This window comes from Carettochelys insculpta, chromosome 21 (genome assembly GCF_033958435.1).
Source record: "Carettochelys insculpta isolate YL-2023 chromosome 21, ASM3395843v1, whole genome shotgun sequence".
NCBI classification, from domain to species: Eukaryota; Metazoa; Chordata; order Testudines; family Carettochelyidae; genus Carettochelys; species Carettochelys insculpta.
The window spans coordinates 19,780,373-19,924,551 of record NC_134157.1 but is presented as its reverse complement, the minus strand read 5'-3'; the positions used below and the strand labels follow the sequence as shown (position 1 = coordinate 19,924,551).

Here is a 144,179-nt window from a genome sequence, read left to right as displayed (position 1 = left end):
TGCTACATTGTTCTTTTTTTTTTTTTTTTTGAAGTTCACAGCTGTGACGTGCTGCTTCTAAACGCTGGATAATTTACTTTTCTAATCAAATCGATTACCATTGAAATGAGTTCTCTTTGTCTGTCTCTCTTCCAGTAATGTTATTTTAAGCATGGGCTGAGTCTTGGCACAAATGTCTAATCAAACGATGAGATGCAGAGGGCATTGTGGTACTTTATGGTGAATCAAATAGAAGTTAAATTATAGAAGCTTTTAGGCGCAGTAATTTATGTATTGTAACTTCTGTATCGGTCCACAGGATCACATCCACTCCCAGATTTATCTGTCTTCTTAATTTGTGGCTTGACATCCCCCTGCTCCCCATTGCATTGAATTAGAGTGATCTAATATCTTTCCAAAAGGGAAGCAAACTTCATTTGGGCTTTGGAATGCTAAATATGTTAGCAAAAGTCTAGTGTAGGTAGCTATCAAACAGAAGTTAGACATCATCAGGTCAGAAGAACCCCTTTCCTTAGCCACAGTTAAAGTTGTATCCTTGACAAATAATGCTCTTCCCTTCTGCACAGTTGCTACTTTTCTAATGCGGGATCGAATTGCTTCTGTATGTTGACTCATTTGAACACAGAGATCAGGCCATGATTCAGGGAGACACCAGCAGCACAGACTGTGTGAGGCTGAAAGAAACAGGGAGTAGGAAGAATCGTCCAGACTGGGATTTGGGAGAGCTGGGCTCTGCTTCAGACTTCCTGTGTGACCTTGAGCAAGTCACTTAATGAACCCTGGGCTACAGTTCCCCACCTATAAACTAGGAAGGTTACCTCCTTCTCACGTAAGGGCATCAGTCTTCACAAAGTCAACTCCCACACGGTGGTCCTAGACAATGCAGCATGGCAAGGTGGAGAGCAGCCATCTGTGGAGAAGCAACAAGTTCTGAGCGAGCTAGACGTACACAAATCCATGGGTCTGGATTTAATGCACCCAAGGGTACTGAGGGAATTGGCAGATGTCATTGCCGAACCTTTGGCCATTATCTTTGAAGACTCTTGGAGATTAGGAGAGAGGTCGGATGACTGGAAAAAGGCAAACGTAGTGCCCTGCTTTAAAAGAGGAGAAAAAAACAATCCAGGGAACTATAGATCGGTCAGCCTTACCTCAATCCCAGGGAAAATAATGGAGGGGACCCTCAAGGAATCCATTTTGGAGCACTTGGAAGAGGGGAAAGTGATCAAAAGTAGCCAACATGGATTCACCAGAGGCAAGTCCTGCCTGACCAATCTGATTAGTTTTGATGATGAGGTAACAAGCTGTGTGGACATGGGGAAGTCTGTGGATGTGCTATACCCTGACTTCAGCAAGGCTTTTGGTACAGTGAGAAACTGTTTGCAGTGGTGTTGGATGGTAGAACAAGGAGTAATGGTCTGAAGTTGAAGAGGGAGGGGTGTAGGTTAGATATTAGGAAAAACTACTTCACCAGGAGGGTGGTGAAGCATTGGAATACGTTGCCTAAAAAGGTGGTGGATTCTCCATCCCTCGAGGTTTTTAAGTTCCAGCTGGGCAAGGTCCTGGCTGGGATGACTAAGTGGGGGTTGATCCTGCTTGAAGCAGGGGGCTGGACTAGATGACCTCCTGAGGTCCCTTCCAGCCCTGTGATTCCATGATTCTATGATTGTGAGGACAATATCCAGTAAGCATTGAGGGACTCTCAGCTACAATAAAAACAAAAAGCAGTCAAGTAGCACTTTAAAGACTAGCAAAATAATTTATCAGGTGAGCTTTCGTGGGACAGACCCACTTCTTCAGACCATAGCCAGACCAGAACAGACTCAATATTTAAGGCACAGAGAACCAAAAACAGTAAGAAAGGAGAACAAGTCAGAAAAAAAATCAGGGTGAGCAAATCAGAGAGTAGAGGGGTGGACAAGGAAGGTCAAGAATTAGATTAAGCCAAGTATGTAGACGAGCCCCTGTAGTGACTCAGAAAGTTCACATCCTGGTTCAAACCATGTGTTAATGTGCCAAATTTGAATATAAAAGCCAGCTCGGCTGCTTCCCTTCGAATAGCTGTGCGAAATTTTTTTTTCAGCAACACACATACCTGTAGGTCATTAATACAATGCCCCATTCCATTAAAATGTTGACTAATTGGTTTATGGATCTGGAGTGTTTTGATGTCTGTTTTGTGCCCATTGACCCTTTGTCTAAGGGAGTTAGAACTCTGTCCAATATACAAAGCATCTGGGCATTGTTGGCACATGATGGCATATATGATGTCAGTAGAGGAGCATGAAAAAGTACCCATGATTCTGTGAGTAACCTGTTTAGGTCCAGTAATGGTATCTCCAGAGAAGATATGTGGACAAAGCTGGCAGTGGGCTTTGTTGCAAGGAAAGGTTATGGTTTGTATATTGGACAGACTTCTAACTCCCTTAGATAAAGGGTTAATGGGCACAAAACAGACATCAAAACACTCCAGATCCACAAACCAGTCAGTCAACATTTTAATGGAGTGGGGCGTTCTATTAATGACCTACAGGTATGTGTGTTACTGAAAAAAAACTTGCGCACAGCTATTCAAAGGGAAGCAGCTGAGCTGGCTTTTATATTCAAATTCGGCACATTAACACGTGGTTTGAACCAGGATGTGAACTTTCTGAGTCACTACAGGGGCTCGTCTGCATACTTGGCTTAATCTAATTCTTGACCTTCCTCGTCCACCCCTCTACTCTCTGATTTGCTCACCTTGATTTTTTTTCTGATATGTTCTCCTTGCTTACTGTTTTTGGTTCTCTGTGCCTTAAATATTGAGTCTGTTCTGGTCTGGCTATGGTCGGAAGAAGTGGGTCTGTCCCACGAAAGCTCACCTAATAAACCATTTTGCTAGTCTTTAAAGTGCTACTTGACTGCTTTTTGTTTTGATAGTATATAGACTAGCACAGCTCTCTCTCTGTTTCTTTCAGATACAATAGTGTGGAAGCAAGAAACTAGAGGCCTAGTGAAAGTGTGGCCAAGCTTTCATAGCCTAGCCTGAAAGGGATGATGGGAGCTATGCTGAAGGTATGCGGAGACAAGAGATGAGCTGCCGAAGCTTCTAGCATACCGATAACATCAGGCAGCTTTGAGATAAGCCAGACCTAGGCAGTGCCAGCTCCCCATTAATTAGGAAAGTAAGCTTTGAAGTTTGTCTTTTAATTAGTCACGTGACTATGGCTTTCTTTACTTGTAAAAGTATTTATATCAACCCAAACTGATGTTCAGGGAGACCCTATCACTGGCTAGGGGAAACTCTCTCAGTCGGTGCTCTCCCCTGCAGCTGCTTGTATATGCTAATAAAGGGTCTCTGACAGCTTTTTACCCAAATGCAGAGTGAGGCTTTGTTTCTTCCACAATAGTGAAGATGACTATTAAGTAGTTAGAAGGCAAGAGGCAAGAAGAAGGGTGAAAGAGGAAGGGGAATTTGGCTGTCAGTGACTGGGTTGAGAAACCAGCTGAAAGGTAGATGACATTTCATGGCTGACTCTGGTTCGTGGAGTTGAATGGAGAGCTGCTGGGCTGTGGTCACAGTGCAGTGTCAGGACACTCCTTAGCTGGCACATGGATATCATTTAGCTCAGCCTGGAGCCATATTGCAGACCAGGCTAAAAATTGCAGCAGCTGCACCGTCAGGAAGCGAACAGACAGTGGTTGCACATAACAACATTTATTCCACACAAGGATGGAAAAATTAGAGGGAACACGATCCGAGAGGAGAAAAGAACACACACAACCAAAAATTACATGGCTCGGCCAGCTAAAATCCCATACTTGAGGTGTCTTTCCACACAAGACGCTTAGAGACAGACGGCAAGTTAATTACCTTAATTACGGTTACAGAGCGGCTTCATGAATTTGTTAGTTGTTGTCCCACCACTGCCGGCTTCACCAGCACTTACATCTACCTGAGGATGTGGCCATTACTGGGGCTTCTCCTGAGGAACTCTCCTCGCTATTGGTTTTAATTTCCTGCTGAGGATCAATATCCCTGACTGGAAAATGGTGGGAGCAAACCACAGACAGAGTTTTTAAACAAGCTCCCAGAAACAGCCTCTCTTACCAGCACTGAGTGGCAGTAAGCGTAGCCAAAAGGGAGCCTATTAATGCAGGGTTTTTTTCTCACGGTTCTGAAGACTTAAAGCAAATAGAATTTGCACCTCACTGAATTGCTCCTGTGCCCGGTTTTGCTTTGTTTAATTAAGCTTGTGTGGCCTGAACACCTGGCTGGCACCCACAAACTGCCCCTTCCCGTGAGGCCATAGACCTGTGTAGAGCCTCATGGTGTTTGTCTCTTACTCCTCCCACTCAAACCTCTCCTCTAAATCAAGTTGCTGAAATTGCTCGTTTGCTTCTGTCGGAATGTGTTTGAATTCCTGACGAAGAGCTTCGTGGGTTCAGCATTTCCATTTAATTCCCTTTCCCAGCAATGTCATGCACAGTGGGGGTGCTACAAACTGTCTGTAGAATTCTGGGCAGGACACTAGTTAATAACTGGCATTAATTATTTGTAAGGCAGTAGTGGCTAGAAACCCCAGGCAGGGGTCAAGGCTGTCCACAGGCATAACAAAAACATCCTCCCTCCCTAGAGCTGGCAGCGTTAGTGGGAAGGGGCTGGTGAGGCTGAATGTGCCTCCAGGGCCTAGGATGGGCCCATCTTTCCTGTCTGCCTTCTTTCCATTTCCAAAGGCCATTGACTGACACTGCAGGCCACGCTTGGCTTGGGAGGGAGCAAACGATTAAGGTGTTATCCCCCACTCTGCACCTGCATGTAAGTCAACCCCCAAATTACTCTTATAGGAGAGCTGCCCCTTTCCACCCCACTCCCACTCATGTCACCTCCCTAAGTGCCTGACTGAAAATTTCTGGCCCTTACCACTCACAGAATCACAGAATCATAGGACCAGAAGGGACCTCACGAGGTCATGTAGTCCAGCTCCCTGCTTCAAGCAGGATCAACCCCCACTAAGTCATCCCAGCCAGGACCTTGCCCAGATGGGACTTAAAAACCTTGAGGGACAGAGAATCCACCACTTCTTTAGGCAACACATTCCAATGCTTCACCACCTTCCTGGTGAAGCAGTTTTTCCTAACATCCAGCCTACACCTTTCCCTCTTCAACTTCAGACCATTGCTCCTTGTTCTGCCATCTGACACCACTGAGAACAGTTTCTCACCCTCCTCTTTAGAGCTCCCTTTCAGGAAGTTGAAGGCTGCTATTAAATCACCCCTAAGTCTTCTCTGTAAACTACACAAGCCCAAATCCCTCAGCTTGTCCTCATAGGTCTTGTGCTCCAGCCCCTTAATCATCTTTGCTGCCCTCTGCTGAACATGCTCCAGCACATCCAGATTCTTTTTATACTGGGAGGCCCAAAACTGGACACAATATTCAAGGTGTGGCTTCACCAGTGCCGAATAGAGGGGAATAACTACTTCTCTAGATCTGCTTGAAATGCTCCTCCCAATGCACCCTCGTATGCCGTTAGCCTTCTTGGCTACAAGGGCCCACTGTTTACTCATATCCAGCCTTTCATCCACCATAACCCCTAGGTCCCTTTCTATCGTACTGCTGCTGACCCAGTCAGTCCCCAGTCTGTAACAATGTTTGGGAATCTTCCGCCCCAGGAGCAGGACTCTACACTTCTTATTGAACCACATCAGATTTCTTTTGGCCCAGTCCTCCAATTTGTCCAGGTCACCCTGGATTCTCTCTCTACCCTCCAACGTATCTACATCTCACCCTAGTTTTGTGTCATCTGCAAATTTGCTGAGGGTGCAATCCAGTCCCTCAACCAGGTCATTAATAAGGATGTTGAATAACACCAGCCCCAGAACCAAGCCTTGCGGCACTCCGCTTGAAACCGACCGCCATCCAGGTATTGAGCCATTGACCACTACCCGTTGGGCCCGACTGTCAAGCCAGCTTTCTATCCATCTTATAGTCCAAGGATCCAATCCATATTTCCTTAATTTATGGACAAGAAAGTTGTGGGAGACCATATCAAAAGCCTTGCTGAAGTCAGGGTATATCACATCCACGGACTTCCCCATGTCCACAGAGCTTGTTACCTCGTCATAGAAGCTAATCAGATTGGTCAGGCAGGACTTGTCCCTGGTGAATCCATGTTGGCTACTTTTGATCACTTTCCCCTCTTCTAAGTGCTCCAAAACGGATTCCTTGAGGATTCCCTCCACTATTTTCCCCGAGACTGAGGTAAGGCTGACCAGTCTATAGCTCCCTGGATTGTCCTTCTTTCCTTTTTTAAAGAGGGGCACTACGTTTGCCTTCTTCTAGTCATCCGGTATCTCCCCGATCTCTAAGAGTCTTCAAGGATAATGGCCAAAGGTTCAGCAATGACCTCTGCCAATTCCCTTAGTTCCCTGGGGTGTATTAAATCCAGACCCATGGACTTGTGCACATCTAGTTTTTCCATATAACTCAGAACTTGTTCCTTCCCCACAGATGACTGCCCTCCACCTTCCCATACTGTATTGTCTAGGACCGTCATGTGGAAGTTGACTTTGTCCATGAAGTCTGAGGCAAAAAAAGCATTAAGTACTTCAGCTTTTCCTACATCTTCTGTCACTAGGTTACCTCCCACATCCAGTAATGGCCCCACACCTTCTCTGATAACCCGTTTATTGTTAACATGCCTATAGAAACCCTTCTTGTTACCATTCACATCCCTTGCCAGCTGCAGTTCCAATTGTGCTTTCGCTTTCCTGATTATGCCCAGCATTCTCCAGCTGTATGTTTATACTCCTCCTTAGTCAACTGTCCATGTTTCCATTTCTTGTATGCATCTTTTTTGAGTTTAAGCTGACTAAGAATTTCCTCGTTAAGCCAAGCTGGTTGCCTACCATGTTTGCATTTCTTACTATGCAGCGGGATGGTTTGTTCCTGTGCCTTCAGTAAGACTTCTTTAAAATACTGCCAGTTCTCTTGAACTCTCTTCCCCTTCATCTTCGTTTCCCAAGGAATCCTGCTCATCAGTTCTCTCAGGGAGTCAAAGTCTGCTCTCCTGAAATCGAGGGTCTGCATGTTACTGCTCACCCTTCTTCCTTTTGTCCGGATCCTGAAATCTACTATCTCATGGTCGCTGCAGCCCAGGTTTCCTCCCACTTGTATTTCTTCTACTAGTTCTTCCCTGTTTGTGAGCAGCAGGTCAAGTTGCACACGGCCCCTGGTCGGTTCCTTCAGCACTTGTACTCTGAAGACTAGTGTTAGCTTTAGCAACATGAGTGCCTCTTGGCCAGGGCCTGACCTAGGCCTCAAAGGCAGGCTGGAAAATTCACAGCTCCCTGGATAGGCTGATTTAAACTGTGTGGATGCGGCTGGATCAATGCTGCCATCCGGCATGCTAGTGCGGCCTGGGAAGCAACCGAAACCGCCTTCTGTCACCATAGGAACTGTCTACACTATGGTGCCTGTAACGTAGACATGACCCAGCCGCTCTGATGTTGTAAAGCACAGCACTGCAATGCTTACCTGTGGTATTTATAGGGCACCTCCTTGTCACAGCATCTGAATGCCTTGCAGCCCTTGATGTACACATCCTCATACAAGCTGGGTTGTGTTATTTCCTGATAAGGAACTGAGGCCCACAGAAGCAGAGTGATTTGCCTATGGTCGCACTAGAAGTCCGCAGGGACTCAAACAGGGGTCTCTTGAATTCCAAGCTTGCAACCTAGCACCTGGGCTGTCCTTCCTCTCCCCCACTAGCTGGTGTGTGACAAGCCAATGGCCACTGCATACCCCCATCACATAGCTAATTTCTACCGAATCACGACAGTAGCTCTCCTTAGATAGCTGATTCCCATTCACAAGAGGATCTGTGCTCCCACCTGCCCCAACATGCATCTATTCCCATGACTCAGGGTGACCACCCATGCCCAGTAGGGTGGGACAGTCCTAAAATGCAGAATTCAAGTCCTGCTCCTATGCTGACTGATGCGGCCCCGGATTCCCTATTGTGCTGCTCTGTGGCTGAAGCACAGGGGCAGCACAGGTGTCTTCCCAGTGGGGAGGGCTGATGCAGGCCTGTAACATAGGACATTTCTCCAGGCACAGCTGAGTGAGCAGAACCAGGGCTAATTGGTTAAAACAGGGCTACTTACAGCCCAAGGCTGGGGTCCTCCTCTAGAAGGCACTGCCAACCAGTCACAAGGGGCACCTCCGCTGCCACTCTGGCCAGCAAGAAGTCACATAGGCAATTCCCTTAGATACTGCAGCTCCCCTTGTGCCACATCGCATACCTCTCTTTCACAGATGAGAGGTGACGTAAACCAATCTCACCCAATCCCCACAGGTTCTTACAGTTCCAAAGGACCAGCCACACTCCCAGGTCAATAAATGCCTTAAGGTCTAACCCAAAAGAGCACGCTGTGCCAGCCCGCTAGAATCTAACATCTAAAGGCTTATTAGTAAAAAGAGAGAATAAGGTGAGAGTAAATATTGTTAAAAGCAAACAAATGACATAGATCTGTCACAAACTTCTTGATGTGGGCATGCAGTAGATGGGATAGGCTGCCACCGTAAAAGTCTGTGGAACAGATCCTTTGTTAGGATGGGTCAGGCATCCTTCCAGACTCAGTTCATAGCACAGATGTTCCTGAAGCGATGAGCTGGATTGAAGACTGAAGGCAAGACGGAGGACCCTCGGGGTCCCCTTTATGCCCTTGCCCATATATAGGGAAATCCACTGTTCCTCCCTGTGTGGGTGCACGTCTGAAAAGGAGAAGCACATGAGCAGGTCACCTGTCCATGTCTTTTTTGGGGGTATCCGCCACTGGCAGTGTCCCAGACTCCACGCCCACAGGCAAATTCCTCAGATGCGGATTGGAGTCGAGTGCTGCTTTACCTGGTGCCACACCTTGGACTGTGGTCTCCCAGAAGCTGACATTTCAAAAACAAGCCCAGAGCCAACGCGTATAACTCCGCCTATAAAAATGACACAAATATGTAAACAGATTCAGTGAATCATCAGCTTTCATTAGACACCTCCTTTGGCCCACCTGGTGCCAAGATTTTGTCCAAACCTAGGACAGTGGTTGCAATAATGTCCTCATGCTCGTTGTAAAATCCAGGAACGTCCTGGGGCCTTAGCCCCCTCAGTGTGAGACCCCCGTGCCCTGCTCTTCCTCTCTCCCCAAGGTCCTGCCTTGGCCAGGGCAGAGGCCAGAGCCACACTGTAGTAGTAGGAGTTACCCAGGGAGCCCTGAGCCCTCCACCTGCGGGGGTGATGCCTCCCAGGGGGCACAGACATGGGCAAGGGCGGATCTGGGGAAGCCCAGTTCTCTGCCTAGGGCAGGTGCATGGTCCGCGTTTGCCACAGTGGCCCAGGCTCCCTGGGCAGCTCTTTACCCAGCTCTAGTTTCCAGCCTGGCCAGAGTGTGGGGTTTTGGGGGCAAGAGGAGGAACTGAGGTTTGGGATTCAGGGGAAGAGAGGCAGGGCAGGGCACAGCAGGGGGCAGGACTCCTGCACCTGTCCCACTTTTGCCTGCTGAAGAGGGATCCCTCTTCAATTACAGCTCACACCTCAGACACTCCTGTCTGGTAAATCTCCCTCAGCCTAACATCGGGGGCAGGGAGCAGCAGGGCAGAGGGGGCAACTGCCCCAGGGCCTGTGGCTCTTGGATGCTGCTGTTGCTACTGCAGCCTGAGCCATCCCAAAAGAGGGGAATCTGGGGCAACCCCACCCAGTGCACCAGGCCTGGGGCCCGAGGCAACCCTTCCTCCCCACACCACAAGCCCCGCCCCACTCCTGCTCTGCCCTCAGCCTGCCCCCTTACCTCCTCTCCCCAGGCAAACGTTGAACCAGGCAATTGAGGCTGACAGGATGTCTGGATGGCTTGTGTGGAACGAGAGATTCTGTTAGGCTCTTACAGAGGCAGTGGGCTCTGGACCTGGAGATAGAAACGAGATCGCGCTCACTGCAACTTTACGGGGTGAGATTCAGCATCTCGGATCGTCACTAGGAAGAAAGGTCAATGAATGTTGTGTGTAACTGCTTGTCCGACAGCTGTTACAACCAGAGTCAGGTTTCAAAAGACATCGTGAAGAAGCATTCTACAATTTAGCAGATGATCATTTTTGCTTGCTCTTTGCAACTACACCTTCAGTGCTGGTATCTGTTTTCCTTCCCAAAACATCTGCAATGCGTGAGCATCCACTGGTTTGTTTTTGTAGTGTTGCTCAGATTCATAATTAGCAACAGATCCCAGGTATTATTACAGGGTTGCTGAGGATGAGTACTGCTGGCTTGTTTACATACATCCCAATCACTGAGATGTGCATGCCTGTTTGCTACCAAAAGTCACAGCATTATTATTACAAACTACACTACAATAGCACCAAAGCAGTTTTGTCTGCACAAGCAGCTATGACAGTTCTAATTTAGTGCTTTGACAGGTCCAAGTCACAGCCTTAGAACAATCGTGCCATAATTTTGTGTGTTAGAAAATGCTGCCGCTCCTACCCGTCGCCCTTTATTTGTATTTTCTGTCACGCGCGGTATATATCAGCCATCCCCTAGTGCTGGAGTGCCGCTCCACAGTCTATTATAAAATGGCCGGGTGCAATAGATGCATATAAATAAGGAATTCCATGAAGTGTTCCCCAGTATTTGATACAGTGAATGTTCTTCTGCTGTGATTTATGGTGTCGGCTCAATGTTCCTTTCTGATATAAATCTTACAGTTCATTCATATGTAAGGAACTCAGGAAGCAAGACATCTCCAGCTCTGAGGCTATGATTTGTAGTTGAGCATCTCCATGAGAATTATAGAATCATAGAACACTAGAACTGGAAGGGACCTCGAGAGGTCATCAGGTCCAGTCCCCTGCTCTCACAGCAGGACCAAGCCCTCTAGATCATCTTTGAAAGATGTCTGTCTAATTTGCTCTTAGATATCTCCAGGGACAGAGCGTCCACAGGCAATTTAGTCCAATTTAAGGGGTGCACTGAGTGTCAGAAGTACACCTGCTTATATTCCTGGATCATATCTGTCTATGTTTTGCTACCAGCTTCACCACCAGCTGAGTTATCAATACAGGACTGGGTCTCCTTTGACAGGAGTACTTAAAGGTTTGTTTTGTTTTGTTTTGTTTTTTTTAAGAGGGAGGAAATGGGAAAAAGGGCTCAGAAATACCTAACTCCTAATAATTCTAGGAACGTCGGCATGGCTGGTGTTCCTCGGAGAGATTCTACTGACTCACTGTTGATTTACAACATCTGAGCATCTGGCCCACAATGCTTAGCACTTACATAACACTTTTCCTTCACCGATCTCACTGCACTTTACAAAGGTGACAAGTATTATTGTCCTGAGGATGCACTTTAAAGAACTGCTGAGGGCAGGGTGGAGAGGAAGAGAGAACGGAGAGGCTCCTGGCAGAGAGAAGGACGAGGGCTCTGTGGTTAGGGCCCTAATCTAGAATTTGGAAAACCAGGGTTCAATGTCCTGCTTCTCCACAGATTTCCTGTGGCAACCTTGGACAAGTCACTTGGATTGTCTGCAGCCTGTTCCCAGTGGTGACCTGTGGCAATGGCCCTGTCTCACAGAGCCGCTGTGTGGATAAAGACTTAGACCATAGTGAGGGGCTCAGGTGCTGCAATAATGAAGGCTGTGTAAAGAGCTGAGGAAGTCTGGTCTTGAAATTAAGTTATTAGACTGGTAGATTTGGGTTAAATTTCCTTTTCTGCACTAAGCTTCCTGGAGAAGGCTCCTCAACTTCATTTCCCCACCTGTAACAAAGGCTAAAACAGCCTTTCCCTCCCTCTTTGCTTGTCGCATTAGACTTCAGGCTCTTTGCCACAGGGTCTGTACAGCACCTTGCACTGTGGCTGCCAACTCTTGGGTAAGTTATCTAGGTGCTACCATGATACCAAGAGCAATAAGAAGCCTGATCTCATTCAAGAGCCAGCCAATGTAGCGATGTTATGCCCATTGCCAGCGCTGTCTTTCCGACAGGATGTTTTCTGGGGTTGTCTTACTTATCTCGTGGTTTACCTTTGACTAATTGCTGCAATCAGACTTTTCAGTACTTGGATTATATTGTATTATAAATACCAATAACAATATTAATTTCCCCTCTCCCTCAGGTTTATTGGTGCTTTGGGACCTCAGCCGCCAAATCTGTCAACTTCTCTCGTTTTTTTTTCCACTCCGGCTGGGAGCTGTGAAGGTGCTGAGCTCATCACAAATGGGCTGGCACAATTCAAGCTCTCAGAAAACAGAGACTTTCAGGCAACAGCACAAGCCCCTACTGTCCAGCCAGGTTCCAACGCCAGGCCCCAGTCCTGCAGAGACTTTGACAGAAGCTTAGTTTTAAACATAGCTCCGTTCACAGAAGTTAAACACAGGGCTACATCTTGGCAGGGTCAGGGCCAATCTGCCTCATTAACTAGGAAAGTGCTGATGTTCACAAAGAGGTTTGAGGAGAGGGAGTTCTCTTTCCCCACCCCCATATATTCATTTATCCCCAAGTCTCCATCAGGTTTTCCATGGTTTAATGTATTTTTTATTTGGAATGTCTTACTCTATTGCAGGGAGAGGTGCCGGAACAATTTTCATAGGGGGGCTGCTGCTGATGGAAACCATGTCTTTGCTATTACTACTTCACACAGGTGGGTACAGCTGCACTCTCAGTGCCCTAAGGTCCAACACGCATGGGTGCAGCTGTTCTGTGTTCCTGGAGCCCACATACACTTATGAATCACTGAACAGTGGCAAGATATTAAGGAGGTCTCATGAAAACTAAACAGATAATCCTTTTGCTTTGCCACTATTTGCTCTATGCCAAAGGTCAAAAGATTAAGGCTATGTCTACGCTAGAAGCATCTGTCTACAGAAGTTATTGTCAGAAGAGATGTTCCGACAAAACTTCTGTCGACAGATTGTGTCTACGCATAAAGGCAGATCCATATTTTGCTCCACTCTGACAAAAGGGCCCCCCAGGGCATCTACACAGCTTTTCTGTTGACAATTACCTTTTGTGTGTTGACGCTGCCCAAGTTCTGTACACCAAACCACAGTTTTGTCTACAAAACTCTCTGTATAGATATAGCCTTATGAAAAGGCACCGTATTTTAAATGGCTGAGAGTAAACACTAGGTCGATTCATGTAAAATTAATCTATGGAACTCACACTTGTAAGATGTTCTGAAGGGAAATGGCTTATGAAGTTTTGAAAAGGCAGAGTTAGTCATATAATAAAATAGCATTTCACTTTAGGGCATCTCCTCAAGTGATGCAAATCAGCCTAGCTTTAGTTGCAGCTAAAGAAACTGTACCTGTTTACATCATCTGAGGTTCTGGCTCCTGGGATCAGAAAAATGAAGAGAGACAATGATTCACACAACACCAGGGCATAAACCAGGTAGAGCTGTTTGGGAAAGAGAAAATGGTTCTCTAAACACCAGGGCATATATCAGATGGAGTTGTTTGGAAACTTCTTTTGTTCCCTTGGAAAAAAACTGGTGAAAATTACAGCTGTTGGTTTTGAGTTTTAAAAAAGTGTTCATATTTTTGTTGAACAAAAATACAATCCCAAAATAATGTGCTTTCAGCAACTTAAAAATAGCAAAAGAAAAACTATTTGGAGCTCTGGCAAACAAATAAAAAAAGATGTTTGGTGCTAAAAATAGAAATATTTTTACTTTTCAGCAAAATTATTTTGGTTTTTATTTTTTCCAATGATCGTCACCCCCTCTCTCCACACCAGATGTGGCTGAAAACAGAGAACTCCGATGGCAATTTCTGTTTCAGACAAAACGCCTATTTTTCCTTCCAAAAAAGTTGCCAATAAAAAAAAGTCCAGACAAATCCCAAAGCCAAATCGAGAAGGCAAGGAAGAATTCTCCAGCACAACGACATGCATTATTGAGGGACAGAAGGTTGTGCTTTTCTGAAGTTGGTGTTCTAGAGGTGGTAAAGGACGAATTGCTGGTATGCGCCAGCAAGGGAACTGAATGTGCTATCTGAATCATTAGTAACAACGTGCTGGCTACAACTCCACGGTGTCCCATGCGAAACCCAGGAATGGGTCTCATGTTCAGGCCAGCTCAGGCTGTAAACCCTAGGGTCCAGCACATTAGCTACTAGCCATATGTGGCTATCTGGCTTGAACAATAAATGTATTTGAAGAACCACGTGGCTAGTTTGCTATGTTTCTGAGCTGGCTGGAGGCCACAGCTGTAAACTCTAACCTAAGAAAACTCAGCCATTTCATCAGAACAGAATGGAAACTCCTAACAGCATGAGCTTAGTCTCCTGGGCTGGCAAATCCAACTACATACACAGAGTAGTACCTAAAGGGGCTCCTACACTGGATCAAGCAAGCCAAATAAACTCGCCCTCAGTCTTGTTTAGTAGCTGAGGATTGCCTTAGGCCAAGTCTGCACTGGGAAACTAAGTAAATTCAGATGCGTAGTACTAGCTACAGCAATTGCATAGCTAGGATTGATGTATCTGCACTAGACTTCCCTGACTGTCCTCACTGAGGGAGGCCATTGAGCTCCCTAACTCCTCGAGACATCAAGGAGTACAGGGCTTGACTGCCAGCCCCAGACCAATTGATTTCATGCATCTCTGCCGGGCATGTGAAATCAACCTCCAGAAGATCGACCCCTGTCTTCCAGGAAGTGTACACATGCCCTTAAGCAAGGCCATAAGGGGAATAAAGAGAGAATGAGATTTCACAACTGCGTGTCACAAGACAGTCACTTTCATTTCTGTTAGTGAGGCTGACTGAAGAATCAGGATTTGCATGTAGAAACACACAAAGTCATCAGATTTAAGAAGACTCAACTTCTCTGGCTCCTTTTAATATGGATTCACTGCCCCTCCGCGCCCCCCCCCCCCCACCCCTACCTGTTTGGTGAAAGTATTAAAAAGAGGCAGTGCAGAAAGGTGCAGATACACACTGCTCATGCAGTAGCACACTTTCTGGGATACACTGCGTGGTTTCTAAAGACAAAGAGTCTGCTCTTTGTTAGTGATGCCACTTCTCCAAACAACCCCAGTGACCCTGACCCCTTTTTGCCATTAAAACTGTCTGCATGGTTTATGCTGCAAAAATATAGGTAACACGAGAGGAAATGCATTTATTTATATATGTTTTACAATTATTCAGCATGTAACAGGAGCCAGAGCTCAGAGAATGTCTAACATTTTGCTGTTTATAGCTATTCCTTTGCTGCAATGTTCTCAACACTTCCTACCTGCCAAGGGTCTAAAAGAAGTCCTGTGGCACCATATAGACTAACAGATATTTTGGAGCATCAGCTTTTGTGGACTGAGAGGACCAGTCCCAGTCCCATTCAGATTTTCCCATCGACAGAAATGGAAATAGGATCAGGCCCTTAAAAATTAAAGAAACTAGAGTTTTGGTAACTCTAGAAATCATCCTGTTTCCTCTAACTCTGATTTAAAACAGGCCTGTACCATGAATCCCTCCCTCTTTGCATTGATTAAGCAACCTGGTGACTGAGGGTCCTGCTTTTCTGTGAATTGCTGTTTGTTTTATAACCTGGTCTTCTGTTCACCCTCATTCTACTCGTCTACTTCATCCACCTGCTGGATCCTGGGCAGAACTTAGATTGTAAGCTCTCTGCAGCAGAGAGTGGCCGGTTTTTTTACTGGTCCGTACAGTGCCGAAATCAGTGAGGGATTCCTGAGCCCTGGCACAAATCAGATCATTGCAATAGAGTTTATCGCATCGAATAAACTGCAAAGAGTCTCTATGTTTTCCAAAAGGTCTAATCTACAGGAAGATGCCAGGCGGTGACCAGAAGAAAGATCCATTTTTCTGGTCTCTTTTCAAACTGGCTGCTTGGCCATTTTCTGCCTGGGCACATAAAAAGCAGGGCATTTCATAGCTCATTTAGCCGCTCCTCTGTTTTAAATCTGGCTCTCAAGAATAAGATGGGATAAAGTAAACATTAGTTGAAATATAATCAAATTTATTCACACTTTCCAGTCAGCATCTCCCACAAAGATTCAATTTAGATTAAATATGGCATTTATGGTGCGTTAATAAAATATCAGTTGGGCATTAAAAAAAGTAAGGCCTATAAGTCATATTTAAATAAATAATGTATCTATAACAATGTAACAAGCAACCTGCTGGTGCCTCGTGGAGAATTCACAGCCATTTCCAGCGGAAGGCCTGTTTGATATTCATGAGCTATGCGGACTCCATCACTCACAGGTGACACATAGTAGGATTTGAATGTATAAGGGGAAGGAAGCAACTGGCAAAATTCAGAGTGGAAATAGAAGCAAATTGCAGTCACCCTCACTCCATATCAGAGGAGTGTGTGTACTACAAGGGAGACCTAGAGACAATAGGGTCAAATGTGGGTGTCACAGCCGAAAACTATGGAGGGGGGGAGGAAAAAAGGTACCAGGACCATACATCTTCTCACGTACAGTTTTTGGGAGCTGTGGTGTAACTGGTGTGTGTGTGTGTGTGTGTGTGTGTGTGTGTGTGTGTGTGTGTGTGTGTGTGTGTGTGTGTGTGTGTGTGAGAGAGAGAGAGAGAGAGAGAGAGAGAGAGAGAAACCTGGTAGCTGCATTAGGCACAACGTTGTGGTATGTAAAGGAATGGATTGATCCAGGGAAGAGATCATCTGAGGAAAGGCAGCCACCGTAGTTATTTCACTGGCCAGCAGCCATATGACAAGAAGCTCCCCAACCTATTTGCCTAGACTACATCCCCTAGTCACCTAAAGAGGGACTGTGATGCATGGCTAGCCATTCACCGGCTGCCCTAGGTATCACAGACCTGGACAGGGGTCATATTCTTAGGTGGTATGGCAGGGTCAGCACTGCCCCTGGCCCCAGACTTCTGTTTGGTCCACAGTCCCACAGCATGGGGCTCGCTTGCCCTTGCTGAGGTTTTGGCTTTGATGCTTGGCTCAAAGGGCAGTGGGTAGGAGCCCCCTAGTCTGACCAGGCTGAGTAACCTGTCCTTCCCAGCCTCTCGCTGAGCCCTGATGTTTGGAAGCCCCAAGCACTCCTTGTGGGAATGCCTCACCTCCTCTGCTGCCTCTGATGCTGTTGGCATTCTCCTTCCCTACTCTCTAACTCTCTCCTCATCTGCTCCCTCCTCCCCAATCTCCTCTTCCACTCTCTCCCTCCTCCCTACTGGGGGAAGGCTTTTAAAAGGCCTATGGCAGCCTCATGTGGGTCCAGCTGGCCCCAATTTATTTATAGTAGCTCTTCCCCGCTGCTCCCTGTGATAACACCTGAGTTGCCAGGGTTATTCCTGCTTTTTGGAGCTGCCTCTCTCCCCTGGCAAGCTAGCCCTCTGGCCTGACTCTGTCATAGCGGATTAACTGCTCTGGGACAATTTTACCCAGTGTGATTGCCACCAATCAGCTTCTTTAAGGAACCATCTACTCACCAAGTGCATACATATTTTGAATGCTCGGCTCATCAGGAGAGTTTTGCAAAGCCAGAACTTATGCAAAACCAGAACTGCTCTCTGATTCCGCACCTCACCAGGTGAAACAATGAGCACCCAGCAACAACAACAACAACAACAACAAGGCAACCAGAATCCTTGCAGACGATCAGAGGCTGTAACAGATACAACAACTGCCAATCCATTTTGCTTCTGGGGGGGAAAATGACTGGCCATTGCCAAGCCTTGAGAAAATAATTTTTTTTCCAGGAAATTCAAGAATCTTTAGCTCTCTAATTTATCTCCAGAATGTCAGGTCTCTCTCTCTCCCTCTTTCATCTCAAGTTGTTAGTCAATTACAGGGTTCTCCTGGGAGCACAGCACATGGTAATTCCAGACATGGCTGTAATCCTGCATCATCATTATGGAATGAATTAGATGAGGGACACCAAACAGCATCTAGACTAGATCAGCAACGATTCCAGCCATTAAAAGCCTAAAGCGATATGGGGTACGAACGCCGCAAACTGACGGTGTGAAGATTTAGTGGCTGTGGCCCGTTCTACTGGACTTCCTGCAGAAAGGAGTCTCAAGAAGCTCAACTTGCTGAATTAGGCCCTTCAGAGCCTTCCTTCCATAAATCAACTGTAATTGCAGCAAAGCATAAGAAACGTCTTCACCCTTCAAATCTGTAGCAGAATTTCGTGCTGCAGAACGCAAGATACTAGCATGGGCATGAGTTAGATGCTGCACACACATCTCTTCGACCTTCTCCTGGTGCATCTTATCCTGATCTGCAGTAACCTACCTGTCTGCTACTGCACCTCTTAGCTCCTACACAGCTCTGCTGATGGACTGCACACCTGACCTGTGGCACCATTCTGCTAAACTACCCCAGTTCTGCCAATGCACTTCAGTGCCGCCCTGCCCTGCGGCTGTTAGGACAGTCCTAGCTTTCCAGGGAGCTGGCACTGCAAATGGCCCATCATCCTGAATTGTATCCCAATGGGCAATCACTGACTGACGTCCACTAGTAACTAAAGCTCAGACCACCAACTCCATTGTAATGGGTGACAGAATATGCCACATCTCCCTTTGGAAGCGGTATAAGCTAAACCAAAAATATAATATATACAGTGCCTTGTTTGTGTCCAGTACTTGCTGGTACCGAGTACCGGCACCTCAGCAGCCCCAGCTTGGATCTCTGGGTTGAGGGGAGTTTGCTGAATACTGCCTCCACTTTCTTTTTTTAAACACACAAAAAAAAATCACTGACTACCTATAATGTAATACAGAGGTATGGTGATACTACTCCAGCAGTGCTGGTAAATTCCCTGTCCAGACGAGTCCTTGCAGTCCAACCAGCCCTGATATCGCTCAGGATCAGGCTCATAAACCACAGGTACGTGGAAGGTGCTTGGCCGCATGCAGCACTGTGAGGCTTTAAGGCTGTTGAGTCCTGACCACGTGGGTTCAGCTTGACAGAGACAACGTTTTCTCTGCCTGTCACCCCTCTGAAATAAGGGAACAGGCTGAGCATTGCACACTCAGTGCTCCTTCTCTGCATTGAGTGGCATCACCAGCAAACCTGACCCAGCTAAGCTGGGGTTAGAGCAGATCGAAAAACCCCAATTACCCTGAAGAAGAAATTTTGGAAATTATTTAAAAAAAATTCTAGAAAGAAAGAAAAGAAAGAACGAACGAACAAACAAACAAACAAAACAAACAAACCCAAGCCTGATAAATAGTATTTTTCACCAGTCCTCAGTTGGGGGGTGGGGGGCAAAAATCTGTTTTTAAATAAGAAGTTTCAAATGTCAAAAAAAAAAAAAAAGCCAAGAATGTTTAGTTAAAAAGGTTTATTTTTTTTCTTTCAAAAATCAGAACCATTTTGACCAAAACAAGAGTTATTTGTGAAAATTTTCATGTTGATTGAAAAGCCTTTTTCACTGGCCAGTTAGGAGAAGGAGATGACCTCACTGGGTGATCAAGCACAGGAGAGATCATTGGTAGATGAGAAGAAGCGACAGTGTCTTTACACAAAAAGGGAGGCAGCGATTTAAAGTGAAATCTTGGGACAGAGTTCCAGAGCAGTGGCGGATATTGGACTGTGCAGCAGAAGCAGAGTCTGTCAAGTCAGCAAGAAAAGCGTAGCGCAGATGTCAGTGGGCTGAGTGAGGGAGGAGCCCTGTGGAATGCAGGCGCTCCATCTGAACGATAACCGAGTCTTCTCTCTCCAGTTGACCGATTTATCAAGGAAGAGTGAGGTGTATTACTGGGAGGGAGAGGCGGAAGGGGGAGGAGTTGGCTTGTAGCGGAGGCGTGCGATAGCCTAGGTAAAGATTCTGCACCTGGAATTTAGTCTTGATGCTGCCTGAACCAGGCCAGAATCCGGCTGCTCCTCCAGTAGCTATTTTGCCTCTTTGTGGGTAATAGGAATAAAACCTAGTTTTGGTCATTGGCATCAGTGAACGTAATTCTGATTGCACAGAATGAGCACAACTGGCTGAGGGAAGTGGCGGCCTCGTCCTCCTTTTCTGACCGTGAAACAACACTTGAAAGCTTCTGCATGAGAACATGAACATTTAGTCACCTGTAGTGACTTTCCACATGAAAAACAAGAGTATCATAGAGTCTTAACACTGAGCAATGAGGAAAATGTGAAACCCGAGCTGCTGGATGGAACATTATGAACTTCTTGTCACATAAATGAGTGCTCAGCTTTTGGGACAGGCCACATTATAAACTATCAGCTCTTTCTAGCATCCGTGCCAAAAATACAACTGCCTGAACACAATACTGGCAAGTGATCGGCCTTCAGATGGGCTCCCTCATAATTCATCTGCCTGTGCTTAATGTATTCGTGGAGATCATTTTCATGTGACACCATACATATTCATGCAGGTATCGATTGTGAGAGGAGAAAATATTGCAGAGTTCAGCAGCAAGATGGGAATAAGGGGACTTTGAAGTAGGCGGGGTCCTTTCGAAAAGGAGCCCCGTCGGGACGAGCCGCATGCTAATGAAGCGCTGAATATGTATTTCAGCGCTTCATTAGTAAACTTCGAAATGGCCATTTGCATGGCCATTTTGAAGTTTGGGGCTAGTGTAGACACGGCCAGACAGTGGCAAGTCATGGCAAAAGGAAATGGAAAGAGTAATTTGCAGATAAGTCCTTCCTGAGCCCTGCAGAGAGGGGAAAGGAGGACGAGGTTAGAGCAGCGAGTGATGGGGAAAGGGGAAAGAAAAATGAACAGCAGTGAGGCCTCAGGGGAAGAGGTGGGGCTTCAAGGGAAGGGGCGGGGCTTCAGCAAGGCCTGAACGGAAAGGGCAGGTCCCTCAGAGTTACGGGCTGTGGAAGGGGAAGCTCTGGTTCTCCAGCTGGAATGTCTGATGTTTAAATAGTAAAAAGTTGGCAGACCTATACAATGGCAGAATTTTACATGGCTCCTAGGGCTCCTGTTGTGGTCAAAGGCCAGGAGACTGAACACTAGACTGCTATATGGAAGACCTGAGTTCTAATCCCAGCTCCACCACCTATCGGCTCTGTACCGTTGGACAAGGTGCCTCCTCACGGTCAGGCCTGTGTCTGCACAGTGCCTAGTTCAATGGGGCTCTGATCTGGGCTAGGCCCTTCAGGTGCTGCTGAAATGCAAATAAAAAAAGAGTCCATTTGCCTGTAGTTTTGCCATCTGCTTCTTTCACTTTACGCTCTTGGTACTAAGTAGGGTACTGATGGTCTTACACAATCGACATAGATTGCAGCTCTTCAGTCTCTGGGACAGGCAGACGCAGGCCAGACATTTTGCAATACTACTACTAAAAACTAAATACTGCTGCTACTACGCAACCTTTCTCCTCTTTGTAGTTGGTTGGTTCTACCAGTTAGTCTGAGCTGGGCTAAGGAGTCCTGGCCTAGCCCATTCAAGCTTATAGAATGTCTACAGTATAATGAACCAAAGATTACACTGCTGTTTAAAAAAGGCCACCCCCACCCTCTTCTCTCTCCGCATTTCTCCAGTGACATCGTTTACTTTGTTAAATAACTCATTTATCTTTTTATCCTCTGCAGATTGTAATACGCCCACTCTCACAAAAGCACACACCAAGGACCTAATTTTAGAAATGGTGTTTATAAGCAATCACTTTGAAATACTGGAGCAGCCATCGGATGGTTTTTCTGAAATACTGACGTTTGCAAGAAAGCTGCTCATAACGAAAATTCTGATTATAACAACTCATTTAAAATAAATCAGTTTGAAATGGTTTATACAACTCCGCGGCAGGCATTGTGCATAAGAATCCAAGGTTGTAGTCTTCCTGCACAGAGATGAAATTAAATTAAATCCCAAATGCTCGTGGGTTTGGGTGGCTTTTAATATATTTTTTGTTGTTGTTAACTAGAGTAAATGCAGCTTTTCAGTGATTCTGTGGTCATTTGGGATAGGGACCTAAACAAGCAAGACAAAGTTGAGAGGACAGAATTCCAGGCCTCACAGCCTCCTGCTTACCCTTTTCTTGCTTTAGAAATTCTTCTTCAAGAACTAGGGCATGGGTCAGCAACCTTTTCGAGGCGGAGTGCCAAAGTTTGACCTTTTGACCTCTAGGTACAGTCCAAGTGCCAGTGACACTTTTTAAAGTCACTCATAGTCTTACATACAACAGCTTCCTTAATAAATAAGTTAACATGCAGAGCTTTACCGGTTAGGGGGTGGTTGGTAGCATTAGCTGGTCTTTTGTTCACCCACAGGTGGCCCGGCTTTGAGCAAGCTCCTGACTGCATAGGAGAGAAGAGGCAGAGCTGAGCTCCTGTCTTGCATGCAGGATGAAAGTCAGCTTGTGTGCCACTCTTTGCACGGATGCCAGGGACTGCTGATCCCTGAATTAGACAGACCTTTGACCCTATTTTTTCATGGTCTAGCATATGATTTTAAAGCCACATGTCCTGATAAATGGTATTTCACAACATTACTAGGTTGCACACTGAGATCCAAATCCTGCAAAAACTTACACCTTTGTGTAACTTAGCACACGGTGAGTAGCGCGCTACCATTATATAATTGCAGCAACTTTCTCCCGAGCACCCCCTGCTGTATGCATGTCACTCTGCAGCAGCCTGCCTCCACTTTCCCTCTCTTCAGGGCCCTTTAAGAACTCACTCACAACAGTAGTAATTCAAATTGTTCTCTGTTGGGGTCCCAGGTATTGAGTCCTCTGGTGCATAAGGCTCTCTGGGTCCCAAACTGTATGTGTGCAAGTGTATGTAAGGCTCTTTAAGCCCTAAAGCATGTACTCAGTCTCCTGGGTTACCCTGTTTTAACTGCAATTTCCTGCTCTTCTTTTATGAGGAAGTCACTTGATTCAGCCAGGTGAGCTGACCCTGTAATCAGGGCTGGTTTAGCCCTAGGCTCTCCAGTGCTCAGGTTAAACCCCAGGCCCCCCATCCCTGTTACACACGGGCTTCAGAACATTTGCAGAATTAGGGTTTTACACAAGAACAGCAGCAAAATATTTCTACAGACACTTGTGATACAGTCTGATAATTCACACATATCTCGTGCATGAGCTTCAAGGTTTTAAGAACATCACTCACGCATGCATGCACTGCTGTACTTGGCTGGGTGTTTTGCTTTGGCAAATTTTACCAAAGCAGAATTAAAATAACTTCATAATCTGCTACCAAAGCATTACTCTGATAAGAACTTCATCCACAAAGAGACTCTGAAATTAACTCTCAATTTATCATTTTTTTTTTAAAAAGACTTATGCAAGCCCCTAACACCAGTGGAAACTTTTATATGACTTTTCAAAGTTCTGACATCAGCGTATACATTTGTAAACAAATGAATCTTTCTTCTTGCCTTGTTTGCACCCAAACTCTGCCACGGTCAGAACCAGGAAATGCAGCCAACCATAAAATGACAGACTTCCTCGATCACTATTGTCATAGCTGAGAGAAATGCAAAAGCAAAACAGATGAAACAAAACAAATGAAATAATGACAAGCAACTGCAATGATTAAGATTCTAAGTTCACCAGTCTCGATTCTAGTCTTACTCACACCACCACAATCACTGTGATTTCCAAGTGCCTTTCAGCAGTGCATTAACCAGTGTGACCAACGTGTGATCCATGTGGTTTGTTCTTTCTCTCATCCGCTCCACAGATGGAAAGCCGTGTGGGCAGCAGAAAGTTTTGTTTTGGTAATTTCTTTAAATGGGGATGCTGTTCTGTGTCCGTGTCCCAGAAAGCAGATCCCAGGACTTCCTCCTTCCATAAGAACGGCCATACTGGGTCAGACCAAAGGTCCATCCAGCCCAGTATCCCATCTGCCGACAGTGGCCAATGCCAGGTGCCCCAGAGAACGAGAACAGAAGACAATGATCAAGTGATTTATCTCCTGCCATCCATCTCCTGCCCTTGTACTGAAGGCTAGGGCACCATACTTTACCCCTGGCTAATAGCCATTTATGGACCAAACCTGCAAAAATTTATCGAGCTCTTTTTTAAACCCTAATAGAGTCCTGGCCTTCACAGCCTCCTCCGGCAAGGAGTTCCACAGGTTGACTGTGCGCTGTGTGAAGAAAAATTTCCTTTTATTAGTTTTGAACCTACTACCCATCAATTTCATTTGGTGTCCCCTAGTTCTTGTATTATGGGAAAAGGTAAATAATTTTTCTATATTCACTTTCTCCACACCATTCATGATTTTATATACCTCTATCATATCACCCCTCAATCGCCTCTTTTCCAGACTGAAAAGTCCCAGTCTCTCTAGCCTCTCCCCATATGGGACCCGTTCCAAACCCCTAATCATCTTAGTCACCCTTTTCTGAACCTTTTCTAATGCCAATATATCTTTTTTGAGGTGAGGAGACCACATCTGCACACAGTACTCAAGATGTGGGCGTACGATAGTTTTATATAGGGGAAGTATGATATCTTTTGTCTTATTATCTATCCCTTTTTTTAATAATTCCTAACATCCTATTTGCTTTACTAACTGCCGCTGCACACGGCGTGGATGTCTTCAGAGAACTATCCACTATAACTCCAAGATCCCTTTCCTGATCTGTCGTAGCTAAATTTGACCCCATCACGTTGTACGTGTAATTTGGGTTATTTTTTCCAACATGCATTACCTTACACTTACCCACATTAAATTTCATTTGCCATTTTGCTGCCCAATCACTCAGTTTGCTGAGATCTTTTTGTAGTTCTTCACAATCTGTTTTGGTTTTGACTGTCCTGAACAACTTGGTGTCATCTGCAAACTTTGCCACCTCACTGCTTACCTCATTTTCTAGATCATCGATGAACAAGTTGAACAGGATCGGTCCCAGGACTGACCCCGGGGGAACACCACTAGTTACCCCCCTCCATTGTGAAAATTTACCATTTATTCCCACCCTTTGTTTTCTGTCTTTTAACCAATTCCCGATCCATGAAAGGATCTTTCCTCCTATCCCATGACCGCCTAATTTACATAAAAGCCTTTGGTGTGGGACCGTGTCAAAGGCTTTCTGGAAATCTAGGTATATTATGTCCACTGGGTGCCCCTTGTCCGCATGTTTATTAACCCCTTCAAAGAATTCTAATAGATTAGTTAGACACGACTTCCCTCTGCAGAAACCATGCTGACTTTTGCCCCAAAATTTGTGCTCTTCTACATGGCTTGCAATTTTATTCTTTACTATTGTTTCTACTAATTTGCCTGGTACTGATGTTAGACTTATCGGTCTATAATTGACAGGGTCTCCTCTAGAGCCCTTTTTAAATATTGGTGTTATATTGGCCGTCTTCCAGTCATTGGGTACCGAACCGGATTTAAAGGATAGGTTACAAACCACTGTTAATAACTCCGCAATTTCACATTTGAGTTCTGTCCACTTGGAGGGAAAAGCAGTGAGGTTTGTGTAGCCCTCAGTTCCGACAGGAGTTCCTTCCACGTGACATGATCTGGTCTCTGCTTCTTTGCTGAGGCTCCCCACAAGATAGGATGAGCAATGTGGGCAGATATCCATTAGAAAGAGGTTTGAGAACCAACAACTCTTTACGCATAAGCCATCCAGTAGCTGTCAGAAAGCCCATGGGCAAGAGGTGATGAGCTCAGTTACCATCAGTGCTCTCAGCCAGCCCACCCCACTCCATCCAATGTTTAATTCTCTTGGGCCTCAAGTACAATAAGTCTCCCCATTACCGTATATTCAACCAACTGTGATACCAGGGTGATTGGCCCATTCAGGATGGCTGTGAGCAGCCAGGCACCTGAGCAAACATTGCAGGTGGTTTAGCCTCACATAGTCCGACCTCAGAATATAGGGGAGTGACTCTAATGCCTTGTCACCCAGACATGCTCTTAGCACAGCAGTAGAACGGTAAATACTAACCACCCCAAGCACTGGCACTAGCTGATGGACAATGACCAAAGATCGATGGTGCTTAGTGATCGTTTTAGCAGGAAAGCTGCATTAGACAGACCGGGTGGATCCCCTTTCATCATCGGATCCACTTTTTACCCCTCCTCGCTGAGAAATGGTGAGACAATCCAGAGGATTCCACATGAGAGGCCGTTGTTGCTCTAGCGACATGGACAGAGCAACAGGACAGCACGCTGATAGTAACTGTGTGAGCCCCTCACACATGCTCCAGCACGTGTGCCCCAGGCTGTGCTGTGAGGCTTTACCCTCCTGCAAAGTTTACAGAAGGTGCTATAAACATTAGCGTGGGGTCAGTGCCTGGTGGCATAGAGGAGGTAAGACTTAATCGTCTGGTGGTCTCTGCTGGCCTTAAACTCTTTGGTGATTTGATTAGAGTTAGGCAGCACCCACATCCATGAAACAGAATATTTTTATTCCTAATTTACAGATGGGAAAACTGAGGCACAGGACTCTAGAAAACCTTAACACATACGGGCCATTGCAAAGTTGGGGACACTCCAGATCTCCCAGTTCCTCTTCTTCCACAGCAAGAACATCCCTTGTGTCAGTTCCGGGTCTTTAGTCCTCTGCTTCCCATGCCCGAGGCAGTCTAAGGAGGCCTGAGACACATTCACAAGTTCCATCCCTAGCAGGAATTGCTGTTGTACCACCCATTGCTAATAAACAGTTGCTACAGCCTGCTGCATTTTAATCCAGCATGATATGAATGGGTGATTGAGTACTACCTATCCACAAGACCAGTGGTTCTCAACCTTTCCTGACTGCTGTTCCCTTTCAGGTGTCTGATTTGCCTTGCGTACCCCTAAGTTTCAGCTCACTTAAAAATAACTGCTTATAAAATCAGAAATAAAAATACAAACATATCACAGCACACGACTGAAAAATATCCGACTCTCTCACTTTTCCCATAATCACTTATAGGTGGGTAAACTGAGGCACACAGAGGTTAACAAGCACATGTTGACTCCACGGAAGATTCAGAAGGGAGGCAGAGAGCAGCTAGGAGGAAAAATACCAACCTGTTCTCCAGTAGCATTGGGAAGAAATCTGCTGCTGTGAGCAGGGTACAGGGAGCAACATGGAAGAAAATTGAGAACACAGAATGTCCTAAAAAACACTCCCTAGGAGAGAGAATTCCTCAGCTGCCCGGCCTGCCATCGGTCTAACCTACTTGAAACCCCAATGATACGGCGCTCATCTTCTTCCTATCCCCTCCTCACATCTATGCATCTCTATGGCCATCCTAGCAGGCACCTCTCGTCAGATGGTACATCACCCTAATCAAGCCAGAGTTCTTATGCGAGATGCTCCCTGCAACGACTCTGCCCTATCAGGACCAATAAGATTTGCTCCAGTGTCCATTGGATAGTAAAATGCCCATCATCATGTCTATCCTGGATCATAGCTAGGTAAGACCAGGCAGGGTTTGCTTGGTAGGCAAAGGGAGGCAGCTGACAGGTTACACAGCATGAGTCCCCTTTCAGAGGCTGAACAGAACAGTTCACTGGCACATTTGATTCACTGGAAAATACCCTCTTAATTGGGGATCAACTGTGGACCCCATTCATTTTCAGAAAAGATCAGAGGAGAGCATCAGCAGCTTGATGGTGAATGAGAGAAGTTAGCTCGCATGGGGACTGACCATGAATGGCCCTGGAAGTTAATCCAAGCCATAGAGATGGGGGAGCCAGTGGAAAGAGTCGAAGAAGAGGTGACGTGACCAAAGTGACAGGCTAGAAAGGGATCCCCTACCTGGTTCTTGTTTATTTACAGTAGGTGAAATTCACCCACGTAATCCCTATTTTGAGGGCTTACGTGATGTACGTACCTTATGTTGGTGCTTTACACAAAAGTGATTTCTGTGCAAAATATGAAGCAAGTGGCAGGCGCTGACCCCTCTTCTCCAACAGGTTTTGAAAGCAGGTAGGACTCAAGGTAAATTTACCTTAGATGCCCCTGCAGACACAGCTTGTGGGGTGGAATTTACTGTCTTCTCATGCAGCTGGAAGCAGAGAGCAGGGCACTCAATGTCTAAAAGCCCCATGACCCCACAAGCTTCCTTCAAGACACGTTGTTCTCTCTTTGAGCATTATGGACTCCCAGAGCCACAGTTCCAGCTGGCTACTTTCAGTCTTTGAACCTATCAATAAATTCAAACACATGGAGAAGGGGGAGTGTGGCTGGGGGTAGACACGTGCCCTCAACTTTTGCCAGCCTCTTTTACTCATATAAAATAGTAACTCTTGGTCCCCATGGATGAGGCCCTCCTGGAGAGCTGCCAGCTGTTCAGTACATTAATGAACAAAACCTTGTCTGCCTTCAACAGAAGCTCAGCTGTACAGGGAAGAAGCTTTAATTTGTTTTGTTCAGCTTTTACACACCGCTATCCACCATCCCTTTACCATACTTTTTATCCTACTGCCGATCACCCGTAGTCAACCGCAATACTTATGCCTGCAGCCCTTCTTTTTTTTGATTTTCTTCATTTCCTTCATTTATGCACTTTGGGTTGTTTGGGGGATTGCACTGGGCAATCTCTCAACTCTCTATGTTGTGGATTTCTTTCGGCTCATTCTTTGGCAAACGAAGATGGATGGCACCATTAATACATGAGTCTGGTAACTAGTTAGTGTTGTGGGACAAGGAATGGCAGATGGGGTATGCAGGTTCATCTGAATTTGCCATAGGAAGGACAGAGGAGAGAAACCTGTGATAGAGCCAGCAACGTCGAACACGTGCAATGGAGTTCAATTTAGGGGTACACGTTGAACCTGTCTAATCCAGAACTCTCTGGTCCAGGAACATCTGTAATTGGCATGATTTTAGTGAGCCAGACAACCACTTATCATGGGTGTGGCCAAGTTTCCCATGGTTCCGTAAAGTCTATCTACAGCCACCAGTCCTGCCTGTCAGTGTTTTGTGCTGTTATTTAGCTGTAATTTACCCCTCATTGTCTTCTAAGAGCCCAGTAAGCAGTGGAAGGTTTGGTAATACTATTAGACTATACTGACCTCCAGGGGTCCAGCAAATTCTCTTGTCCTGCACCAGTCAGGTCCGAAGGGTGCCAGCCGAGAGAGGTTGAGCCTGTACGAGGAAGCAGTGTGGGTGTGCGCTGCTGTACACAGCATGGAGAGCCCTCTGCCCCAGGAGGCAAGGGAAGTTTCAGCTCTAATTCACAATGCTGCTGAAATGGTGAAGGATCCAGGCATTGTTGGTGGTCAGCTCCAGTTACCTCTCTGTACAGTACACAAACAAGCCTCAGAGGCTCGACGAAGCCAGAGTGCCTAGGTAGTCTGACTGTTGTGTGCATGGAAGGAACAATGGACCCTTTATTGGTCACGTCTTCACAGATGCCAACTCAGAACACCGATTGGCCTGAAATCCCAGCCTCCATCACCCACTGTTACATTTCCAAACAAGCTCCCTTGTGTTTTCTCCCATGCTGACCCTCTCGTTTGGGAGTTGCTGCCAGGAAACATCAGCTAAGCTACTTCGGGCATCAAACCTGACATTCAGGCTGCTTGCATGCATTCTCCATTGGGCTGACCAATATCATCGCATTGTTTTCTTATACACCCAATTCCCCTCCTGCATGTGTCCATTTGCTGTACCTGATCTCATGTTGTAACTTCTTTGGGGGCAGAAACTTCCCTTTTATATTGCGTATATACACAGCGCCGAGTACAATGGGGTGCTGGTAAAAGGCTGGGGCTCCTGGACTCTACAAAATAAATAAATACTACTAACAGGAGAAAAACTAGCAGTCCTGTTGCACTTTAAAGTCTAACAAAAGAATGTATTAGGTGAAGAGCTTTCGTGGGACAGACCCACTTCTCCAGATCTGTAGCATTTCCAGTCCAGACTCAGTTATGTAGCACAGAGGTCCAAAAAATTGCAATAAAAACTGACAAATCAAATACACAAAACTGGAAGAGGATGAGGGTTGGGGTAGTTAAGTGACTTGCCTGTACATGATTCATATCATGCTACTTTTGCAAATATCTACCTAGGATTTTAGAGTATTCATGTGATGTTATCTATAGAATTTTTTTGCACAGCATTTTTCCGTTGCAATTAGTACTATATCATTTGAGCCTATCTACATACCAGCTGTGCCAAATTTGATATTGTAATGTCCATTTTTATAAAAAAAAAACAAGCAGGCAACACTGCAGGTACCGCTGTTGTAGGCCTTTAGAGAGCAATTATAGTATCTCTACTTGAATCTATCACATCTCTGGACACCCTTCTTTGTGGCCAGTTGCTTCTTGGTAAATAAAGCTTCCATATATCCATCCACATAAGCTTGTAGGGTGCAAAGCCGGTCTCAAACACTCAGTTAAACGTCCAATTGTATAAAATTCCTTGTGTCCACAGCCATACTAGATTATATAAATTTGTGAGTTTTGTAACTTCATGCCACTAGCCTTTGTGAAGATGGAATTTTTAAAAAAATTCTCATAATGGACCATTTAGGCATATTACAAGATGTGGGCAGAGGTTAGAACGTAGAACGGTTTTTCATATGGCTAGGTTTTAGAAGTTAGACGCAAAGTCACTGGGAGTCTATTGATGTCAATGGATTTGAATAAGACTCGTATACCTGAATAAGGAAAGCTGGACATCATTTTGCAGTTCTTCTGCTATTGTTGCTGGCACTTTGGATGAGCTCCTAACCCCCCACCTTGCCTCTCACCACAAGATCTCACTCATTTTTTTCTAAAGTTGAGACTCACAAAACACCACCGTGCAGTCACCAGAGATTTTTCTTCTCTCTACCTCCAATTCCTGCCCCGCCCCCATGGCTACTAACCATCCTTTGTGTCCCTATCTCAAAAGGGGAGGGGAAAATAAGACACAGATGAGCTTTCGATTTAATTTACTTTATTATTTTGTAAATGTGAATTTTACAATGAATGATCACATCGTGGTTTTTTTTTAAATGGGATTTCTCATCAGATGAAAACAGCTATGAGTACACTCTGAACTCTTGGGGTTTATTTATTTATTTATTTTAGTTACTGATATATTGTGTCAGCCATGGCTACAAAATAACAGTCTTAACTATTACGGAGTAACAGCACATAAATACTAGTGAATAATGCACAATTTAAAAAAAGCGAGCGTCTTTCGTGGCTGAGACAGTTGATAAACATAACTCAGTGGTACTGTGAAATTTTTCTTACAGCACAGAAAGTTTTGTTTTTTGTTTTTTTTCTTAACAGTCATGAATTACAGTACTACTTAATACCCTATACAGACTCTTTAAAAACAACCTGGTACGTTAGGTCTTTTTTTCCCCCCAAACATTCTGTCCAAAGGATTAATGTTCTATTTGAATCAAGTGCCATCCAAACATTCAAGTCAAAAATATTTATACATTTATACTTAGGTTTTTTTTTTGTGTTTTGTTTTTTTGTCTGCTAAAAATAGTATTGCAAGTTTTGGCTTTTATTTTGACATAAAAATTGCAATTGTGTGCAAAATGCGTAGAATGGAAGAAACTGATCAGAGTACTTGAAGGTTTTCCAATTTGAGTGCTTTAGACTTCCAACATTTTTTTCTTCTTCTTTTTTTTTTTTTTTTTTTTAAATAAACCCTCGTTTTTATCACCATCTCATAGCCAGCCCTGAATATCTTGGACATGGTAATAATCATGTCTGGAGCTTGCTTGTTGACATAATGGCGAATTTATACAGCAGGAACACTTTGAAACAGTAGTTGAAGCCCAAGACAGATATGAACTCTCAATTTTCTGTTTAGAATTTACTGCCAGTAGAAGCAAACAGGGGTTGTCTCTTAGTTTTCAGCTGGTTAATGGGCCATACACCTTCTCCGCTTGCAGCAAGATATTTCCATAAAAATAAGCAATCTGAACAAAACCTTAGCAGTAAAATGACTGTGGAAATGCATCAGTCCTTTGCAGAATACCATGTTTAGAATGCTATGGTCCTTTAAACGTGTGTTAAATAGGGAACAATTCCAGTTGTGCGCTGATGTTAAAAGAAGATTGTAAAAAGACGCACTTAACCCTTTGTTTCTCTTTCCATGTTAAAGCACTGCACTGTGCAAGAGAATGAATGAGAGGAAAGATTGAAGTGTTATACACAAGTTCATTGGGAATTTATACAGCAATACTTCTAGCCCCATTACGAGAGTCTCCAGCATGAACAGATTGCAAAATGGTTATGTCCTCTAAGGGAGTATCAAAACAAATAGTCCACAGCACATGGCAAAATGGACCTATTTTGCACTTTTTGAGAACTTGCAGTGAAGTTCTTCACATGCTCTTCGTCACCCCATGCCCCACAATACATAGAGAGCAGCACTCTCAGCAAAACACAACAAGCCTAATTTTCATCTCACTTTCACTGGACTTCCACCAATACAACTCCCTTGACTTGAGTGGTGTTACTACTGATTTATACTGGTGTAGGTGACATCATGTCTGCGAAGACTGGACAACCTCCAATACATTGAGGGTGTGACATTGATCCAACCCTGCAGCAAGAAGGTGCATGGTGTGAATGCCATTCAGTTTGTAAAACCCCATCATATGTTGATAACACTTGCATTATGAATCTTAGCTGAAACTGGAATTGCACAGTATTAACACAGGGTGGATAGGGATACAGTAGACGGTCATGCTACCTTTCTATACAGGCACAGCAAACTGTAATCAGGACATTGTTCTTTAATTTGAGCTAGCAAGGAGAAAGTCTGGGTTCTACACCAGATGGAACTGCATATAACTTGTAAGCTTAGATGCCATTCATTTTTTTTCAAAAGGTGCTTGATATAATTTTAGATATATAATATACATGTAATATTGCTAATAGTCAAGCATACGAATAAAAGGTGCACATACCATAAATACTGATGCTTCGATTTGTACTACCAGAGCTAGATGAATGCAGTTTCATATTCACATTATAAAGCAGCCCCAAATTCGATGATTTCAAAGGGGGTCGTAAACAAAGAAGGGGGAGGATTTGGTTAAGAGTTGATTTACTTTATCTGTTTTCCTGGGGAAAATGATCAAAAATTCTAAGGCACTCAGGAAAGCCCCATAACAATCAATGGACTGCTCTGTTATCACATTACATTCAGTATTTTAAAGGGATTATTTTCCCTCCAAAGAATACAATCATCAACCATGTACATTTTCAAACATATCATTAATCCTCCACACACAGGAAACATTAGTGCAAAATGCTTGCCCTCATCTACCAGATAAGGAAATAAACCTTCACCCTTCACATTTTCAAAGTTTGCCTTCCTAATTAAAAAATAAAATAAAATAAAAATAAAAAAAATTACAGGAAGTAGCAGATATAAAAATATATATATATTTTCCCCACTGTGCAACTGGACTCTCTCTTCAGATTCTCTGTCGTACGCCATTCTAAATCATTCAAGTACTTCTGCTGCCAATTCAGTCTAGGGTCTCCCAGTTCAGGGTGTTAGATGCATTTAATTTGCAGTTAGGCCAGTCCAGAGGTGCTTTAGCCAACTGTGCATCTCAGATGGAGGGTTCGGTAAATTTACCAAACATTAAAAGTGCTGCACAAGAGCAGGGGATCATTTTGAAAAATAAATATATATAAAGGGATAGGCAGAACTTAAACTGTCATTCTGCTTGTAGTACTGAATCCTCCATGGGCAGGTATATAAAGCAGAGACTTAACTCTTGTATCTCTATTTCCCAGCTCATTTAATCTCAGATTTAGGAAAACTGCTGACTCGCAATGAACTTTGCCAAGTAGCCAAAAGATCTGCAGTGGAATGGAGTCTGGCTGTGAATGCTGCTGATCCACCAAGGCTGCTTTCATCTGGGACATGCTACCAGGAGGTTTGGAGCAGTTTATCTGAGTTTATGTAAGCCAGGGCAACAGTGAAATGGGTAAAGAACTGGACCAGTCAATTCCTTGAAAAAAGCAGCCCCATGCAAGCCTAGTTCTATGGTCCCCAAGAAGATTTGTTCCTATCCTGATAAGTGGTACATAAGCATCAAGCTACTATGCAGCTCAGAAGGTGCGTACCGTGTGATATTCTGCCAGCCCCTTGGATAAACCATGCAATGAAAGCAGAGGGCGAGCTCTAAGCAGGGTGTGTAGGAGAGAATGGGCATTTCAAACATCACCAGAGGAAAAGTTTTCTTTGCAGAGGTGGGCAAAGTGCAAATATGGGCTGCAAATGCCCAACTCTTTACCACACACAAACAGTATCAACCCAGCCACACAACTTTGCATAGGTCATAAGGGCACCAGTCCACATGACTGGGGAAGGCAGAATACCAGCTCTGCTACATCTAAAAGAGCCATGCAAAACTCAGAGCTACACAAGATGTCAGGTAGAATAGACCCTGTTCTATTTTTTATTCAGGGCAAATTGAGGAAGAGGTTGGAGCATTTTAAGTGTTGGACAGCTGTGCTAGTAAAATGCCAACAGAGGTTCAAGCACTGAAGGAAAAAAAAGGCCAAAGGCTGGGTCGCCCCCTTCTGCGCCTTACACAAAGGAGTAAACTCCCAAACAAAGCACCATCTGTGAATTCAGTTACCAAAACCAACTATAAAGAGCAATTCATAGCCTTTGCAAGTGACTCTTTGTGCACATCACACTTGTTTAAAGTTTCAAACTTTGTTTTACAAGGAATTGTAAGTAATGTTAAAGCAGGCCTTTTAGTCACAGTAATAACAAAAAACCAAAGAAAAAAGCAGCCTTACTTGGCTTTCATCTCAATCTCTCTCAATCTCCCCCCCGCCCCCCGCAAAACAAAATCTTAACAGCTTTCCAAACTCAGCTTTATTAAGTACCAGCTTCATGCCAACGGACACCTGGTATTTCTTTTTTGTACATACACCACTGTCTCCAGGTTGGCTCTCAGTACATGCACATGGCTTCCCTGACTCCAAGCCAGGTAACCTGGCAAACCTCTCTTGCCTCTGCAAGTTGTACAAACTTAAACTGGAACTCACGAGTGACACATGGTCAGGAGAAGAGCAACCCAGACCAGTGGGCCAGGCTGTGCACTCTGTGTTTATAGAAGTTCGAGGGACCTCATTACTTTCAGGAAAGTTTTTGGTCATGTTGGGGAATCTCTGATCTAGTCTGATCTTCAGGTTTCACAAATGAGAGTACTCAGAACTCAACACACATTTTGCCGTCTACCCAGGGCAAATTTCCACGACTGCTTACACACATACCTGTTACTCCTTCACGTAGCCCAACGTCCTAACAGTCTGAACTAACACTGTGTGTTACTGCACAGTAATGCATGCTTGTTTCTTGTTGGACACAGAGCCAAGAAGGCAAAGTGCAAAACCATGTACCCAGAAGGGCACTGCAAGGATTTATTTTATAAGTCATCAAATATTTCCCCAGCTACTCTGTCTGTGAAGAGGTATTCGGAGTGAGAGGGTAGAAGGACAAAGTTCTTTATGGAAGCAGAGAAACAAAATTGATGAGAAAAAAAAGTCTGTTTCTCCCCGCCCAATTCCCTCTGTATTTAATCTGCTTCAAATGATAGAAAGACAGTTAGGCCTCTTCAGGAGCTTACAGACCTTGACAGCTGTCCAGGAAACCAGGTGTTTCTACCTAGGCCAATCTGGTTTTGCTAGACACCTTTGGAGGAAGAGCTGCTGTTTCAAGCAGGTATAGTTTCTTTGGAGCAAAGTTTTCTATTGTTTAGTGTAAAAAGAGTGAGGTGACTCTGTGTTCCTGTTGCCAGGAACGCTGCTTTTGGAGGGGTGAATGCATCCTGCAAGCTGACTCGGGCATTCTGCTATGTGGCTTGGTGAAACCTAGCTTCCTGAAAGCTTCTGCAGATTTTTTTCTCCTGCAGGGCTCAGTTCAATTTTAAAAAGGCTGGGAGGGTGAGTTGCAGGGGAAGCGTAATTTTTTTTTCAAACCTTAAGAAGGGCATCTCAGTGTGAGGCAGGCAGTGATGCATCCCTCACAGATGCATTCCAATCACTATTCAGGTGGTCCTATCCATGCCTACAAATTAAATCAGATCACTGCCTCACACCAAGCCACTTAACAAGCACATCGCTGGAAACTAAGTTCACTCTAACCACGACTCACAGAGGCTCACTCCACCTGCCTGCTGTACTCATTTCCAAACATCACTCCCCTACAACCTTAGCCTATTAGTTTTTTAAAGGAAAAAACATGTCTACCTAGATTTAGACCTATCTTCCCCTTTCTGCAGTTCTCTCAGAAACTGTTACAACCTGTCTCGGTGATTGGACTGAAATCAAATATTAAGGAGTATTAGTCTAGTAAAGAGGTGTCCAAAGGGTTGCCCAACAAGCAGACTGACTGCTCTTATCATTGCCACAAGGTAAAAGACGAGGCAGCAGGAAATGCAATTGTAAAGCTGATTAGAGAAGGCCAGTGGGAACTATAGTACAGCTTGAAACACTCATCCGGCAACATTCCTTGCCCAGCAGGACCGCAGATGTTGCTGGTCCAGACAGTGCCCAGACAAGAGAGCTCCAGCTGCTGGGGGGGGCCTGGCCAGATGAGTTTGGCAGCCCTATGGGCAGAGCCCTGAAGGACTGGAGTCCCCCCGTACCCCAGCAGCCAGGGGGCAGGGAGCTGGTGGTGTCCCCCTACCGTGCAGGGCAGCCAGGAGGCCTGATCTCCCCCCATCTGGCAAATCCCCTTGTTTGGGATCACTCGGGTCCCAAGGGTGCGGGGCAAGGGAGGTACAACCTGTAGTAGGTGCTGGCAGGGGAGTGAAAGGGGGTGGGAGAGAGAGCATTCCGGGATAGAAAGACAGCAGTCATGCTGCTGGAGAATCTCACATCAGGGTCTCAATCTGCAGTCACCATGCAGTCCTCTCTCCTTGCACCAATATAAAATAAAAGGCACAGCCATCCCATTCTACAGCAACTGATAAAAAAAGGCAGTGGACAGACATTGAAGGGCCTTCTGACCTTGGTCACAGCATCACACTTATTAACACTAACATTAAGGATCTGATCTCAGATCATTTAACAGCAGAAGTGTTTTTAGCAATTCTCCACCCCACCTTGTTAGAGCCAATCGTAGAGGAAAACATGACTAGAGTCAGATGGCTTCTACCTTAGCACATCTTTCTTTCCTGTTAAGTGACAGTAAAACTTTCTTTAGACTAAAAAGTTAATGATGGCTTTACTTCGGCGCTGAATAATGCATGGGGTGGTGATGATATGGCGCAGTAGCAGGGAGCATCAAGCTTTTTTCCTCCCTTCTTTTTTGTTTAAAAAAAAAAAAGCTACAATCTTACAGACTAATCTCAGGAATATCAAAAAAGGAGCCCAATTTTTTTTCAGTAGGTCTCTACAGACCTAGTCATTTACAGTGTAACGAATGCGATTATTTCCTTCATAAATTTTAAATACAAGCAGAATAAAAATCACATTTTTTTCAGGCAACAGTAGCAGTTCAGTAGGTAAGTGGCTTGATCACATTTTTTTGTATTAGTAATGCATGCAAGCAGCTTTAGTATTACAGATCCCTTATAGGTCACAAAACGTTTTCTCTCTTTTATAAAGTCCCTCCGTAAGTACCATCTTGCCTTCTCACTGGAGTTTCTGGCCGGCTAGTGGAACCAGAACCTTGTTCAAAAGGTTGTGGAGTGCTTTGGGTATCTGACGCTGTAGCATCTGTTCCAGCTGCCTCCTGTATAACAGAGCCAGCCCCTTCAGCATCCTCACTCTGTTCAAATGACTGGTTGGATCCATTGCTTAGATCGACATTGACTGTGTTAGTTCTCAAAGCAACTATAGTTCCTGAATCACTCCTCCTTTCTGCATAGATTCGCTGCTCAAAGACTTGAGCTGTGCTGGGCTGGAACTCTGGATCCAGTGGGACGCTGTTAGTTGTGGAACCCATGACTGTGCGGTACATCTCCATTCCCTCCGGCAACATGGACTTAATTTTTGGGAGCCAGCGCTTGCGGACGCGGCGGGCGTTGGTGCACATATCGGCAGCAATAACATTCATCTCGCTTTCCTTAAAGCTCGGAGCAAAATTCTGACAATACACTGCAAAGACAGGGACACATTTCACTAAGGACTACGACAGTAAGTGATACAAAGAGGTTTGTGTTATAAGGGCCTTGTCCCCACTCAGAACCGTACCACAATACAATAACAACACGCAGCTAGGTTTATATCCGACAGCAAACGTTGTTTTGTCACAAGAATGTAACTGGATGAGAATCACAGATTCATCTCTGGTCCAATACCCTGTTTTCTGTAGTAGTAACAGATATTACAAAGCAGTGGTTCCCAAACTTTTCACTAGCGTGGAACCCCAATCGCTCCCCCAAATGATTCACAGACACCCCCCTGCAATCAAAGCCAATTATCTCTATAGCAGTGCACTACCAGTTTGGCCACTGGTATAGAGGAACCAACCTGGATTCCACAGACCCGTAAGGGTCTGCAGGGGCTCCATGACAAAAGACAATAAAATGGATAATAGAAAATAGAAGTGGCGTTGATAGGGATCAATGATCGGTTTGGGGAGGGTGTTTGGGGGTCCGCACTAGTGAAAAGGTTGGGAATGGCTGCTCTAGAAGAAGGTGCAAGAAACACCATAATGGACACTTATGGGACAATTTATTCATGAGAGAAGTTTATCCCCGAAACCCAGGCAGTTACCAGCTGGCTTACACACTGAAACATGAAAGAATTTGCATCCCAAGTGATATCACTACTGGCCTTAAGGCAACTCCATGCCTTAAATTGCTCCTAAATTTTCTAGTAGGACTCTACTAGACATTTATTTTGAGATAAATCATCACTAGCCATGTAGTGAGGAGAAGGAGAGAGTTCTACAGCAATGCTTTGTGACCAGGACAGTAAAGATATACTATTAATGTCTGTATCAGGTGACTACTTTTTGGTGGTCACTTCATTCAGATCTCACTGTATAGCTGGGGCCTACAGAAGTAATGGAGGCTGTTGAGTGCTTCTTGGCAGGTGCTCAGTACCTTGGAAGTCTGAGTCTTTAAGAGGAAGGACCTTCCTCCTCAGGGACTCATCTTCACTTTGTAAAGCACCACAAACAGGCTGTGGCTCAGGTAATAGTACAGTCCAATACTTCTGACATTTACATATTAATGTCTTTTGCTACCTCTTCACCTCCCTCCATACCTTAGAGACCTGCACTTGGGGCTAGAAGTCCCTCAGACTTCAGCAGCAGCAGAATGTGGGGAAGGAAAAAATTCAGCAAATCTAAAAAAAACCAAAATAATCACTCAACTTTCATCTTCTCGTGAGATATTTACATGAAGATTTCCTACCCAGACTGAATCCACTGAGGGGGAAAGTATGACTATACATTGGCTTGTGCTGTACATCAAGTAGATATTAAATGGGCTTCACTGTCTAAAATACCAGCTATTTTTAAACCATGGAGCTCCTCGCTTGCAATCGATACCAAGCACCATTTACCCTACTAATGTGCCTCTTGTATTCAAAAGAATGACTGCAAAAGGCAAAATTTTAACCACTTCTTTTTTTGTGCCTTGTATGCACACATTTTAAAGTGTAACAGTCTTCTCTTTAGGATGGTAACTCTTGTGATAATGAGTTTTTCCCCCATACAGAGAGCACAGAAAGAGGGCTAGATCCTCAGCTTGCGTAGATCAGCAGAGCTCCATTGGCTTGGCGCTAAGCAATTAGAGGTCACAAATATAGGAATTTGTTCTTAGATTCTCAGACATTGAATCACTGGAGTTAAAGAGTATTTATTATTTAAAACCTATGGAGCCTTATCTTATGGCCTTTTGGGACAGTTTGTTTTAAAAATGGTTGAATCCTATTACATTATCAGCTCTACAATGGATTTTAGATCCTCTACGTACAGACGAGATAAACTGCTTGATGTTGTCCAGAACCTTGGTCAGTTTCCAAGTTTCAAAAATGATTTTAAAAAAGCAAACTAGTTATATAGATCCCTATAGAAGTTATTCTTTGCAGAAAGACTCCCTTTAACTTACAAAATTTAAAAAAATACCCACTGGATGAAACAGATGAATCCATGTTAGCAAGTTCTGATTCAGACTACAGAATTCCTAATTCCCTGCAGCTAATTTACTCATTGAGGCTATGTCTACTGTAGATGGTGGACTGATGCTGCAGCGATCGATCCACTGGTGGGCGATTTATCACATCTGCACAGATGTGACAAAGCAACAACCAAGCACTCTCTCATTGACTTGGGTACTCTGCTGGGATGAGAAGGGTAAGCCAGAGTCGATGGGAGAGCAGCCCCTGCTCAACTTACTGCATGGAAGATATGGCAGTGAGTATGTTGACTAAAGCAACACTATTTGTGTAGCTGGAGTTGCATAGGTTAGATAAACAGGGTGGGGTGGGTGAGGATGGAGGTGGGTGCAGTTTAGATCTGGTCTAAGAGTAAAACACTGTGAACCACAAAGCAGAGGTTCTCATCTCAGGGTGTAGGTACTCCTGGGGGTATTCCCCGGTCCTCCAGGTGATACTCAATGCATCTAGAGCAGTGTTTGTCACCTGCCCCACAAGCGATCATGGGATGGGTTTGGGGTCAGGTGGGGTGGGGGGTGTCACAAATGTAGAGCTGGCATTAAGAGATGCCAAGTAGAGCAACCGCCTGGAGACTCATGCCCTGCCCTGCCCCCCGTGTAGCTAAGTTACATGCTTCCATCCTGGGCACTTGGGTTTCATATCAGACTCAGAAGTGAAAAAGAGCCTCAGTAGCACACTGAAATGTAAGTACAGTACTTATATTTCAATGGATTTGTTTTATAATTACACGGCAAACACGAGACAGTCAGCTGTTTGTCCCTATGAGCATGCTGGGACATATTTGTGTTTTTACATTTGATTTTGTAAACAAATAGTTTTTAAGTGAGGTGAAACTCAGGATACTGAAGAACAAATCAGAAGACCTCAATGGGGTACTGCTGTCTGGAAGGGTTGAAAATCATTTCCATAAAGTACGGCAACTTTCAGCACAGCTATGCCCAGGATCAAAGTGAAGTAGATGGAGATGCTCCCAGGGCACATATGAAAAATTCCTTCATCACGTATGGTTTGGCTCTAATCCGCATGGGTAGATCCCAGCACCTAGTGGTTTATAATCTGGTTGCAGACTCAGAGCCCTAGTTGAGTACAGGTAATTCCATACTTTGAAGGCATCAGTTATCTGCTTGATGATTGTGTAAGCCCGTGAAAAAATAACTACCATGTTTTAATAATAAAAGTATCGTACTGCAAAATTAGTGATTTAAAAATTATCAAACAACATTCAAGACCATAATGTTCAGTTTCACACTAGAAAACTGTTAAACACAAAATGCTAACTTTGACTAAAAATTTTAAGTATTTAAGAAGATCAAACGTTTAAGTGAAAATATTTGCATTTTGAAGTATATATTCACAATTATAATACACTTAATGAATTTCCCATTTAAATTTCAGCTTTCTCCTAGAGCAGGGGTCGGCAACCAGAATAGCAAGAGCAGCCACTTTGTTTCAATTCAGTAAAATACTCAATAATTGAAGCGCCACAATGCACATGACTACGAGATAATCCTTAATAAATAATGTCACACAACACTATTTGTAACCCCTATTTAAGAACAGCGCACACACAACGATTCGTAATGTGATACATGTTTACTGCAGGACAGTCACCGTTTATCAAAATGAATCAGGAGGCTTTTTTTTCTTTTTTTTTTTCTTTTTTTTAAACTTTGCACTTATAGCATCAGGAACCACAAAGAAGTCCTTAAAGAGTTGCATGAGGCTCTGGAGCCACAGGTTGCAGACCCCTGTCATAGACCTTGGTTTTTGTTATTCTGTTCTACACCAGCAGCAGTAAATCTCTCTTCCCTTACATTTCACTGCATTAAGGACCCTGCTGTCCAGGGGCTTCCTGCTAGGATCACTTGTGGAGGACCGAATTCCAGTTCCACAGCTGTTGGCAAGTGTGTTCCTGCAGGAAAGAGAGAGAAATGCAAGTCTGAGACCCAGAATTTCAGGTATGAGTGACAGTTTAAGGTGACACAGTGAGACCCTGTCTTACTGAGTTTCTTCTCTTTCAAGTAGCAACAGATTTTCAAGTTTAGCAATCCAGAAACCTGGGACTTTGGATTGTAGGTGCTGACCCCTTTAGGGCCCAGCAAGAGAAAACAAGGGGAACTTTGCATGCGCAAGCTGGAGTAACCAGGGCTTTTTGTTTGATGGAACACCACAGAACAGCTTTCTGGCACCTTTTTTGCCCCGGGCCGCAGTTTTTTAATGGGCCCCCTCCACTCTGTGCATGCGCAACTCCATGCTGGAGCAAGGAGGTAAGTCACCAGCATTCACTTGCAGGGAGGGAGGAGGTACCCAGCTCTGGGGAATGGGGAGGGGGGCAGTTAAGCCTCCAGAGGGTGGTTAAGCCATGGGAAGGGTGGCTTGGGCCCCACGTGGGTGAGTTAAGCCACCAGGGGCTGGGCGGAATGTTGAGCATCAGGGCAGGGAGTGCAGTTTGGAGCTTGAGTTCTGCCACCTTTTTCTCTGGCAAAGAATTACTGAGAGTAATTATTTGTGGGTGCCAGCTTCTGCTCCACCCAAACCTCTGCTCAGGCTCTTCCCACCAAGGCCCCCCATGCCCCTCCCTGGGAGCAGGAGGGGGCAAGAGGAACAACCTGGGGGAGGGGTGTTGGGGGAAGAGGCTGAGCGAGACTGGGGTTTCGGGGCAGAGTGCAGGTGGAGGAACCATAGTCTGTGCACTGCATGCGGGCCTGACCTCACAGCAGCGTTGCACCTGTGGTACTGGGCACCCATGAGCCACAGTATTGACGACAGTTTCATCTAAAATGCTACAGTAAGAGGTAATAATGGCTTTAAACTGGAACATCAGTGAGGACAGCTTACAGGAGAGAGCAGTGATTGTAATATACCGTAACTGACGATGAAGTAATTATGCAGTTGGTGCTTGTTCCTGCCCTGAATGCAGGGGACTGGACTTGATGACCTTTTGAGGTTCCTTATAGTTCTATGATTTTATTAATATTTTAATAATGATTAAATTGTTAAAATATCAATGAGAGACCCATCTTCAGTAGCTAGAGCATTGAAAGCAGTATATAAATATGTTGAAAATAGCCTTCCACCCCCACAAAAAACAAAAACAAACAAAAAAAAAAAGCCACACACCAGAAAGGACAAAAATCAGCACTAGTACTTCATATTAACCCATCATAAAGAAGAAAAGCCAAAAATACAGGAAACACTCTGAAGTCCTCAATGCCTGGTATAAACTCAAAAAGGAACATACCGGTCAAAGAAAGTGGCTAGAAGACGCCTCAGAAGAACCTTATGTTTGACACCTGCACAGAGATGACAGTTCATGAGCTGCCCCCGGGTGATATAAACACCCGAGCCTGCAAAAATTAAAGCACAAATTGTTTAAAATCCACACCCTTATTTTTCCTAATAGTGTACACCCCACTAAGGGTGTGTCTACAGAGCAAAGTTATTTTGGAATAATGACCGACTGCTGTTCCAAAATAACTTTGGAAGCGTCTACACAACACAACTGCTATTTCAAAATAATTTCAAAATAGCAGACAGCTTATTTCAAATTTGGTAAATCTCATTGTACAAGGAACAGCACCAATTTTGAAATACATATTTTAAAATAGAGTCTATGTAGACAGTGAACAGGGGCTATTTCGAAATATACTCATCCCTCACTATACGAGCACAATTGGTCCCAAATTTCTGCTCGTAGGTGAAAACTTGTAACACTCAATTCCCATTAAAATGCACATGAAGTCTGATTCATCCATAGTGCTCATAATTTGGCAAAGCAGTGGCAGCATGTGGCGCTGCTTTTGAAAGGTAAGTGAACTTTGGGTTGGGGGGGGTTAAAGGCTGGGAGCAGTTTGGGGCCATGAATGGGAGGGAGGGTTAAAACCTGGTGGTGGGTTGGGTCTGTGGGGCAGTTGGGAGGGTTAAGGCTGTGGCGGGTTGGTGGTGGGGGTTAAGGCTATGGCAGGTTGGGTCTGTGAGGACGGCAGGGTTTCAGGTTGCAGTGGGTTGGGGCTGCGGAGCCAGCAGGGTGTTAAGATTGTGGAGGGTAGGGGTTGCTGGGTCAGCGGGGGTTTCAGGTTGCAGCGGGTTGGATGTGCGGGGCTGGTGGGGTTTCAGGCTGCAGGGGGTTGGGTCTGCGGGAGGCTCAGGATGGTGCGGGTTGGGTCTGCTGGGTGGGGAGTAAGGCTTGTATTAGTGGCGCTGGGGGAGTTCACTTGTCTAGTGAACCAAGGTAGGTATGTGTCCCCCTCATTTTAGCGGGTACTCAAAAGTAAAGTACATGTTTACACGCCAGCATGCATCCAAGGGTTCAGCTATGAAATAAGCTCTGTTGTGAAATAGCTGAGCAAAGTTTTGATATGGATTTTGTGTGTAGAAGCACGATTTCCAAATAAGCTATTCCAGAATGCAGCCCCAAACATTTCTGTTCTCCTATTCAGATCACAAACCCTTAAGGGGAAGGGCGGTCTCCTAGTATGGGTTTTCATAGTGCAGGGCTGGACAAAACACGGCCTGTGGTTGCAGCAGGGAGACAAGCTTCCTGCCTCCCTCCCCCCGCCCAGACAAGCTTCACGTACTGCCCCCACACCCTCCACAATCCTATTGGCTGGTTTCTGGCCAACGGGAGCTGCCTGTTTCGAAGCACAGGCAGTGTGCAAAGCACTCCTCCCCTCAGGCTTCTAGCTATTCACAGATGCCCACGGCCCAGTCTAAGAAACTTGCTTGTCTGCTGGCCAGGAGTTACCCAGGTAACTATCTCAACCACAGCCTGCCTCTGGGACCCCACCCCTCCCTCCTTCTAATCCTCTGCCCCTCTCTCCCTGACTCCTAACCTGTATAACCCAAACCTTCTGCCCTTCCTCTTGAATCCATACCCCCTCCCAGATCCTGCCCCAGGTCACAACCCCTCCTGCCCTAACTCACAGCCTGAACTCCTGCACCCTCATCCCCTGTCCCCAGCCACAACCACCTCCTTCACCCAACCTTCAACCCATTAATATCCTGGATGAGTCTGGCCCTCATTCCACTTTCCAAAGTCTTGGCTTGGTCCTCCACATCAAAAATTGCCCACTCCCAATACAGTGCCTACTACAACAGGACCATGATCTCAGTTACATCCTCAAGGGACAGAATGTAAATAATGCACATCAATAATGGTTGGGATTTTCAAAGATGCTGAAGTGAAGCAGGGATCTATAGGACATAGGCCTCTCCCTCCCTTGGTGGTCTAGTGAAAATCACAGCCCATAATAATCATCTCCTGATTTTATGCAAACAGAAAGAAGATCCATTGCCGGCTGGTGAAAGGATCTAATTACTTTAAAAAGACACATTGCCATGACTGATTTCATTTTAAAAATAATACATGGCAGACTACTACAATCCTTCCAGAGCAACCATCCATTTGGCATTTCCTTCTGTCAAGGAACGGGATGTAGAATACACATTTAGACTAAACTAAGAGGCTGACGTGTAAGAGAAATATATTTATTTCACAAATCAATTTATTTCCAAGAAACGCAGCATAACCCCTGCTGGAAATTTTGGGAGCTGGGAATTTAGTTTCCCATGCCTAGGAATTACTGGATCTCAAATATATTAGCTTGAAGTATGTTTACATGTGAGAGATCAACCTTGCTAAGGAAGGTTTGGAACAAGCTGCAGCACGCAGCTTCTTATTGTAGGCCTCAAAATCTGCCAGCTTGCACAAAATTGTAGAAGGGCATATTTTCTTTTCAAGCACACAATTACAATATATGGTGTTTTTTTAAAATAAATTAAGGTTAAATAGTATGTCATATCTAGAGCTGTGACAGACTAAGTTCTTGCAGAAGTTGAGATCTACAGGAGAAATAAAATTACTTCTTGCATTTCTAGGAAAGCCTTACAATGATTAGTTCTATATGTACCCCCTGGTCAGGGTCAATCTTCTGGAGTTTGATTTTGTGCACCAGGTAAAGATGTGTGAAATCAAACTGTCTGGGGTTGATAGTTGTCCCCTGTACTCCTTGCAATGGGAGGCTGATGGGAGAAACTCACCTGCTGACCCCCCTTTGTGTGGATGGCCAGGTAAGTTGATTGCAGATGGCCAGGTAAGTTGATTGCAGATATGTTGACTCAATCTACACATTCTCCACAGGTAAAACTGCATATCTGCAATTGGCTTACCTGCCTAGCACAGGCCAAGCCTTAGCGTAAGGAGGGGAGAACAGCAAGTGGCACTCAGGAATTTCTCAACTTTGCAGCTTTTCACCATGCTCTCTGCACTTTTAAATCTATCAATCAGTTTTACTATGGTTATTTCAAGGCTTGTTTAAGGTCCTTCTAGAGAAATCTGTCAGTTTTCAGAATCAATTATGGCATGAAAAAATCTGAGATGAAAGAAAATATTTCATGTATGGCAGTTATTAAACTTTCACTAAAAGATCTTCCCTTTGTATTTTGGGCAGAAACACTCTCTTTCAGTTTTTGCTAAGTTTGAAACAGTAATTAGCCACAGACCCTTTATTCAGTAACAGTAACATCAGAGGAAGACAGATGCTATCAAGGGTAACTTCACTGTAATAAATAAAAAATAACCCAAGCAGTCACTATCAGTTAGAGATACTAATCTACTTTTTTCCAGATTGAAAAATGTAAGTCAAGCAAAGCTGCACTGAGCCAATTTGCAGCACTCACTGTGAAAATAACCTCTACCACTTGTGTTTTTAAGAAGTCTGACATAAAATGCAAGCAGATACAAAATGAATATTCCAGTTACAAAATAAACATTGTGGTTTTATGCTATGTTTGGTGTACGTGTTTTATGTCTGCTATCCATTGAAGGAAATATGGCCACATCTACATGGGCAGCCTCTGTTGACAAAGAAACCTTGGCAGTACTTCTGTGGACAGGTAGCATGTACACACAAGAGCAGATTGAAAGAGCAAGCTGCTCTGTCGACAGAATGGCTGACCGTAAGCTCTGCAAACAGGGCTGCCTAGGGAACCAGAAGCCCTCTCTGTCCACAGAAGTGTCTGAAGGGTGACAACAAAACACTGCCAACAGAGGCATTATGCCTGATTGGAACAGCTGAGTTTTGTCAACAAACTCTCGACAGAGCACTTTAACCATGTAGATGCTCAGTGAGTTTTGTCTACAAAAGCCCAGTTTTGTCAATAGAAGCTGCCCGTGTAGATGCGGCCATCTGTCCCTGATCAGAGAGAAAAGTGTCTAGCTATTTTTTGAAAATTAACATGCCCAATATGGGCTAAAAATAAATGTGTGCTGTTGACATTATGTTCACAATATAAAATGATCAGAAAGAAAGGACAATTGGTTTAGATCAATAGTGGTAACCCACTTTTCTCTTATGTAACGTTTTCTGTTAGAGGAACTCAAAGCACTCGAGAAGCATACTCAAGCTTCACAATTACCTGTGAAAACAACAAGAAGTCTTGTGGCACCTTATAGACTAAAAGATATTTCAGAGCATAAGCTTTCATAGGCAAAGACCCGCTTCATCAGATGAAATAGGTCTTTGCCTACGAAAGCTCATGCTCCAAAATATCTGTTAGTCTATAAGGTGCCACAAGACTTCTTGTTGTTTTCGAAGCTACAGACTAACACGGCCACCTCTCTGATAATTACCTATGAAATTAATCAGGGATATTACAGAGCAATCGTGTCACCTGAATGCTATCACTTCTAAACAGCAGTCTATAACACCAGATAACAGTGGAGTGCAGGAAGTGGAGAGGAATACTACATTCAACTGAAACTGCAGTGGGAATGTAGGAAGCTAGGATGTAATTACTCAGACTGGAAACTGATCTAGACAACACCATCCCCCAACTTTCTGAATGGTTTCCAGCCTGGGGGTCCTTACTGGTTTCAAAAAAATGACCCTTTCAATCTGCGATTTGCCAGATTACCGCTTCCACCATGCCAGAGATACACCAAATGTACCCCAGGGGATCAATTCTTGAAACTCACTTTGAGGGAGAAATTCACAAACCCAACAGTGTAATTTTTTTAGCCATTATTAAAGTTTGTATTGTTTTAATTAAAACCCAAAATGTCCAAATTTGTGTTCATTTCTACAAACTCTACCACCTCTGCTCTGCAAATCTCATAATGTGCTACATAAAAAAACCTTAATTCTTTTCATCTCTGAAATGAAATTAAAATACAGTTGTGATGCAGCCCATACCAATCAGGAAGAATACAAGCTTAGGGAATTCAATTAAAATTCTAAATTAATTCAATTGAATGACTCCTGCTAATGACACATTCTTCTAACAGAGAATTAAAGGAAACTTAAGATGTTCTATCTTTTTTTTCCCACTGATTAGTGATGGATACAATTGTTCATGGCAATAGGAAAAGAAGAGAAAATCTGCATACAATATGTATGATTGCAACTAAGTTTCAAGGGCAAAGATGTAAATTTTAAATAGAAAAATATCCAATCTTCAGTCACTCAAATATTTAAAAGTTATTACCTGCAACAAGTTCAAGTTTTTCTCCGGGATCTCCCTCCGAGTAGAGTTTTGGGTGGCACCGATATCCAATTTGACTGATAAGACTTGCTGGGAGAGCAACTAAATCCCGTCGAATGAGGACACAGGAACGACTCTCTAGTGGGATCTGCTCTGGCTTCTCTTGAGCCACTAAAAAAATTAACAGGGAGGACCATTAAATGCTTTTAGGCTGTGGCACCCAAATTATCACAGCTAGATTGTGATGATTCAAGATCTTTTTCACAACAATGCTTTTGAAAACAGTCACCCACTTAAAGGCACCATCATTTTATATGGGCAAACAATGGACACTGTAATGCAGGAGCCAGAACTAATACCTGTGATCTTCAGGATCTTTTTGTCCTGAAGTTTAAACCCAAGGCCTTCATTTTTTCTGATCTCCTTCAAGAACAGCTCTTGCAGAAAAGAGGAATTAGCATAACCTAATTATGCTTTTATTTCTTCCCCATTCTCATTCCAAGTATCTAAAATTTTATCTCACCACCGCCAAAAACCTAAGGTTTTACTAACCTTTAGCTTTAAAAACAAATTATACTGAATTCCCAGGATACTGATGAGAGCCCCTTAATACACTTCCTTACATACTTGTCACTGCCTGTTAGCAGATGTTAATACTGAAATCTAACACCAGTGAATTTTACTGCTAACAAACACTGCACAATTCTAAGTTTTGTGAACATACAGAGGATTAGCCTTCTAAAACATGTTTATAACAGGAGTCCATTATACTTGAAATTACATCTCACAACAAAAGATGTGTGCATTGCTGCCAACTGCATCACTTATAATATATTTCAAGCATTTAAAATGATAAAAATACATCCAACTGTATAATGCTCTGCCTGGATTAACAAGTTCTGATAACGTACGTCAGATTCTATACATATTACCAAGACTGCTCCTTGAACAGCACGAACACCGCCTTAGTGCAACTGATGCAGATTTTATTATGCTTAAAAAAAAGTTAGACAAAAGCAGTGGATCAAACAGGCACATGACTTAGCTTTCTGAATGTATTTTACCATCATTATTTTGATGTTTCCCATTCTTCAGACAAAAGAGCAAATCTGGGAACTTTTGTGTAGCTGTTGCTACAGTTACCACAACTGAAAGGTCTCCGTTACAAAGAAATTAGTGTTCTAACTAGGACATGTCTTGCAATGTTATACTGTTACGTGATGGCCCATTATAGGGCACAAAGCTGTAAAAACCAACAAAATGTAAGGCTGTACTGAGTACTAATGTATTGCAATATTATTATTTTTAGATGTGAAGGATTTTAAAATGGAAAGGGTTTTTTGTTTGCTTTTTTTTTTTTTTTTTTTTTTTTTTTTTGAGGTGTGTGATTTTAAGAATCAGCATTTACCTCCCAAAACAAGATAATCCCAATGTACCAATACACCCAGAACAACAGCCTGATTTTACCATGAATGGATAAGGAACCATAGGCGGAAAGACAATCCAGATGATATTTTAAAGGCTAATGTCTCCAAGCAGCATGACCTGATTATTTATGCAAAGGAGCACTTTGTAATGCTGATGTGCTGCTCTTAGATAAGAAATTTTCACCAACAGAATCATTTTCTATTTCAAAGCTCCTGTAAGGACAATTTCCAAATATTCAGATACATTTTTGAGGAATGAAATAGCTGGTTTTTGTGGTAGAAGTATCTAAAAGGGCTGGTATCTTGCCATTGCTTTTGGACACCGAAAAAGGAAGGGTATTAAACTGAAAAATATTAAAAGTGTTTAACTTTAACAAATCAAGAACTGGTAAGTATTCATCCAGGACTAATATTCAGGAGGAAAAAAAAAAAGCTTTTCATCTCCTTATAGACCCTTTGGCTTTGCCAAAATTGCTCAGATAAGCACACCCCACCACTGTGAAAACATATCCTGGGGATGGGTTATGGGACACTGCTTGCAGATGGGCTCAGTTCTTTCCCATGTAGAGTCCATGAGAATTCACTAAACAGTATATACACCTTTATATGACTCCTTACGGCAGGGAAGTTATTGGGTATAGCACAAATATGAGACACAGCATTAGGCGACATGTGGGCCACTTAGGTTTGAGGCCTCGACAGATGCTATTCACGAAAGGGATAGCTTAAATCAAGGCGTCAATAAATATCAAAATCGAGCAGAAGGGTTTTTTTTGTTTGTTTGTTTTTTTAAGTGAAGCCACCATGTTTTAGAAATGCAAGAGTCATACCGAGGGATAAAGATTAGGCCATATTATTTTATATTGTTTGTGTTAACTGTGGGCAAGCTTGCCTGAGGAAGTGTTCCAGCAGCATGTCAATTCTTACTGTGCAACCACGGTTTATACAGCTAAGCAAAGGCATAAAGTATTACACATGCAAACACAAAACTCCTAGCGCTATTTGTTTAAAGATGTGATTTTTATTTTAATTAATGACTGTGTAGGTGAAAAGTGCCAAAACTATTATAGCCACTTTAAAAGCTAGAAGATCTTAAGCTGCCTAACGGGTAACGACAAAAAGTTGTGCACACTGGCATTCATCTTCACAAGGGCTTTTGAAATGGTTCCATGATAGTGTCTTTAATTTTACCTTTTCTAAATTAAGGTTAAAAAGGCGGTGCAATGGCAGAGAAAGTATCTTGAAACAGTTGCAGACAACACAGCAAAAAGACAAACATTTCACAACACATGGAGATCCTGTGGTATCACACACCTAGATAGATACTTATATATGCCAAACGAAAACTTTTAGTTTGAGGGTAGGTCTATGCAGCAAAGCTATTTCGAAATAGGAGCCACTCTTTCAAAATTACTGCATGAGCTTCTACGCAATGCAACCACTATTTCGAATCAATTTTGGAATAGCGCATACCTTATTTTGAAATTGGTAAACCTCACTGTATAAGGTAAAGCTATTTCGAAATAGGCACTACGTAGACAGGGAGTAGAACCTATTTCAGATCAAGCCCTAGTGCATCTAATGGCTGTATTTTGAAATAAGCTATAATGTGTGTAGATGCTCTATTTTGAAATAGCTGAGTGCTATTTTGAAATGCATTTTTGTGTGTAGCTGCACTATTGTGGAATAAGCTATTCTGGAATGCCTTTTCTGAAACAGTAGCATTATTCCTGACTAAGCTATGCAGACATAATAATCAATCACAAACTCAGGCTATTTTGCACAAATCACAGAGATATGATTTTATCTTGTTACATAAAGTTTGCTAGCATCTTCAAAAATAGGCAGATCTAAAATGCAATCCCCCCTCACATAAATTACTTAACAGATGACAATTATTTGCATGACTAGAATGGCTTTTCATCCATATAATTTGAAGCACTTTACAAAGGTGGGTAACATGGAGAACTGAGGCAAACGATGGTTGAATTACTCTCCTAAGGTCCTACAAAAAGAACAGAACCTAGTCCTAGGCCCTCTTTTTCCCATTTGTATATTCTTCACAGTGTACCAAGCTCAGCTTTAATGCGTCTTTGTAACTGCAAGAAGTTAAGCAACATACACAACCCCCAGAATAACAAACTGCACCAGACAGACAGACAGTGAAGCCAGTATGTTCCTGAGCATGTCACACAAAGACTCGGAAGGGACTTCTATTTTTAAGCCAATCAGACTTGATATTGCAATAATAAAGAATGCAAAGAAAGCAACACAAAGTTATATAATACCCTGTTAACTGTTAATTTCCTAGACCTAGCGTAACTAATTCCAGCTGAATTTGGTGTTAGTTCAATCTAAAATCCACCTACTTGTTCTGAAAAACAGCTTTAATAGTACAGACAACACTGACCTACCCAAATGGTGTTTTTGGAGATATACACACATTACACTCATCCATTGCTTTACGAGCACAATTGGTTTCCAACTTTCTGCTCGTAGGCAGAAACTCCTAAGAGGGATACTAAATTCCTATTAAACAACATGTAAAAGTCTCTGATTAGTTCCTATAGCTCCCTACGCGGGAAGGAGTGGCAGCAGGTGGCTCTGCTTTTGAAAGGTGAGTGACCCTTGAGTTGGGGAGAATTAAAGGCTGGGTGTCGTTTGGGGCTGTGAGCGGTAGGAAGGGTTCACGCTGCTGTGGTTTGGGGCCAGCAGGGGTTTGGGGCCATGGGGGGTCAGGTGACGGGGGGGGGAAGACACGGTCTGTCCGTGGGCCAGTAAGGAGGTCTGGCTGCCGCAGTTTGGGGCTGTGGGGCTGCAGGGGTTACGGGTGGGGAGTCTGGCCATGGGGGCTACAGAAGCCAGGCTGCAGAGGGGTCTGGCCACAGGAGTTACAGGAAGCTGCGGAGCAGTCTGGCTGTGGGGGTTATAGGTGGCTGCAGAGCAGTATGGCCGTGGCGGGGTTGGGGGGTGTCCTGGCCACAGGGCCGGCAGAGGTGTCGGGCTGTGGGGGTTACAAGCAGCAGCAGGGTCTGGCTGCGGGGCTGGCAGGTGTGTCGGGCTGCAGGGCCGTGGGGCATACAGGCGGCCGCAGGGTCAGGCTGTGGGGCCGCCGAGGGTACAGCAGTGGGAGGGGGTCTGGCCGCAGGGCTGGAAGGGGCGTCTGGTTGCCACAGTTTGGGGTTGCAGGGCCTTGGGGAGTGCAAGCCGCAGTGGGGTGTTAGGCTGTGGGACCAGCAGGGAGGGGGTCAGGCTGCAGCATGTTGGGGCTGCTGGGCGGGGTCACATTGGGGGGGTTGGAACCGCGGTGAGGGAGGTAAAGCTCGTATGAGTGGGGGAAGTTCACTTGTAGAGGGAACTAGGGTAGGTAACAGAGAGGAAGCCGTGCTAGTCTACACACTATCAAAAAAAAAAAAAGCAGTCAAATAGCACTTTAAAGACTAGCAAAATAGTTTATTAGGTGAGCTGTCGTAGGACAGACCCACTTCTTCAGACCATCGCCAGACCAGAACAGACTCAATATTTAAGGCACAGAGAACCAAAAACAGTAAGCAAGGCGGACAAATCAGAAAAAGATAATAAAGGTGAGCAAATCAGAGAGTGGAGGGGTTGGGGGGAAGGTCAAGTATTAGATTGGCTCTTTTTCTGATTTGTCCTCCTTGCTTACTGTTTTTGGTTCTCTGTGCCTTAAATATTGAGTCTGTTCTGGTCTGGCTGTGGTCTGAAGAAGTGGGTCTGTCCCACGAAAGCTCACCTAAAACTATTTTGCTAGTCTTTAAAGTGCTACTTCACTGCTTTTTGTTTTGATAGGGTAGGTAAGCGTCTCCCTCGTTTAAGCAAGTACTCGTAAATGAAGTAGTCGTTTAACAAGGGATGAGTGCATGGGGCAATAATGACATTTTGGCTGAAAAAATATTCTTCTGATTTATTTATAAGTGCTGTGTTTTTAAACATAGCAACTAATAGCAAGGTTAGCTGCTGAAATAACAACCTCTTCTTTGAGGCTAAGTATCACAAGAGATCTCTGTCAAAATTTGTGCTAAAAAGGCCCCCAACCTACAACCCATTCTAATATAATTCAATGCTGTTTCCATTGTTTATTGCCTCCGTCTATAAAAGTTCTCCTTTATATATGGACACTTACCTCATTTGTGGAGTTTGGTTTGGTTAAAGAATTAACAACTCAAACAAGATTAAATCATCTTTACCAAACATTTAGGCCTTTTTAAATGATGCTTCAATTTAACAGATATTAATCATAGCACACAGCACTGCAGCATAAAAAAGCAGGGTTCAAAGACAGCAAGTCTGTTTGGCCTTTCTGCTCTACAGAACTGCATCATATCCGCTTCTAATTAATTTGTATCTTCAGAGGGAATGAATGAAATGACAAACAATGCAAAGTATCGTCTAATGTAGTTTCGTACAAAGCTAAGGATGAGCCCACCAGCTAAGGCAGAGGAAAACAAAAAGGCAGTGGTAGCTATGAAACAGCACCAATATATTTTATTTACTCACATACACAAATAGATTGTTGGGTCTGAAACCTGGAAGGGTTTTGTTGCAACTGAAACCACAAGAGGAAACATTCAGCAGTATAGGTAGGAAACTACCTCAAAGTTACCAGCTTAGGTGAAAACTCAGTGCCAAATTCTTGGAAGTGCTGAAATCAATAGGAATCACCAGCACCCAGCAATTTGTGGCACTGGACCCTTCTAGCACTTGTGTGGGGGTGCCAAGTGCCACACACGCTTACGATGCCCTCAGCCTCACAGGGGCCGGTTACTAAGCCCCACTGTTTTAACAGACAGCGGGCTGTTATGCTTTTTATGCTTTAGCAGTGTTTTATATTGCCTTTAATTATGCAGTTGTAACACACAATCTTTCAACCAGCTATACATTCGTGAATATTATTGGTGTGATGTTAACAAAAAAAGCTAATAAATTAATCACTGTGCAGACAGCAATGGAGCAAAGTAGAAGTTATAAACAAAAATGAAAAAATGACTACTGAGACAAAGAGGAACAGGTTAATGGGCAGAACTATCAAGAAGGATAAAAGGAGGACAGCTATACCAGAACCCCAAGCTTAGTCCTCCCCAAGTCTGTACCTGAATGAAATGGGTCTGGAGTGTGGCCCCAGCAAACTATGTACTAGGATCTCAAACTTCTCTTGACAGTGTGTTAAACAGGATTAGGTTGACATGCGTCGGTCCACAAAGAGTGACAGCAATATGCCAGTTGTCAACTCTTTCAAACTGAGGTGCCTAGACCACACAGGAGCTTATCTGGGTACCTAAATAGGTGACCTCATTTTCAGAGGTGCTGACAGTCATGTGCTTTGAGAGTGCCCAGCACTTCTGAGCATCAGTCCCAAGATTCTGATGTTTTGTTTCAGGCATCCAAATTTGACTGTACTCCCTAAGGACTACGACCTTCATAGCTCTTGCCAACTCAAAAGCAAAAATACTTGTTCCCCCTCAGAGGTGCCCAGCTCCAGAGATTTTTGTCTGGATTCTCTTCTTCCTCATCTCATTCACTTTTCTCCAGGCTCAGAAAGCAGCAGTGTTCCTATTTTACAGGCAGAGCACAGAGAGCACTTGAAGTGACGAGACCCTGGTCACACAGGAAAAGTGAACCCAGAAATCTTGAGCCCATTGTCTTGCCCATAAAAATCACACCTATCTCACCTCTGATGTTCCCCTGCCTTCCTCACAGAGTCAGAAGTTTCCTCTCAAACCAAGATTTTACAAGAATTCCCATCTCACATGCTAGGTAGCTGACATGAAAACTATACCCACACCTGCTGCTATTTTAACAGTTGGGGGTGGCCATGCTTTGAGCAGGGGTTGAATGAGATGAACTTCAATGATTCTACGATTTGCACAGATTCTTTGTAGATTTATTGGCAAGCGGTACACATGTTTATAGATAAATATACACATGCATGCAAGCATACAAGAAAAAATAGTAACATAGCCCACCACAGAACACCACATATTTTACTAATAGTGCTATTTGCAACAGTAAGATGTAGAGATATGATTTGTGTCCCATATCTACACACAGAGTTTAATGTGAAAGTACAGGAACAATATTACTGGCAATATAAAACACTTCCCTTTGTTCCAGTTTTCAGACAGGAGTGAAACATCTGCCAATCTGAAATTGAACATCTGTGTTTTACAGTATAGACTAGAAATTTAATGCCAAAAAAAAGTCTGAAGAAGAATGACACCCATGTGGATCTGAAGTTTCCACAGACTGCTGAGTCCTTCCTAAGAGGGAGAATTTTTTGCCCGCATGTCATTTTCTGAGATTTCATACAAGTTCAGAACAATTCACATGGGTTAGAAAGGAGGCAGCCAGCAAAGCCAAGAATCTTCTATACTCTTGGACTGGCATTACAACTTTTCCCCATTTTCTGTCACAACTGTTAGAGAAGTCCCACTTTTAAAATAAGCGGCAGATAAGACCAACTCTGTGTGATAAGTGTGATGCACTGTTCATTTCAGAGACCCGTTTTTCTGCTCTCCTCTGTGTGTAACTAGTTTGGTGTTGTTTTATATTTCCTGGAAAAAAATATTAATTCTCAGCTTCTACTGCCTGCCTTCTGCCTGCTTTTAAGCTACTCACTGATCTGCATCAGAGGCAACTGACTCAAAGAACCATCACTGTCGTTAAAACAAACCATTTTATAAGGATTGCAATTATTGGGTTTCAAGATGTTCACAGAACCATTGCTACTAGCTACGGTTTAAATTGTGACGTTGCTTTTCTAAGCTTGGTCTGGGACGATATTCACACTGCATGCAACATACCTTCTCACTAAAGAATTCAGCTCATTTCTCGCTCCTCTTTACTTACTTTGAAGAAATCAGAGAGCCAGAAGGAAAAAAAAATCTCTTCACTAATTACTGAAAATGTATTTTATAACAACTAGATGGATTTTTAAAACAACGTGCACGTGTCAGTTTGGCATTTCAGAATGTTCAGGTCCAGCCTTTATAGTCCAGCAATTCATTGTGTGAGGATTTAAAGACACGGTGTAGTTTTACTTGTGCCTGTTGAAACTGAATAAAAATCAAATCAGATAAACATTAAAGTGACTGAAAAGCATAGGATCTGATATTTAAAGATAATGAGCATCTACCTGCTTCTTTGAAATCTTTTCAGAATCAGGCCCATAGTGGTAGAGGTTGAACCTCTCTAATCCAAAATTCTCCTGGAAAATCTATAGTCTGGTATGATTTTAGTTAGCCGGATGACCACTTATCATGGATGTGGACAAATTTTCCGTGGTCCATGAAAGTTTTTTTCCAGCCACCAGTCCTGACTCTCAGTGTCCTGTGCTGTTATTTAGCTGAAATTTATCCATAAATGTCTTCTCAGAGCCCAAACAAAACATCAGTCATGTAGCACTTTAAAGGCAAACAAAATGAGCCCAGTAAGCAGTGGAAATGTTGGTAATGTGCAAGATAATAATGATCTCCTGTGGTCTGGCAAATTCTCTAGTCGGGCACCAGTCAGGTCAGGAGGGTTCCAGATTAGAGGGACTCAACCCGTACAAAAAACTGTTAAGAACTTTGCTTCTGTTTAATATCTGACCGAGCTGCATACTTCTGAAATAAAATGCTAGAACCCATATGAAGACTAACTATTTTCTCTAAGGACTAAATGTTCCCCCAGTCTATACCTATTTACAGACTAAAGAACCATCTTCCAGAATGATTATTGATGCACAAACAACAGCTATGCAAATCCTGATGAGAACAAAATAATCTCCAAAGACAGAGACAGACAGACAGACAGACACACACACACACTCTTCTAATATTCTTGGACTCTATATTGGAATGGGATGGGAGGAATGGCTTGTTTCTGAAGTCTGGTCTGAACCAGAATGACAATTCCTATGTTCCCCTCTGAAAATTAGGGACTTCTTTCATCACAGCTAAACTTAATTCTGATATCTGGAATATTTTTTAGAAAGGTGATTAGCCTTCTGTGGGATTTATTTTCAGTTTCTTTTGCACTTCAGCATTCACCACACTGTTCTATTGCTTTCTAAGCCGGCCACTTAATAATGTTTAACCTCTGCTCTTTCTACCATCAAAGCCCATTGCCAAAGTCATGAATGTGCATATTCTTTCTTTGGCTTGCACCTCATTTCAGAAATTCAGTCTGTTTTTTTCAGAAATGATTTTATAAAGGGGAGAACAAAAACAAAACTCTACAATGCCCAACTGCTTTCAGGACACAACTAATAACCGATGGCCTGGACCAACCACAGAGCATTCATCACTGGCATTCAGTACTTTGCAGAACCAGGCTGTGCATAGAGAGGGGAAGACAACAGAAAATATTGAAAGCTTGGGAGTTTCAGCTTCAAATGTCCCCTTCAAATGAACCGGACAAACGTGCCTAACAATGGCTACCTGGCACCATTCTGAATGGCATATAGTTGTGCAAGGAGGAGAAAGAAATACAGGGGAAAAACTTTTCATGAGATTCATTTAAGCATGGGAATGTGTTACCTAGAGAGGTGTCAGAATCTCCATTCCGGAAGGGTTTTAAGTCCTGGCTCGAGCAAGTCCCGGCTGGGATAATTCAGTTCGGGTTGATCCTGCTTTGGACAGGGGGTGGATCCAATGACCTCCTGAGCTCTCTTCCAGCCCTAAGATTCTATGATCCTGAGTCAATGCATGATCTGGCTGTGGGGTTTTTTTTTAATTGGCTTTATTTTGTTTTTAACTCAAAAGGCCCTTAAAGACTTTGGCAATCACTCATTTGGTACTCAGATGGAAGAGACTCAAATTTCACTTTTCCCCCCAGATCTTTCCCTTTCTCATCCCCCTATTTTGGGGAAGTTTGGGACTTTGGTCACAACAGAAACCCCTTGTTCAATGTGCTTGCGCAAGAGAGACGTGTTTTAGCGAAAATTTTATAGATGGTAACCCCGAGGATGAAGGCCATTGGCTCGCCCTTCAAGTTGGCCAGAATGGCGACAATGTAATCTCCTATTCAGTGTGAGCTCCCAAATGTCTTCCTTTACTTCCTCAAACAACTACCCACAGCTCTGCCTCACCAGCAGTTCAGAAGCTGACTCACAATATGCATAGGGAGAAATAATTTATTATTTCTCTTGAGGACCATCAGATCCAACCTAAGGCTGGACAACTGAAAATTTACCAACGCCACCAAGCCGTCCAAAGATAACCAAAGCTGCCCATGCTTTCTGTTTTTGGAGTGGAGCGGCTCTGTTTTAATGCTACACAGTACTAAATGTTCCATCCAATAGCCTGCTTGCTTTATAGTCACAGACTATACCATCCTAAAATTTATTCTGTGATAGCCTTCTGCATTTTTATTGAATTAGTTCTGTTCTGCTGCTATATAAACTGGCCCCGTGGCTGAGAGAGAAAATATTGCCTACAATGTTATAATCCTGCTTCTCTAAAGCACACTGTTAGAAACACTGTGAAGATGAACAATACTCTGCCATAATACTCTGCAGTCAGTGATCTCTCTAATTTCTTTCATCCATAGGTGGAATAAATTTTATGTGCACCAAGGTACATGCAGATGTGAGAACAATAGAGAACAAATGCTGCTGACTGTGGATGGTTGTAGGCGCTCTGCTAATCAGATGGGCAGCACCTGTGTCTCAGCTCTACCCAGTTAGATGGAAACGTCCTATTCATCGCATGCCATCCCACCGACTAGCTAGCCAGCCAAGGACTTTACAGTAAATATAGAGCGCACACGCCATTCCCTAGAACACATCAGTTGACTCCATTCTGAAAATTACAGTCAGTCCGAGGAATCTGGACACTTTCCTCAGAAACGGCACACGAAAATGCAGACTGGCTTTTTAGAGACTGTCCTAATATTTAATACATAAACGAAAAACAAAAAATTGCCAGTAGCTGTTTTTGCTGTGAGAGAGTAGAAAGGAGATACAGTTTTCCCTACCCTGCCAATAAAACACATGGCAATGATTTCTTGTCATCTATCCACTTACAGCTTTGCATAGCAAGGAAGTTTGGAGCTCTGTTTTTATGGAGAGAGTGCGAAAGCCACTCATGGGACTATGCTGGTGCTGAGAATTACCATCACTGTGAATTACATAACTAGATCAAACAGAGGTTGTTAATACAACATTTTCGCCCATCTCTAAAATTAAAATGGCTCCAAGGAAAGGAAGCCAACTTTTCAGCATATGTGAGAGTTTGTATTTTCAAATTAATCATTTTTGATCCAGCAATTACAACAGGGAACAGTAACAGTGAGAACTAGGCACAGACTAAAGAAAATTCTGCTTTACCAGGCTTGTCAAATCTCAAGAAAACCCATGAAATATGTTTCCACCCAGGAACTGAATACAAATCAAAGCCGTGTTCTCAAACACCTGCAGCACCAATTAAGAGTCCACTGTGTCCACCCAGGAGCCTCTCTTTTTGGAATGCAGAAAGTACGTACATCTCCAAATATATGTTCTTCTCAAATGCCTCTCAAAGAGAAATGCTAACTGTTGAGATAAGAGTCCCTGTGTGTTTGCTATTACATTGCCTCTCTCCTCCTCTCTAGGCCTCTAAAAAAACAAACAAAACAAAACAGGCACCAGAGATATTTCCAAATATCAGTTCAACACCTCTATGGTGAACTAGGACAACACAGTTACTTTTCAGAAGAATGTACAGCTTGTGAGGGAAGCAGAAAAAATAAAGTTCCCTTGTTTACTCAGACTGCAAAATCAAAATACCTGTGTGCCCTTGGTTACAGAACCTTGGTGACAGAACTGGTGACAGTTCCTTCTCTATCAGTTCATCGCTGAGGTAATCGTCTACTTTAGTTAATGTATTCACAGTACAGGACTACCAAGCGATGGGTTAGGTTAATGGTGACTTTTAACTAGTCCCATCAATTATTTCTGAAGAGAAAGAGAGAACTTAACTGTACTAGGTTAAAAAAACATCTTGGAAAGGATACACATGGCGTGGTTGGGGGAAAAAGGTTTGTTTAAATTCCTTCTACCTGAAATTCCATGTATTTGGATGGAGAGATAAGGGATGGAGTAGTGGGGAAATAAAAGTATGGGATGATTTGCAATTGACTATGAAGAGTTTCACTTTCTGACTGCCTGTCGGAATCCAAAGTGGAATAGGCAGCAACTGAGGTAGCTCTTGGGTGACCTACTTCATGTGAAATTAGATCAGGTGTACTTTAGAGGTGAAAGTCAACCGAAGATATGGAACACCAGCGATGAGAATAATGTAGATGGAACTGACGTACCTTAGGCTGAATCTCTGTGCTGTCTCCACAGCAGGAGGTCGATGGGAGAAACTCTCCCATCAACTTCCTCTACACATCGAGACTGCAAGGAGTACCAAGGTTGGCAGGAATGCCCTCAGCATTCAATTTAGTGCGCCTACACTAGACTTGATAAATCAAACCTTGGAGGATCGACCTGTGGTGCACTGACCCAGTTGTAAGCATAGACAAGCCCTTAGTTAGCAATCTCAGTTCAGCAGCGATGGGTGTCCATGTTATAAAAGCACCCAACCAATGGAGTCACTGCCTGACAATGCCAATAGGAGGCTAATGAGTAAGACTACGGTTGCTGAGCTCTCTCTGAGAGCTCTCTCCCCCACCAGTGGTCTCTCAAGTTCTGAGATCAGGCACAGTAGGGGAGTAATGTGGGAGAAGTTTGTACTGTTCTGTGCCCGTGCTGTCCTGGATCTGTGGAGAGAGAACTCAAATTTCCTAGGCTGTCAGGCCAGAAGTTTTCAATGGCATTAAATTCACAAACAAACAGTGTATAAAGAAGCATATTCTGGGCGAAGGAGAAAAGGACCAAGTAACAACTGAAGTGGGAGAGAAAAACAAAGGGTTTAGGCAACAGGGATGTTTTGGTTTATTACCTGAGTATCCTCCTGAGGATTTGATGTACATCTGCCCATACTGTTCTTCTACCATGGTATCATATGCCTCATCATCTTCCTCATCCTCCTCATTGTGGTATGAAGTAGGACTATCAGTAGTTGGAATGCTGCTGGCTCCTGGGCTCGTTCGCTCCCCTTGGGAGTACTGCACTTGCTGTATGTTTGGGATGAGAGTAGGTAAACTGGGCATTCCGTAGTAGGAAACACGAGATAACTTTAGTGGAGCAGCATTAGCAATGCTCCCGCTGGTATTATCCCGTGTGCTGGCCTCCAAGGGTCGCTTGGCAGAAAGGCCTGACACAGCTGTGGGTTGCAGCTCGAGATTTTCGTGTTTCACCCGGGTGAGGAGCGGGATGGGCATGGAAGGGGACATGACGTAGGGCACAGAAGCAGACTGCAATTGGTTACAAGGACTCTGCGGCTCCGAACTAGGGTCTTCTATCATGGTGGTTTGAGAGTCACAGTGGGGAGAGCTCACTTTGAACATCAAGTCTGTCCCTTTTTCTACGATATGTTGGATCTGTAGGAAACCTGCAGTGTACATCACTACCAGCTGTTCACTTGCGGCCATTGTGAGCTTCCCTGTGTAACAAAAGGAAAGGATTTGCTGGAAGCAGGCCGGCGGCACAGTACCTGGGAGCTCAAATGCACTTTTGCTGTTTCCACTAAACAAGTCTCTGAAGTACAGGCTGCTGGCTGCTAACACCGCACGATGTGCCTTGAAGGCTTGGCCTTTGACAACTATGGAGACATCACAATAAAGCCCCAGCAGCCTCTGCTCATTCAAGCAGCCCAAGACCGTGTTCCCAAAGTTGGGAATTTCTATGTGCAACATCTGTGACATGGCTCAGGATTAGTTGGAGCTCCTTAGACATGCAATGCAGGAGTATCCAAAGTAGGGCACATCTGAAAATGAAGAAAGCAGGGAGAAAGGAACCACATGTTTAGACACATCTCTGCAACTCACAAAAATAAAAACAAAATAACCTAACACATCTGAAGACTCAAAACTAAACCCTGTGCGCTGATGCATAAAACCAACTAAACTTAAAAAACTACTTAGTACTGTTTTAAAATAATTAAAAAAAAAGTATTTAAATGTTCAATTTTTTTTTAAATTACCATTGGTTCTTTCTTTGCAGTTTCAAGTAAACAGGATAATACGGGTGGTAACAGAGTAAGCATGAGTAGTACGGTAGCCCAATTAATACTCAACAGACCTTTTGAAATGGATAAAACAATCTTCCGAAATGAGAGATGAAATAGTTACAAAACAATGTGTCACTTTGTCTGAGATAAATAAAGCATTCTATCTGAGCAGTTAATGTAATGAAAATGCATTTTAACGATTCAAGATGATGCCCCTTCCCTTGTTTTTAAAAAGGAGATATTCAGAGTTATATTACTTCTAACTGGAATTATAAACTCTATTTCATGTAAAGGATATCCATGTTAAGCTAGGTAACTGAGCCCCAAACAAACAAAACCAAATGTACTGCAGTAAGTTTAACCATCAAGTCACATGTTTTTTTTCTTTTAAATACAGACAAGGGCAGTTAAGTCTCCACATACTTCCCCCTATGACAAGTGCCCTATGTTCTGTTCCCAGACATGTTAAAAAGGGATTCTACAGGTGACACAGTATAAGTCTTATCCAAGGCAAAACACACACCCGGTACCAGAAACAGCTCTATCTTTTGAAATCAGAAACAGTACTAGCAAGAATAACCTCAAATCAAAAACAACACTCTCAGTCTATAGGGCTTTCAACTTTGTGTCAAATTACAGCACAGAGTGTGCTGTCTTAGGATATCACAGCCCTATGAGGATGAAATTAATTTCTTTTCTGTACAGAAAGAGGCAGGATCTGAAATAAGCCCTATAGGTGCAGTATGATTCAATTAGTTAATTTTAGCACATCGAGCTCCTGAAAAGCCAGTCAGTGCTTATAAACCCAAACAGAAGTGACACCCCAAAAATCCCCTTAAGAGAACAGAAGAACTGAAATCATTTTTGAACTTGACGGTACAGGTAAACTGTGTTTAACTAGCACCAAATCCTCATGATAAATATACAGAAAGTTTACCTGATTTTTTTTTTTTATATCTCTGTAAAGTTAAATAAGTCACAAAGAACTTCTCTATGCACACGGCTGGAAAAAAAAGAAGTACTATCTGCAAAGCCATTGAGGGACAGGAAGAAAAGAGAACATGTTCAAAGCCAATTTAATTATAACTGCATGGCTTAAAAGAACTTTTATGCCCCTCATCTGATACCGTGTGAACATACCTTAAGTAATGTATGATCCAAGATATTGCCGCTCAATGAAGGTTCTCTGAAGTCCCTTTTTTATCGCTCCTGTCTGCTACACTAACTGCAGCAACCAAGATGGTTCAGGGCAAAAGAAAAAAAAAAAAGGAGTATCAAAACCTCCGTTTGTATCTGCTGTAGCTCAAGCTTTTACCAAGTCAAATCTCCACGGCAGTGCATAGCATCTAAATGAATAGGCCGGATGCAGATTACATTCAGGCTGCTCTCCGCAATGAATAGAGCCCTTTGATTAGGGACCTGAAGTAAATGCCAGTTTCAAACTGAAGCTTTAAAAACAGAGAAATATCAGTGCCAGAGGAATGCTCTCAGTGTTGGTACAAGACAGACTTTTGATGAGTCACTGCAATGCAAACAAAGATGGCAGAAATACTGTACTGTATGCTGATGAAATGCTTAGTGGTGCCACGGCAACTGAGACAGGTTTTAAATTTATAGTGCAGTTTTGCATATGAATTACCCTGTAAACTGCCTCCTCTGCCATCTAGTACATCCAGAGTGTCAAAGCATTTAAACTATTCCAAACAGTCTGCAGAGCTGGCACTGCTGCAGCTTAACTCCTCCAGCATAAGGAAGAAATGAGTCAAAAGCAGCACATCTGCTTCAGAACACGCTACCCATCCCAACAAGGCGGCTTCTCATTCCTTCACTCTGGCTTAAGTCTCAGTCCCCTGACAACAGATGAAAGGTTTAAAAGTTAACAAGAATTTCCCTATGATAAGCATCTAAAACTGTAAGATGGGGGGTGCCCATAGCAGTGCTAAATAAAGATGCTCTAGAGTCCTAAGTGCACATGCAGCAACATTCCCTCCGCCCCCCGCCGTGCTTTCCTTAACACACAAGAAAGCTTTTCAAACACAGGAAAACGTTTACCCCTTGGGAAAGCTTCTCAGTCTGTGCCTGCATCCACTAAAAGCAAATCCATTTGCTTAAGTAATGAAATCCTAGTCACATTGTCTCCCAGATCCAGATTTTAAATTACCTTAACATTTATTGACCATGTTGGTGCTTTTTCTGGGAAAGGGGGTGGCATGTGTTGTTGCTTTTCTGACTTATTTCCTGAGCAGAACATTTTTAATTTCAATTAATGTGCTGTGGTTGGCTCCAATTGCTCTACTCACAGGACATCACAGATAAAATTCAAAACTTGAAAGAAAAAAAAAATTAAATCAGGTCACCTTTAGACAAAAGTAGCCATAGCTAATGCAAGTCTGGGAGGCTCTGCCTGCTTTCTATTTAGTGCGTGTATGCCTGGTATTCAGTGCTCACATGTATATTTGGTGCATTAAATTTAACTCTGCAGACTCAAAGCAAAACACTACCACTTTTGAGATTACAGGGGTTGAAAGCGAGCCTGGCTCTTCTTTTCCTTCCAGCAAAGGACACTAACACATTTGCAGGATCAGCGACCCCATAACAAGACTTGGCAGTCCTCTAATCCTTCCAACCCAGGATCTCAGAGGAGTATTAAGAAGACATTAACAACTTAAAATGAACATACCATGAGGCAAGTTTTTGGCAGATGAGAAAACTAAAGCACAGAATAATGCCACACAATTTTGTGCAGAGCTGGAAGCAGACACCATATATCCTTGCACCTAGTCCCATGAGCAAACCAGCATCCCCATCTTCCTTTACAAGAACTGTCCATCTTTTTAAAGTAAAACAATCCAACCTGAGAAAACTGATATTTTTCCCATACTAGTTATTCTCTTTCCTTTACGATCATATTACAGGGTCTCTCTCTTGTCATTACCTCTACTGGGACTAAAGGAGAAAAGCAAATGTTTGTGATCATGTTTTCCTAAGAGATTTCATTACCATATACAGCAACCTTAACTCAAGGAAGCAAAACAGCTACTCAATGTTGCTGCCCACCTGGTAGAAACCTCAGCAGAACTGCATCTCCGTGGATCATATCAAACCCAGGGTCCTCAGAAAGTGAAAACAAAAAAGCAAGAGTTTACCACTCAACCTCCTATGAAAGAAGCTACTGCTAGTTGGTAGGCCAATTCTGGGTCAAGAGTGATCTTTTTCCTTTTTGTGTGAGCTCCCTTAGAGATATAAGAAAGATTAAGGAAGTACCATACCAGATGGAGCTGCCCCCCCCCTTTTTTTTTTTTTTGGTACTCACTCTCAATCTCCCCTTTTCTGAAAATTATAGTGTAACATGAATGGAAAGACTGCCCATCTTCACAAAGGTCTCCGCTGAGAGAGTGGCCAAGAAAAGGTACAATAGAGTATACAAACATTGTCCTCCTTTAGCACTACTGTTAGGATAATCCACTGATGGAGTCAATGGGCATATCAAATGATTATTTTCCCTGGAAAACAGAATTAATACAAAACACAAAAACATGGGGAAACTTACAGCAGAGTTTCCTTTAAAAAGTCTAGGCAGCACAAGCCACATTTGGAATACAGCACTGAAAGTTTCACGTTGCCATGCAACTTTCCCATCTACTGTCTCACCTTGTTGCCTAGCCACCTTTTGTATCTACGACAACATTAGCTAAAAGTAACTTCTTTTAGTGATGCAAAATAAAATAAGTTAAAACCAGCACTCTTCCAATGAAATTCTAGACTATCATCTTTTATGGCAAGTCTGTTTAAAGATTTCAACCTACTGTCTGCTCCTCATTTTAATTCAAAATGCATTTGTTACTCTTAGAAATGCTGGCTGAGATTAGATATGATGCAATAGGATTTCATTTATAATTTTCCTAAAAATAAAGAAGTTGTGCCAAGAAGATACCACCACATTGTTATCCCAGACAATGAATACAATCCTTGGTAAATACCAAAAGAACGCAACTAGACAAAAGGAGTACAGGGTGAAACTCTCTGCTTCGGCACCCTGGAGACCTGACTGGTGCCAAACCAAAGAATTTGCTGAACCACTGGAGGTCAATATTGTTGAGCAGCATTTCCAACACTTCCACAGCTTATTGGACTGTTAGATGATATTTAGGGTTAATTAGTGATAAACAACCGTGGAGAACACAGAGCCAGGACTGGTGACTGGGAACAAACATTATGGGACTGCAGAAAACTTGCCCAGACCCATGATAACTGGTCATTCAGCTAACTAAAATCATGCTGAACAACGGATGTTGCCGGACCAGAGAGGTTCAGCCTGTACTAACAGACCTCACCTTAAACCGCAATGAAACGCCAGAGCTTAAAACAGTTTTAAGGGATGTTTATGCTGCCCAGCAGTTCAGACTCTGGGGCTGTGAAATCAGTACACACCAAAGTATTGTGCTATTATTTCCCGGTGTGCATGCTTTGGGCACTTTTATTTGCACCTGCAGTGTCCACAAGAAGGAATTTCAATGCAGCACTTTGCTGAGCACTGGTATGCACACCTCTGTTGCCCAAAGGTGGGAGGGATAGCTCAGCAAGTATTGGTCTGCTAAACCCAGGACTGAGAGTTCAATCCTTGAGGTGGCCATTTAGGGATCTGGGGCAAATAAATGTAAAAGTTTGTCAAGGATGGCGACAGGTCCTGCTTTGAGTGCAGGGAACTGGACTCAATGACCTCTGAAGGTCCCTTCCAGCTCTGAGAGAGAGGTATAGCTCCAAATTCTGGGGCAATGTAGATAAGTCCTCAGAAAGCAATTGAGAAACCGGATTCCAATGCCACTCCACATACAGTATTCACTTGTAACTAGGATATTTCACAAAGGATCCAAATTTAAAAATCAGTTACTATCTCGCCTTTTCTCCACATCCATTGACTGTAGCAGCTACCGCTCTCACAAATCACTAGAGCTTGCACTCAGTCTTTCAGATAGTAAAATAATAGTATCTACTTCTAGATTTACAGACGATAAAAAAGCTTTTGAAATTAAATTCAAAATAAAGTGGGAAAGGCAATCAAAATGACAGTTTTAATTTCTGGTATTTCATGTCCTTTCCTATATAGAAACACTCTGAGAAAACTAGAACAACTGCTATCAGGACCGGGGAGATTTTAAAGTACTAGTCCTGGCTCAATGTTCCAAAAATGGTCTCTGGTCCTTGGCTGTCTTCTTCCACCTGGCCTATGTTCTAGCATGTTCTGTGCCAGAAGGATCTTAACCTAATAGATCCAAAGTCACCTTGGTCTTTCAGAAAAAGAGGACCAATACGTATTTCAATTGTTTAAAATTTGCCTTATTGCTATATTAACTTCATGAGTTCCCTGTGCTGACGTGGAAGGAAAATGGCCTTAGAAGTTAAAGATGTAAACTACTGGGTTGGTTAACAACATTGTACCAAATGAAACTACCTTTGTGTAACCACGTTCTAATCACTGTATAGGACAATACAGATTTTTCATCACATGGTCACAGTTCTCTCTTTTTTTCTGTAACCTTTTTAAAAGCAAAAGCCCATCAAACCAAGAAAATCTCTCCATCCTGCGACACAACACTTCAGCTCAAATGGGAAACATTTAACTAAACTTGACTTATAAAAAATAAAAATAAGTTAAGTTACAAGTCAAATGGAAAAAAAATCCTTTTTCCTTATGGAAAATCCTTGTTGGGAACTTTTACACATCTATCAAAACAAGTTTACATTAAAACAAGCTTTCAGGAAAGCTAAAACTAGGGTTGTCAACACATTCATAACAAGTTTAAGGCATTATTTGACACAAGATGTGTTACAGGTTTTGTGAATATCCCTATACCTCTTTGTTGAAACTGCACATGAACTTTGGCTGCTGGAGGTTTGCTTTTTCTAAATGGCTTGGTTTGTTTAAATGCTTGACTGGGCTGGACGACACTAACTTTCCTTGATAGGAGAAAAAAATAAGTTATCTGCCTAGAACAAGATGTTCCCATCGCAGCTCATTTAGGAAACAGAAGGAATTAAATAATGTATTTAAATGATCTTTTCTCAGAAGCTACCAAAACAGAACTTATTTATTTTAAAAGAAAGGTCCTTGTCGTAAATTGCTTTCTTAAAAGTAAGGTGTGCTGAAAAGCGACTGGACTTCAGAAAAATAAAAGATTCAGTGACCCTGAGAGAGCTGTAAGCCAAATTCTACAGAAACGCTTTCACAGCTATCCCCAGCCAAAAAGCTCATTGAAAGAAAAACGCTTGAAAACTCCTGCCCTTGAAGGCCCCAATGGGTCAAAAGAAACTTCCCTTTCTTCTGTAAATGAGGAGAGACTGAAAAATCACACCCTTTGATTTAAGGCTGCTAGAGGATTTCTAACATGGAAGAAACATGTGAAAGACACAATAGAATCAGGTTCAGAAGTGGAAAATGACCAGAATTTTCTCTGCTGAAAACATAATGGCCCAGAAGATGGATGCCTAATTCCCTTTGAAAACTTGGTTACCAAAATACAGTAAACTCTTTCACATTCAGTAACCTCAGGACCAGGAGGCTGCCTGATAGTCAAATAGTCTGGATAATAGAGAATAACACTGAAGAAAAACAAGATTAGACATTAAACAAAAATGCATGCAGAGTACTTTATTTACCAACAGAAACAGTATTGTATGCTATAAACTTATCCTCTATTTGTTTGAATTTACTTTCACTATACTGCACTTATGGAAAACATAATTAAAATTTGCTTATGGTTAGAACACCAGTTATTTGAGAGTTCCAGATGATAGAATGCTGGATATGAAAGAGTCTACTGTAGATCACTCTCCTTAGGCTCATCCTCAACCAATTAACTGCATATGGTCCCCTTACTCTTAAATTCCTCAGGTGAATACACCAGGGAATGGAGGGATAATTATAATTAACAGAAGCGTGGACTCTTCTCCCCAGCCTTTCTGAGGAAATACACTTTCCACATGGGACTAAGGAAAAATATTGAACAGTTTACTACCACACTTGGTGGCTAAATTATAGTCTCTAAGTGCCTTATCATTATAACTTCACCGAAAAGGGAATACAAATATATGAAAAGTATCATGCTGGCAAGGGGGGAGTGAGAATATGAAAAAGGTCAGTGATACTATTTTCCACAATGAGGATACAAAACGGCATTGTATGTTTTTCTTCTGCAAAGAACATGAATTACAAGTCAGTGTCTTTTCAGTGAAAAGGGTGTGAGGAACTCAATCAGAAACACAAAATCGTGCAAATGTCAGTATAATTTAATTTCAGTCCCTGTCAGGAGAAGAAAAACAAGGTTATCTTCAGTAATCAACTGACAGTCATACTGAGAATCTTTTACAGGCTGGGGGTGGAGAGAGCACATTCGTTTCTATAGCTTTAGAGGATTAAAAAGGAGCAATGATTTATTTTGATGCTGAGTTGGAAGCAGTAACCAATGCTAATACACCCTATTTTTAGCATAGCAGCAAGTGACAATTGGTGAATAGGATTAACTTTGGTTTATTAAGATAGGGGAAACTAATTCTGCAAATATTAATAAGTAGCATTCAAGCAGTGCAGGCAGTCCGTCCAGATAGGCAACACACTGGACAGATATATTTGGTCTATGATTTTAAAACATTAGCCCAGAAAGGAATGCAGTAGATGATCACATACCTCAGGGGAAGAAGGGAAAAGTTGAAGTTAATTAAATTAATGCTGGTAATCTAGCCTAACAAAATGGGCACAAATCCTTTATTAAAAGAAGCCCAAGATAGCAGTTACTTAGAGCTTTCCTCCTGAAATTACAAAGCACTCCAGCAGCAGCCTCTGACACCCATGCATTAGATTTACGAAGAGATCTGTCATGCTGCAAGGTGAGTCACTCACACAGCTTCAATGAAACACTAGCGCTTGAGGTCATACGCTCACACTGGATTCTGTCTCAAAAAGTACAGTAATTTAATCAAGGCCAGGCATGCTATTTCCATTATTTTTTAATTATTTTTCTTCTTATTCACCACAGATTTCTAAGAGCTTATCAAATCCAAGACAAGCAAAGCTGGGGAACAAAACCTTTTTTTTGCAGATTACTACAAGCTGAGGCATAGATACATAACAATACTTAAAATTAAATTTTATAAAATAATTTTAACAATCTAATAAAAGCTTCTGAAGTCCCAGGCTAACTTACAACCATAAGCATTGCCTGCGAGAACACTGTATACTATTAGCAGGCTTTCTATGCATTTCCTGCATTCCATTACAGACATTAATTCATATCCATAACACATCAAAAGACAAGTGTAATGCTGAATTTTATTACCCTCATTCCTTGTGCAGAACAGCATTTCCTAGCAGTATATATCCTGCATGACTCAGTTCTACCATCATGGCAATACGGAACAAAAACCTTTAAAATAAGTACATGTCTTAAAAGGTCAATTAAGAGAGCTTACAAAACATCAGACGCTGCTTCTTGCTTGAGCTCATTACCTAGTATGGTGGAGCTGCCTGTGTGTATTTTTCTTGAGCAAGTTAGTCTGTGAGTCAGCATTAACACACATGAGAACATCAGGAATACTGCCTACTTCTGATGCAATGGAGGTTGTATTGAAAGAAAAAAAAAAAAGCGGACTCCGTTTGGACGGGCGCCTGTAATTCAATTGCCTTTACTTTCCAATTACTGCATAGTCTAATGTTACCAAACTGCATAAAAGAAGGGAACTTTGCTTACATATGTGTCTGAAATTAATCACTTCTTACTTCTGGCTACAGTTTATTTTCTGTGCTTAAAAAAAAAAGAGCAAGTAGGCATAATATAATTAACCCTTCAAGGGCTATGTTCTTGTTGACGCTATTAAGATAGTCACTTTTTGTACTATTTTCGGTGTAAGCTGACAGCACTGACAAGTAGTTCTGGCCAATGAAGGCATTTATACATTAAACTTTTAGTACACTATATATAGTGAAGGTACAACTGCATATGAGCTTGATCCCTAATGGAAAAATAAGCTTGCCTTTAAAGGTTCACATATGGGAAGTTTAATTCTACAGGAATTTAACTGTGTATACAGTATCCATGGTCATATGAGTGTTATTTCAAAGACCGTTCTTGCACCTGGTTGTTAATTAAAAGAATTTCAATGAATGGCAAGCATGGTTTAGGTGCAGTATTAAGAACCTAAAGAACATGCAGTACTTTCCACCCATATTATGAAAGCTTCTTTATGACATACCCTGTGCACAAAATTACAGCAAACTGGCAAAACACCAAACGAAAAGCTTATTACAACAGCATCAATTACAGCACCTTTTTTTATACACATCCAAATGTTTGCCTCTAAGGATAGTATTTTTAATTAAATGTGGGGTGAAATAATAGTGTCACAGAACAGAAATTCAGCATTCCTGGATCCCTTTATACTGATTCTTTGTATTGGTGATACAATCAAAATCTTCACACAACATGTTCTGCTTTTAGCCAAAAGATCTTGGAGATTTAAAAAAACTTAGGTACTGTACATCATTGTGCCATTCACTTGATCTATATCCACAAGATGGCAAAACAGATGAAAACAAGTTACGTCACTTGCCAGTTATCCAAGTCACAGACCCAAAGTCTACGTCTACACTAAAGAGATCCGTTGACAAAACTCATGGTGCATCCACATTACAAATGCATTGTGTTAACAGTAAAACAACAGAATGTGGCACTTCCGTCCGCAGCATTCTACTGTTCCCCCCGGAAGGCAGAACGTCTTTCTTGACAGACTCTGTCCACAGAAAGCCAGCGTGGACGCTCTGGGACGGGCCCTCCGTTCACTGACAGGGCTTCCAGATCACTGGACAGCCCTGTCGGCTGTGCTTCGGGTTGGCTGTTCTGTCAAGAGAGCAGCCAGGCAGTCTGGCTGCACTCTATCGACAGAGCAGATCAACAAAGTGATCCGCTTTCATTTGTGGCTGCAATCTGTCAACAAAAGTTTTGTTGGAAGATACCGTTGGACACTAACTTCTCTCGACAGATTGCTGTGTGTAGAGGTAGCCAAAGAGTCTTCACGCCCTGGTAACAGACAAACATTGCCTCACTTACAGGCTGACAGAGAGGTGCATATGTGTTCATACCACACATAAAAGCTAGCAGTATTAAGATTAATGCTCCCATTTACTGTGTCTAGTTGCTGTGAGGATTAGTACAGTGTTATTCTGAATCACGTGAGCTGCAAGACCAAGGTAAAAGCAGCAAGGTCTTGTGTAGAAGAGTCACCTTTAACTTTCAATATCTGATCTGTCCATTCATCTTAAAAACACTTGTGTTTTTAGTATACAACACTTAGCTGTCTGGAATATGCATTGGCCTTTGTTATCCCCAACAGAATAGAATGGCTCCTTCGGAATTTTAGTGCTCTCCTGTTCAAAACACGTAACTGCGATGCACCCCATAGGGCAGGCAGCCTTGAAACAACAGTTACAGTCCACAGGAGAACCACCAAGAGGTGCAGGGAAATTGTAAGATTTCTGAGGCGATCCTAGAATCTGACAGCTTTTTGTGGTGTACCACACATGCCACGAGCACCAGCCTTGACACCATGGAAAGCACCAATGATTATTACGTAGGGGGAAGGAGAAAAATCTATGCAGAGAGCGACAATGCAAGCCTACAACCACTCAGATATGCTTAAAGCAAGAGATACATTTTCCTAATTTCTTAAAAAAAATCAGATTCCCACTTTTTATTTATTGCTAAGGAGCAAAAGCAAAATCTAGAGACTGGAGGGAGAACAGTCCAGACTTTCAGTTCCACATTGTCAGTAGATTATCCGCACATACTAATTTGACCTATTTTTAAAAAAACGTTTGCTTTATAGATGATTGAACATGGACTGCTAAGCCAATGGCTCAGAACAATGTTCTAAATAATGGTTTTACTGTATTAAGAGCACGTGCATGTTAAAGCACTATATAGTCCTGTCATGCTTTTGTAGAAAAAACTAAGTACGGGTTGGACCTCCTTGGTCTGGCATCATCAGGACCAGCCCAGTCCCACATGAGGGAATTTGCCAGACACAGGGTTGTCTCCTGTAACCAGCTCCATTTCCAGCCCTGGCTGACCATCGTGCCATCAGCCACAGGCAGGCTGCCTGCCACTGGCCCCCTTCAGCTGGCTGCCCTGACCCAGCTCCCCTGCTGCAGAAGCTGCGGTAGGGCTGGGAGCTGCTGCATCAGCAGACCAAGCTGCCAGCCAGCCCTCCTGCTCCCAGAGTCCAGGCCACCAAGTCTCTCTGGGGTCCTGCTGGACCACAAATGTTGACAGATTTGAGAGTCCCGGTTTAGAGAGGTGAAACCTATAGCTATGAACTGAATGTCAACAACCCCCAAAATTGTTATTCCTAATTTTACCTACACAGAAAAGTATCTCAAAACAGAATCACCATAGTGCCCCACCCCCCGCAAAACATGTTCGATACTCACATATGGATGAACTGATTTTTTTTTCAAATGTAAATTGCTCCTGAGCCAAATCGTTATGTGCCAAAGTTCTTAACTACTACAGTACTGCTCAATAATGTTTCCAAAGAATCGAAGTGCTGTTTTTAATACTGCTGACAATCTTGCTCACCCAAATTTGTAATTTAAATACCTTAAACTTGAAAAGTGCTCTCTCCCTGTGGCTTACTTAATTCCACCCTTCCTTTCTTCCTGAAAATTGAAGTTGTCCTGAGTAGCTCGATATTTTCCTAGCCCTTCCTTAGTAAGGGCCCAATCCTGCAAATGCCAGGTGTGGGTCTGGACTCTGGTGCCCATACAGAGCCCCACTGACTTCCGTGATACATCACATCATATAGGAGACTGTCCGAGCCAAAGAGCTTGTGGACTCAAGGCCAAAATGTTTACACTTTAAATGCTCCTAAATTTGTTCTCCAAAGTAAATTTCCTGTATTTGCAATTAATAATTTTCATCTGCATAACATGGTACATCTGAGGATCTTGAAGCACAGAACTGTTTTGGCAGATACCCCCTTTTTCAAGACAGGAGGATGTTAACTGAATTATCCAAGGTTCATTTAGTAAGTAAGTTCTTAAACCAAGGTTTAAGCACCATGAATATTTTGAGAGAACAGCTGCTTTGTTAGCGTCTACAGTACGCATGTGCTATTTTGAAATAAATTCAAAATAGTAGGTGCATTATTTCAAAATTGGAGGAATAATGCCTATTTTGAAACAGATATTTTGAAATTGGCGCTATTAATACAAGGAATAGTGCTATTTCAAAATAAGCCACAATGGCACCCAATGGCACTATTCTGAAATAGCGTTGTGTGTCCAGAAATGCTATTTCACAGCAGCTGGGTGATATTTCACAATACATTTTGTGTGTAGCTGTGTTACTTCGAAATACGTGATTTCCAATCAACAGTTTCAAAATACCTCTGTAGTGTAGCCATAGTCTATGAGTCCTGGCTTCCAATCCCTCACTCAGCACTAGACAATACTTTCTTTCAAATGACTGTGGTATGTGTACAAGCCCAAAAGAATTTTATGTAGATGAGTCTGATTAACAAAACACACCAAATATATTTTTGGTGAGATATTTGTATGAAGCCACTTCATTTTTGCTGAAACTTGGTTTCATGAAGCATGGTTTCTGAAGCATGGTTTCTGCAGAGGGAAGTCATGTCTAACTAATCTATTAGAATTCTTTGAAGGGGTTAATAAACATGCGGACAAGGGGCACCCAGTGGACATAATATACCTAGATTTCCAGAAAGCCTTTGACACGGTCCCACACCAAAGGCTTTTATGTAAATTAGGCGGTCATGGGATAGGAGGAAAGATCCTTTCATGGATCGGGAATTGGTTAAAAGACAGAAAACAAAGGGTGGGAATAAATGGTAAATTTTCACAATGGAGGAGGGTAACTAGTGGTGTTCCCCAGGGGTCAGTCCTGGGACCGATCCTGTTCAACTTGTTCATCAATGATCTAGAAAATGAGGTAAACAGTGAGGTGGCAAAGTTTGCAGATGACACCAAGTTGTTCAGGACAGTCAAAACCAAAACAGATTGTGAAGAACTACAAAAAGATCTCAGCAAACTGAGTGATTGGGCAGCAAAATGGCAAATGAAATTTAATGTGGGTAAGTGTAAGGTAATGCATGTTGGAAAAAATAACCCAAATTACACGTACTACATGATGGGGTCAAATTTAGCTACGACAGATCAGGAAAGGGATCTTGGAGTTATAGTGGATAGTTCTCTGAAGACATCCACGCCATGTGCAGCGGCAGTTAGTAAAGCAAATAGGATGTTAGGAATTATTAAAAAAGGGATCGATAATAAGACAAAAGATATCACACTTCCCCTATATAAAACTATGGTACGCCCACATCTCGAGTACTGCGTGCAGATGTGGTCTCCTCACCTCAAAAAAGATATATTGGCATTAGAAAAGGTTCAGAAAAGGGCGACTAAGATGATTAGGGGCTTGGAACGGGTCCCATATGGGGAGAGGCTAGAGAGACTGGGACTTTTCAGTTTGGAAAAGAGGCGATTGAGGGGCGATATGATAGAGGTATATAAAATCATGAATGGTGTGGAGAAAGTGAACATAGAAAAATTATTTACCTTTTCCCATAATGCAAGAACTAGGGGACACCAAATGAAATTGATGGGTAGTAGGTTCAAAACTAATAAAAGGAAATTTTTCTTCACACAGCGCACAGTCAACCTGTGGAACTCCTTGCCCGAGGAGGCTGTGAAGGCCAGGACTCTATTAGGGTTTAAAAAAGAGCTCGATAAATTTTTGCAGGTTAGGTCCATAAATGGCTATTAGCCAGGGATAAAGTATGGTGCCCTAGCCTTCAGAACAAGGGCAGGAGATGGATGGCAGGAGATAAATCACTTGATCATTGTCTTCTGTTCTCCTTCTCTGGGGCACCTGGCATTGGCCACCGTCGGCAGATGGGATGCTGGGCTGGATGGACCTTTGGTCTGACCCAGTATGGCCATTCTTATGTTCTTATGAAACATGTTTAAGATTCTCTTTCAGTACTGCGAAGCACCTTGGAAGGTCAGCAAGCACTCTTATATTCTCAGATCCCTCCACAACACTGCAGTCAATGAAACAGACTGACCTATACAAGAACTGAAACAGCCTCTATGAAATAATCTATCTAAATTCTTTTGTAGCTGCAGCAGAGTTTGTCATGGGCATGGGACCTACCTACTGCTGCTGATACAGTGCTTGGTATGTTTTAAATAATGGCCATGATCTCTTGGGATGTAACCAAACATGGAATAAATAGCTGCAGAGAATACAGTACACAAGATAAAATATGTCCATATTAAAATGTGTGCAGAGCCCTGTGCCCATTACTGAACTCATTAAAGACAGCAATACTTTGTAACATACTCTAATCTTTAATATTCATAGCTTAGTTAATTTGCATATCATGCCATAAATAGTTGAAGCAGAGGTAAAACACAAAGTGCTCTACTTGCATTTCTAATTATGCCTAAAATCAAATGTAAATCATAACACATCCAAGATACTGAAAATATTAAATTTGCTACCTTGCAGTTAAGTCTTTTTAAAAAAAAACAACAAAAAACAATTATCAGTAAAAGGCAGAATCAAAGAGGGTTACGTGTACGTGTACAGTGGAGGTAGTGTTGGCTGAAGTTGCCAGTTAACACGTGTAAGCTATAACCTTGGGAGGAAGACGAAGATGTCTAACTACATAGTTGGACTCAATTACCTAGTAGTTACTGTCAGTTCTTCAGGCTGAAGGTTACCAAGATGCCAAGCCTTCCATTGTCAAGCAACCTTTGTTGTTGCTGTTTACGATGCTTGTTGCTAATCTGCTGTTTGTTTGCAAGAGGAGAATAAAGGAAGTTATATTATGTTTGTATTTAAGGTATTACTGCATAACTCTTTTATGTGAACAATATTGCTGTGTCCTTGCCAAACTGTATCAGTATACTTGGAGAAAGAAAAGTTATTTCCCCTTCTCTCTTTTAAGACGTAATATTCCACCTCAATATTCACCAAACAAGGATAAAGACTCAATGCCTTGTCTCTTCTGCCAAGAACAAGAAAATTGGAAAATGGAGGCTGTTGGTGCCAATGGTTTGCACCTTGCATCTTCTTCCACCACCCAATGTGGCTTTATCCATTTACTGCACTGATGGTGCAGTAAGAGTAAGCTGGCTTTTAGAAGAACCATAAATCTCAATTCTCATTCCAAAAAAACTTATCTTTGCCAAACATCTTCCTCATCTCCAAACAGAGGCAGACTGCTAACTCACATGCTCATCTGGCTAAATGCTTAATTTGCTACTGTCAATTTATACATTCACCTGCTGAACTAAAGTGAGAAGATAAGTGAGCTGCAGCTTGCTGATGGGAACAAATTCAGGCCAGATCTAAAACATGGATTAATGTTGATCTAAGGTACTCAACTCCAGCTATGTGAATAGAGTAGCTGGAACTGATGCACCTTAGATCGAGCTACTGCAGCATCCCACTGTGGAGAGCTGATGAGAGAAACTCTCCTGTTTGATTTCCCTTATGACTCGTTTCAGTGAAGTACTGAAGTTGACAATGGCACAATCAACTGTCAATTTAGTGTGTCTTTAATAGACCCGATAAATCGACCATAAGGAGAACAATCTCTGCAGTGCTGATCTTCCCCTAGTTAGACAAGGCCTTAGGAAAGCACAGTAAATTGACAGTAGCAACTCATGCATTTAGCCAGCCTCTAGATGGGTATCCAACAGAACAGAGCCCAAAGGACAGGAAATATACAGCCAAGAACCAGATACAACACTGAAATTTAAACACAGGGTTTTCTGTGATTTTCACAGGACACTAGAACTGGAAGGGGCCTTGAGAGGTCATCAAGTCCAGTTCCCTGCCCTCAAGGCAGGACCAAGCACCATCTAAAATCTCTAAACCATCCCTGGTAGATGATTTTCTAACCTACTCTTAAATATCTCCAGTGATGGAGACTTCACAACTTCCCCAGGCAGTTTATTCCTGTGTTTAACCACCTTGACAGTTAGGAAGTTTTTCCTAAAGTCCAATCTAAACCTCCCTTGCTAGAGTTTAAGCCCATTGCTCCTTGTCCTGTCCTCAGAGGCCAAGGAGAACAATTTTTCTCTCTCCTCCTTGTAACACACTTTTAAGTACTCATAAACTGCTATCATGCCCCCTCTGTGTTCTCTCCTCTAAACTAAAAAAACCTAATTCTTTCAGTCTTCTCTGATAGCTCATGTTCTCTACAAATTTAATCATTCTTGTTGCTCTTCTCTGGACCTTCTTCAATTCCTCTCCATCTTTCTTGAAATGTGCTGCCCCGAAGTGGACACAATACTCCAATTGGGAGTAACTGCCCAATACTCCAAGGCCTAACAAGCACAGATTAGAGCAGAAGAATGATTTTTCATGTCTTGCTCACCACATTACTTTTTACTGAAAGGATTACTGTCCACTTTAAACACTGGAGGAGGAAGAGATCAAAATTATCTTTGTGATGCCACATTAGAGCCTGGATTTCGCTTCAGACTGGCATCTCTATGTCACCATCTTCCAAGACAGACCTTAACCAGCGCAGAATAGCTTGAGGTGCCCATATGATGGTCCTTCACTGCCACGTTTCACACTATATGGTGTTAAAGCAATTAAGATTCCTTAATCTACCAGAAGCCAACATGATGGCAAGCAGATCATCATGCTAACAATTAAAATAAAATTAGATGGCTTTCACTATTGCAGTGAGCTGCAATTGCTAATTTAACCTTGGGCTAGGATGAAACAACAAAAGCCTTTTTCTTCAGAGCAGCTGGGAACTTTATCTTAAGTGAGGGAGGTAAATCTGCAGAAACGCTAGAATTCGGGATTTAGCTAAAGCTTTGGCGCTTTCAAGGTTTCCAGTTTAGCATTATAGTATTGCGTGGAAAGAAATCACTTGACTGAAAAGTTAGTCCTAGAAATTGAAGAATTTTCTATCTTCAAGATCTTTGAAGCTGCTAAACCATGTTCCCTGAGGCAAAGAGATCTAGGGGAAAACAGCTGTCCTAGATTGCTAGATTCTATGTTTCTCAGCTCAGTTAGAGGGAACTGCTTCCACTAAATCATAGACTGCAGATACAGCATGCTCCATCTTTCCTCTCTCCCCTACATTGCATTTTGCACATACAATTTAATTTCAAGGTTTTCCCTCTTGTCACTGAGCCAGAGGAATGTGCTCTTGTGATCCAATCCCTAGCCAGGAAGACAGACTTGGAAATTCCAAAGAGTTGATGGGATCTGGATACAGCTGGGTGTTTTAGCATGTCACTCATGCGGGATCAGGATAAGCCAGTACTCATTTACAGAGTTACAGAACTGCAGAGGTCCCTTAACACAAATGGATGCTGCAGGTGCTCACCAATAGGCAAAGACATGGCCAAGTCTTCCAAGACATGTTAAACATGAGTATCTACCTGGTAAGTATGCTGTCTAATGGAAAAGTATCTGAGTGACTGAAAAAAGCTCTTTTTTGAGATATATTATGTTTCTGTAGGGGAACAAAAAACACCTTGCAAAAGATGAATATGCCACCAACATATGCCTTTTGTCCAAGAGAGCCTTAGTGGGCATCAACTGGACTGGATTAAACTCCAGCTGTTATAAGAGTTGGGGGTTCACGGCTCAAAAATCAATTCCAACCCTGTGTTCAGTGGATGGTCTTTTGACTAAAGCCTGTGACTAGGAGTCAAAGCCAGAGCCAGATTTTATCCCTGACTCTGCTGCTTTGTGACTAATGGCTTGTTTACATTAGAAAGTAAAGTTGACATAAAGCAGTTTACACCCACCTAACAGAAGGTGTACATACTGCAATGGTCCATCTAGTGGTTTATGTCTCCTGCTCGGCCACCATAACAAAACCACCTCAACAAGAGGCATAGAGCTTACAGCAGGGGGCAGTAATTTTTGATGCAGGGACCACTCCAACAATTTGATACACGGTGAAAGGCTGCACTCTTCCACGGTATTAATGGAGAAGCTATGAGGTTTGGGATGGAGGCTAGATGCAGAAGGGACCTTGGGGTAGGAGATTGGGTGCAGAAGAACGTGTGGCGTCTGGGAGGGAGTTTGGGTAAAGGAGGAGTTTGTTACCTGGACCAGGGTGTAGAATGGGCTGCAGGGATTTGGACTGTGACCTAGGAGAGGAGACAACTGTGATCTGGAGCAGGGGATTAGCAGGCAGGGTATAGGAAGGTGTATGGGTGCAGGAGCAGGGATGCAGACGGTTAGGGTTGTGACCTAGGACAGGTTACAGCGGCGGGAAAAGAGGGTCTAGGGGAGGGACAGAATGGGGTGCCTGAGTTAGGCTCTGGACAGGAGATGCTTACCTAGGTAGTTCCCAGACAGCAGCCCAGCAGGTCCCTCAGGAAGGCTCACTGCCTCCCATGCTGCTCAAAGCTACCAGCTGTGGGGGCCATGTGCTTCTCTGAGTAATGCTATGAGCTGGAAGGTGGAGGCAGCATGCAAAGTCCCCCTCCTCAAGACTTGTACCAGTGCTCAGAGCACATGGCCCCACTGCTAGCTGCTTTTAGCAGAGTGTGGTGGCAAGGCAGGCGTAGAGCCAGCCTGAAGCTTCTGCTGTAGGCTGTATTTTGTCCGCCCTGGCTTAGAGCAATGTAGTTAGTATTTACTTAGAAGCTGTCTCACTCTGTGTTACTTACGGTACCCTAAGAGTCCTCCAGGAGGTATCCCACAATCCCCATTGTGACCACTCTGACACTGGTTTGAGCTCTGCTGCGCTTCAGCCATGTATACAAGTATGCCGCCTTCCCTTTGAAAGCCTCAGGAACTGTTGAAATTATTCCTCCTCATTGCTCTGCAAGGAGAGCTCACATAGCTACTGAGCATGCCAGCACCATGCAGTGAATGAGCTCTTACCTGGAGTACACCAGAGATGCCTGATGTCCAAAATCTGAAGGGAGGGGGTATCTGTGCATGCAATCTATGAGGAGATATCAATATAGTGTAGGGAGACAGCGGGAGAGAATCACAAGGATTCCCCCACACTCCTTCCATTCTATGCTTCTTCTGGGGCTACAGCAGTAGCCAAGTCACTCTACCCTGTGGGTGATTAAACACAGTCGCCCACACACCCAACTGTGAGAGAATATTAGCATACATGCTTGTGAATTCCCTGTTCAGACCCCTTTAAAAGGCATTTTCCCTTGCATGTATGAAGTTTACCTCATCATTACATAGGTTCGTTTGCATTGGAATGAAAACCAACTTATGGAAACTGAATTTATCTTTATTATTCTCCATCACATGGTGGCTGCTGCTAACATTCAAGACAATAGTAACAGATGTACGTACATTGTTGTAGTTGGGCAATCTTTACAATGTTTGGAGCTCGATACAACCAAACAGTGCCAGGCACAGAAAGCTACAGCACCACACATTACCATGGCTCATTGTTAAAATGCTCATTGAAAGGCCTCCCTTAGCCAAACAGCTCTCCTGACTCTGTGAAGCTCCTCTCATAGCCTGGTGTACATAAGGAACAACATAAAACTAAACAGCATTGCAGGATCCTTGCATTCTGACAGAGGTGGCGGGGTCACAGGTGACATGGGCTGTTGAAAAGTGTCTAGAAACCTAGTAGGATGCCCAGGGAATGATGAGATTGAGAAACCTACATTGTGATGCTAAACCTGTACCCAGAAGACATTGCAGACCCTTCCCACAAAGGCTTGCATCCAGTTGCACAGTAGGTGTGCTGCTCTATGTGTGAAGCAAGAGCTAGTACAGTACAAGGAGAATAGTGTGGACACGCAACAGTGGTTTAAATTACAGCATAAGTATACGTCGATATATCATAAGTTGACTTAATTTTGCAGTGCACGCAGAGTCTAGAGGAAGAGCAATTAAGTGATTTGCCTATCCATAACATAGAACTAACCATACTTTCCTATTTCACAGGCCTGCTCTCAGGCTTAATATCTATAAAGCAATTCAAGATCCTTGGACACAAAGTATTATTACTACACATTACCATCAATGGTATAAATAATTACTCTTTAACAAACTTACTTCTTCATCAGACATTAGTGGGTCTTGATTTTATGGCAGGCCAAGACCATCACTGACAATAGCATGGATTTAGCTTAACAGTGACCTCAAGGACCCAGTCACAGAGAGGACCCAGACAGTTATGCATTTTACCCACAGTATTCTGCATATAAAGTGCCAGAAGCAAATTTTCTTGGCAACTGTGACCAGTAAAACTTAAAGACCTAACCACTACCTCCCAAGCCCTGACCCCACAGTGAAATCTTTATCTTCACTACTATGCAGAAGAACAGAATGCTGCTCTGATGGAAGCACTCTACTAGCACACTACTGGTCTGAAGAAACTCAAAAGCTTAAGTGGTCAATGTCCACAACAGTAAGTAGCAATCAGAGGAAAGCATCCAGGGTGTTCAAACTAACGTATGTTTTAAACTAAATATGGAGATATCATTGCACAGAGCTGGAAGGGTCCTTCAGAGGTCCTTGAGTCCAGTCCCCTATCACCATTGCGGACAGATTTTTTTTTAAATCTATTTGCTGCTGATCCCTAAATGGCCTGCTCAAGGGTTGAACTCACAACCCTGAGTTTAGCAGGCCAATTCTCAAACCACTGACCTATCCCTTCTGCCCCAGAACTCCAAAAGGAGAGGCAGGGCTTGTCCAGGAGTCAAACCTGGTACCTCTCACACCCAAAGCAAGAATCAGGCCCTAAGACCAACAAAGCCCTATGTTCAAAGCTCCAGTCAAATCAACTACATCTCAGTAACTAGGACAAAAATAACTTTCCTCAAAACAAATTTTAGGAAAACAGCAGAACACGTGTGCTACATGACAGATTAAGGCAAAGGAAAGATGGCTTACTTTTTATTTGCATTCTTTGTAACTTTTATTTTACTACTGGGTCTCCACTCACCGGTGTACTATGCCATCACTGCAGGCTTTTTTAGAGACCATCCTCAAGTAAGAAAGCATTTTGCAATCATCTGAACTCAATTGACTGTTCTGGAGAGTAAGTTAAATACCTCCGAAGAGAGATAGGCAATCAGATATTCAAGTCTGACTGCTACTGAATCTATGCAACAGAATCACAATCACTATGTTTCCACAAATGACAAGCAGTCATGCAGTTCCTTAGAGACGAACAAATTTATTAGGTCATGAGCTTCTGTGGGCAAGATCCACTTCTTCAGACGGGTGGAGTAGAAAAGAAAATAGAATCATGGGATTATATAGCAGGTAGGGGGAAGAGTAAACCCTGGATTCTATTTTTTTTTCCCTACTCCACTCGTCTGAAGAAGTGGGTCTTACCTACGAAAGCTCATGACCTAATACATTTAAGACCCACTTCTTCAGACAAGTGGAGTTAAAAAAAAAATAGAATCCAGGGTTTCTCTTCCCCCTCCCTGCTATATAATCCTTTGATTCTATTTTCTTCTCTACTCCACTCGTCTGAAGAAGTGGGTCTTGCCCACAGAAGCTCATGACCTAATACATTTGTTAGTCTCTAAGATGCTACAGGACTGCTTGTTATTTGTGAAGGTGCTGACTAACACTGCCACCCCTCTTAGACCATCTCTGTTTCTCTGTCTCAGAGCCTGTCCACACGAACATTTTGTTCTCAGCAAAGTGGAGTGTAAAACCAATCTGCATTAGCCTGCCAAATGCTATCTATCCATTTGGATTCTGGCAATGCACAACAGCAATTTGTCAACGTGCTACCCTGGTTTGAAATGCGAGGAGATAAAAGCACATCCGTTAGTGTGTGTGACCTGGCTTCACACCAGTAGTTAGTGCATGGTAAACTAGGTTCATACTACCCCAGCTTTCCAGGAACTGAATGTTGAGACAGACAAACCCTTAGAAAAGATGACAGAAGACACTGTTGAGAATGAAGAGGTGAAAAAATTCACTATATTTTTCTTCTTTTCTCAATTTTATGTTGTTTCCAGGACAAAGAAATCTCACAGATATTTGGGCTTGGATCCCACTGAATCCCACAAAGCTCTTACATGTTACGGTTATTACTAGCAACCTCCTCCTGCCACCTTTTGGCTTGCTGTTTGCATTTCAACTATTGTCAAAAACGGCATAATTTTTCTTAGCAAGTCAGGACACCTTTTTTGTCGTTTCTGCCTTAACAGAGTTGCAACAGGGAAATCACATGCCACTCCAAAAATGTGAGCATTTACCCCTTTTTTCACAGTTAATAAAATCTGCATGTAGAGAGAACTGAAAGCAAGCTGCTCAGAATGTACAAAGCTATTTTGCTGTTCATATGTACCCTGGCATTTTGCCCAGACCTATTTTTAAGCCCATTTACTAGAAATCCCACAAATTAAAGGAAATACGGATAATGTTGTAAGAATCCTTTGGGCCAAATAAAAGCTACACATAATTTTCCTTGTGTATCAGAGTAAGTTCCTTAACCACAAAAACCAGATTTCCCCAAATCTCTTTTGCAACAGCAAGAGAATCTCTGTTTTGTAAAAAGTTGCTTCGATTCACTACAGGATTACACGGAAGGGTGGCAGACAGCACTGTTTAGCTGAATATGCCTTTGAGCTAAAATTGTAAAAGGTAATTACTGTTAGGAAATGGAAAGGTGTTAAGAGAACACAAATAAGCTAAATATCTATGGTTATTGTTAATGACAGTGAGACAGGCAGAATGTACTCATACAGAGAAGCCTTAAAACAGTTATTGCAATACTTTCCGCAACACAGGGAAGAGCCAAGTATTTTTACTTTCCAGTTTCTAAGTTAATATTGTTGATAAACGTCCAGCAAGTTAATGTCTGCAATAGCACAGCAACATTCTGTACCAGCTTCCTTCATACTGCTCATCACAGCCTGGTTCCAGCAGTCCTTGCTATTCCAGTGCTGAGAAAGCATGAACAAATTGTACCAAATATTCTCCTGTTTCAACTTTCTACCCACATGGAAAACAACAGGACCACTTAATTCATTTCACTTGTATATAAAACCAGGATTCTAAGTCAGGCACCTCTGTGATGGAACCCCTTGCATCAACCAGTTCATTAGATGAGTATTGGGTTGTACCAATATCCTCTTTTGTTTCCACCCCGTAGCTGTCATAATACCTTGCCACCTGCTCGCAGGGTCTAAGTGATAATGCTGGGGCTTGGTTCACTTCCACTACTTGCCTCACAGTAGCTGCAGGCCACAAGCAGTAGTGACACCAAAATACAAAAGGAGAACTGTGCACACTGGTGGCTATTATGACAAGTTTAGATGTCATACGGTGATGTGTCATTGCATCATCCTGTGGTGACTGAATGGAGAAAGACCATGGAGGAAAAAAGTGATCTGAAAATTTTGTCTGCAAGAGGGGTTCCTTGAGTCCCCACCCCAATTTCTACAAAACACCATGGTTTTGATTTACACAGTGTTGTAGCATTGCTGGTCCCACGGTATGAGAGATTAAGTGGGTGAGGTAATGTCTTTTGTTGGACCAGCTCCAGCTGGTGAGAAAGACAAGCTTTTGAGCTTACACAGAGCTCTTCTTCAGGTCTCTACGAACTGAAGCTTTACACAGGCATTAAAAGAAGTCTGATACTGCACTTCGAAAAATAATTCTACTAGTTCTATTTAAAAGAAAAAAAAAAAAACAACTCAATCTCTAGCACATGACAATCCCAAGATAAGAAAAGAATGCCACTCTAAATGCCATTACACGACAAGCAAAAATTGGCCCGGGCTGGCATATGTATGTTTAAGCATATGGTTTGATCATAGAGGTCACAGATTTTGTGACTATAACAAATTTCCGTGACTGGGCATTCATTTCAGCCATGCCAGGCCTGGGTGCTGACTTTGGTTCTGTCATGACCACACCGATTTTGTACATTTTTACCATGACTGCCCTGTGAATGCTGCCTAATTTGTCTGTAACAAAACCCTACACCCAAATGTATAACAAAATCATTCTGCTGACCCTTCTAACTCTAATAAGAGATAAATTTATACAAAGAGGCACAGAAATATTGGGAGCAGCTGTAAAACATCTTAATTTTATCTGTACAGAGCCCCACATAAGTTCAAACAGTCTCTGCCCCGGAGAGATTTCCAAACTAACCTACAGTCCTACGGTGACCACCTGTCCCAAACTGGACAGGACAGTCACAAAATGCAGAGTCCAAGTCCTCAGCCTGGATGGAATGACTCCAGGACAGCATTTGTCTCAGATTCTCTGTGGTGCTGTACTGCACCTCTCTAAGGCTCAGGGCAGCGCCAGCCTCTTTCTGCTGTGTGTGACTAAGGGGTGGTGGATTGAGGTGGCCCTTAGTGCCACCTCTCCATGAGGCCCCACCACTGAACATCCTCTCCTTGAGCCCTGCTGAGATATTGCCCCCTGGCCAGAACAAAAGCTGGAGCAATGGTACGAGTGAGAGCTGCCCAGGGATCCCTGGAACCTCCACCTGCCCTGAGTGGGGTGCCCCAACAGGGTGTGGACATGGGCCAGAGACCAACAGGGCAGATGGCTCCCCATAATGGCTCCTTGGGCAGCTTTTACCATGACCCAGCTCTAGCTTCCAGCCTGGCCAAGGGGCAGGGCTCCTGCAGGTGTCCCAATTTTGCCTTCTGAAGGTGATCACCCTTTGTAGGCCACTCTCCGCTTGCCATATTCATGCAGGCAGTCTCCCTGGGAAGGTCTACTCTGCCACATAACCCCAGTGTTCACGGGAATTGAGATAGCTGGCGCATGTGATGGAACCCTGGATTTGAGAACCTACATTGTATCTTAACCCTATGTTAAGACTTTTCTAGCCCATGATTGACCCTAGGGCTCTGGTGTCTGCCCTGCAGCGTGCTGATCTGAGTCAAAGCAACTGTATCTCAGAGTTCCCCCCAAACATGGCCTCTCTAGCCCTTGAATCAGATCATGGGGTGCTGGGGCACGGCTCAGCAGGAACTTTGCCGCTCACCCTGAATGACATCAGAAAGTGGCTCACTTTGCAAAAGGCTCAATCCATTTGCTGTCCATTGTAAACCCAGGAGGCTGTCCAAGAGCATCTTTGCAAATTAGTGATCCGATGATAATGAGCTAATTGGACTAAACTGCTGCCATTTGCAAATGGCGGGAATGGTTTCCATTTTCAATAGGCTGGATTGCAGATTGTGGGGATAGAGAGTACTAAAGAAGCTGTACCAAGAAATTGTGGGATACCTTCCTGGGACCTGAGTCAAGCAAGAGTACATCTGTACTGCAAAGCAATAAGACTTGGAGCCTGCATCTCAGCTTAACTCAGGCCTGGACCCTCCAACTTGACAGGATCCAAGCACTGGGTTAGCACAATTGCAGTGTATCTGCAAGATGGGTTACTCAGGCTTATGTTGTATACCTACTGACCAGCTGAGTAACCGATCAAGCTTCTTTGATCTAAATTAAGACAAATGAGGACAATATATATGAGAGAGTGGAGGGTAATGATCGTGAGGTCGCATGGACATTAGGGTGATTAAGTACCAGAATAAAGTACCTTAGGAAGGTTGTGGAATCACCATCATTAGAAACATTTAAGAACAGAATAAACATCTGTCAGTGATGGTCTAGAAGATCATGCTAGGTCTTGCTGTGAGGGAAGGGGACTGGACTTGATGATCTCTCGAGGTCATTTCCAGTTCTAGTGTTCTATGGTTGCTTCAGTAATTCATGTACAAGTGCTAGGCAACAGAGACCTGATCTTGCTACAGAGTAAACCTTTTTTTTTTTTTAAAAAGTCCAAACTTGCCACCAACTGGGTTTGGCTTTACTTGTAGAGAACCAAACAAAATAAATCCAGACTAAGTCACTTCTTGACCCTTGGCTGCCCCTAAGAAATTCCTCCAAGACCTCCTCCATCCCAGTCCCTCATTTTCTCGGTTTAAGCGGGAGTCCACAAGCACTCTTACAATCTGACTGGATTTTAAAAGACCCAACTACCAGCAGATCAACAGAGTTCTAATTCTTCAGCTCAACAGAAGAGTCTTGCATTACATGACACAGGGCGGCAATTCCAAGGACTACCACATCCACGCCATGGAATCTTCACTATGGCCCAGAGTTATTCCTGTGATGGGGTTCTGGGGCCCCCCAAGCTCTGCACCCTGTCCGCAGGCAGGAGAGTCTCTCACTCAGCAGGAAAACAGCAGGTTTATTAGCCGACAGGACACAGCATCATACAGAGGAGTTAGTACAGCTGGCAGAGACAGCCAGTCCAATCCATGTTGGGGAGAGGAGGCCCCGAGGGGCCCCCAGAGCTGGGGCCTTGCCCCCTCCTTTGTCTCTCCCTCAGCCCAGACTAACTGCTTCCAACTCCCAGTTCCAATTCAAACCCCTCAGGCTCCACCTCCTCCTTTGTCTGCAGTACAAAGGTGTTACCTGGTCATCAAGGTTACCCTCAGCAGGAGACCCCCACCCTCTGTGAGCCACTCACACACACACAGGTATCCCCCACTCCATCACATCTCTCCCCCCTTCCAGACCGAACTGAGCGGGGTCACTCAACTGGTGACCTGGGGAAGTTCGGGGCTCTCCCCTTGTGACAGGGCATTGGCTGTACCCTCTGTTCTCCCCTCGATGTGCACCACCTCCACGTCATAGTCCTGCTGGGGGAGGCTCCAAGTCAGGAGCTTGGTCTTGGCCCTTTTCATGTGATGCAGCCGGGCAAGTCCCTTTAGTTCCCTTGGGTTGGTTGGTCTCCCTGCTTCAGCCCCGGTCCGTCAGCCACGTTCTCAAGTCGGGCGGGCAGAGCCCATACAGATGCTGCAGCACCAACAGATCAAACAGGTCTTTTGTGGTCTGGGTCCTGCCCCATCTGACCACCAGTCCATACAGCTGCTCCAGCCAATGTCTGGAATTCAGTTACAGTCCAGTAACGGAAGGTACAAATGCTTCCATCCTTGGCATTTAGCCAGACCACCACAATGGCTGTGTGCCTCAGTTTCCCCTTTCATGCCACACAATAGGTTTGGAATGTTCCTTCTCATGTCAGAGGTTGCAAGACTAGTTACAGGGAACAATGGTGACATTTCAGAGATACAGACTCCTTCAACATACAATTCATGCTTCTACATCAATGTCATCATGTCACATGGCTCTTTCCAAACATTCAGTGCATGGTACAATTCTACAGCTTTTGGTAGCAGCACCCCTTGGTTACAGCAGTCAGCGTGAGTAACAGAACAAACCCATTGCAACTGTACATTTACGTTGCTCTTTGGTAGACCACAACCTTTGTGCAACATCCTTGAGAATCTGGTATTTTGGGGCTAAGTGGCTGAGGCCTTTCTTAGCACCATCAAGTTCTAATCGTCTCTCTTGCCCCCGGGGTGGAAATCTGATCTCTCTGGCTGTGCCCTCCCTTCTAACAAGAGCTGGGCCATTGATGATCTCAGGGAGATGGCCCCCTTCCAGCCAGTCTGGAAATTTGCAAACCAAACTGCTTTCTGAGAGTTGTTTTGTGAGTCCCAGACGCAGAATCCACATGAAGGAATCCCTGTTTATCCCTTACTGGCCCACCAGGACCACAGCTCCTTTGTCCTTCCACCTCCAACTACTGCCTCCCCATGGAATCAGAATTGGAGTCCAGTGTGAGAATATAAGTGTTTCCACCATCTGGAGATGGGGAATTGCTGAACCTCTCCTGCATCCTACAGAGATTGACTGTGCAGCTGTTTTACTTGGTTCTCACAGGGCTGCTCACACTCCCTGATAGTTTTTACTTTACTTGCACCAGCTTCCAATTCCTGAGAAACTTTTACCCTGCCTGCTTTGGACCCTTGCAGAGCACAGCCAGTGGTTTCACATTCAGACAGGTCCTGGCCATCAGCAGCTGAAACAAACTTCTCCCCAGGCAAAGGGCTACTCTGGCTCTTACAGACATGCACCTTTCCTGTTCACTCTCCTCCACCTCACTCCCATTTTCTGCAGTCCCCACAGACGGGTCAGGAAAAGTTTCAGGGAAATTCTCTTCCTTAAGAGCTTCCCCAAACAATAACTCACCCCTGTCTGCCTCCACGGGGGCACTGCTCCCTTGAGCCACAACCAGCTCCTGGGTTTCACCTACACCCAGGATCACTTCTGGCCCATTAGGCAGATTCTCACGTAATCCCCCTCCAGGCAGACAGCCAGTACCACCGGACAGAAGGTCAGGATCCCTTTCCTCCCTTCTGCTACCAGCTCCTTTATCTTCATCAGTCAGCGTAACTCCATTGCCCGTCTGTTCTTGTGTCCTGGCGAGAGGATGACTGGTAGGACAGAGTCCTCTCACCGCCTCCCAATAACACCTCAGCATCAGGCAAAGAACAAGTACCAGAATTGTCTGGTCTCTGGGATTCCCTGATGATCCTAACTGGATTAGACCAAGTTAAAGCATCATCCCCCCGGAGAGACACAGAGGTAGGCCCACTTCCCATCTGGGCTTCAGCTGCCCTCAGATCCAGCTCTGGGATCTTGGCTCCATCTTGAGCCCCCACAGGCTCAGGCAAAGGATTCACTTCCCCAGAAGCAGAAGCACTTTTCTTGCACCAAGGACCAGTGTCCTTAGCAGGGATACCACTGCCCCATCCCGGAGCCATTCCCTCTGCTCCAGCCCCCATGGCTGGATTCAGAGACACACCTGGAATGCTCTTTTCTGGTGGATCCTTCTCCAGCCACCCTAGGCTGGTGAATCTTCCTCAGACAATGGGCTAGTTTCCTCATTGGCACCTTTTCCAAACGCAGGCTCTGCTTTCTCCCCAGGCTGCTGCTGCTGTTCAACACAGACAGACAATAGGAGACACTTTCTCCTTTGTCCCAGCCCCCCGGCTGGTCTCCACACACACACAGAAGGTGAAGCAGCTTCTCTCACAGACAACTTGCCATTCCCAGTGGACAAGCTGCTTTCCTGCACGGACACACAGGCACCTTCCTCGGCCCAGGCCTGGAAAACTCTTCGCAGGTCTGTCTTGGCCACTAGTAGATGATGGGTTGGAATCGCTCCTTCCCTCCTTTAGCTGTGGCAGGCCACTCGGTTCAGAACTCCATGCAGTCCAGGGTTCCCTGCCCCGATCCGGGCTCACCTCTGCAGGATTCTCCCCAGCCCTCAGCTCCGCCACTGCACATCCACGCTGCCTTGACCAGCTTCTTTAATCTCGATTCGGTTTCCAGGTGCTGCCACTTCACAGCGGAGTTGCTCAGCGTGGTTGCAGGCTCTCAGGCTGATGCCCTCTGCACCCCACGATTCCTGGAAGAATCCCTTCAGTGTGCCAGGCTCCTTGTGGGTCACAAGCTCCCCGGGGTTAGGCTGTAGGCCCCTCCGCCCTCTGGGACCGACTCCAACAGACTCTCAGAGGAACCCCTTCTTCAGTGTGACACCTGCTCTCAAGGACCATGAGCACACTGTCTTGGGAAGAACTTATTCAGCATCAGCCTCCTTGTGGGTCACTTGTTTTCTGGGGGTTGGGCCCTCAGCCCCTCCACCTTCTGGGACCGACTCCAACAGATTCCCAGGAGTAACCCCTGCTCGGGTGTGACACCCCCTCTCGAGAACCACGACCGCAGTTGCTTGGGTTCGGCCGCAGGCCCCTCCGCCTTGGGGAGCTGCACCTCACTGCCCTTCAGCACACCTGGGTCTCGCAGGCCCCACTTCTTCTGGGGCCCCAGTCACTTACTGCTGGATGCTCCATCCTCGGGGTGCAGAACATCCCACTTCTGACACCAGTGTGATGGGGTTCTGGGGTCCCCCAAGCTCTGCACCCCGTCCGCAGGCAGGAGAGTCTCTCACTCAGCAGGAAAACAGCAGGTTTATTAGCCGACAGGACACAGCATCGTACAGAAGAGTCAGTACAGCCGGCAGAGACAGCCAGTCCAATCCATGTTGGGGAGAGGAGGCCCCGAGGGGCCCCCAGAGCTGGGGCCTGGCCCCCTCCTTTGTCTCTCCCTCAGCCCAGACTAACTGCTTCCAACTCCCAGTTCCAATTCAAACCCCTCAGGCTCCACCTCCTCCTTTGTCTGCAGTACAAAGGTGTTACCTGGTCATCAAGGTTACCCTCAGCAGGAGACCCCCACCCTCTGTGAGCCACTCACACACACACAGGTATCCCCCACTCCATCACATCTCCTTACTCCCATTTCTCATAAAATAAAGACGCCTGCAACTCCCTGAAAAGCGAATTACAATAAACTTTTGCACCTGGGACTGTACAAATGTACACTTAACATGGTGGTGGCAGGGTGCTTGCTTGCACCAGGCCCCCGGGCAAGGTGAGAGGGGCTCAGCTCTGTGCTCCTGGAAGAGCTGGTGTCTCAGGTGGAAAGGAAGGGGTTGGGGCCGATGGCCCTCAGCATCACCCAGATCCTTCTACATCACCCCTCAACCCAATCCTCAGAAAATCCCAGGATGCTGCACAGCACTCCTGTGGAAATTTAAAGGGATTGTGAGAGGGTGTGGGGCAACGTGGTGTGATCTGTGTTGCAGTGAGGACAGGAGTGACAGCCAAAAGCCCTTGGAGCAACTGCCCTCTTTGCCTTCCCTTGTCCGCATTGGCTGGCCTGTTTTAACACAATGGCCATAGTATTAAATATTTAAAAGTTCTACTAGACCAACTGAATAATACCCAAAGTTAATAAGTTTTAAGCAGAGACAAACAACACGTTTTCTATAAAATGCATAAGATACATGTCAGCAAAAGATATACTTGGGTTAGTAGCCCTGAACTGTGGGGATAAGGAAAGGGCCTGTTTTTCAAATGACCATAATACAAAACGAAGTAATCATCATTACACATGGATCTTTCTTTACTGTGGTTCATCCCTAACTGTCACTTACTAGATCTCCTTTACATACATTTAAACATCCCTTTAAAAAAATAATTACACAGAGGCTTAAACAGCTTTTCTGCTCTACAAAACCCACCAGTCCAAACAGTTATATAAACTGTGGAATCCTTTCCAAGATTTATATGTTTTGCTTGAAAAGCAAATGTTTTCTCCTGCTTGGGGAAAATGTTTAAACACTAAATTTATGAAGCCAAATCAATTTACTCCTATTTTATGTTGCCTCTTAGATGGAAGCTAATTAGCAATTTAAACAGTGGAGTAAGAAATCAGCGCTGGTCACCGACCACATCCCACCGAATTTTAAATAGGCCAACATGTGTCTCAAGTGAACCAACTAACAATTTCACTCTAGCTTGCTGATTTTCCAGCCATTATCCTATTTATTCCAAATACAGATTGTCCAAGCAGATAAAACAAAACTGTGTTAGCCCCCTAGCCTGTGCCCTGAAACATACATTTTTAGGTCCTTGCTTTAATAGGGCAACCGGCCTCAAAAGTAAGAGAGAATGACATGTGAGGGTTTGCAGAATCAAGTGCTTTCTCCGAACTATGTGTTGGACAAATGAGATAGCTGAGAACAAAACCCAAAAACCAGACATTAACTGCTTAAACCCATTTTCTCCCCATAACGGTCTTAAACGTGACAGAACCATGAAACCAACATTTCATCTCAAAGCCAGAGTGTATAAAAGATTTGGCTTCTAGTAGCTAACACTCAATTCAATACAGTAATATCTTACCATGCCCATACTATTAAACTTCAAAAAGGCCTTTATATGTTAGAACGTTACGACTTGCTTGTTGAACTGCTGGCACACATGACAAATCCTGTTTTCCTACCAGAGCAGACCAATGGTCGTCCAAGTCCAATAGTCCTATGGCCAACAGCTATCAATAACCGAGGTTTCTGAAGAAGGTAAAAAAACAATCCTAATGGCTATGGCTAGTTGTTATACTGTACCAAAGAAGAGGCAGTTACTTTGGAAATCTGTGAGATCAGGGTATACAATTAGGCCTGTGATGTTACTATTCTATTATACAGTAAGAAGAGTAACTATACAAATATTACTGACATTATCCTGTCTCTTCTCAGTCCAACCACTGACTCTGGTTACCTGTGCCAGTGAGTTCCTCAGATACACTACCTATGCATGAAAATATTTTTCCTTTAATTTGGTTATATGTACTGCCCATTAATCAACACTAACTCTTAGTCTTAATTGTGAGACTGCGTGTAAAAGGGGGAGACAGAGGTACTGTTGACCTGGAATACATCATGCGAGAGCCCTGCAAATCCATGGATAGCCAGACATTTTATATCTGTGGGTATCTGCACCCATGGATGTAGATGCAGATAGGACTCATTTTTGTGGCTACAGATGCAGACATGGATACAAATTTTGTATTTAGACAGATACAAATATGCAAATAATTGAGGAGCCCTTCTGCAAATACAGATGTGGATACAATTTTTTTAGCTGCTCAGCTTTTAATAATGCCACAGGACTGACCCACTGGGATCATGTGAAACTGTTAAGATGCTGCTGCTGCTTTAACTTTCTAGTATACAACAGTCTTCAGCACAAAAGACAATGCAAATACAACAAGCTCAGATGGATTCTGAATATTCACTTCATGAGAAATACATAAGCCCAGGACATATGGCCTAAATTATTTTCCATCCCTTGAAAGCACACAACTTGTAAGATAAGGTTGAGATTACATCCGTTTTATCTGATCAATGATCAAATCTTAACTTCTCCTGTGACAAGACCAGGGCTTTGCTTTACGAAGATATTCCCATTTCCTTGTGAATGTCAACAGAAAGGATACACCTTCATAGTAGTATGCACTTACTCCTACACTGGGATTTTCTTATGGGCATTCTCATTTATGCAGCGGGCAGCCAGTTTTAGCATTCATCATTTCACATATATAATAGGAAATCTAGCCTAGTGGGCATAGCAGGGACAGAACGCTGTGTTCTATCGCCTGCTGATCCCAACTCTGACTTCAATAATCACTGGTGCTGGTTCTGTGTGACCCTATGCAAAATCATTTTGCTGTGCCTCAGTTTACTCACTTCTAACAATGACCTCCCACAGCAGGTTGCTTGGATTTAATTAATTAGGTAAAGGTTCTGATGCATTTTGAGATTCATAGATGAAGAGGTCCAAAAATTTAAATGTGGGTCAATGAAAGAAGGGAAAAGCCTAGATGCCTGGAGACTTTTCACCACAAAAGAAACCATTATAACTGCAGAAAGCAGAAGCAGGATTGATTTGTCTCTATTTATTTATTTATTTTTAAAATCTTCCTGACCAGTTAAGACAAGACCCATTGCAATTGTGAAATCCAGGAAAGTTTGCTGCAACACCCTGTAATACTTACAAGGCAATTAGCCAAAAATCCCCACAGCAATAAATTCTTTTTTGCCATACAATTCTCACCGCTTATCAGTAACCCACTTCTTAAGAAACAATGTCTGCTGAAACAGGTTCCAAAGCTGAGGACTGTCAGTTTGGCAGAAGGAATGGAAAAAAGAAATAGCATTTCTAGCGTATGGTGAGAAAGATGCTTGTGTACATCACAAAAGCTCCTTTCAGAACAGCTCCATTAATTTACACCAGCTAAGGATATGCCTGAAATGTAGGTCAGCTCCCCACAATCTTCTCCAGTCACTATAAGAGATGCTGATAATTTTCCCTGGTCCTCTCTGTCTTTTTATACTCCCAGACCTGGACCTTGAATTATCTTGCTGGTACAGGCTACCTTTTCAAATCGCCTTTGCCCAATATCTTCTTTATAACCTTCCAGATGTCTCACATGAGTCCACTTCCACCACTGAATAGACTCTTGTAGGACCTGACTCTGTAGCTTCCTGAGTAAGTCACAACAAAAGCAAGAAGACAGTGTCTTCTGGTCAGTGTTTAGGAAGAATAAAGGAACTATTTGATTTCACATTTAGTTGTAAAACAAGCAAAAATTGTTTTAATGTTATAAAATTATGTCCCCTTATGTTTCATTTACACAGCATCTTTCTTCTGAGTATGTCAAAGTGGTTTAGAAACAATAACTGAGCCTCATGAATCCTGAGAAGTAGGTATCCACCAACGGATAAAATTATGGCAGAGAAAGGTTCAGTAACTTATCCAAGGTCACATCCTGAATCAGAGTCAAGATTGAAACCCAGATGTCCCTGACTCTCCTTCCCTTATTCTGAGTTTAAATAAATAAATAGGTAATCAATCAATCAATCAACCAATCATTCATTTCAAGTAGTATTTCCATTAAATCTCTTCCCTACCCCCACACATCACCTTTTAGGGACTTGGGGATAATAAGGTTACCAGTAAAGCTACAAGGGTCTAAAGAATTACAAAAGAAGAAAACAGACTGCTAAACTGAAAGGGAGACAAAGTGTTTGCATGGTTTTAATTGAGAAATGAAATTCAGCTTTAAATATAGAAAGTGGGAGACTATTCTGGATCACCTCTTGAATTTTTTAATGCTACTCTTGGGAGCACTGAAGGTAAATATGCTAATTTGACTTCAATCATGGTTTAGGAAAAAAGCACACTGTATTAGTTTAGGGTACCGAGTCTTAAAACTATTCATGCATTTCTGCATATTTTATACTCAGCAAATAAAGTTCCAAGGTTCTATAAGGAGGCTGTGAAATTATTCAGAGTAAGCAATAATGAGGTGTGCATTATATAAGCCTTATCCTAATGGTAATTTATCATTAAAATTTAAAAGTTACAGCAGCGATATTTCAAAATCAGTCCTACAGACCTCCTTCTTTTAAAAGGGAAGGGAACATTTGGAGGCCTGCAGTCAGAGGTACTGTACCACAGGTTTGTACATCCGACAGACAGTAATCATTTACTAGAGCTATGCAGCACATCCTTCTGGAAAACCTTATTCTCTAACTATTCTGTAATTAACTCTTCCCAAGCACAGTACAATTTCTAGGATAGCTACATTGAGGAGTCTTGTCTATCTGTTTATGACCCAGGACCACAACATATTAATTGCCTCAGTTTCAGCTCAAGTTTGTAGTCACAACACAGTTCACAGACTGATATTTCAAAAAAATGCATTTCCCAACATGGATTAGAAAGCAGGAAAAAAAAAACAAAAACCAACAGTGCTGCACATTTGTTCTTTTCACATTGTTTTAAAGATCTATCAGACCCTTGAATTCTTCCAATGAAGATAATCACTTCTTTGTCACCACAGCTAAGTTCAAAGGAGGACAGAAATCAGGGAAGGAAGTGACCTTGCCTATTGTTTCATCCTGGCCAAGGCACGATTTCTCTCTAGAGCATGCTCTTTGGCCGTTTTTTTCCAGTTCAGTTTAGAGATTAAAATGTTATGCTGCTGCTGGCTGCTTGACACTACTTACAAGATTGAACCATGGATGCTAAAGTTGTTAAGTGTCTGTTTTTTTCACTGGAACACCTTGTCAAAAAAGGAACCCTAGCAGTCTGGTCAGCACTGAGGAGTAAAAGTCTGGTGACCCTGAGGCTGGCTGGGGCACAGGAGGGGGTTCTGGGTATTGGATGCCCCACAGTGCTTCCCTGAGATGCCTCCCAGGAAGTGGTGACAAGTCCCTGCAGCTCCTAGGTGCAGGGTTGGCCAGAGAGGCTCCATAAATTGCCCTGAGCACCAGCTCTGACCCTGCAGCTACCATTGGCTGCAGTTCCCTGCCAATGTGAGCTGCGGAGCCAGTCCTCAGGGATAGTGCGTGCCACCTCACAGGCCACCTGTGCTCGTACACATTACAGGGACATGTCACTGCTTGCTGGGAGGTGCCTCAGGTAAGCAGCACCCAGAACCCCCATCCCAAACCTTCTCCTGCTCCCCTAAACACCTCATTCATTGCTCCACCCCAGAACCTAAACCTCCTGTGGGAGACCCTAGAACTTCATGCTGTATTCAGGGGTGTGACATGGATATATACCTGCCCATGCCCCCCGCAACACACTCCAGAGCCCTCATCCCCAACCCCAACCACTGCCCCAGTTATGGCCCTCACCTCCCACACCTTAACCTGTTGCCCTAGGCCTGAACCCCTGCCTGCACGCCAAGCCCCTGAGCCCCACCTCCAAGCTTGCACCCTCTGTTGCAGCCTTCACCCTGCCAAACTTCTACCCCGTCCCTGCCCAGAACCACCTCCCACACTCTGAACCCCTCATTTCTGGCCCCATACCAGAACCCACCCCTCCCCTCAGCCAGTGCCCACACCCCCTTTAGTACCATAAGACCCTGCCAAAGCCTGGTGAAAATGCTCTAGACTGGGGTGGGCAAAGTACGGGGGGAAATTTGGTAAGGGGGGGCGCAGCTTGATTGGCTGCTGGGTCTCAGTCTCATCCATCTCATTAAAAATGTTGAACTATGTTACTGCTTTCATGTCTAGATATTCACATCTATATACCAATTTGTAAAGCTTTTACATTCTACAGACTTTTACTTACACATGCCAAAAGGTTGTTTTGTTTTTTTCATGTGAGCATAACCAAAATTTCTGTGGGTTTGGATTACATTAGAAAGATTGTAGGGAAGGGGCTGCTAATTGCAGGGACAAAAAGTAGGGTCCCGACAAAGTTTGCTCACCCCTGAGCTGGAGCATCTCTGTTTCCTGCTTTTAACTTTATGTTTTGTAACAGAGATGTAACCTCCCCCTAGCCTCTTACTGGTGTCCAAGAATAGTTATATTATTTATGGGAAAAAAAAGACATGAATAGAAAAACTATTTACAAGAATATTTTATGTCATCTGTATTACATAAGAATATACTAAACAAAAACATTGGTGAGGAGTTTTAAAGCTGGGTCTATAAAACATTAGATCTCTTTGTGTAATCTGATTCAGAATTTTCAAACTGGGCAATGTCCCTTAGCTTCCCAGATCTACTCTGATGGAGCCTGATAGGTGGTGGGGGAAGCGGATAAGGTGGGGACCAAAATGAAGCTGGACTGGTTTATAAGGCATTGTGACCTTTTCAAATGCACCCACTCAGAAAGAAATTCAACTTCAGAACATTTCTGCATCTCCGCCAGGAGAAAAGTGGTTTTCTACTGCACATTCCTGCTGCATCTTGATGCCTGATAAATCTGGTCCTCATGTGCCTTGAAAAGATAGAGGAGAACAGTAGAACAAGCTGCTGAATCAAAAGCAGGAGGCTGCCTTTGACAGTAGGGACAGCAGCACTTCTGCAAACCACCATGAAAATGGCAATTAAATTACATTTCTCAAAGGGTTTCTCTCACACCTCCTCCCAATTGGAACTTCACTACTTTCAGCCTTGTCACCACACCCTCTGGCGCATGGAAAGCCACTGATTTTGAGAAAGAACCAGCATGCCAGGAGATAAATTGGAGCATAATTCACTCCAGGAGAAGATCTGCACGCAGCAAAATATCACTGCTACTATACACTGAATTCTTTCAGAGCTCCAACAAGTAGACTTTCATTTTCTAATACCAAATGTAGTTTACCTTTGAAAGGGGATATGTTTTTATACATTCCAGTTCAGCCTGACAACCTCTACTATGCTGTTAGAGAGAAGCATTAGAATGATTTACACAGAGGGAAATCAAGATCTTAACAATATCACTGCACTTGACATTAGAGTCCAGCCTGCCAATGAAAATGGAATTAGAGCAGCACCATCACCGCTGTTCATTTCACTGGATAAATCTATGCAACCCTATCTATTGAAGAAACCCATTGTACTGCCGGCTATTCTGTACATCACAGAGCTTAAAAGCATTGGCTGTCTTTCTCATTTTTAGAGGGAGATTAAACAGACGCATTTGTATTAGAGGTTGAAATGCAGAAAACTACCATTCTAATTCTCAAGCCATTCCCTTGATATTTTTTCCCAGAAGGAAAAACAAAAGATGCTTTCCATAAGCAGAGGATTTCAGCAGCTAATTTTATCATCACTTATGGTCGACTTTATGAGTAAGATTTCATGCTGACTATATTAATCCTGTCAAATTTGAAAGAGAGAGAGAGAGAGAGAGAGAGAGAGAGAGAGAGAGAGAAATAACTATATTTTACAGCTGCAATAACTTCTAAGCCATTAGACATGCATGCTGACATGAAAGTAATCAAATTGATTTTTCCCTGTTACAATGAAGAACTCTGTATGAGCAGTCTTTCTGTCACTTGACTGAAAACCTCAAGAACCTTGCACTTAACTCAGGAAATTAAGAAATCACATAATACACAGCTCAGAAATTTGGGAATTCTGCTTACTCACATGTTATTTTCACTACAGCAGAAAGGAACATATTAGGCAACCAAATGACCAACAAAAGACCACGCAAGGAATCAGTTAAGGGCTATGAAGAAATGCAGACATTACAGAAGATGCAATTAATTGTTTTTTTTTCCAGCATCTAGGGCTCCAGTATTCTTCTTTTCTAGAACGAGGCACTGACCTTCTTACATAATACAGCAACTTATTCTCTGCATTTAAAAATAAAAGTTCTTTGCTGTCGGAATGGGAATAAGATCAAGTGAAGAAGGGATAAAGTTTATGGCTCAGAGCTCATTCCAGCTAGGAACTCTCCTCAAAAAGCCTATGCTGCACTTTTGCTGAAGACGTAGAAGTATAAATGAATACAAGGTTGTCAAGTCGTGGAGGCCTCAAACTTTAGGACTTAGCTCACCCATTCCAGAGGTCCTGACACAGATAGCGTCTTATGTGGAATACGGTCAGTTAACTAGCTCTTCAGCAAAGCAGGGTTAGGCTGCCACTATCAGCTGCTTGCATAAAAGTAATTTTTTGCTCTGGAAAACAACAAAAGAGGCAGCTTACTCCCAAGGTCTAGAGGAGGACTTCGCTCTACAATTTAAAAAACCTCCCACACAAACAAAAAGGGGGAGGAAGCAGCCATCAGAAGTGAAAAGTAAATCATGTTCCCGAATTAAGAAACCTTTCCTATGGGAAGTCATTTTTCAGCCCTTACTCCCACTTGCACTGCTTCAGACACATTCTCCTTTATATACAGAGTTCGTGTCTAGCATCGGTATCAATGGTCAGCAATAAATGAAAGCCAGTTAAGTCAAAAGTTCACTCAAGAAAGTAAGCTTAGTTTTCAATTTGACCTTCCCTCCATTCTTTCAAGTTTGATAGAATAAATAATGAAGCAGTACTTCTAGCTTCAGATCCTGGTACTCTTGTCAATGAAACCATAGACACAGCCAGCAAGCTGAACTATGAGAACTATGCCCTGGCTTCAGCAGTCATTTTTCAGTTAGAACTAGGTGAATGACTCATGAAGCATAACTCATTTTTGTACATTTAAAATTCTGGCTGAACCTCTCCAACCCAGCACCATGAGGACCTGACCTGAGCCGGACAAGAGAATTTTTTGGATCATGGGAGGTTGTATCATGTAACAGGATTACCAAAACATCTACTGCTTACTGGGCTCTTAGAAGACATTTAGGGGTAAATTACAGGTAAATAACAGCATGGAAGACTGACAGTCAGACTCGTGGCTGGAAACAAACTTTACGGGATTACGAGAAACATGCGCACACCCACGACAAGTGGGCACCCAGCTAACTAAAATTATGACTGATAATGGATGTTGCGAGATGAGAGTGTGCTGGATATAGAGAGGTTCAACCTGTAGTATTTTCTTCCACTCTTATAATGACATTTTAAAACAACTCATAACTGCAGTTTTGTATTATGAAATCTTATGGAGAAGTTTGCTAGTTATAAATCATATGTGGAGTATATAAATATATTTTGAATTTGTTGTTTTCTTAATTTTGAAGCGCAGGGAATTTGACCTCTAATTTTTTTCTTTTTTTAAAAACTAAAGAAGTCCACCCAGATTTGCAGACTGGTACATACTTCTCCAGGACTTCCTTACTGCCCTCATTCAGCACTCGTGCTTGTTCTTTGCTTCCATCCATTCTTCTCATCTTTTAGGTCTCCCAGGCTTAGTATACACTACACTAGCAGGGCAATTTCAGATATGCAATTCTAGCTAGGGCAATTGCGTAGTTAGAATTGACATATCTGAAATTGACTTACCTGACTGTCCTCACAGAGGGAGGCAGACAGGAGCGTTTCTCCTGTCTACTTACCTTACCATCGCAAGGAGTACAGAGCTCAACTGCCAACCACAGACAGATTGATTTCATGTGTGTCCATTAGACACGCAAAATCGAACTCCAGAAGACTGACCACAACCGGGTCTATCTTTCTGATAGTGAGACGTAGTTTTACTGAGACATAACCCAATATTAAACAGTCTGTGATTTTAATGAGGAGGAATATCTCAAACCATAGACCATGAAGGATTTTTTTTGTCTTGCCACCAGTATTCCCTGTAAGATGAGCACTTGGGTGGCAACCCAGGAGAACTTCAGCTGTTGGCCATCTGCTTAGCAGAGCACCCGCAGCCAGTGTTTATAATGGTGGTGCACATAACAAAATTTATTCCACCCACAGATGGAAAAAGTAAGTGAAAACACTGATTGCCACTTATTTCGGCACTCAACTTTTACAATTTTAAAAAGCTTAAACCGCTCAACTATTACACTGAGGCATGACATTCAACTGTATGAAGCATCTGCTTGATTACAGAAATTCCAATATAATACAAGGTATTTAATATTGCCTAAAATCTTGCATGCATTAGTTTACGATGGCTACATTACTCAACTGTGTCATTTCTTACACACACTAACTATGAAGCTGTCTTAAAGCCAAACAGATAAAGAAACTGGGATTCAAGGATGACATTTTAACCTTAATTCACCTTATTGAGTTTAGGTATTCAGGAACTCCCAAATGGTATATAGGCATATGGTAAACCTTAGGCCAGAACACCTTTCCTTGCATTTGCCAGCAGCCTAATTATAAATGCTTTCAAAACACCAGAGTTCTGATAACTATAGTACATTCTGGATTGGACCTCACATCCAGTAGAGTCCATTACAAACATCCACTGTCATTATTCACCTAATTCTTTTTCTGAAAGGTCATTTGAAAGTTGGCTTTTCATGGAGTGCCTTTAAAGCCCTTTTAAAATGGGCAAAAGGCAGGAGATAAAAAAGAGGTATAGACTGGCATCTAAAAAAAGCATGCCCAAACAAGACCTCTCCCAACCAAAACAAACCACGGTGTATTCCGCTTACAATCCACAATTAAACAGATCTGGCCTATAGGCCAACAAGATATCAACACTTACCAAATGGTTGCAGTCAGCAGTATTTGTGATGTACAAACGGCCTACCATGAGGGAAAAGACAGTCATTAATATACAAAGTCTAAAAAATGTACTTGTATCAACTTCTCGCTACGTTTTATTTTTCCAAGAAAGATCCCAAGTCAGCACATGATATGATACATGATATCCAGCCAAAAGTTATTCACCTGATCTTGTACACCAGTTACCAAGTAGTAAAGAACAGCCGTCTCTGAGTGCATGATTATTGAAAGATGGCAGTTGCATTCCCAGACACTAGACCTGGTTTGGCACAAAATTATTGAGAGATAAGCATACTATTCATCAAAGAATCATTTGAGGGCAATTGTCTCAGAACTAGTTGAAAACAGCTACACAAAACACCAAAATTCATAGGTTTTTTTTTTCCACGTGTATTGGAAGTCTCCTGGGAGAGGCAGCAAACAATATCAATGAGTTTCTCATGACCTTATAGGGATTGCCATGACAACACAGTCTCAACCCTCCAAACATGGATATTCATTTGCACTAGTGTGATTTAGAATAATTAGAGTGAGATTCTCTGAGCTCAGGAGACAAGGAGCGACAAAGCAAATGGAGACGGTAACATTGTACAATGGTTCATGAGACCAACATCTGAATTTCGAATGCTGAGGAAAGTAGTTCAAAATTTAAATGCTAAGAGAAGAATAAAAACAGCAATCTTCAGAACTGTGTGACCTAATTCATTAAACATATTGTCAGTATGAATATCTTTTAAATAAAACATTAAGCTAGAGGTAATTTTAAACTTGGTGGATTTTATTTTACTCTATTTTCTAATGGTTCAAGAATAACTTCAAGAATAAATACTAACTAACCCAAAACCAGCCCACAATCAAGGATTTAACCTAATTCTACACAAAGAAAATGAAGACATTTTATACAGAACAAAATATTCCCACTATGCCAGACACAGGAACATTATTTTTCCTTGAAACTTTATTTTCTATAAGTCATAGGCAATTCTCCAAGGTTTTAATATCATTTTTGTGCTGAATTTTAATCTTCCATTTGAAGGTTAGTTTCTTAAGTAAAGTTTTGTGGACTCCTAGCTACTTTTTAAAATATCTTTAGAATCAAAGTGGTGTATATTGTCCATTAGATACAAAGCAAGTGTATGTGTGACTCCTATTAGACGACCAGTTGGAGAACTGAGAAGACATCAGAGCAGAGACAGCCCGGGGGGGGTGGGGAGGAAGAATGACTGCAGAATTTTAGTGAGTCTGAGCAGAGACCCACTCTTCCATGTGACAGTCATTCTCAGTGGATTGTGGAAGTCTCATACGGCATGGCTACATGTGTGGATCAACTCTCTGGAGGTTTATCTTCTGGGGTTCGATTTAGCTTGTCTGGTAATAATGCGCTAAATCAAAAGTTTAGGTCATCCACATCAATCTCAATAGTCCTCCTTGCTGTTGCGAGGAGGACGGGAAGTTAATGGCAGCATTTTTCCCATGGACCTCCCACTGTGGGGATGGCACTAACGTTTGAATCAAGGTATGTTGACTCCAGCTACACATTTAACGTAGCTAGAATTGGGTACCTTAATGTGAACTTATCTCTTAGTGTAGGCCTGGCCTTACTCTGCCCAGATTGAGCCTATGGTAGTTGTCCTGTTAATTTAACTGCAATTTTCACACAGCTATAAACACCACACTGACTTCCATGGTGAAATATATTTTTTCCTCATTCATCTAACCAAAAAGGACAACTCCAAAAGGCAAGGAAAAAATATGCAAAAATTCTTCTAGCAGCATCATACTGCAATTCATTTTAGAATAACCCATACAAAACATTATTATAGTTCATTTCCAAGAGGCCTTTTATTGCACATACTCTGAAATTAAAATGGTCAAGGATAATTATTTATCCTGCTCAAAATTTGCATAACCAATTGAAATTTGGACTCTATTATTTAGAAGAAAATCTTTTCCTGATTTCCTGCCCAAAAGGAAAAAGAAATCTAATTTTAACCTCAATTTTTTAAATTTATGAGAGAGCGCACTGCATCCACAATATGCAACTGTGATGGAAGTATGGCAGGGATTTATAAGAAACAGCATAGCAGCCAAGGACTTGTCTACAATCCAGACTTGTTGTGGGTCAACTTGACATGGTTACCACTGAGGCACCTCACAAGAACAAACAAAATATTCTGTTGTGGATCACCTGGCTTTTGGATGCCTAGTAAAAATCCCACCTTGGAGGTGTGTTTTCTCAGGTGTGGTATGATTTCCCTGCAGCAAAGTATGCGTAGATACTATGTCAACATAAAGGCTAACAATGAGCTAAAAGGGTAACGAGAGAGCATGAATAAGGAAAAAAATTAAGAGGGTTTGATGATTAACACTGCAAGTGTTCTTCTCAGAAATACTGTAAAAACAAGTTAAACTTTATTCCTATATGCTGCAAGCTTTGCAGAGGTTTGCTTGCCTTGCCTATAAAAGAGCTAAATTTGGACTCCTGGAAAGACCACCTGTACTTTTAGGAAATTTTGAAACATCTCCCTTAGCTACAAAGTGCAGCTGGTGGGTGTTTTGCTTCTCCCACTTCACCAAGTTCCAGACTATGACTACGACTACATTATTCAGGCTAAAAAAATTTGATGTCCAGCTGTGTACTCAACTGAGTAGTCACTTTTTCCTCACACTGATCAAGCACCTTGAGAGTATTTTCAAGTTGACCTAAAAGTGGAGAAAGTTCAGTATTTTAGGTCAAAACTGAATGTCAGAATCTGTTATAATTAGTATTCCGAGTAACTTTTGCTTAAATGACTGTCACTGGAATTTTTTTTAAAAACAGCTACTATATGCAGGAGCAGTATTTTGTGATCTGGTGCTTCAGCACATTTAGAAGGAACAAACACGGATCAAAGTACCACTACTAAAATATAATTATCTCTGGGGTGCAGCACAATCCACAAAAGTACAGAAACAGTTTATGAAAAGTTAAAGGGCCTCTTCTACCCAACTGAAAATGAACAAAAAGGAAGGCAAAAAAAAAAATCAACTGCCTAAGTGAGATGTTCAGCCTGGACAGCAAGATTAACACCTAAAACTTTCAAACTAAATAGAACGGGATACGTAACTGTCAAGTCCTTAGCTTGCAGGGGTGAGCCGAGAGGCAGCAATTCCAACCACATAGCACATCCTTGCACAGTGATTTTGCGCTGGTTCAGTCCTGACTCAGAGGAATGTGTACCACTGTCCTAAAAGATCATGAGCACCACTTCCTCTCGTGCTTGTTGCAGATGTTCCCTGTAGACTTGCTGTCTAACCTCATTTGTTATAATCTGAAAATGTAAATGCAGATGAGGGTAGGGCTACCAGTCACAGACCGGATTGCATATCAGCGTTACAGAAGTAAACATATGCATCACTGGAAGCAGAGAAAGAGGAGAGATTTACAGTTTGTCATACTGAAAATGGAACGTATATGTAACATTTCAGCGAGGGTGCCATAAGAGAATGAAAGATCAACTCTTAAAATATGCTTAACAGTGTTGCTTTAAAGTCTATAAAAGGAAACATTTATGCAAGCCACAAACCCAGAAGATAAAAAATTCCTCACTGCCACTGTGTTTAGGTTAAAACATCTCACTACCTTAATTCACTCAGCCACACACAGTTTTTTCCTTAAAAAGCTGGATTTATTCCTCTCACAGTAATTAAGTAGGTCCCACTGTATATCTAAATATTCAATCAGTGATGCATTACAAGGGGTGTATTTGTTATTACGAGATGCCCAAGGCAGGCCCTAGGAAGCATGAGGCAGAGCCAAGTGTTGTAATCATTCACTAGTATAATTATCACATCACATCCACACCCTGGGGCCACTTTTAGGGTATTAAAATGCTCTTCTGTGCTACCAAAATATGTATTTCATATTGGCCAAAGGCATAAGTACACATAACCTATAGAAACCTACTGTGATCGGAATGTCTCTCAGTCAGTCCACATGCTCTCTCAATAAGAGTTTGTTTTAAACATAAAAACACACAGATGTATCCACCTATTTCTTTGTACATTAAAGCAGAAAACAAACCAGGTCTAGTTCTCACCTATTTGTAACAAGAAAAACTTGGCCATGAGAACCAGAGCCTGTCCATGTCCAAATATTCAGCTGAAGCTGGTTGATGAATGTGATCATTTCCAGGCTATTTATTTGATTTAGTTTGACTTTAAGACAAGTTATTTAGGTCATACACACAAAAACTGTGCGAAAAGTATCTTGGCAGGTGAAAAAAACCCTCATGTTTTTTCATGGCATGGTAATTCAATGGCCTTTCAAAAGCTACATTTTCAAAACAGTTTTCCATGCCTGAAAAAGTGAGGTTTCCCTTGAACTATATTTTCAATACCCAGTTTAATTCCGGAGCCTATACAGATTTTAAGTCATTTACATAATTTATAGTGTTTGTTAAAGAGAGTATGTTTTAATTGGCCATTTATCTATTGTTTGGGCAAGCTTCACCCCTGGTCACTTCTAAAAAGGAAGCAGAGGATCATTTTAGGAACCAGACATAAAAGCTTGCCCAAACAATAGATAAATGGCCGATTAAAACATACTCTCTTTAACAAACACTAGTAGTAGTGACTAAGTCTACTAGTGTTTGTTAAAGAGAGTATGTTTTAATCGGCCATTTATCTATAGTTTGGGCAAGCTTTTATGTCTGGTTCCTAAAATGATCCTCTGCTTCCTTTTTAGAGGTGGCCAGGGGTGAAAGTAAGCAGTGCACTGGGTGCACAGTTTCCAAAAGAGCTGACTGAACTGTGACAAAAATCAGCAGGGAGCTATTGAAGAGCTGGCAGGGACTGGGGTTGCCACAGGACAGGACCTGTAAGAAATATTAAGTCACTTACACCCCAGTAAAGATTCGTATTTATATACCATGAAAGGGAGTAACAATGCTAACGTAGGGCGTAAAACTCCGACTCCACTGGAATAAAAAAAATAAAAAAAACACACCTTCACTTCAGCAAGGCCAGGTTTAGCATCTAAAATGTGCTCTAAGAAATGAACATACAGAACCTCAGATCCCAATCCTGGAACAAATTCAGTGTCTGAATATCCCAGTGACGGGACAAAGTTCAAAGCAGTATTATGGCTTCCATGCTGGATCTTCTAAAACTGTACCCACCCCTCCTTATCTTGTAGAGTATAGCAAAAGCTTTATTACCTAGCATCCTGGGTTCTCCAGGGAAGTCAGAAAATAAAATGGGCTGGCTATTGGAGCTAGGGCCAGCAGCAGCCCTGCTCTGCCTCCCAGCTGGGTGGACAGGCAGGCAGCCAGCCCCACTCTGTGCCCCTTCCCCCCACTAGGCAGCATGCAGCCAGCCCTGCTGTGCCCCCCCTGGCCAGGGGTAGGCAGCCCAGCAGCAGCTGGCCCCGTCTGGTAAGCTAGTCCTGCGGCAGCTGCAGCAGCCCCAGCCAGCTATGCCGGTTAACTGAATGTTCCAGTTATCCGGGCACCAGATAACCAGGCTTTAACTGTAGTTTAAAGAGGCTAGATTTAGAACAATAGTATTGGCCTCTAATAATGTGGTAATTTTATCATAATGAAAGTGTAGGTTATTTTTGGATACTAGTACATTTTACCAGTGTCTTTTTTTTTTTAAGACAAAAAAGGAGCCGGTACTCGCCTCACCCCCCACATCCTTAGTCAATCTCATGGCTAGGGCTGCCGCAGTGCTGATACAAGTACCTGCACAAAAAAAAGCACTGCATTGTGCCGTTAAGAAAAACAAGGTGGATCATTTACTTGCTCTATTGGTAGTGGTCTGATACAGGCCTCTGTCCCTTAGGAATGGAACAAAAATCATCAGCTCTTTCCAGGAGCAGTGAACAGCCATTAACTTATAACTTTTGGTCAGCAGCTGCTTAGGCTGGATTCAGAACAAGCAACTAGAAAGGAAACAACTTCCTGTCCATCACCAGCTCCATGAGGGGCAACTGCCCGTCCCCCACTATTTTAAATTTCATACTTTATCTTCTGGGGTTGAAAAAAAGCCAGTAGAAAGGCACAAATGGATTGTGCTAGTAAGCAGAAAAACTGTTACATCTTCTAAATGTAATTTTGTCAAAAGCTTCTGCACATTTTTTTGTGTCACGGTTTGCATTATGAAGGAAATTTCTTTTTAGAACAGGAGAATGATTTGCATAATATTCTTTGCAAGTTAATATCAGCCTCTGATAATGATCTCTGCATAATGCAAAAACGTTTGAGAAGACTGTTACAACACTAAGTAATCATATTTTAAATTATGTTTCCCTTTATAGAAAGGTGTTGCAAAAACACACAGACATGAAATCTGTCTGTTGAAGCCCTAAGAACCACCTGACCATCTTCCCACTATTCTACTGTTACATATTGCAACACTGGCTTTCAAAATCTTACAAAACAAATTATACTGCAACAGTCTGGCTTTACAGAAGGCAGAGCTTTTTCCTGTGTTGATGCTACTGCAAATTAGATTTCACAAGAGTTTCTGGTGCACTATATAAATTAAGGGAAGATCAAGAACTTAAATTCTAATACAATGTCATGCCAACAAAGGCCCAGATTCTTCTCTCTGAACTCACGTTGAGTACAGGTTGAATGTCCCTTGTCCAGCGTCCTCAGGACCTGACCAGTGCCAAACAACAGAATTTGCCAGACCAAAAGATGTTAATATTACCTAACAGCATTATCAACGATTCCACTGCTTACTGGGCTCTTAGAAGATATTTAGGGGTAAATTACAGCTAACAGCACAGAACATGGAGAGACAGGACTGGTGGCTGGAAACAAACTTTATGGGATCATGGTAAACTTGGTCACACTCATGATAAGTGGTAGCCTGGCTACTAAAACATGCTGGATTACAGATGTTGCTGGATGAAAGAATTCTGAATTAAAGAGGTTCAACCTGTAGTACTGATTTAAATGGGACTACTCAGAACTGGTCTAGTTTAGTTTGGAAAAAAGACAACTTAGTGAGGAAATGATAGCTGTTTTCAAGTACCTTAAAGAGGTTTACAAGGAGGAGGGAGAAAAATTGTTCTCCTTGGCCTCTGAAGATAGGACAAGGAGCAATGGGCTTAAACTACAGCTAGGAAGGTTTAGATTAGACACTAGGAAAACGTTCCTAACTGTCACGGTGGTTAAACACTGAAATAAGTTACCTAGGGAGGTGTGGAATCACCATCACTGGAGATATTTAAGAGCTGGTTAGAAAGACACACACTGGAGATGGTCTAGAACATGGGTGTCCAACCTTTTGGCTTGCCTGGGCCGCATTGAGTGAAGAGGAATTGTCTTGGGCCGCATATAAAACATAGTTAATGTATATAAATCCCATTATAATGTTAAAAGTTTACGATCTTGTGGGGCCACATTACTAGCTGTCCAGGGCCGCATGCGGCCCGTGGTCTGGACACGTCTGGTCTAGAATCTAGATGGTGTTTGGTCCTGCCAAGAAGGCAGGGAACTGGACTCGATGACCTCTTGAAGTCCCTTCCATTTCTAGTGTTCTATGATTCAGGGTTCTAGGCTACATCAACATTACCACGGAAGATCCAGCCGCTGAGAGACGATCTTCTGGGGTGCTGTTTTACGCATGCATGCACGAAATGGTGCTTTCCAGGGTCAATATCAACCCTGTAACTCCTTGCAAGCTGAGATGATTAAGGAAGGTCAACAGGAGAATTGCTCCTGTTGCCCTTCTTCCATGAAGAGAGGAATGGAAGTTGATGGCTGAAAAGTCTATTTTAGCTACACAACTGGTGTAGCTAAAATTGTGTAATCAGCCATCAACTGCTATGTCTAGTGTAGACATAGCCCGACAACAGGCTACTCTTCAACTCACTTTGCGTAAAGGGAGGCAAAATCTAGACCTACATGACTTGTTAGCAGCCAGGTTGTTTTATCTCACCATGTCTTAGATTTCTCCATGTGTAAGAAACCATTTTAGTGAACATGGACAATGTGACCAGACACCAAACAATTGGTCATGAAAGTATTTCCAGAATACAAGAAATTAAAGCTGTATAACCCCATCACCTCCCTCTCATTGAATGAAGCTGTTCACACCGCCTTGTTTTAAAGCATACTACAAACCATGTGTGTGGGGACAAAGATCTCCTCTCTGACAGCACACAACTTCACAGACCAGTCTTCCCACTAATTTTTGCCATTCATGCATGGAATACATTTTATTGCATGCATCAAAGCCTGTGTGATGTGCACCACCAATAGAAACACTGCTGGCTGTGAGTACTCTGTTCAGCAGCTGGGCAGCACCTGAATCTCTCCTGGGTGACCACCCAAGTGCTCAGCTTACAGGGAACACCATGGCAGGCCTCATTGTAAGGGTTAGGTGTCACAAAAGACCTCAACACTTGTTCCCAGCACCATAGTTAGGCAGTGAACTGGGCTAGCAACTTACCGTCCAAAGATGTGTTCTAGAAGGTTATTCTTTAACCAGATATTCAGGGCAACATCCTGTTCAGATACGGTTTCGATTAAAGTGCCAAGCCTTTTAAACTGGCCTGAGACTTGCCCCGACGGCTGCGGAGGCAGGAGAGCTTCACATGCTGCCCCCGCCTCCCACAAAATCTTTCAGTGCCCATTGGCTGGTTTCTGGCCAACAGGAGCGGAGAGATTTTGCTGGGGGCAAGAGCTGCATGCAAAGTCCCCCCACCCCCGCCCAGCTCAGAGAACCACACAGAACAGCTGGGCTAGGGATACTGGCCGGCAGGGGGTGCCGCTGACAGGCAGAGAAGCCTGTCCAAGAGTGGTGCTGGTCAGGAGCTGCTGAGGTAAGTGTCTCCCAGCCAGAGCCTGCCTCTGTCACCACACCCCAACTCCCTCCCAGACCCTGCACCCTCACCTACACCCCTCCCTCTCCCAGGCTAGAATTCTCTCCTAGCCTCATACCCCCTCCCAGATCCTGTACCCCAATCTTCTACCCCAGTTACAACCCAATCCCCCTGCACTCTCCTTCTAACCCCTACCTCAGGTCACAACTCGCTCTCAGACCCTGCACCCGCTCCTACATTCCTGCCCCAGGTCAGAATCCTCTCCTGCTCCCATACTCCTTCCCAGACTCTGCCCCAGGTCACAACTCCCTCCCTCAACCAAACTCCGTCCCAGACCCCACACCCCAGTGCCTACCTCAAGCTCCCTTCTTCTTCCACCCTCCATCACAGACCCCGCAGCCTCTCCATAGCAAAGTGCAGACCCTGAACACTTACCAAAATCTTGGAGTGCCCCTCCATCAAAAATTATTGCCCACTCCTAGTATAGATCAAGCCGTTCTGTCAACCCACACCAACAGGAAGCTAATACACTCATGTGTAAGTGTATAATGTGAGATTGAGATTTAAAAACCTTAGTCAGCAGTTTAAAAAATGAACAAACCTTTCCTAGTTATGAGTAAAAATCTAAATACACATTCAAAGACATCAAGAGCAAAATACTACCTCAGACTAACCCACAGATAAAATTGCACTTCTATTAGAAAACCAGGACAAATACATTTCTAACGGTGCGATATAATGGCCTCAGACTCAATCGACTACAAAGATTGTATTCTGCAGAATAAAATGATACAATTCCAATAAACACTCTTGAAATTAAGTGTCCTCAGAGCCTGCCGGTATCATCTTCAGAATCAGTCAAAGAAATAAATTCCCTGGACCGTTAACCATCCCACCAAAACTTTAGTATGTACCCCAGGGCATAATCCAATTTTAAATCCTGATAAAGCTTTCTGACCACCCACAAAGGCAAGCCTAAAATTAAATGGCTGAAATACATAAACTGAAAACAAAGTAAACAGAATCTGTTGCATCAAAATGCTACCTGCAGTTCCTGTTGCCTTTCATACTATATTCTGCATCCTTGATACAGAACATATAACAAATAACTCTGCCTGTTCCTAACCCCTTTTTGCAGCCCTTGTGGTGAGTATGAAGTGAACAACTTCCTATATTCCATTAAATTCTCATATGTTCACGAAATATAAGCAGCCTCCAGATCCATATCACAAATGTTCTTACACCCATAACCCTTAAATTAGCAATCCTTAGATTGCTAGCCAAATCTCCCATGTTCTCTATTTGGCACTTGAGACCAGTTAACAAGAAAGAATTCTCTATCCCTATTTTCAGATTTAAAAAAATGCCTAAACATATTATGTGAAGAGCTCATTTTGGACTCCAGCAATGTGACCTGATTGCCCAAACTCTCAAGTGTTATACCTAACAAATGAAACATACTGGGGATTAAATGTCAACAACCTGATCACTGCTTTGCAAACACAGAAGACAGGCATGTTGAATAGTAACAGAGAGATAGCCATGTTAGCCTATATTCTATCAAAACAAAAAAGCAGTCATGTAGCACTTTAAGGACTAACAAAATAATTTATTATGTGATGACCTTCGTTGGACAGACCCACTTCTTCAGCTCAAACGAAAGCTCATCACCTAATAAATTATTTTGTTAGTCTATAAAGTACTACGTGACTGCTTTTTTGCTTTAAACAAGACATGATTGCTCTGCCAAGAAATCAATGGAGTATTCCTCAGAAGGCCTGATGTCACTTTGCACAGTCCTCACACAAGTACAAAATGGCTGCTCACCTAATTTGGAGGATTAGCCAGTAACATGTATCACCTTAAAGTGTTCCATGCAGACTTATTTTCCAAGCAGAACAAGCTGGTGAAGTCACAGTAAGAAGATTCTGCTGCTTCACCCAAAGCTGCTAGGAGATAACCAGTTCTCCTCCTTTGCAGTTTGCAAATTTCAGTTTAGGATGTTTTACTCATCCTTGTAGCATAAATGCTAACAGAGCTAAGTATCTTACTCGGCAATAATCCAGATCCCTCACCAGGACATATTTATTCTTTGGCTCTGTAGTCTATTCACTCATGAACTGCATTATTGCCTAATAAAGCAGCACACCCATCCTATCATCGATTCAATACTCTATCCCAATGATGAGGACAACTCAGTTCTTCAGCGTAGGACCTGTATTTACTATTTCTCTAATAGCCTGTAGTAGGTATAGACTACTCCAGACGTTTAATTACAGAAAAAAAAGTCTTTACAAAAGAACAAAGAATTTCATGAGTTTAAACTTGGGACTAAATAATAGAATGTTCTGGCTGATCTACAGCTTTGATAATGTTCAGCTGAATAAGAAGTGGGTTTTGCCAGGATGGGTGTGTTGCTTAATGAGGGAATGTTGCTCATGACCTAATAAATCTGTTAGACTCGAAAGTGCCACAGGACTGCTTGTTATTTGAGAATCTACAGACTAATATGGCTATCCCACTCAGATCACTGAAAAAGTATAGGCTGCTATACTGAAGAGGAAATTGCAAAATTCCTAGGAACTATTTGTTAAATCAAGAAGCATTGTGGTTCGATTCACCATGCAGCCTATAAATCAGTCAATCCTACTCCTTAGTCTACTCTGGAGAATAGGAAAAAAGATGACGGCATTCCAAATATCGTGGCCTCTGCAGAAACCCAAAATAATCACTGAACACAGCTTTTGTAAAAACTCAAGAAACAATGAAATTCTTCCCTATTTTGAAAGGAAAGAGGAAAAGATAAGGTAATTACCACAAATAATTCTTTGTCATTCTATTATAACCTTCCCTCGTGGACCTTAAAACATTCTACAAACAATCTGCACAGTACGTACCTCAGGTTAACTGAAGAACAGGGTAGTGATCCATGTCCTACCCAAGTTAACACAGAGACGAGAACAGAAATCCAGGACTGTGACTTCCAGTCCTCTGGTCTAATCACTGACTACTTCCCATAAGCGCTGTATATGCACTGGTGGGATACTCTGGCCTTGATCAACATGCACCTACATCTCTCATTAACAAGAATTGTGGGTGAGCCATGCCTATCTGGCTCACATAATTAGCAAAGATTTAAACTATTCAATTTCAAGAAGGTTTTTCCTTCACTCTGCTACACTTCAAACAGGATTATTTCTGTTTCTCATTGAATCTGAACTAAAACAGGAGTCAAAACTCTCTCAATTAGCAACTAGGGAAGAAGTCACAATAATCCCATTCATCAAAAGCAAACTTGGTAAAGTAGAGTGGATAGTCTGTATTCATAAGGGGAGAATGAAAAACACTGAGATGAGGAAGTGTTACGGGATAGATACAACCCCCAAAATATTTTTTTAGCAATATAAATGGCTCTGAAGCAGTTTGCTCTTTGTCTACCTTCTATGGATAGCAATATAGAAAACCAAATGAGAGCACTCAACTTCCACTTTCTTAAAAGCTTTGCTCTTTGTAAAAAATGCAATTACAGAACAATTCTCTCAGCAGGGGTCAGTATAGAATAAAAATCACCAAAGTTAACATATACAAGACCAACAACGATGAACATCTACATGGTTTCAAAACTAGTACAATGCAGATATCATTAACATTTTAATTGTAATGTATATCTTTTTAATCTTCTTTCACACTAATGGTTTTATGTGAGAAAAGAAAAGAAAAACAGAATGAAAGAAACTGCTGACAACGACAAAAATCAACATGCAAAATTTAACAGAAGGAACTTAGTGCTGTAATAGAAAATGAATTAGATGTTGAACACTATGTTAATGTTTCATTAAAGTAGAGATTGAATTTCTTGAATCTTTCATGAAAACAAAGTTAAGGTGGCAACTTTAAGTCTGTCCCTTCCAAAGACACATTACAATAAGATCCTTCATTATAAGGCAACAGAGCCCATAGCATTTCTAAACATACACCTAAAGTTAAAAAAAAAGGACAGTTAAATATTGCAATGCATAGTTTAATTTATTTTCAGTGATTTACAGAGCTAACATCTTAGGAAGAGAGTTCTGCTATTATTTACTTTTCAGTCAATCTGAGCCTTTCTTCCTCTTGTACGACCCTATAAAGAATGACCTTACCAGAGTGCCTATATGTGAAAAACACAGACAGAGAGGGAGAGGGAGAGAGAGAGCAAAGAATCCTCAAGTCAACCCTATTTCCTAACTTTGAACAATTAAAATCTCAGTTTTAACGTTACACGATGAGAGGGAAAGTATTGCATAGTAATCATGTGGAGATAAAGCAGGTTACCCACACTTAGATCTGTTCTTCATTGTACAAGTAAGGCCAGAAAAAATAGTAATGTACAGCTGAACAGGTATTTATACCAGCACTGACAGCACAAGTGGAACTGTCACTGAAGCAATACAAACGGTTTCAAACTTTTTTCCCTTGGTGGTATTTAATCCAAGTACTTGTCAAACCTAGTTATGTCTAACTTTTAAAAACCAAGTGATTTTAAGCATTATCAAGCCAACAATAACCTACTGAGTCTTTCAAGCACACAGCTTTTATCTTTCATACAGATATTTATGTAATTCTAATAATTTATTCATGCACCTGTGTGTTTTTGTATCTGTCAAATCATAATTTGAATATGGGGCTCAGCACATTGCAGGGACAGGAACTTACAAGAGAAATGACATCCCCATCTGAACTTTGGCATTGTTACACTGACACAACAACATGATCTTTTGGACATCTCCGCAAGGGGCTGTTTTCAAGCCTAACTTCTGTTTTTCTACTGTGTCACATAACTAGAGCACAGATGCTCAAAGTGGGAGGTGTGTCCCCAAGGGGGTAGGTATGAAATTTTATGAGGTGGTTCACAGCATGATTGGCCTGCCTCCCCTACATGCTCAGCTATCTCCCCCACAATCTCTGTTGCCTCTCCCCTCCCTCTACCTGCATAGCCTCCACCACCGCTCACACCAAAGGAGAGTGGCGTATCACGTCCGGGAGTCTGCCACTAGCTTCCAGACAGGACAGAGGGGCTCTGCTAATTGCAGGGACAAAAGGTGGGGCCCAACCTAAAAAGTCTGCTCACCCCTGGAGGAGAATACCCTGTAGCACAGGGAACTGGCATGCAAAACACATATCAACAAAGCACATAGGTTTAGTGCCATGTGATATTTAAGCATTTATGGAAAGAAGTCATTGCTGGCACTGGACTTCACGATCCCTGTCCATACAAGTGCGCAAACCCACTAGCCTGAGAAAGCACAGACTCTGTCATGTTTAGCTTACTATTCTTTGCACATGCTATTCTTCAGTTTGCTGCTGAATTTTTGCCTCCAGACTCCCAAGGATGAAAAACATCTGGCTCCTTTCCCTGAATCAATAGACTTCTCTAAGAGCCCTGATTGCTACAAATTAGTTGCTACACAGGGAGGTGAATTTTTGCTGTTTTTACAAATGATTAATAGGTCCCCACATTGGCTTTATTGCTGTTGGGATGTCACTGTGGGGTAAGGTATTTAATCTCATCCCAATGACTATATATGGTCATTTTGATGGAGTCACAGCTTCCCCCTACATTCTGCGCCCTTAACTCCTGGCACTTACTTCCCAAGCAAACTGGCAGTATTTGGGAACTGTGCCACTAAACCAGAAGTCAGCAGTCTCCCTGTTTTACCATGTACCTCTCCCTTTTCCAGTTAATGGTTTTAAACACACTTCAAGTTGGAAAGATCTTGAAAAGATACACAAAGAGAAACTTATTAAAACTACTTAGAAATCATTACATAAAAGAAAAATGTGTAAAGTTACTTTTGTTTAAATGTAGATTTTATAATTATCGCTAGGAAATTTAAAATCAGCCTCTCTTGCTCTGGAAAATTGTTCCTTTTTTTAAGACCCCACACTGGTTTGTTATTATACAGTTGCTTACGACTGCTGGTCTGGTGGCAATGATCCCCACTCATCTGGAAAAAATGCACTGAAGCATTTTTGTCTAGTTGGGAAAGGAAACAAACATTTACTTTGCATTCCAGTTTCTAAAAAGTAAAATTTGCAGACTATTTAGAGGACTAACAAAATGATTATTTCTTTGGACGTTACATTGAACATAGAAAGCACAAAAGACACGTCAAGTACTACAAACTGAACCTCTAGTCTGGCACTTTCTTGTCCGGCAACATTGGTGGTCCAGCGTGATTTTAGTTAGCTGGATGTCCACTTACCATGGGTGCAGACAACTTTCCTGTGATCCCATAAAGTTTGTTTACAGCCACCAGTCCTGGCCCTCAGTGCTCTGAGCTATCATTTAGCTGTGATTTGTCCCTAAATATTTCTAGTCAATACTGATCTCCTGTGGGTCAGCAAATTCTCTCATTTGGCACTGATCAGGTCCTGAGGGTGCCACCTTAGAGACGTTCAACCTGTATTTACCAACAGTCTTGCAATCAGATTGCAAAGTATTTTAAGTCTGAGTAAGTGCACAATAAACCCTCACCTTACGCATCTTCAGGGTGTGTGGAACTCACTTTAATGTGTGTTTCACACAACTTGAAGATGCATGGCTGTCAGCCTGCCTAGGTTCCCACAGCTGCAGGCAGCTAGGCAGTCTAAGAGCCCCTTTCCCTTGCCTTCCCAGAGAGGCGCTAGGGACTGCCCTGGGAAGGTAGGTGGGAGGCTTTTAGCTCAGTTAGCTGCCTGCCACTGTGGGCAGCCAGGCAGGCTAAAATCCCCTTTCCTGAGCAGCAATGCTGTCAAGCTGACAGCAGCACTGCTCTGGGAAGGTAGGGAAAAGGGTTTTTAGCTCCCCAGCTGCCTGCTGCTCCAGGCAGCTAGGGGGGCTAAAACCTCCTGCCTCCCCCCATGATCAGCCCCTCCCATGGCCCCAACTCAGCCACAACCCATGCATGGGGCTCACAGCCCCCAGCACAGTACAGCCTCGCCACAGCGCTCAGGCTCCAGCCCCTGGTGCTGCACACAGGGCTCAGGCTCCAGCCCGCTGCCTACCACCCTCACGGACCCAGCTCCAACCTCCACATCCCTCGGCTCAACTCCACCCTCCCACCCACCTTGCAGCCCTAGCCCATCCCAGGCTTAACCCCTCAGCCCCATCCCACCGTCCAAGGCCCCCCGGTTCCCCGCCACCGCAACTTACCAAAAGTTCAGCATATGGGAGGGTTGCATGGAACACAACCTTTGCACACCCCAAGGGACCACTGTACCAAACAAAAACAAAATGTTTTCCCATGAATCAGAGTCACTGACAGCCCATCATTACCCCAAATCACATCGTTCCATGATGAAAACCACGTGAGCCAGCAGAGTGGTACTTCTCTAAAAATACGTGGAAAACCAAGGCCTTAGGTAGGTTCTGTACTTCCATACCGTACCCTAAGCAAGACAGCGTAACTCCTTTGCAGACACTACTAGCACCTTCTCTCTGCTTGCCCTGTCCCTAGACCCCCTCACAAGTGGGTAAGCTACATGGAAAAGATAACAGTACCAGGCTGCATCATCTTTCCTAATTTCCAAGGCACAGGAGGGCTCAGGAGCTAGTATTTGTGGTCAGGAAGGAATTGAATTGCACACTGCCCTGACGCTGAGAATGATAGCTGGAGTGCCAGGGGAGTGAGGTATCTCAATTGGGGGCCACATCAGTGGGGTTGGGGGGCTTTTCTGGGGGGGAGTACCTCTCACTTTTGTAGCCCAACTGATTTTTTTGTAGATTAGGGGCCCTGACCCACACAAGATTCCCTACCCCTGCCATAAATAAAGACAATGTTGAAACCTTTTTTTCCAGACATGAATTAATATTTTATTTTAGTTATTAAAGACCTACAACCTATCCTTAATCAGGATGCTACACTCCAGAAGGCCCTGGCTGACATGCCTGTTCTCTCCTACAGACAACCTCCCAGCCTCATGAGGATCCTCACTAACAGACACAGTCTATACCCCAGGAACACCAGTCCTGGAACCTTTCCCTGCAACAAAGCCCGCTGCCAGCTTTGTCCACATATCTTCTCTGGAGATACCATCACTGGACCTAAACAGGTTACTCACAGAATCACGGGCACTTTCTCATGCTCCTCTACTAACACCATATATGCCATCATGTGCCAACAATGCCCAGATGCTTTGTATATTGGACAGACTTCTAACTCCCTTAGACAAAGGGTTAATGGGCACAAAACAGACATCAAACACTCCAGATTCACAAACCAGTTAGTCAACATTTTAATGGAATGGGGCATTCTGTCAATGACCTAAAGGTATGTGTGTTACTGAAGAAGAATTATCGCACTGTTCTGGAAAGGGAAGCAGTCGAGCTGGCTTTTATATTCAAATTCGGCACATTAATACATGGTTTAAATCGTGATGGGAACTTTGAGTCACTGTATGGGCTCGTCTGCATACTTGGCTCAATCTAATTCTTGACCTTCCCCCCAATCCCTCCACTCTGTGATTTGCTACCTTGATTATCTTTTTCTGATTTGTCCTCCTTGCTTACTGTTTTTGGTTCTCTGTGCCTTAAATATTGAGTCTGTTCTGGTCTGGCTGTGGTCTGAAGAAGTGGGTCTGTCCCACGAAAGCTCACCTAATAAACTATTTTGCTAGTCTTTAAAGTGCTACTTGACTGCTTTTGTTTTGACAGTGTATAGACAGCTTCCTCTCTGTTACTATTCAACATGCAAGGCACAACATTGACCTGACAGATGATCTGTAAGAAACTGTATTGCCTCTGCCCCAATCAAGAAAAAAAAATCACCTAACAAAAGGAGTGCAATACCCTACACCTGAAGCCTCAGCATGAGTCTCTGCCCCTCTGGAAGGCAGAATCATAGAATACTGTACCTGGAAGGAACCTTGACAGGTTGTCCAGTCCCCTGCACCACCTAGACCAGGGCCAGGCAGCTTTTGGGGTTGGTGATCACTAACCTATTGATAAATCACCTCACACATGCAACTTGGGATGCCAGGGTTCCTCTCACACTACAACCCCGTGGGGGGATGCCAAGACTTCCCCCGCCCAGGCCAGATTAACTCTTCAGGGGGTCTCAGGAATAGATGATTGTGTGGGGCCCCCCTAGGCTCTGGGGTGGGGCCAAGAATGAGAGGGTTAGTGTGAGAGGGAGCTGCTGGGGAGCAAGGTGGGGGCAGGGTCTGGGCAGGAGGTAGGATGCAGGAGAGGGCTGAGGGTAGGGGTCCAGGAGTGGGTGGTCTGGACAGGGTCTGAGAAAGAGGGGAGGTACAAGAGCAGGAGGGGCTGAGTGCCTCTACCTGGCAGAGCTCCTGGAGAGGCAGGGGGAGAAAACACATGTGGTTCTTTGCTGTTCCCTATTTGCGGGCACTGCCCCCACCACTCGGGGGTATTGGGGTGAAGCCAGCAACCCAGCTCAGGGGACAGAGCTGCAGAACCGCATCTTCACTCTGCCAGGCAGAGCCTACAGCCCAGACAAAGACCGTGGCTTACCGTGGTCCAATCCATGAGGCTCAGGGCTCCCCCTCCCTAACAGTGGGGAGCTGGTGCTGGCATCCCAGTCACACTGGGGGCCACCAAACCTCAGGACCTCCCCATGTGGTGGAGCACAAGCACCAGCTTGCCCTGAGCCTTGTGGTGCATAGGTTCCCAACCACTGATCTAGATCATCTCTGACAGGTGTTTGTTTAGCCTGCTCTTAAAAATTTTCAACCATGGAGAGACTCCACAACCTCCCTGGGCATATAACAAGTTAAGAACAGCAGGTGCGGATAAATACAGTGCACAATTTAATGTTTTTAAAATCTCTGCCCCCGTTTTCAAACAGTTCCTTAATTTAAAAAAAAAAAACAAAACAAAAACAAGTTCCACTGAAAACTTGCTAACGAATCACAGTTCCCAGCAAATGAGCAATTACAGCTGACAATGAATTATGCCTGAAGCAAGCTGGGAAACATATTTTGCAAATGATCTCATCCACAGGCAAATGTGGCATGACACTTGATTTGCTAAAAAAGACATAAGTTTGTCAAAATTCCTGTCACTTTGCAAATAAAGTCAGGTAGAAAGAAAACGAACAGCCTCACCCTATTTAGCATAGTTAACCTATTTCTCAATGTACTTGAGGAAAAAAAAAAAGTAGGTGTTTCCATCAAACCTAGTTAGCGAAGCTCTGATACAGAGCAAAGGTTAACTGAATTGCTAAGACTTCTCAGAACCACTGTAAGCAATGTAGAAGAGGTTGCCCCCAAGTGACTAAAAGGCTGCAATTCCCAGGAGCAGCTCAGTTGGCATCACAGACTCCAGGAGAGATTAAGAGATGAACAGCAGCAATGCACAGCAATTTCCTTGGATGTCAGGTGTTTTAGAAAGTTTAAATAATCAAAAGGAACAATAAATAATGAATATTTCAGCCTTTGGGTAGAAGAAATGACATGCCTTTAACTTTCCCTTTTCCTCTGCCTCTGCAGTAAGTTTGGTCAAATGAATCTAAAACGTTACACAGCTTCACTGTCCCTTTCACTGGGTTTGCGACTATGCCTTATACTCGGGTGCACAAAGCAGAGGATGGGCCCCTGGGCATATGTGCAGAATTTCATAAGGGCAGTGCAGCACGATTGGCTGCTGGATCTATGGCTCATCCATCTCATTTAAAACGTTGAAATGTGACTTTTTATGTCTGCGTATTCACATTTCTCTGCCAATTCAGAAAGCATATTTATTCTATAGACTAACTTTTTTACACATGCCAAAAAGATTTTTTTTTCATATGAACATAACCAAAGTGTCCATAGGCTTTGGATTATATTAGACATGTTGGGCAGGCCCTGCTAATTGCAGGGATGAAGAGTGGGTACCAACATAAAAAGTTTGCTCATCCCTGACTCCTCTCTCCTCTAGAGCTCTCTGAAGCAATTATTCCCTTCTATCTTACTATGACCTCTCTGTTTTCGCTCCCACAGAAAGCTACAGCTACCGGGATGCCTTGGCTTAAGCTCAAAATCGGAGAAAATTCAAAGTTATGATTGAATCTCTCTGCTAATCTCATTTCCTCAGGCCTGGGTATTTCTAAACACAAGCACAGTAGGGAGATAGCCAATGGTAAAGTCACCTCAACGTTTTGTAAGATTGCTTTGCTAAGTTTATCCACAATCCGATGGCTCCATACAATACTTAGCAACACAAGAGCCTATTGTGTCAGAGCACCATGTACCAGTTTAAGTATTATTGTGTCAATAAAGCCAGCCTGCAAATAAAGTACACATCTGCAGACGCATGCAGCAGAGCAGAAACCCTTTAGGAGACCTGGCAGGGAAATCATACCTTATAAGATGGTCTAAAATAAATATTTCCATTCCACAAAGCAATGTGTTGCGGTATGATTTGGATAAGCACGCACCAGTGTGAAAGTTTTTCTGAAGCTAACCCAGATTTCTTCAGGCTTGCAAACGCTGAGTTGAACAGGCTGTCTTGCAATATTTCTGGCACTTCTTCTCCAGAAACCAACTGAAAATACCACAAAACAGCATCTTGTCTCCCAGTACTTCACAACCCGACCGGAAATGAAACCTGGTGCTAAAAAGATTTATCTGAAATTTATGGAGAGGTTTTGAGGACAGGCCTAGAAACTGAAAGTGTCACGTGGAAGGACCACTTTTGTTTTCTCCAAACCAGATTAAATATCCACGAGTAGCGTCCACATGGAAAGGCCAACGAATGCAATAAGACAGTGCTCTTCATAGCTTGAGATGTTCAGAGTTTACAGAATTACAGTCTGATGTGAAGTTGGTACTAATGGCAGCATTTCATATAAACTGAAATCTATCAGAGGCCAAAAAGATTCGTAAAGTAAGAAAAATCCAGGAAGATCAGATTTATTAGAGTATTAAATTGTGGAGAGAAATCGCTTTCATTTTGCAAGAAGGCACTGTCACAGCCTGAAAAATGCATTAAGGGTGAAGTGGTCACCCCCCCCTCCTAAATATGGTTTAACTTAACATGTCTTTTATACTCTTAAAAAGAGAGAGCGCTGCTTGTAGTAAGCAACACAATCACAGAAAGGCTTCTTCCAAGATCAAACTTTGGGAAGCTGGAGCAACTGAGCTTAAATTCTATGAACAGAATTATTAAAGATAACTTTCAGTTGGACTCCAGTACTAATATTCATAGCTTGGGGCTATGTACTGGCAGTCCTAGTCCTAGTCCTGGCTAACAACATATATTCAAGAAAAAGGCAATATATTTAGCATTAGTCTGTTTGAAACTATTTTAAAGTAGACATTCAGCAGTCGAATGGCCTTGTATTTTGATTTTAACCATACTTATCTATACACATTTTAACACTACTTCTGGATAGTGCAGATAGTTGCTCACACTTACTGAAGTCCAGTTAAGTCTGGAAGGTGCTCAACCTCACACAGCATCAGAACCCTAATGTTATCCCACAAGATATAGGATTCCAGAAACCAACTCTTCACACACTGGAATATTAACTTCTTGAAGGCAATGTGCAAGTGAGAGGACAGCCATAATTCTTTACTGATTTCAACTTCTACTACTGTTTAATATTTTAGTTTGAAAAGGTAAAGCAGCATGCCAGATCATCAATTACTCTGGACACAACACAAACATTTGGCAAGCATGAAGTGCATCAAGCTACCCACAATCTCAGAAATGCATTTTGAAGAGGAAACACATGAGTAAATATTCAAATTAATGAAGCAGCATGTAATGGAGACTTTGTTTTAAGTGTTCTTGTACTTTGCTGTTTATATAGGGGTGAGTCTCACACACTGAAGTACAGAATGTACTGCTCTCATTTTATTTCCCTATAGCAGAGATGACGTTTGGAAAAGTCTTTGAACAGAGCAAACATACTTTTAACTACAACAGGCTGCCTACTGCAATATGTACCATAACACACCAATATTCAAAAGGCACTTACTAAAACCAAAAGCCTCATAAAGTACCATTTTCCCCCAGACTTGCGTATCAAGCTGCTTAACATCCTGATGACCAACTGGTAGAGTACAAAATTCCGCATAGCCCCAAAATCCCCAGCAGCAGTCATCTGAATTATAGCACCCCTTGCAATAATGAGTTTATACCATTACTCATAAACTATGCATTTGGTGCTCACTTTTTGGTTTGTTTGGTTTTTTCACACCCCTTCCCTTCAGGCCATACAATCCTCCAGTACCAAGAGAGTGCAAATATCTATACAAACACTTAGAAATTAAAATCAGCTAAGCACTCCAACCACTTCATTAACGTGTTTCTAATCATAACCTATTTCTCAAATCCATTTTGCTGGGCGAATTGGACTTGGAAAGACCATAGTATCTAATCTAATTCTACCAGAATATTCAGCATCTTTCCTTAGAGAGAGACTCGAAGAAAAGCTCCAATACTACCTAAAGCATCCTCCTCTCCTGGTAATTTCTGCCTCCCCTTGCCCTCAGCCAAACAAAAGAAAAAATAAATACCACCTTCTTACACTAATGGATGCTTTACCCCTTGTTATACAAAACACTTTCTTAGCTAGATCTCCTAATAACTGCAATTTGAAATTAAGAAAAAAAAGGCAGCACAGCTAATCATGTTATTTGTTATAATTAATACACATTCGTGTTCCTGACTTCTTGAAAGGGTAAGGGGGTTGTTATATTTCTGTGCCTGTTCCCTAAAAATCAGGGTTAAAATCTATTGTATCTGTTACATTTAAAAAAAAATGGCAAAGAAAAACCTGTTTACTGAATGCTACTGAATTAGCAACACAGGGCAGAAGATGGTTTTATATTTTATTAAATCAATAAACTAACTGTATTAGCAACAGGACCTGCCAGCAGCAGGAAACAGTGGCAAAACCTCAAAGGAATGTAGTTGGGGGAGAAGAAAAGTCCAGGATGTATTTCCCTCAATATTAAAGAGTGGATTAAAATACCTCTGGTAACTATTTGTTAAGCATTGCCAGAGTGCAGAACAATGAATTACTATGTACAACTGGACAATTCTTTTATCAAATGCACCAGAGGACTATCAGTTCTTTTGACAATAAGGCATAAGGAAAGACAATGACATAAGGAACGTGATGTGAAAGGCGGGTGGTGGGGGGACATTACCAATGGGCAGTGTGAAAAAGAACAGTGTCAATGCTGTTTCTGGGGCACCAGTAATTCCCCAGGGAGGAGGGGGATTCAGGTCTAGCTTTTATGCCCCTGGCAAGGATAAGTGAATTGGATGGGAAAGGGGGGTGGGGAGAAATCCCGTGGAAGAGTGAGAAGATTGTAGCATGTGGGGATGACTCAGCTGTAGTACTGGAGAGTGGCTTTTCAGGGACAGAGCATGGGAGATGAGTTCTCTGGGCACAGGTGGTGGGAGGGCAAATCACTTGGATTACGACAGGGGCAAATCCAGTGAGACTGTGGGTCATGGGGGAGGGGTGGGAGAGAAACAACAATAAAATTGGGTGTCAGGATAATTAGGACAAGTCCCCTGGAATGAGGATACTGGGACGATTCCCCTTTGTCTGGTGGAGCATGCTGGGAAGGTGACTCCCTGGGACGAGGAGTAAGAAGCAATGGCCAGACGGACCAAGACCTGTCAATGGAAGGTGAGAGTGCTGAGGCGAGCGCTACCCCATGGCGGGGGGGGGGCGCGAAGAGGAAATTCCCAGGATGATTTGGGGACAGGGGCATGAGCAGTCTGCTGTGGATTGGGAGAAGGGTAGGTGGATGAATCCCCCCTGGGGTGTACAATACGAAGAGAACACCAGGCTGAGAGTGGGGTTAGTACCCCTCAAAAGGGAGAAGCAGGGAAGAGGTGTGGGGTAGCTGAGCTTTTGGAGGTAGGAAGTGGGGACACACAGGAGGCAAGTCAGCTGAATAGGGTGAGCAGGGGAGAGATGAGTCTCTCCTTAGCAGCACTAGCAAGGTGACCCCTTTAGAAGAAAGGGAGTAATCCTTCAGGGGAGAAGATGGAGGGAAACCTCCAGTGAGGGGGGGACCGAGGGGAGCTGACCCCAGGGGAGGCTGTAGATGAGCTGTAGGGGAGTGGGGAGGTGAATGCTGGCGGGGTATGATAGGCTGGGAGCCCCAGGGGTGGGGTGGCCCTAGCCATATGGATGGGGCAGGATGAGCCCAATGGAACTAGATGGTAGGGGAGGAACAGTGATGGGAGGGTGGATGTAGATTGGGGAGAAGGGGAGTTAACTCGGAGAGTGTAGTTCGGGGCAGCCACTGGAGAAAAATGACTCAGGGGGAAGTATGAGGGAGCAAACACCAGGCAAGGAGGTGATGGGGGAGACTAGGACAAGCCCCAGGAGGGTGGCTGGGGCTAGCCCCCAAGGAGAATGACTCTGGATGGGGAAAGGGGTGGTCTCGGGATGGGGGAGGATGACTTGGGGAATGAAGCGGGTAAACAACAGTGCAGTGAGCTGGGCCACTGGAATGGTATGTGGGGATGGGAGGTTGTGGTAAGAGAACACTGGGTAGGAGTAGGCAAGGGAAGCCTGGGGGGGTGGGCAAAGAGCAGTGTGACAACGGGCTGGCTCGGACAGTAGGAGGGTGAACTCCAGTGGGGTGAGGGGCGACTTGGGGTAGGCTGGAGTGAGGGGGCAATGGGAGGGGGGTCACACACCAGTCAGGTGAGGGGCAACTTGGGGCAGGCTGGGGCGAGGGGGCAATAGGGGGACACATACCAGCTGGGTGAGGGGCGACTCGGGGCAGGCTGGGGCGAGGGGGGGACACGTACCGGCTGGGCGAGGGGGCAATGGGGGGGTTGTCACACACCAGCGGGGTGAGGGGCGACTCGGGGCAGGCTGGGGAAGCCCCGGTTAGAAAGACTCAAGGGGAACTGCAGCAGGATGAAGTTGGGGTGATTCGGGGAGCACCGGGGGCGCAGGGCAGGCTGGAGCGACCCACAGGGGCAGAACTCCGGGGGGGCGAGGTTGGGGTGACGCAGGGGAGCACTGGGGAGAGGGGTGACCGGGGACCGGCAGCGGGGCGGGGGGGGCGGACGGGAAGCGGGGCAGGCTGGGGCGACCCTTAGGGCCCGGGGGGAACTCGGGCGGGGCGAGGTTCGGGGTGACGCAGGGGAGCACCGGGGCACGGGCAGAGCGGGGCGGGCGCTCACCTGCGGGGCTGCCCCCGGGACGCGCGGCGACTCCCTCGGGCCTAGCGGCGCGGCCGGCTCGGCAGCAGGAAGTGATTCCAGCGGCTCCTCACATGGACTTTCCCTGACCTCGCCCAGCAGCGCCGAGCGCCGCAGCCCGCGGGCGGGGCGGGGCCGGGCCGGGCCGGGACGCGGGGCTGCCCCCCGCCCGGACCCCCCGCCTGCAGCGCGGCCTGGCGGGCGGGGCCTGGCCCTGCAGCGCCACCGGCTGCCGGCCCCGCGGGGCGCTGCTCGGGGGCGGGGGCCTGCACGGCCCCGTCAGCCTGCGGTGACGCCACGGGCAGGGGCTCCCCGCAGCCCGGCCGGGACCGCCGGGGGGACCGGGATTGGGCCCCTTCTGACAGCCCTTTGCGGGGGGCTTCCCGCGCGCTGCTCCCTCTAAATTGGCCCTAAGGGTACCAGGTGCTCCCTGTCCCCCCACGTGGCCGTTCTGCGGTGTAATCAAAGCGTTTTAAAAAGCTGAAAGCCCCACAGGGCCCTGGTCCCTCTAGTTTTCTCCATCCGTGGGTGGAATAAATTTTGTTGTGTGCACCAGGCATGTGCAGATGAGCACCACTCAGAGACATGCAACCTGCCGGCTGTGGGCCCTCTGCTAATCAGCGGGGCAGGACCTGAATCTCTCCTGCGTGCTGCCCAAACGCTCATCTTACAGGGAGCACTGCTAGGGTGAATGGAAAACAAGTTTTTTTAAAAGCACTCCCAGTTGTTTCTGCCAGAGAAGGCACTTCTCCTGAAGGGCCACAAAGAAACCTCATAATCCAAGTTTAAATCCCCATTCACAACTCTGCTTTCAGTATGCCTGTAAAAACTGGACCAGTTAGGGCTGCTGTTGAGCTGAGACTACATCCTCATTATCTCATTGTTTGCCCCTATCTGGATCCATTTGTTGTCCCTTGTCTCTAACATAGATTGTAAACGCCGTGTGGGCAGGGATTGCCTTTCTGTTCTCCGGTTGTAGCACAACCACATTTTCATAGAAGCTTGTAAATGAGAAGTGGGGTGGGGGGAAATGAAAGCTCAGCTAGTTAATTCTCCCAGTCATGACAGAATTGTTTTCAAGGTATATGTCCAAGTGTTCTCTACAGTCCAGTTTTATGTGTCTCAGGCAATACAGCTTCTACCACTTACGTTGGGAGACCACATTTTAATAGTGTTATTCTATTTGGAAATGCTTTCCTGTATTGAGCCTGAATTTTTCTTTCTTCAAGTTTGTGTCTTGGGTCATAAATCTACCAGTTGGACTGCACATAATAAATCCGTATCTTTGTTGATTCAGGATTTGTTTTTTTTTAAATATCCAGAATAATATTCTGAACAAAATTTGGAAATGTTTTCCTGGTTTTTTTATCCTTAACTTAAAATGTCACTTTCCTACGGCATCAATCCTGTAAATGCATAGAGGTATGCTTAACTGAGTAGCTCTCTTGGCGCATGCTTCAAGTGAAAATCATGCATAAATGTTTGTGATATCAAGGTCTAATTAATATTTTTCTTTGTTTCTCTTAATTTAAAATATTTCTGAATCCTTTTATCTAAAGTGTGAAATTGTGTTAACAGTTACATCACAAGAGTTTCAAATTCTTAACTGCATTCCCTCTCTCAGAAAAAATAATTTCAAGGAAGAACTCAGAGAATCACCAAAGGGATGTTGGTGAACATATGAACGGATATAATGGATCAGATTAAAGGTCCATCTAGTCCAGTATTGTGTCTTCAGACAGTGGCCAATACCAGGTGCCCAAGAGGAATAACTAGAACCAGTATTGATCAAGTGATCCCTCCCTTGTCACCTATTTCTAGTTTCTGACAGGCTAGGGATGCCATTTCTACCTGTTTTGGCTAATAGCTATTGATGGCCCATTAATTTAGCTCTTTTTTTCAACCCTGTTAAAGTCCTGGTCTTCACAACATCCTCTGGTAAGCAATTCCACAGGTTGACTGTGTGTTGCATGAAGAAATATGCCCTTTTGTTTACATTATACCTGCTACCTATTAATTTCATTTGTTGATATCTAGTTCTTGTGTTACGAAAACAAGTGAACAACTTTTCCTTATTTACTTTCTCCACACCAGTCATGATTTTATAGACCTCTATCATATCCCCTGCTAGTCTCCTCTTTTCAAACCTGAAAAGCCCCAGTCTTTTCAATCTCTCCTCATAAGAACATTCTCTTTATTATCTTTCCAAATGAAGCTGGCTGGCAGAACCCAATTGGATCTGAAGGCTAAAATAAAGAACATTTTCAAAACCAACCAAACAAAAAAGCCACACTAAAAAATTACTGTCCCACTACATTTTCTGTGTAATTTCTTGTTTTAGCCTTATCCTTTGAAAGAAAAAAAAATGTTTATCAGAGGTTCCTATCACTATAAACCAACCAAAAGATTGTTTCTTTTTATCCTCCGGTCTGTATCTATTTACTGATTTCAGAGGGGTAGCTGAGTTCATCTGTACCTTCAGAAGCAACAAGAAGACCTGTGGCACCTTATAGACTAACAGATGTTTTGGAGCATCAGCTTTCATGGGCACGAAAGCTTATGCTCCAAAATATCTGTTAGTCTATAAGGTGGTACAGGTCTTCTTGTTGCTTTTATCTACTGGTTGTATCTATCTAAACTTCTTGTCTGAAGTCGTCAGCTCTTTCAGGCAGGCGCAGTCTTTTTGTTCTGTGTTTGTACAATGCCAAGCACAGTAATGCCTGGGCCTTCCTAGGCACTACTGCACAACTAGTGAGTGACAACAATAAAGTGCATTCACGTTCCCCTGCTGTTGAAGACATTGGGATCACTCAGGTGAGTAAATTCAGCAGCGTTTGGCTCAGTAACAGTACTGTGCAAAAGATCTATAATGATACCTAGACATGGCTCCCATGTATACACGTCCCCATTTAATCTGCAGCATCTCTGAATGTAATTATGGGGTCTGAATGAGCACCTTTCCACTATGCCTGTGGCTCTACCTCGTTCATTTAGACCTATGAGACAATGCCAACAATGTGATTTCCAGCATTTAGTCATCTTATTTTTATCTTTAATTAAAGATTGCCACTTACAAGTTGTTGGTGTATATTCTCCATGGACTGTGCAATCACAGGATCCAGTCCTGTAAGTGTTTACTAATTTGTACCACAATTTGGCAGAATTTTCAGAATATACTTAGCTTTGTACACTTGAAAGGAGACAATTCTCACAGGCATGCTTTGCAACAAGAAGACCTTTGATAGGTCCGCTGACTTACATCAGTAGCGGTTACTCAAAATTTGCTCTCTGTTAGAGTCTAGTAAGCAATCCTAAATCACATTGTGAAATTAACTCTAAAGCAATTAAAAAGAGAGAGCTATGTGTGATATAAGATATGCTGCAACAGGCAAAGAGTGCCTTCCAGTGGAGACATACTTAGTACAGAGGAAAGGCCCTTTCTGAGTCATAGAATTCCTGCTCCCATTAAGGCGAATTGTAGTTTTGCCATTAATGAAACCCCAACAGATAAATCATCTACCAATCCTTAAGATCTATCTTTCAGTTTCAACGGAGGATGCCCCCCACAAAGCAGGTTAAAATCTGCTATGTCATGCCCATAAAACCTATTGGGAAGTCAACTGTTGTTGTCTGTGGGTTTGGACAAGGTGTAAATCAGAATGTAACACAGTGAACACATCCAGCAATGTAGGACTACTCATCCTACAAGTCAGGCTTTACCTGTATCTTGCCATAACATTTTCCCAGGTATAAGTATCTTTTAAATGATACATACATAAGCAAAATTCCCCAGGACGTGAGACTGCTTCCAACTAGCCCAAACGCTAAGGCCATATCTATGCTACAAAATTATGTCAACCTAACTTACATCAGTATGTAACCACTGCACTTACTGTGAGTGTGGCTCCTTGTGACAACTGTGTGTGTCTTCACCAGAAGCTCCTCTTTTAGTTGCACTAAGTATGAGGAATTGTAGCGCAGCTTCAGAAAGCAGTTAAAAGGTGATGTAAGCAATGCAGTGTCTACACCAGTGCTGGGCAACCTGTGACACATGAGCCATATGTGGCCTACCAGGGTTCTCCATGAGGCCCTCAAGACATTTTGTTAACTGTTGCCCACATGCAGGGTTGCCAGAGTCTGCTGGTTTCTGTTCACAGTTGTTTCCTACCCGTATTACTAAAGTGACACACACATAAAGCAAGGGCATGTGAAGTGAGGGGTGTGCTGATTGCACACAATGTTGACTGTAAGAGCCATGCGCTCCCTCTGCAACCCCACTCAAGGCCCCAGAGCATTCCCCCTGCCCCCACTGCAGCCCCATCCTGCCCCATCCCACCCATTCCCATCTCTGCTCCACTCCCTTGCCCAACTTCCCCTCCCCACAAGCAATGTAAGTCTGTGAAGTACCGGGGGAGAGGGTCTAGCATGGGGTGGCAACAAGGGTCAGCCCCCCCCAACACACACTCACAATGGTGGCAGAATCCAGAGTGAACCAGCAGCCAACTCCGCTCCACCCCACTGCACCGCCCTCTCCCAGACCACTGCGCTCTCCTTCACCATGTCAGTGGAAAGCGGAGGACCTTAGCGCTGGGGCACTCTGCTGCCCCTGGGAAGCAAAGTGCCACAGGCTGGGAGAGGGCAGAAGGGCAGAGTGGAACAAGCTACCAAGTTGCTCCAGTTCCTACCACTACAATAGTTGGGGGGCCACCCCTACAGCTTCCCCATATCAGGCCTCCCGGTAATCCCCTGGGCCCTGCCATAGGGCATGTGAGGTGGCCACCACAGGGTCCCCCAAAGAGTGTGGCATCGGGCAGCTGTCCAGAACCATCCTAGCCTCACAGGCCCAGAAGAGCACAGGAAGGGCAGGCAGCATGTGAGCACAGCCTCCTACCCCTCAACATTGGTAAGGCAGGCACTCCTCAGCTGCCCCAGCTCCAGAGTGGGGGGAAGACAGTCCATGCATGGCTCCAGCCCCCCCAGATGCAGAGCATGGGGAAGGTGAGTGGCACGCAGCCTCAGTCCCCCCAGTTCTAGTCACAGCACAGGGGGCCTGGGAATTGCACCAGAAGTGGTAAGACAGGGATAGCCTGGGTGAGGCCATACATGGATGTTTAGACAGACACGGCCTCCCCCAGTCTATGCAACCCGCCACCCAGGACATCAGCCATGACTGTACACAACTTGGGGAAGTGGTGTGACTAAATCAGGCTAGACAGACTCTGCTGGGCAGGAACCAAATTTAAGTGAAGACGTCCACAGCGTGGTTGATGCACAGCAGCTTATGCCTTTGGATCTTCAGCAGAGGGCATCTTGCTGCACACAAGATCCGATGGGAAACTGTTTAACCTTGCAAGGCTGAAAGCTAAGTCTAAGGTGCGAGAAGTCCTCATCAGAGACATGCTGTTTGCAGACGATGCTGCTATAGTGTCTCACACAGAAGACCAGCTTCAAAAACTGCTGGATCAGTTCTCCAAAGCGTGCAAGGACTTTGGGCTTATCATCAGCCTAAAGAAGACGAACGTACTCGATCAGGATGTTGCTGAATCCCCATCAATCAGCATTGACAACTATACGTTAGAGGTTGTCCACGAGTTCGTTTACCTAGGGTCCACCAACACTGACACCCTGTTGTTGGACACTGAGCTAAATAGGAGGATCGGAAAAGCGGCCACAACTCTGTCCAGACTCAGCAAGAGAGTGTGGAATAACAACAAGCTGTACACTCACACCAAAATGCAAGTCTACAGAGCCTGCATCCTCAGCACCCTCCTTTATGGCAGCGAGACTTGGACCCTGTATGCCCGCCAGGAAAAGAGGTTGAACGTCTTCCACTTGCACTGCCTCAGGCGCATCCTTGGAATATCATGGAAGGACAGAGTGACCAACACTGCCGTCCTCGAGCAAGCTGGAATCCCAACCATGCACACCCTCCTCAGGCAGCGTCGACTCCGCTGGCTTGGCCACGTCCACAGAATGAACGATGGAAGGATTCCAAAAGACATCCTGTATGGTGAGCTAGCCTCTGGCAAAAGACCTCCCGGACGCCCCCAGTTGCGTTACAAAGATGTCTGCAAGAGAGACCTCAGAGAGGTAGACATCGAGCTGGACAACTGTGAAGATCTAGCAGACGACCGCAGCAGATGGAGGCAGGGGTTACAGAAGGGCCTTCAGAAGGGCGAGTTGAAGATCAGACAGCTAGCAGAGGGGAAGCGAGCGCACAGAAAGCACAATAAGGACTTGCCAGACACCCGCTACATCTGCAAGAGATGCAGCAAGGACTGTCACTCTCGTGTGGGTCTTTATAGTCACAACAGATGCTGTAAATGAAGTCCTCAATTGAAACTTTAAAGAGCACGATCCATAGTCTATGCAGACTGAAGGATGCCTACATAAGTCAACCTAACAGTGTAGCATAGAACAGGCCTAAGATACATAATTATTTTCCCTCTAGGCAGCAAACTCTAAGGCTGCGTCTACACGTGCACGCTACTTCGAAGTAGCGGCAGTAACTTCGAAATAGCGCCCGTCACGTCTACACGTGTTGGGCGCTATTTCGAAGTTGAAATCGACGTTAGGCGGCGAGACGTCGAAGTCGCTAACCCCATGAGCGGATGGGAATAGCGCCCTACTTCGACGTTCAACATCGAAGTAGGGACGTGTAGACGATCCGCGTCCCGCAACATCGAAATAGCGGGGTCCTCCATGGCGGCCATCAGCTGGGGGGTTGAGAGATACTCTCTCTCCAGCCCTTGCGGGGCTCTGTGGTCACCGTGGGCAGCAGCCCTTAGCCCAGGGCTTCTGGCTGCTGCTGCTGCAGCTGGGGGTCCGTGCTGCATATACAGGGTCTGCAACTAGTTGTTGGCTCTGTGTATCTTGCACTGTTTAATGAAAGTGTGTCTGGGAGGGGCCCTTTAAGGGAGCGACTTGCTGTTGAGTCCGCCCCGTGACCCTGTCTGCAGCTGTGCCTGGCTCCCTTATTTCGATGTGTGCTACTTTGGCGTGTAGACGTTCCCTCGCTGTGCCTATTTCGATGTTGGGCTGAGCAACGTCGAAGTTGAACATCGACGTTGCCAGCCCTGGAGGACGTGTAGACGTTATTCATCGAAATAGCCTATTTCGATGTCGCAACATCGAAATAAGCTATTTCGAAGTTGGGTGCACGTGTAGACGTAGCCTAAGAGTTAAACATGCACAGAATAGCTGTAAGAAAGGCAGAGGTTACAAATCGTGGGAGAAATACTGGCCCTACTGAAGTCAATGGGAGTTTTGTCACTAACTTCAGCAGTGCCAGAATTTTACTCCATATATATTTTAGAAATGTGTGTCTGTCTGTCTGTCTATCCGTGAGTGTTTGCTCAACAGCTCCCCCCAAACAATCAGAGCTAGGACCCCCAGCGTTAGCATGCAGCTGCCTCTTATCTTAACTTAAAAACAGTCAGGGTTTGACTGTGCCAGGACACAGGGATGTGCCTGGAACCTGATTGTTTCTCATTAAATGGACAGAGAGGAGGCTGATAGCAGGGACAGTTATGCTCTGCAATGACCACAGCGGAGCAGCAAGTGCAGGAGACAGTTATGCGGCAGAATGACCAGAGGATGGTGGCCCTACCAGTAAGAGAGTAGCCAGCTGGGAATGGGGCCCATGCTGCAGGCCATTGGCCACAAGAAAGTGGTTCCCTACCCCAAAGCCTCAGTCCAAACCACTCCAACCTTGACCCCAGCACCAGACACGGAGGGAGCGCCACTACCTAGCAATCCCCACAGGAAGCAGCTGCCAGCCAGGCCAGGCAGCACAGCTCTAGCTGGCCTTGGGGTTGCCCTAGCCTCATCCCCCCCTACACATACACACAACTCACAACCCACTGCCCTTACTCCTACCCCCCCAAGGACCCAAGCAACACTGGGTACATCTGCTACTTTTAAAGTATTTAGATCTGCTTCCCTGTATTACTAAAATTGAAGACATTTAAAAGCAATGGGCTTTCATGTGTGAGTAACGTGAACAGGTTTGGGCCAAAAGTATTATGATTACAGAGTTCCAAATGTAAATACAGATATAAATAAGTATCAATCTTCCTCCCACCTCATTTTGCATATGAGATCATGTTAAAGAATTTTTGCATCTGGAAGTTTCTTTTCTTTTGTTCATTTTTAAAACTTTATAGTTTTGATGCTGTTTTAGACTGGAGAAAAATATTTTTAAAATCAACATTTGAAGGTTCAGAAGTGCTTAGGGCTAAGGAATTTCATTAACACCCAACACTTTAAAAAGCAGTGTCAGGCAAGGACAAACACACTTTCTCTGGCATGCAAGAGAAAACTGTTGTTGTTTTGTTTTTACAATTTTTAAAAGGTGCATGGGAAGCATGCCCCAGAATCTCAGTCTGAGATAAGCCAATTAGGCGAAAGTTTTTTCTGTGCATTGCCCTCAAAATGCAATACTTGTCTTCCAGTAATACACTCCTTCCAAGGCTCTCAGTATGTATGAGTCCATTAATATTATTATTTTAATTTAGCCATACAACACCCCCATCAGGTAAGTATTATTCCCATTTTACAGATGAAGAAACTGAGGCACTGATGACTAACTCCTCTGTCTTTTATCCTGCCAAAGAAGCTGAGGATTAGCTAGGGGTGCAGAAGGATGCATTCTTGAGGAAGTTTCAGCGACTTAGGCTGGGGGTAGGAGTGGAAGGATGGATTGCAAGTGAATCCACATATCAGAAGCTCCATGAGTCCCGCTCACTTGTGTGGGGATCATACAGGAATCCCTTGTGGAGCTATGCCTCATGGCAAAAAGGAGGTGTGTTCTTCCTGTAGGGGAACCACAAATACCACCTCTTTGCCCCCAAGCAAGATAGCAGGGGTTCTCAAACTTCATTGCACCATGACCCCCTTCTGACAACAAAAATTACTACGTGACCCTGAATGGGGTGGGGGTGCGAAGCCTTAGCTTGCCTGAGCCTTGTCACCCTGAGGGGGAAGGGGAGGCAAAGCCAAACCCCAAGGCCTACTACCCCAGGTGTGAGGCCTGCAACCTCAGTCCTGCCACCCCAGAGCTGAAGGGCTCAGGCTTTAGCCCCAGGCCCTGGCAAATCTAAGCCAGCCCTGGAGTGCCATTAAAACTGAGTTGTGACCTATTTTGGGGTCCTGATCCACAGTCAGTGCCATCCCCCTGATGTGGGGTCTGGGGCAACTCCTCCCCTCCACTTCAAATGAGATGAGTAATTATTAGAAACCTCCTTGTCTTCATCCTCTTATACTTGTATAACTGAAAAACAAACAGACAAACAAACTTATTTTGTCCTTTGCCATACATGCAGAAAAGTTTTGGTTACCTTGGCCCAGATAATGAGCTTCTTGTTGCGTTACAAATGCATTAGGGTACTTTTCATCATCACAGACTAGAAATAACCTCTAAGGTTCTCCTACAAAACTAAATTCCCTTTGGGGAAGTGGGGTGGGAGCAGTTGGTGCCTCCGGGGACTGTTATATCCAGAGCTGGAGCTGTCAGTTGTGTCCACCTGATGTGTGCTTGGAGGCCTGAGTAAAATGCTTTGATGAGCTGAGCAGCAATGGTCTTTATTCAGGTCCTATCAGACACTGTTCACGAGCCAGCAGTTGCAAATACCTGTCACCCTGGCAAAACATTTCAGGGGCCCGCAAATGGATGGCCCATAATTATCCTTGATTCACTAGAATTATTTCTCTTTTTCCCCATAATGTTTAAGACTAGATGGGACCATTAGATCAGAGCAAGACCTCCTCTACAGCACATGAAATTTCATCCAGTTATTTCATCCCGTATTCAGTACAATATATGCACATCTAAAGCATAATTGGTGTTTTGCTAAAGATGTATCCAGAAAGGCAGCCAGTCTCGATAAGAAGACTCCACCACTTCTCTTAGTAGTTTGTTTCAATGGTTAATCACCCTATTTCTCATTTGAATTTGTACATCTTTAATCTACTGAGTCCAATAAATCACTATACGTAACATGATTATGGGTGACAGATGCTGGTCTAATACTTAATGAATAGTATTAATTGTTAATGAGCCAAGCCCTGAAGTCCTTACAATAGAAGCATGCAAGACTTAGTGCATCTCTACATGTAAAGTATCACAAGTTTTAAACTGGTGCCAAAAAGGCAGTCTAACTGCTCTTACTTTGCTTTACATTAAAATGGCTAGGAACAGATTAATGAAAGTAATGTAAACCGCAGTTAAACCCCAGTATATATCCATAGAGAGGTTTGCACTGGTTTAACGAAACTGGTGCATATTTGTGTTTAGACAAGGCCCTAGTTAATGTTTGTAGAGTACTGTGAGATCCTTGGATGAGAACTGTAGAAGGTCAGCGGAAATAAATATCTTGCAAATCTCCCATAAAATGGAAATTTGGGGGTTAATCTGCTTGGCTTTATTCATCCAGCCAAATAAATAATGATGGCAGTTAAAAAAAAAAGTTATTTATTACATAATTTGATGCAGACTTTGAAACAAACAAAATCCCTGAGGAAATATGTTCATTTTGATTATGTTAATTCACATTACGATGACCAGGCAATGATTCTCATCAATCTCAGCTTCTGCTTCATTAGGTCGTAATTCAGATCCTGCATTTCAAAGAGTTTAGGGATTTTGAAACTCAGGTAGCATTACTTGAGCATGTAATTGAGCAGTTTCTGAACCTGTTTCCTGCCAGCTCAGGTATGGCTTTTCTGGGTTTTTTTTAGGCACTGACTGAGATCAGAATATTTAGCATAGTCTGTCAAATCAGAACCTTAAAATAAATTTAAAAAAACCCTCATGGTTCTTCTGCCCTATTATACCCTATTATCTTGATAAACTAAGAACCCTTGTCAAGCAATCACTCTTCCAAGCTCTTTCCTACCTGCCACAATTGTTCTCCTGTACCTCAAAAGAGACTGCTTTATAAAGAGAGTTCAGATTCTCCATTGATTCTTTTCAACTCTTTACCATCCTATGATTTAAATGCATGAAAACATGGTTGCAGAGTCTTATTTCAGCCAGTTCAAGACACCTCTATAGAGGTAACTATCTATAGATTTCCCAGACAGCTGTAAGATGCACATAGGGTTTTTGAAGAATATATTTCCTTCCCCCAACATTCAGATTCCCCATCAGCACTTCAACATAGTACTCTTACTGTAGTTTTTTGATACTAGACAATCAAATACCATCAACTCCATTGCTGGTGAATCTTCAACTGTAGGGTGTGAAGTCTCATCACCTCCAGTACCGGAAAATAATATAAATGGGTTTCTCAAAGACAGCAAGCTCTCTTGTTCTTATGGATTTAAAAAAATGAAACAAACCAAACCAAACCAAACCAAAACAAAAAAACTTGGAAGAGGTGAGCGTGCATGTGTCAGAGAGAGAGAGAGACTGTATCTTGCAAGGTGACAAGTAGCAGAGGGTAGCCATGTTAGTCTGTATCTACAGAAACAACAAGAAGTCCTGTGGTACCTTATAGACCAACAGCTTTTTTGGAGCATAAATTTTCATGGGCAACGACATCCATCTGATGAAGCGGGTCTTTGCCCATGAAAGCTTATGCTCCAAAAAAGCTGTTGGTCTATAAGGTGACACAGGACTTCTTATTGTTTCTGTGAATCTTGATATTGCAATCTCAGTTATGACAATTTTTAAGTGCTACCAACATATGCCAATGTAAAATGCCTGAAAGAAAGTCACACACTTAATTTTTCCACTTGTATCACAAATTAAAGACAAAAGAAAATCAGGTCCTGTGTTACCCTTTAATTTTACTGAGCTGCATTAAAATTATATTGTTTGTTTAAAACGTCTACCATGTAACATCTTCAATAAATTGCTTTTGCCTGAAGAATGATACATGCTTTGATCATTTCACTTCCAGGGTAAGTGCTGGAGGTGAAAAGCAGTAACCTTGAATCCCCTGAAGTGTTGATCAGGCAAGGCTATTTCTTACAATAAAGGAAGGGGACAATATCAAAGTGTAAGGGACCAGGGTCTAGGCAGTCTGGCCTTGCGGTCCTAGCTGGGCTGGAACACCTCAAGGATGGTCACAAGCTGGAAGTCAGTGAGCAGGAATCAGAGAGCCAGAGTCACAGTAGTGTCAGAGACCAAAAGCAGTGCCCAGCTGGAATAAGGAGGCAACAACCAGGGTCAGAGTTGGGATGGGGGTCAGAGACTAGAGATCAGAAACTGCCCTGCAGTCTGGAGTCTCAGCAAACCAGCAGTCTGTGGAACTGACCCAGCAACTTCTTTTGCCACCTTCCAGAGTTTAATAGTGATCACGGGCCAATCAGGTGGCCACAGTGCACTATCACACTGGAGCCTTGTGGCAAATGCCCTGTGGCACCTAATGTCCACACTGCTCCCTGGAGGTAGTGCTGCCTGTCCTCCTAATAGCAATGTGGGAGTACCAGGTCTCTGGCACCTGAGACAGCTGGGTCCTGTTCCCTAGGACCCCTGCACAGAGGTGTTGTGAGTGATGTCTAGTGAACAGAGCAAAAAGTCTATCAGGACTCCTGATGACTTTAACATCTCTGCCCCAAGTCACTGCGTGACCTTAAATAAATTTCTAGGTCCTTCTAGTCTAGTAAAAGAGACACACCAATACTTCCTATTGTGAGGCTTAATTAGTTAATGGGTCAGATTCATTTATGATTTAAGCAGGTTCAATTACATTTATTCCAGTGGACACAATTCAAAAAACTACAAAATCCTGTCCAGGTTAATCAGTTTCCACAGGGTCTATCTAGCCTCCTCTGCACAAGGGGAAGAAGTATTTGTTTACGAACAAGCACTTTCTGCCAGGTTTGTAAATAGTTGCAAAAACCTAAGAAACAGAGGGCCTGATCCCATGGGTGAAGAAAGCTTCCAAGAAACCCAAAGCCTATCCACCTTGTCTCTCCAAAGAGGTGTTAAACACCCTCAGTTCCCACTGACTTTAGGGGAGGCTGCTCAGCAACTCACAACAACAGGCCAGATGGCTATATTTTAGGAGAGTCACAACCAGTGCCAAGAAATGAGAAGGGGGTGCGGGAGTGTCTTCCCTATATTTGCATAATGAGACAGGTAGATGACTTTATGGAGGGGCCTGCTCTTGCTTCTGTTCTCAGAAGCATTAACAAAGATAATCATATTCATTAAGAAGGCATTTATGCACGGCAGTATCTGAGAAAACTGACAGCATTACATTGTTCAGTTTAGAAAAACAAACAGTACAATCAATTCAAATTCCTGTTCTGTCTTTTCTTTGATTAACAATCTATTTTGGGGGGGAAAAAAGCCACATTTAATTAACGTTAGAATGTGACACAGACCTTCTAATGTTCAGAAAACAACAAGGGCCTCCAGTCATTTCACTGCTAGTGTTCTCATCCAGATGTTGTGCTCCAAGACCACTAATTAGGCAGAGACAATGTCCCTTCTACCTTTCTGCTTAACTTCCTCTTTCAGTGTCCCCCAGACATCATAAGGAAAGGCTGTGGTGTACCAAGCACATTGAAACAACCATAGAGGAGCACCATATGTGGTAACACAGCACAATCTCTACAGGACGGAACCTGGGTCTGGGAGCCGGGAAGTTCCAAACTCCTGCTCGGTCCTAGGCAGTTAATTTCCATGTTGTTGTAGGAAAGTGATTCACCCTTCGGCCTCCATTCCTGTGGTACCTTAGAGGCAGAATATTGTGAGAGTTTGTTACAGTGCTCTAAAGATATAAAAGGCTAAGAATTAATATTAATAGCAGAAAAGACTTGGTTCAAGATAATTGTGTCCAAATTAGAAGAACTCATATACAATTCCAAAAAAGCTAATGCAGATGCCCAGAACAGACCCTCCTATGTAAGGGTATGTCCACACTAGGAAATAAAGTAAAACATATTAAAGTCAACTTTATACCACTAAATTTTATAAAGTCAAAGTTGAGTGTCCACACCTGCTCACCAAGTGGACATCATGTGTTCCCATTACTTTTACTAAGTTTGACTGTTGCAGCATTGCATTGTAGGCACCTATCCCACAATTCCTGTAGCCCCATTGCATTTTCGGATTTTTTGCCACTGTGTTGTGGGGAAAAAATGCATCATCAGTGGCTGAGAGTATGTGATGTCATCATCCTAGATTGCATTGCCCTCACTCCTCTCACTGTTGAAAACAAGCAACCATTTTTCCACAGCCTGACCCCGAATCAGGACGCTTTGATGATTGCCACTGTCAGAGCCGGCTATTTATGTGCCCATCTGCCTAGAGCACAGTAGAGTGGCAAAGCTGAGGAAATAGTAGAGGATAGTAAAGTTGAGGAAAGTGAAACCCTTGAGAGTGTTGTCAATCCCACATATGGAGGTGCCTGTGCTCCAGCTGACCACACTACGTTAACAGGTACCTTAGTTTTTACCTGGCAAAATAACACCTTGAAAATGTGAATCTCATGAATTAACAGTACAGTAGCCAAAAGGATAAGGCCAGCCCCCCAAATCTCAGCTGGTAGGGGCCAAATGAGGCACCTGTTAACTTGGTGCAATCACCAGAATATAGGTGTGGCCCGCCGCGGGAGCCTTGCCCCCGGCGCATGTTGCCTTATGTAGGCCTGCCAGCCCCAGAAAGTCTTTGCTGTGGGGGGAGCCTTTCTCCCTGCAGCGACAGCCCTCAACAATCTTTTCCCTGGGGGGAACTTTTCCCCCAGTGATATTCCCCAAAAATCCTTGCTGTGGGGGGAGCTTTCCCCCCGGCAACAGCTGTCGAAAATCTTTGCCACAGGGGGAGCCTTCACTCTGCACAAACAAGGACATGCCACTGTCTGGAAAGCATGGTCTGTACTGCACCACCAGTATGTGGTGTGGCGAGGTGGGGGCTAGACCCCTGACTGCATGGCATCTGTGGAGAAGGGAAGCTGCCCCGTACAAATTGGAACCGCTGAAAAGAAGCTTCTTGGGCTCTCCTACAAGCACAACCCCCACAGCCTAGCCACCACATGGTGGGATGGGGTGGGGGCTGGCTCGCCAGCTGTATGGCACCCGGTGAGGGCTATCCCCATAGAAATGTGAAGCGCAGAAAAAAAAAATATCTCAGCCTCTCCTGCTATATCCTGTGCAGGG

At 43.6% G+C, this 144,179-nt stretch overlaps 1 protein-coding gene across 4 annotated transcripts; it reads right to left on the bottom strand.

Moving 5' to 3' along the window:
• Positions 1 to 30,745: 30,745 nt before the first annotated feature.
• Positions 30,746 to 129,292, bottom strand: NACC2 (NACC family member 2). 4 transcript variants are annotated; one of them, XM_075015121.1, is made up of 8 exons: positions 129,051 to 129,292; positions 120,093 to 120,153; positions 64,087 to 64,171; positions 61,777 to 62,703; positions 48,429 to 48,596; positions 43,186 to 43,291; positions 41,759 to 41,856; positions 30,746 to 37,913 (listed from the first exon to the last, which is right to left on the bottom strand). In XM_075015121.1, exons 4-8 carry the CDS (start codon positions 62,639 to 62,641, stop codon positions 37,414 to 37,416), a joined length of 1,737 nt encoding a protein of 578 aa, XP_074871222.1. In that variant the 5' UTR covers positions 62,642 to 62,703; positions 64,087 to 64,171; positions 120,093 to 120,153; positions 129,051 to 129,292; the 3' UTR covers positions 30,746 to 37,413. The 4 variants fall into 4 exon arrangements, with proteins under 4 accessions (XP_074871222.1, XP_074871221.1, XP_074871219.1 ...); XM_075015120.1 differs by lacking the exon at positions 120,093 to 120,153 and adding an exon at positions 104,081 to 104,121; XM_075015118.1 differs by lacking the exon at positions 120,093 to 120,153.
• Between the last annotated feature and the right edge of the window lie 14,887 nt (positions 129,293 to 144,179).

Coding starts and splice junctions, on each gene's coding strand:
- NACC2 (XM_075015121.1), bottom strand. CDS start 62,641: ATGTCACAGATGTTGCACATAGAAATTCCCAACTTTGGGAACACGGTC. Junction 48,597..61,776: donor ATCCTCAGGAGGATACTCAG/GTAATAAACCAA, acceptor TAATTTTTTTAG/TGGCTCAAGAGAAGCCAGAG. Junction 37,914..41,758: donor GGTCCTTAATGCAGTGAAAT/GTAAGGGAAGAG, acceptor CTGTCTTTGCAG/TGTATTGTCAGAATTTTGCT.